General features: G+C 43.0%; 8 protein-coding genes and 1 long non-coding RNA gene across 22 annotated transcripts in view; 6 read left to right on the top strand and 3 right to left on the bottom strand.

Annotated features, from left to right (window-relative positions):
• Window positions 1-17,833: 17,833 nt before the first annotated feature.
• On the top strand, window positions 17,834-23,921 carry LOC139559430 (iroquois-class homeodomain protein irx-4-B-like). The gene is made up of 6 exons (XM_071375457.1): window positions 17,834-18,833; window positions 19,055-19,303; window positions 19,565-19,674; window positions 19,994-20,156; window positions 22,317-22,485; window positions 22,628-23,921. The coding sequence occupies exons 1-6, from the start codon at window positions 18,777-18,779 to the stop codon at window positions 23,290-23,292; spliced, it is 1,413 nt and encodes a 470-aa protein (XP_071231558.1). The 5' UTR covers window positions 17,834-18,776; the 3' UTR covers window positions 23,293-23,921.
• A 9,582-nt stretch (window positions 23,922-33,503) lies between these two features.
• Window positions 33,504-35,610, bottom strand: LOC139559431 (NADH dehydrogenase [ubiquinone] iron-sulfur protein 6, mitochondrial-like). Its single transcript, XM_071375458.1, has 4 exons — window positions 35,153-35,610; window positions 34,656-34,709; window positions 34,063-34,185; window positions 33,504-33,643 (listed from the first exon to the last, which is right to left on the bottom strand). Exons 1-4 carry the CDS (start codon window positions 35,294-35,296, stop codon window positions 33,575-33,577), a joined length of 390 nt encoding a protein of 129 aa, XP_071231559.1. The 5' UTR covers window positions 35,297-35,610; the 3' UTR covers window positions 33,504-33,574.
• On the top strand, window positions 35,574-36,639 carry LOC139559432 (large ribosomal subunit protein bL36m-like). 2 transcript variants are annotated; one of them, XM_071375459.1, is made up of 2 exons: window positions 35,574-35,711; window positions 36,142-36,639. In XM_071375459.1, exon 2 carries the CDS (start codon window positions 36,160-36,162, stop codon window positions 36,532-36,534), a length of 375 nt encoding a protein of 124 aa, XP_071231560.1. In that variant the 5' UTR covers window positions 35,574-35,711; window positions 36,142-36,159; the 3' UTR covers window positions 36,535-36,639. The 2 variants fall into 2 exon arrangements, with proteins under 2 accessions (XP_071231560.1, XP_071231561.1); XM_071375460.1 differs by having other exon boundaries at window positions 35,593-35,711; window positions 36,146-36,639.
• A 5,464-nt stretch (window positions 36,640-42,103) lies between these two features.
• LOC139559433 (lysophosphatidylcholine acyltransferase 1-like) lies at window positions 42,104-76,493 on the top strand. The gene is made up of 14 exons (XM_071375461.1): window positions 42,104-42,382; window positions 58,052-58,191; window positions 58,848-59,062; window positions 64,030-64,142; window positions 64,245-64,305; window positions 70,053-70,111; window positions 71,199-71,233; window positions 72,074-72,128; window positions 72,262-72,344; window positions 72,481-72,606; window positions 73,604-73,757; window positions 74,081-74,179; window positions 74,369-74,510; window positions 74,774-76,493. The coding sequence occupies exons 1-14, from the start codon at window positions 42,263-42,265 to the stop codon at window positions 74,950-74,952; spliced, it is 1,581 nt and encodes a 526-aa protein (XP_071231562.1). The 5' UTR covers window positions 42,104-42,262; the 3' UTR covers window positions 74,953-76,493.
• Window positions 76,494-77,042: 549 nt separating this feature from the next.
• Window positions 77,043-91,735, top strand: LOC139559435 (large proline-rich protein BAG6-like). 6 transcript variants are annotated; one of them, XM_071375464.1, is made up of 24 exons: window positions 77,051-77,521; window positions 77,746-77,854; window positions 78,041-78,158; window positions 78,543-78,757; window positions 78,954-79,025; window positions 80,135-80,257; window positions 80,352-80,569; window positions 80,790-80,919; window positions 81,214-81,420; window positions 81,633-81,882; window positions 82,155-82,214; window positions 82,360-82,682; window positions 82,861-82,993; window positions 83,109-83,467; window positions 84,281-84,563; window positions 86,520-86,689; window positions 86,849-86,902; window positions 86,986-87,088; window positions 87,253-87,377; window positions 87,634-87,822; window positions 88,162-88,374; window positions 88,551-88,658; window positions 88,980-89,126; window positions 90,563-91,735. In XM_071375464.1, exons 2-24 carry the CDS (start codon window positions 77,774-77,776, stop codon window positions 90,659-90,661), a joined length of 3,780 nt encoding a protein of 1,259 aa, XP_071231565.1. In that variant the 5' UTR covers window positions 77,051-77,521; window positions 77,746-77,773; the 3' UTR covers window positions 90,662-91,735. The 6 variants fall into 6 exon arrangements, with proteins under 6 accessions (XP_071231568.1, XP_071231565.1, XP_071231564.1 ...); XM_071375463.1 differs by having other exon boundaries at window positions 77,764-77,854; XM_071375466.1 differs by having other exon boundaries at window positions 77,767-77,854; window positions 84,332-84,563.
• A 234-nt stretch (window positions 91,736-91,969) lies between these two features.
• Window positions 91,970-99,132, bottom strand: LOC139559437 (uncharacterized). 4 transcript variants are annotated; one of them, XM_071375470.1, is made up of 8 exons: window positions 98,922-99,132; window positions 98,174-98,235; window positions 96,821-97,055; window positions 95,999-96,694; window positions 95,818-95,906; window positions 95,461-95,661; window positions 95,241-95,310; window positions 91,970-95,097 (listed from the first exon to the last, which is right to left on the bottom strand). In XM_071375470.1, the coding sequence occupies exons 3-8, from the start codon at window positions 96,917-96,919 to the stop codon at window positions 94,912-94,914; spliced, it is 1,341 nt and encodes a 446-aa protein (XP_071231571.1). In that variant the 5' UTR covers window positions 96,920-97,055; window positions 98,174-98,235; window positions 98,922-99,132; the 3' UTR covers window positions 91,970-94,911. The 4 variants fall into 4 exon arrangements, with proteins under 4 accessions (XP_071231571.1, XP_071231573.1, XP_071231570.1 ...); XM_071375472.1 differs by having other exon boundaries at window positions 95,241-95,321; XM_071375469.1 differs by lacking the exon at window positions 98,174-98,235.
• Window positions 99,133-100,411: 1,279 nt separating this feature from the next.
• On the top strand, window positions 100,412-119,410 carry LOC139559438 (ATP-binding cassette sub-family F member 1-like). Its single transcript, XM_071375473.1, is given in 25 exon segments — window positions 100,412-100,662; window positions 101,273-101,319; window positions 101,453-101,524; window positions 101,924-102,050; window positions 102,173-102,204; window positions 102,349-102,450; window positions 102,917-102,973; window positions 103,305-103,400; window positions 103,547-103,615; window positions 103,885-103,928; window positions 103,930-103,954; window positions 104,087-104,182; window positions 109,039-109,161; window positions 109,850-110,036; window positions 110,220-110,359; window positions 110,621-110,769; window positions 111,274-111,357; window positions 111,527-111,651; window positions 113,320-113,432; window positions 113,540-113,714; window positions 113,796-113,870; window positions 113,956-114,026; window positions 114,142-114,343; window positions 114,432-114,569; window positions 118,538-119,410. Coding segments are annotated over 25 exon segments (2,586 nt in total). The 5' UTR covers window positions 100,412-100,592; the 3' UTR covers window positions 118,705-119,410.
• LOC139559439 (uncharacterized) lies at window positions 119,394-125,893 on the bottom strand. Of its 2 annotated transcripts, XR_011671759.1 has the most exons (5): window positions 125,791-125,893; window positions 125,201-125,350; window positions 124,894-124,989; window positions 121,944-122,004; window positions 119,394-121,789 (listed from the first exon to the last, which is right to left on the bottom strand). It is a non-coding gene; the product is annotated as an uncharacterized lncRNA (long non-coding RNA). The 2 variants fall into 2 exon arrangements; XR_011671758.1 differs by having other exon boundaries at window positions 125,201-125,852.
• Window positions 125,894-138,050: 12,157 nt separating this feature from the next.
• Window positions 138,051-142,958, top strand: part of LOC139559440 (serine/threonine-protein phosphatase 1 regulatory subunit 10-like) — a 15,155-nt gene continuing 10,247 nt past the window's right edge. For 2 of the 4 annotated variants that reach the window (XM_071375474.1, XM_071375478.1), the window contains exons 1-2: window positions 138,052-140,178; window positions 142,713-142,821. In XM_071375474.1, the coding sequence (XP_071231575.1) occupies window positions 142,715-142,821 (107 nt within the window). In that variant the 5' untranslated portion in view covers window positions 138,052-140,178; window positions 142,713-142,714. Of the gene's footprint in view, window positions 140,179-142,712; window positions 142,822-142,958 lie in introns of all 4 variants that reach the window. The other 2 variants (XM_071375477.1, XM_071375475.1) reach the window with 2 other exon arrangements.

The raw sequence follows: 142,958 nt of genomic DNA on the forward strand, positions 1-142,958 counted from the left end.
CATACACACAGTTGGCAGATATCTGGTTTCCCACTGTCACAGATGCTTAAGTGTCTGTCCATTCGTGATCAGATAGGACTGGACATGGAACACCACCAGATATAGAGTCCCACAGGAAATATCTCCCAGGATTACAGCTCTTCTTACTCTACATGGAAAGATCTTTAAAGGAGCACTTAATGGACTGCTGTCCCTCCCAATCCCAGAGACCAACCACACTGACTGATAGATGGCCGTGCTATCTGACTAGACTAGCAGGCACTAGACGACCATGGAGCTAGCAAGCTGTCATCCTTTCTTAGTCAAATGCTGTAGTTCCTTACATGTCCAGAGGATGGCGCCTGAGTCCACAGAGTGTAGTAGGGAGAACTAGCAGAAAAAGAAACACTTGTTCACCTCAAACTGAACACTGGTCTGGTGTTACTTTGTGTTATAGAGCTGTTAATTAAAAGTGGAACTTACTACCAGTAGAGGATAGAAAGATGGATATAAATACAGGAAGGGATACAGGAAGAGACAGAAATGAGTGAGAAAAACACAGAAAGTGACAGACACATACACAGGGTTTACTCAGTGTTAATGGATGAGGAAGCAGCAGGTTAAAGTTCTTTATTATTATTCATTTTTATTGACCCATCCCCCCTCTTGGAGGACAAAAGTAGCTTTGTTTTACATTTTTGTATTTCCAGCTTTTTTGATATATATCAAATAAAATCAAATGTGTCACATACATATGGTTAGCAGGTGTTAATGCAAGTGTAGCGAAATGCTTGTGCTTCTATTTCTGACCATGCAGTAATATCTAACAAGTAATATAACCTAACAATTTCACAACAATTACCTTATACACACAAGTGTAAAGGAATGAATACGAATATGTACATAAAAATATATAAATGAGTGATGGCCGAACGGCATAGGCAAGATGCAGTAGATGGTATAGAGTACAGTATATACATATGAGATGAGTAATGTAGGGTATGAAAACATATGAAGTGGCATTGTTTAAAGTGGCTAGTGATACATTACATCAAGATGGCAAGATGCAGTAGATGGTATAGCATACAGTATATACAGTGGGGCAAAAAAGTATTTAGTCAGTCACCAATTGTGCAAGTTCTAACACTTAAAAAGATGAGAGGCCTGTAATTTTCATCATAGGTACACTTCAACTATGACAGACAAAATGAGAAAAAAAATCCAGAAAATCACATTGTAGGATTTTTTATGAATTTATTTGCAAATTATGGTGGAAAATAAGTATTTGGTCAATAACAAAAGTTTATATCAATACTTTGTTATATACCCTTTGTTGGCAATGACAGAGGTCAAACATTTTCTGTAAGTCTTCACAAGGTTTTCACACACTGTTGCTGGTATTTTGGCCCATTCCTCCATGCAGATCTCCTCTAGAGCAGTGATGTTTTGGGGCTGTTGCTGGGCAACACAGACTTTCAACTCCCTCCAAAGATTTTCTATGGGGTTGAGATCTGGAGACTGGCTAGGCCACTCCAGGACCTTGAAATGCTTCTTACGAAGCCACTCCTTCGTTGCCCGGGCGGTGTTTCATCTTCAATGCCCTTGCTGATGGAAGGAGGTTTTCACTCAAAATCTCACGATACATGGCCCCATTAATTCTTTACTTTACACGGATCAGTCGTCCTGGTCCCTTTGCAGAAAAACAGCCCCAAAGCATGATGTTTCCACCCCCATGCTTTACAGTAGGTATGGTGTTCTTTGGATGCAACTCAGCATTCTTTGTCCTCCAAACACGACGAGTTGAGTTTTTACCAAAATGTTCTATTTTCGTTTCATCTGACCATATGACATTCTCCCAATCTTCTTCTGGATCATCCAAATGCTCTCTAGCAAACTTCAGACGGGCCTGGACATGTACTGGCTTAAGCAGGGGGACACGTCTGGCACTGCAGGATTTGAGTCCCTGGCGGCGTAGTGTGTTACTGATGGTAGGCTTTGTTACTTTGGTCCCAGCTCTCTGCAGGTCATTCACTAGGTCCCCCCGTGTGGTTCTGGGATTTTTGCTCACCGTTCTTGTGATCATCTTGCGTGGAGACCCAAATCGAGGTAGATTATCTGTGGTCTTGTATGTCTTCCATTTCCTAATAATTGCTCCCAAAGTTGATTTCTTCAAACCAAGCTGCTTACCTATTGCAGATTCAGTCTTCCCAGCCTGGTGCAGGTATACAATTTTGTTTCTGATGTCCTTTGACAGCTCTTTGGTCTTGGCCATAGTGGAGTTTGGAGTGTGACTGTTTGAGGTTGTGGACAGGTGTCTTTTATACTGATAACAAGTTCAAACAGGTGCCATTAATACAGGTAACGAGTGGAGGACAGAGGAGCCTCTTAAAGAAGAAGTTACAGGTCTGTGAGAGCCAGAAATCTTGCTTGTTTGTAGGTGACCAAATACTTATTTTCCACCATAATTTGCAAATAAATTCATAAAAAATCCTACAATGTGATTTTCTGGATTTTTTTCGCTCATTTTGTCTGTCATAGTTGAAGTGTACCTATGATGAAAATTACAGGCCTCTCTCATCTTTTTAAGTGGGAGAACTTGCACAATTGGTGGCTGACTAAATACTTTTTTGCCCCACTGTACATATGAGATGAGTAATGTAGGGTAAGTAAACATTATATAATATAAAGTGGCTAGTGATAAATTGATTACATCAATTTTTCCATTATTAAAGTGGCTGGAGTTGAGTCAGTATGTTGGCAGCAGCCACTCAATGTTAGTGATGGCTGTTTAACAGTCTGATGGCCTTGAGATAGAAGCTGTTTTTCAGTCTCTCGGTCCCCGCTTTGATGCACCTGTACTGACCTCGCCTTCTGGATGATAGCGGGATGAACAGGCAGGCAGTGGTGGTTGTTGTCCTTGATGATCTTTTTGGCCTTCCTGTGACATCGGGTGGTGTAGGTGTCCTGGAGGGAAGGTAGTTTGCACCCAGTGATGTGTTTTGCAGACCTCACTACCCTTTGGAGAGCCTTACGGTTATGGGCAGAGCAGCTGCCGTACCAGGCGGTGATACAGCCTGACAGGATGCTCTCGATTGTGCATCTGTAAAAGTTTGTGAGTGTTTTTGGTGACAAGCCGAATTTCTTCAGCCTTCTGAGGTTGAAGAGGTGCTGCTGCGCCTTCTTCACAACGCTGTGTGTGTGGGTGGACCAATCCAGTTTGTCCGTGATGTGTACGCCGAGGAATTTACAACTCTCCACCCTCTCCACTACTGTCCCGACAATGTAGATAGGGGGCTGCTCCCTCTACTGTTTCCTGAAGTCCACGATCATCTCCTTTGTTTTGTTGACGTTGAGTGTGAGGTTATTTTCCTGACACCACACTCCGAGGGCCCTCACCTCCTCCCTGTAGGCCGTCTCGTCGTTGTTGGTAATCAAGCCTACCACTGTAGTGTCGTCTGCAAACTTGATGATTGAGTTGGAGCCGTGCATGGCCACACAGTCGTGGGTGAACAGGGAGTACAGGAGGGCGCTCAGAACGCACCCTTGTGGGGACCCAGTGTTGAGGATCAGCGGGGTGGAGATGTTGTTACCTACCCTCACCACCTGGGGGCGGCCCGTCAGGAAGTCCAGGACCCAGTTGCACAGGGCGGGGTCGACACCCAGGGTCTCGAGCTTAATGACGAGTTTGGAGAGTACTATGGTGTTAAATTCTGAGCTGTAATCGATGAACAGCATTCTCACATAGGTATTCCAGTCAAAAGTTTGGACACCTACTCATTCCAGGGTTTTTCTTTCTTTTTACTATTTTATACATTGTAGAATAATAGTGAAGACATCGACGCTATGAAAAAACACATGGAATCATGTTGTAACCAAAAAGTAGTTAAACAAATCAAAAAATATTTTTGATTTTAGATGCTTCAAAGTAGAATCACCCTTTGCCTTGTTGACAGCTTTGCACACTCTTGGCATTCTCTCAATCAGCTTAATCTGGAATGCTTTGCCAACAGTCTTGAAGGAGTTCCCACATATGCTGAGCACTTGCTGGCTTCTTTTCCTTCACTCTGCGGTCCAACTCATCCCAAATCATCTCAATTGGGTTGAGGTCAGGTGATTGTGGAGGCCAGGTCATCTGATGCAGCACTCCTTCACTCTCCTTCTCGGTCAAATACCCCTTACACAGCCTGGAGGTGTGTTGGGTCATTGTCCTGTTGAAAAAGTGATAAATGATAGTCCCACTAAGCGCAAACCAGATGGGATGGCGTATCGCTGCAGAATTCTGTGGTAGCCATGCTGGTTAAGTGTGCCTTGAATTCTAAATAAATCACAGACTGTGTCACCAGCAAAGCACCCCCACACCATCACTCCTCCTCCTCCACGCTTCAGGGTGGGAACCACACATGCAGAGATCATCCGTTCACCTACTCTGCGTCTTACAAAGATACGGCAGTTGGAAACAAAAATCTCTCATTTGGACTCATCAGACCAAAGGACAGATTTCCACCTGTTTAATGTCCATTGCTCGTGTTTCTAGGCCCAAGCAAGTCTCTTATTCTTATTGGTGTCCTTTAGTAGTGGTTTCCTTGCAGCAATTCGACCATGAAGGCCTGATTCAATCATTCTTCTCTGAACAGTTGGTGTTGAGATGTGTCTGTTACTTGAACTCTGTGAAGCATTTATTTGGGCTGCAATTTCTGAGGCTGGTAAATCTAATGAACTTATCCTCTGCAGCAGAGGTAACTCCGGGTCTTCCTTTCCTGTGGCGGTCCTCATGAGAACGCTTGATGGTTTTTACGATGGTACTTGAAGAAACTTTCAAAGTTCTTGAAGTTTTCCGCATTGACTGACCTTCATGTCTTAAAGTAATGATGGACTGACGTTTCTCTTTGCTTATTTGAGCTGTTCTTGCCATAATATGGACTTGGTCTTTTACCAAATATCTTCTGTATACCACCCCTACCGTGTCACAACACAACTGATTGGCTCAAACACATTAAGAAGGAAAGAAATTCCACAAATTGACTTTTAACAAGGCACACCTGTTAATTGAAATGCATTCCAGGTGACTACCTCATGAAGCTGGTTGAGAGAATGCCAAGAGTGTGCAAAGCTATCATCAAGGCAAAGGGTGGCTACTTTGAATAATCTCAAATATAAAATATATTTTGATTTGTTTAGCACTTTTTTGGTTACTACATGATTCCATATGTGTTGTTTCATAGTTTTGATGTCTTCACTATTATTCTACAATGTAGAAAATAGTAAAAATATAGAAAACCCTGGAATGAGTAGGTGTGTCCAAACTATTGACTGGTACTGTACATTTTACAAACATTTTACACACATGTTACTTTAATACAAAGTAGTTACAAAGATATCATTTTTTATATACACATTACATTTTGGATAGATATTACTCAGACATCTCCTGGGTACATTTTATGTATATAGTATACCCATCATGAGCCTTTTAATCACACCCCTCAGATTCTCTCAGCCCATCCCACCTATCTCTGTAGACCCCCCTCTTTTCATTTCCATGTGCCAAATATTTTTCAACTGTGCTGTGATGTCTTACATTAATTTCAAAATGATAGCATAGTATGCACAGATTGTAAATTAAAGATGAGCAAAATCTAATGAGCAAAATCGAATTAGCTGAGATTGTTGTATGTCCCATTTACACTCAGTGGCCAGTTTATTAGGTACACCCATCTAGTACCAGGTCAGACCAACCTTTGCCTCCAGAACAGCCTGAATTCTCAGGGGAATGGATTCTACAAGGTGTGGCGTTCAAATGTTGCTCATTTGGTATCAAGGGACCTAATGTGTGCCAGGAAAACAATCCCCACACCATTACACTACCGCCACCAGCCTGTACAGTTGACACCAGGCTGGATGGGGCCATGGACTCATGCTGCTTACGCCAAATCCTGACTCTGCCATCAGCATGACTCAACAGGAACCGGGATTCATCAGACCAGGCAGTGTTTTTCCAGACCTCAATTGTCCAGTGTTGATGATCTCGTGCCCACTGGAACCGCTTCTTCTTGTTTTTAGCTGATAGGAGTGGGTCCGGTGTGGACGTCTGCTGCAATAGCCCATCCATGACAAGGACCGACAAAGTGTTCATTCCGAGATGTCGTTCTGCACACCACTGTTGTACTGCGATGTGATTCACCTGTTTGTGGCCCGCCTGTTGGCTTTCACAATTCTTACCATTCTCCTTCGACCTCTCATCAACAAGCTGTTTTCGTCAACAGGACTGCCGCTGACTGGATGTTTTTTGTTTGATGCACCATTCTCGGTAAACCCTAGACACTGTCCTGCTTGAAAAGCCTAGGATGACGGACGTTTCTGAGATACTGGAACCGGCGCTCTTGGCACTGGCGATCACACCATGCTCAAAGTCGCTTAGGTCACTCGTTTTGCTCGATCGAACAATACAGTAACTGAATGCCTTGATGCCTGTCTGCCTGCTTTAAACAGCAAGCCATGGCCGCTTAACTCACTGTCTGTAGGACCGAACCATTTTCGTGAACGGGGTGGTGTACCTAATAAACTGTCCGCTGTCTGTTGGTGTTTTGTGTATCAGTTCATGCACCATGTGCCATGGAATCGGTACATCGAAAACCTATTCCGTGGTTAAAGTGTTAATGGCAGCATGATGGTCTGTATTGTTCCCTGAGGACATAGGGTTGAAGAGGTGAATAATGTATAGCGCAGAGGAGGAGAGAGAGGAGGAGAGGGAGAGGAGGACAGGGTGATGAAGCAGAAGTGATTCAGAGGAATACAGCGAGTCTCCCAGGGATCGGAAAGCATATCCACTTTAAAAAGCTCTCTCTGAACCTCTCAATTTATCTACCTATCTCTCTCTCTCTGTTTCTAACCCTCTAAAATGTATCTACCTATCTATCTCTCTCTCTCTCTCTCTCTCTGTGTTTCTAAACCTCTCTATTTATCTACCTATCTCTCTCTCTCTCTCTCTGTTTCTAAATCTCTTTATTTATCTGCCTACCTACCTACCTACCTACCTACCTATCTCTCTCTCTCTCTGTTTCCAAAACTCTAAAATGTATCTACCTATCTATCTCTCTCTCTCTATTTCTAAACCTCTCTATTTATCTCTCTCTCTCTCTCTCTCTATTTATCTCTCTCTCTAAACCTCTCTATTTATCTCTCTAAACCTCTCTATTTATCTACATCGCTACAGTGGGGCAAAAAAGTATTTAGTCAGCCACCAATTGTGCAAGTTCTCCCACTTAAAAAGATGAGAGAGGCCTGTAATTTTCATCATAGGTACACTTCAACTATGACAGACAAAATGAGAAAACAAATCCAGAAAATCACATTGTAGGATTTTTTATGAATTTATTTGCAAATTATTGTGGAAAATAAGTATTTGGTCAATGACAAAAGTTTCTCAATACTTTGTTATATACCCTTTGTTGGCAATGACATAGGTCAAAGTTTTCTGTAAGTCTTCACAAGGTTTTCACACACTGTTGCTGGTATTTTGGCCCATTCCTCCATGCAGTGATGTTTTGGGGCTGTTGCTGGGCAACACGGACTTTCAACTCCCTCCAAAGATTTTCTATGGGGTTGAGATCTGGAGACTGGCTAGGCAGCTCCAGGACCTTGAAATGCTTCTTACGAAGCCACTCCTTCGTTGCCCGGGCGGTGTGTTTGGGATCATTGTCATGCTGAAAGACCCAGCCACGTTTCATCTTCAATGCCCTTGCTGATGGTAGGCTTTGTTACTTTGGTCCCAGCTCTCTGCAGGTCATTCACTAGGTCCCCCCGTGTGGTTCTGGGATTTTTGCTCACCGTTCTTGTGATAATTTTGACCCCACGGGGTGAGATCTTGCGTGGAGCCCCAGATCGAGGGAGATTATCAGTGGTCTTGTATGTCTTCCATTTCCTAATAATTGCTCCCACAGTTGATTTCTTCAAACCAAGCTGCTTACCTATTGCAGATTCAGTCTTCCCAGCCTGGTGCAGGTCTACAATTTTGTTTCTGGTGTCCTTTGACAGATCTTTGGTCTTGGCCATAGTGGAGTTTGGAGTGTGACTGTTTGAGGTTTTGGACAGGTGTCTTTTATACTGATAACAAGTTCAAACAGGTGCCATTAATACAGGTAACGAGTGGAGGACAGAGGAGCCTCTTAAAGAAGAAGTTACAGGTCTGTGAGAGCCAGAAATCTTGCTTGTTTGTAGGTGACCAAATACTTATTTTCCACCATAATTTGCAAATAAATTCATTAAAAATCCTACAATGTGATTTTCTGGATTTTTTTTCCTCATTTTGTCTGTCATAGTTGAAGTGTACCTATGATGAAAATTACAGGCCTCTCTCATCTTTTTAAGTGGGAGAACTTGCACAATTGGTGGCTGACTAAATACTTTTTTGCCCCACTGTATATACAGTTGAAGTCAGAAGTTTACATACACTTTAGCCAAATACATTTAAACTCAATTCATCACAATTCCTGACATTTAATCCTAGTAAAAATTCCCTGTCTTAGGTCAGTTAAGATCACCATTTTCTTTTAAGAATGTGAAATGTCAGAATAATAGTAGAGAGAATGATTCATTTCAGCTTTTATTTCTTTCATCACATTCCCAGTGGGTCAGAAGTTCACATACACTCAATTAGTATTTGGTAGCATTGCCTTTGAATTGTTTAACTTGGGTCAAATGTTTCGGGTAGCCTTCCACAAGCTTCCCACAATAAGTTGGGTGAATTTTAGCCCATTCCTCCTGACAGAGCTGGTGTAACTGAGACAGGTTTGTAGGCCTCCTTGCTCACACACGCTTTTTCAGTTCTGCCCACAAATGTTCTATAGGATTGAGGTCAGGGCTTTGTGATGGCCACTCCAATATCTTGACTTTGTTGTCCTTAAGCCATTTTGCCACAAATTTGGAAGTATGCTTGGGGTCATTGTCCATTTGGAAGACCCATTTGTGACCAAGCTTTAACTTCATGACTGATGTCTTGAGATGAATTTTCCTACCTCATGATGCCATCTATTTTGTGAAGTGCACCAGTCCCTCCTCCAGCAAAGCACTCCCACAACATGATGCTGCCACCCCCGTGCTTCACGGTTGGGATGGTGTTCTTCGGCTTGCAAGCATCCACCTTTTTCCTCCAAACATAATGATAGTCATTATGGCCAAACAGTTCTATTTTTGTTTCATCAGACCAGAGGATATTTCTCCAAACAGTACGATCTTTGTCCCCATGTGCAGTTGCAAACCGTAGTCTGTCTTTTTTATGGCAGTTTTGGAGCAGTGGCTTTTTCCTTGTTGAGTGACCTTTCAGGTTATGTCGATATAGGACTCGTTTTACTGTGGATATAGATACTTTGTACCTGTTTCCTCCAGCATCTTCACAAGGTCCTTTGCTGTTGTTCTGGGATTGATTTGCACTTTTTGCACCAAAGTACGTTCATCTCTAGGAGACAGAACACATCTCCTTCCTGAGCGGTATGACGGCTGTGTGGTCCCATGGTGTTTATACTTGCGTACTATTGTTTGTACAGATGAACGTGGTACCTTCAGACCTTTGGAGATTGCTCCCAAGGATGAACCAGACTTGTGTGGAGGTCTACAATTTTGCTGATTTCTTTTGATTTTCCCATAATTTCAAGCAAAGAGGTACTGAGTTTGAAGGTAGGCCTTGAAATACATCCACAGGTACACCTCCAATTGACTCAAATTATGTCAATTAGCCTATCAGAAGCTTCTAAAGCCATGACATCATTTTCTGGAATTTTCCAAGCTGTTTAAAGGCACAGTCAACTTAGTGTATGTAAGTGAAATAATCTGTCTGTAAACAATTGTTGGAAAAATTACTTATGTCATGCACAAAGTAGATGTCCTAACCAACTAGCCAAAACTATAGTTTGTTAACAAGACATTTGTGGAGTGGTTGAAAAACGAGATTTAATAAAAAACATAAAATTCACATTTACTACATAGGTATTCAGACTGTTTACTCAGTACTTTGTTACAGCCTTGAGTCTTCTTGGGTATGACGCTACAAGCTTGGCACACCTGTATTTGGGGAGTTTCTCCCGTTCTTCTCTGCAGATCCTCTTAAATTCCAAAGGAATAGAGACATTTCAAATGTCATAGTATGACTATATATAGTGTTGTAACGATAGTGTGGGTTGTATTGACATTGGTGTTTGTTCTTCACTGGTTGCCCTTTTCTTGTGGCAACAGGTCACAGATCTTGCTGCTGTGATGGCACACTGTGGTATTTCACCCAGTAGATATGGGCATTTATCAAGATTGGGTTTGTTTTCAAATTCTTTGTGGGTCTGTGTAATCTGAGGGAAATATTTGTCTCTAATATGGTCATACATTTGGCAGGAGGTTAGGAAGTGCAGCTCATTTTCCACCTGATTTTGTGGGCAGTGTGCACATAGCCTGTCTTCTCTTGAGAGCCAGGTCTGTCTACGGCGGCCTTTCTCAATTGCAAGGCTATGCTCACTGAGTCTGTAGAAAGTCAAAGCTTTACTTAATTTCTCTCTCTATTTCTCTCTCTCTCACTCTCTCTCTATACCTCCAAATTTTTCTACCTCTCTCTCTATAAATACCTCCCTATTTATCTACCTCTCTCTCTATAAATACCTCCCTATTTTCCTACCTCTCTCTCTATAAATACCTCCCTACTTATCTACCTCTCTCTCTATAAACACCTCTCTATTTATCTACCTCTCTCTCTATAAATACCTCCCTACTTATCTACCTCTCTCTCTATAAATACCTCCCTACTTATCTACCTCTCTCTCTCTCCCTCTATACCTCTATTTATCTATCTCTCTCTCTATAAATACCTCTCTATTTATCTACCTCTCTCTCTATAAATACCTCCCTATTTATCTACCTCTCTCTCTATAAATACCTCCCTACTTATCTACCTCTCCCTCTATACCTCTATTTATCTACCTCTCTCTCTATAAATACCTCTCTATTTATCTACCTCTCTCTCTATAAATACCTCCCTACTTATCTACCTCTCTCTCTATAAATACCTCCCTACTTATCTACCTCTCCCTCTATACCTCTATTTATCTACCTCTCTCTCTATAAACACCTCTCTATTTATCTACCTCTCTCTCTCTCTCCCTCTATACCTCTATTTATCTACCTATCTCTCTCTCTCCCTCTATACCTCTATTAATCTACCTCTCTCTCTCTCCCTATATACCTCTATTAATCTACCTCTCTCTCTCTCTCTCTCCCTCTATACCTCTATCAATCCACCTCTCTCTCCCTCTATACCTCTATTTATCTACCTATCTCTCTCTCCCCCTCTATGCCTCTATTTATCTACCTCTCTCCATATATACCTCCGTTATTTCTCTCTATATATACCTCTCTATTTATCTACCTCTCTCCATATATATCTCTCCGTTATTTCTCTCTATATATACCTCTCTATTTTTCTACCTCTCTCTCTCTATACCTCTCTCCATATATACCTCCTTTATTTCTCTCTATATATACCTCCGTTATTTCTCTCTATATATACCTCTCTATTTATCTACCTCTCTCTCTCTCTATACCTCTATTTATCTACCTCTCTCCATATATACCTCCGTTATTTATCTCAATATATACTTCTATTTATCTACCTCTCTCTCTCTCTCTCTCTCTCTATACCTCTATTTATCTACCTCTCTCTGTCCCTCTATTTATCTACCTCTCTCTCTCTCTATACCTCTATTTATCTACCTCTCTGTATACCTCTATTTATCTACCTCTCTCTCTCTCTATACCTCTATTTATCTACCTCTCTGAATACCTCTATTTATCTACCTCTCCATCTACCTTTTTCTCCATCTTGCTAATTCTCATTCTATCTCTGTCTCTCTACATTTTATCTCTTTTAAAATGATCCTCCCATCTCTCTCTTTCTCATGTTTTGTCACATTCGGTCTCCTACTCCTGTTTCACTCACCCTCCTGCTTTCTGTCTCTCTTTTTCCTCTCCTCACATCTCTCTTGTACTTTTTCTGTCGTCATCTCTCGCTCTCTACACTTTTCATTGGATGGAATCTGATATAAGGTCTCTTTCACTAATCTTTTTATCGACCCTCTCTCTCTGTCACACACACACACTTTTACTGCCTTGTTGACCACTGAGAGAGACCACTCAACACAGTCCCTTCTGACCCACTCCAGCCAAACTACAAGACCAGGAGATGGAGGGAAGAGGAGAGAGAGATGGGAGAGAGGGGAGAGGAAATGGGGAGGGGGTAGAGGGTAGAGGGTAAAGGAGAGAGAGGGAGGTGGGAGTGAAGCAAAGGCAAATAAAATAGGGGAGTAAAGAGAGAGCAGAAAAGAGTGGGAGAAGGGTGAACAGGGCAGTGGGTGAAGGAGAGAGCGATAGGAAGAAGGGAGCAAAGGGGAGAAAGTAAAGGAGGGAGGTAGTGAGGAGAGACAGAAGATTGAGGAAGAGAAGAGAGAGGGACAGGAGAGAGATAAAAGAACACTGGTTTCCCCAACATCAGTCCCACTGCACCTAAAGTGATGATGTTCCAACAACAGAGCCCCATCATTATTCTAGAACCCCTATGTCCCGGGGGAGAACCCTTCTGTGTTTCAGTGCTTGATTGACATTCCATTTGTCCCATGAAAGGTGACTGTCTAACCCTCATGTGGGTTCAACACTACAAATAGAAATATATCTATATTTTTATATTATTCTGCTCTGGCTTTAGATGCTATTCACACAAACACACATCACTTCAAGAGGATGACAATGTGTTTTACATCTGACAATGAACAAGATGATGTTACTTCTTCCTGTGAGACTCAGTTTCAAGAAAAACGTTTTTTCTAATGAAATTAAGAAAACCAAACGATGTTATTCAAAATAAAACAATACAGAAGACATATTTTTTTCATATCTGTGTTTACATATATGATGTTTACATATCTTGCATTACTCATCTCATATGTATATACTGTATTCTATACTATTATACTGTATCTCTGTCCGTTCTGCTCTGACATCGCTCGTCCATATGTATATAGTCTCAATTCATTCCTACTTAGATGTGTGTATATTGGGTATATGTTGTGTAATTTGTTAGATATTACTTGTTAGATATTACTGCACTGTCGGAGCTAGAAGCACAAGCATTTCGCTACACCCGCAATAACATCTGCTCTAACCAGAATAGAAAGAGGAGTGGGAGGCCCCGGTGCACAGCTGAGCAAGAGGACAAATACATTAGAGTGTCTAGTTTGAGAAACAGACACCTCTTTGAGAAACAGACGCTTCACAAGTCCTCAACTGGCAGCTTCATTAAATAGTACGCGCAAAACACCAGTCTCAACGTCAACAGTGAAGAGGTGACTCCGGGATGCTGGCCTTTTAGGCAGAGTTGCAAAGAAAAGCCAAATCTCAGACTGGCCAATAAAAAGAAAATATTAAGATGGGCAAAAGAACACAGACACCGGACAGGGGAACTCTGCCTAGAAGGCCAGCATCCCGGAGTCGCCTCTTCACTGTTGACGTTGAGACTGGTGTTTTGCGGGTACTATTTAATGAATCTGCCAGTTGAGAACTTGTGAGGCGTCTGTTTCTCAAACTAGACACTCTAATGTACTTGTCCTCTTGCTCAGATGTGCACCGGGGCCTCCCACTCCTCTTTCTATTTTAGTTAGAGACAGTTTGCGCTGTTCTTTGAAGGGAGTCGTACACAGAGTTGTACGAGATCTTCAGTTTCTTGAAAATGTATCGCATGGAATAGCCTTCATTTCTCAGAACAAGAATATACTGACGAGTTTCAGAACAAAGATCTTTGTTTCTGGCCATTTTGAGCCTGTAATCGAACCCACAAATGCTGATGCTCCAGATACTCAACTAGTCTAAAGAAGGCCAGTTTTATTGCTTCTTTAATTAGCACAACAGTTTTCAGCTGTGCTAACATAATTGCAAATTGTTTTCTAATGATCAATTAGCCTTTTAAAATTATAAACTTGTATTAGCTAACACAATGTGCCATTGGAACACAAGAGTGATGGTTGCTGATAATAGGCCTCTGTACGCCTATGTAGATATTCCATTAAAAATCAGCCGTTTCCTGCTACAAAAGTAATTTACGACATTAACAATCTCTACGCTGTATTTCTGATCAATTTGACGATATTTTAATGGACAAAAAATGTGCTTTACGTTCAAAAACAAGGACATTTCTAAGTGACCCCAAACCTTTGAACGGTAGTGTATATGGTATACATCTATATTGCATACTACTACAGGTACCTGAGAATACACCGTATCTGTTAGACTGTGATTATTGTAATGATCATTCATTCATAATCTACTCAACAGGAAACACACACTGCCTTTTTTCTCCTCTCTGCATACTTGAACTATAATACAGTGGGAAGGGTGTGGAGTTAATGTGAGAGAGGGAAAGGCATCACAGCAGGTTACCACACACACACACACACACACACACACACACACACACACACACACACACACACACACACACACACACACACACACACACACACACACACACACACACACACACACACACACACACACACACACACACACACACACACACATACACACACACACACACACGGTAATGTGAGAGAAGAAAGCATTACGGTAGATAAATGCAGAAAGGGGGAAAACTCAAATCACAACTTCCTTCAATCACTATACGGTACGGAAAGGCACATTTGAATATTTCCTACCTGAAAGTACGAATACTATACAATTTTAATCATTCTTTAACATGTAGATGCTTTTTTCGTCTGTCAGGTTGTTTTTTTCTTCATAAAAGACTGGGAGAAGAGGTATAGCTGGTAATGTCTTTGGCAGAGAGGAGAAAAACATGGTTTAAAAGTCTCTGATGAAGAATCACTTCTAGAACAATGAGAGATAGCCGGAGAGCTGGGAGAGAGAGAAGTGCTTTATGAAGGTAGAGCGATGGAGGAAAGTATAGTTCACCTCTCTAAGCGCATTTGATCTGCTCTCATCGTCTTCTTATATGATGGAACAAAATGATACAATGCAATACCGTAGAATACAATACAACACAGTACAGTACAATAAAATACAATGGAACAGAACAAAATATAGAATAGAACAAAATATAATATAATTGAATATTGGTTATGTATTTTGTCCATATCTACTAAATGGATTATCAAATTCCTCTACTTCATTTCTACTTCTTACCTTGTTTCATTCTGAAGGGGGCAGGCCTGGTGAGAGAGGAGGAGGAAGGGAGAGGAGGAAGAAAAATAAATAGCTGATCCACTGTCCTTCATCACCACAGTACAAGGTCTTCTGACACAGCTACTCTCTTCCCTCTCTTTCGCTCTCTGTCTCTCTGTCTTTTATTCTCTCTGTCTCTCTGTCTTTTATTCTCTCTGTCTGTCTTTTATTCTCTCTGTCTCTGTATTTTATTCTCTCTGTCTCTGTCTTTGTCTTTTATTCTCTCTGTCTCTGTCTTTTATTCTCTCTCTGTCTTTTATTCTCTCTGTCTCTCTGTCTTTTATTCTCTCTGTCTCTCTGTCTTTTATTCTCTCCGTCTCTGTCTTTTATTCTCTGTCTCTCTGTCTTTTATTCTCTCTGTCTCTCTGTCTTTTATTCTCTCTGTCTCTCTGTCTTTTATTCTCTCTGTCTCTGTCTTTTATTCTCTCCGTCTCTGTCTTTTATTCTCTCCGTCTCTGTCTTTTATTCTCTCTGTCTCTGTCTTTTATTCTCTCTATCTCTGTCTTTTATTCTCTCTGTCTCTGTCTTTTATTCTCTCTGTCTCTCTGTCTTTTATTCTCTCTGTCTCTGTCTTTTATTCTCTCTGTCTCTTATTCTCTCTGTCTCTGTCTTTTATTCTCTCTGTCTCTGTCTTTTATTCTCTCTGTCTGTCTTTTATTCTCTCTGTCTCTGTCTTTTATTCTCTGTCTCTCTGTCTTTTATTCTCTCTGTCTCTCTGTCTTTTATTCTCTCTGTCTCTCTGTCTTTTATTCTCTGTCTCTCTGCCTCTCATTCTCTCTCTCTGAAGATGATAATAACAAACCTATACCGTTGTAGACTTGAATTAGCCTAGCCCACAATCTAACATACTGTATCACACACTGTAATGTCCTAAAGTGCACACTTCCATACTATACTTCTATACTACGCTTCCATACTATAATTCCACATTAGCCAGGCTATCAGGAGGTGTTCTCATTCCCCTAATGAGGGCCCTAAAGAAGAGCCCTAAAGAAGAGCCCTAAAGAAGAGCCCTAAAGTGGGGAAGGAGTCAGTGAACTAAGCGTACGGTATAAATCCACTGACCTTTCTCATCAATGATGCAGAATAAGTGAACAGAAACATGCTTCCCCTTTTAGCTGCTACGGGAGAGAGGGAGAGAATGAAAGAGGGGGAAGAGAGATGAGAGAGGGGGAGAGAATGGGGGGGGGAGCGGGAGAGAGATGAGAGATGGGATAGAGCAGGAGAGAGATGAGAGAGGGGGGAGAGAGGGAGAGAGAGATGAGAGAGGGGGAGAGGGAGAGATGAGAGATGGGGAGAGAGCAGGAGAGAGATGAGAGAGGGGGGAGAGAGGGAGAGGAGAGATGGGGAGAGAGCAGGAGAGAGATGAGAGAGGGGGGAGAGAGGGAGAGAGAGAGATGAGAGATGGGGAGAGAGCAGGAGAGAGATGAGAGAGGGGGAGAGAGGGAGTGAAAGATGAGAGAGGGGGAGAGAGGGAGAGAGAGATGAGCAAGGGGGAGAGAGGGAGAGAGAGAGATGAGGGAGAGAGGGAGATGAGGGAGGGGAGAGAGGGAGAGAGAAAGATGAGAGAGCAAGAGAGGGGGGAGAGAGATGAGGGAGCAAGAGAGGGGGGAGAGAGATGAGGGAGAGAGGGAGATGAGGGAGGGGAGAGAGGGAGAGAGAGATGAGAGAGGAAGAGAGGGGGGAGAGAGATGAGGGAGAGAGGGAGATGAGGGAGGGGAGAGAGGGAGAGAGAGATGAGAGAGGAAGAGAGGGGGGAGAGAGATGAGGGAGAGAGATGAGGTACTCATCATCATTAATGCTGTGGATTAGTGAAGACAGATACAGTTACAGTATTGTTATATCAGTAATATCTCAAGTCAAGTGTTTTATCAAGGATGAAGTGTTTGGATAGTCTCTAGGGAGAGATGACATTGATAAGAATTACTCTGAATGTAGGCCTACACACACACACACACACACACACACACACACACACACACACACACACACACACACACACACACACACACACACACACACACACACACACACACACACACACACACACACACACACACACACACACACACACACACCTTATTAAGCTATAATTACAATTTGGCCTTTAGTCATTAGAAAGCAGGTAAATAAAGTACTGCATAATAAATCTAAAGGACAATATGAATAAGCATTTCCCGTCCAGGGCAACTTTGAATTTATCAGCATCACAACCACTGAGTTGGAAATGATGCCCTCTAAAGATAACAGAAGTGCTTATTGTTTGATTAATTCGTTCAGACCTGGCTATTATAATCTCATCTCCACTGTAACAGCTTGATCAGGAGTCAGGAGGTAATTTCATTGAGGTGACATGTTATCTAAACTACAGGAATAAAAAGCTATTATGCTAATTTCATCTCATAGTCATCAATCATCCGCGATAGAGCTGTCACGTCATTCCGTGTTCCCCCTCTGATGCGATGTGTGTGTGTGTGTGTGTGTGTGTGTGTGTGTTTCGGAGGGAGGGAGGGGGAGAATTGAACACATCCTCATTATATTTACCGGGACCCCGGGGCGGTGTGTGCGCTCGTGTGTAAACGGGAGGGAATCTTTGAGTGAGCAGGTCTGTCGTTCACAGACACCGTCAATAACGGTAAGTACAGTAGTCCTAGTATATGAGGTATATAGATATTTTATTTCCTGTCTTGTAAGGCCTATTTCAATGAAATCAGACTTTTCTAAGTTTATTCTGCAAGATTATTTGGATGAATGTAGGCCTACCTTCGGCTTTGTTCTGTTCTCTCATTGAGGAAGAACAACTCCGTGCACAAGGATTTCTGACATTGTATTTTTTGGGGCATAGGCCTATTTTGTTTAATTTAAAACATTTGTATTTCTATATGAAAGGGGATAAATCGAAGGTTCTAAACTGAATATAAGTTCCAGAAGGAGAGGACCCGTAGGGTGCCTGCGGGAGTCCATGTGACGTCAGAGAGACAGGCGCGTTAAAAGCAGAGAGCGCATCAGGAGTGGCATGGTTGGTTTGTGGATGATAGATCACAACATCACTACCGCTTTGGACTGCAAATGATGCGTTTCACCGCGTCAGATTGACTGGACAGTAAACATATTTATTAATTCAGCGAGTCACCAACTGTCAACCGACTTGGACACCTAAGCCATCCCCCAAAAAACATCCCAAGGGCATTATTGGGAATTGGGGAGAACGGACATTTCCCTAGCTGATGTTTCCCAAATACCTCCAAAGAAGAGCTGAAGAGGAGCTGAAGCAGACTGTTCATTACAAACCCAATATTGGGTGCCGGCACTTTACCCGGGGTGAAAAGCAGTGCGTTTCGGTGTTGGTTTGATTTGGTCAAAGTTACCTTTATTCACAGATCTAGGACAAACCTCTCCAGATCCCACATTCGGAGGGGAATTGCAAAAGTGACCTTAGATCAACGTCTAGGAGCTACTTAATCCTGATGCACGGATGAGTGACAGTTGGACATTGTGCTCGTGCTCGATCCTTTGAAGTTTGCCGACATTCACTGATGTTTGATATCATGGCTTACCCGCAGCTAGGATACCCCTACTCACCTACACACCAGGTAAGGCGTCTCTCACTAGAAGAAACATCACAAGTGTGGTGAAGGAAAACATTCTTTGTTTCTGTTACTATAGTGTCTTCGGTTTTGCACATAAATCCTGTAGCCCAACTTTTTGTTTGCTTGACAAAATAACTAATTTATATAGCCCTTTTCGTTTTGTGCTCACGCATTGCATATTGGTTATATTCTTCCTGAAGAATCTATTCTTGTATTCGCGCCAGTTCCTCATGAGCACGAGCTCTCTGGCCAACTGCCTCGAGCCTGGTGGAAGGTCTCTCCTGGACTCCGGTGTGATGCCTCCCTCTCCCCAGCCTCTCCGGTGCCCGGTGTACGAGAGCAGACTGCTCGGCTCCCCGGGCCAAGAGCTACCAACACCGGCTATAGGTCTGGGTGTGTACGGAGCTGCCTATGGAAAGAGCCAGGGGTACTATGGCACCTGCGGAGGCGACGCAACAGCTTTATATGCCAGGGTAGGTACTTTTCTATATTGAATTTCGTTTATATATATATATATATTTCTTATTGTTTCAATTAATTCGTCATGTCAGCGAAAATTAAAAGGACAGACATTTGCCCAATTCGTACGTACTGGACTGATCCATATCTGTGGTGGGCAACGTAGCCTAAACAAAACTATGTTTGACAGTCAGATTTCGAAAGGTTTTCTTAAGTTTTCTCAATCACAATGAAATAATAATGAATAATAAAATATTTTGATTTCATATTTGCAGGGAACATTGGACTCCAAAGATGGAGCGGCTGCGCATGTGAGGGCCTCTCAAACCCCTGCTTACTATCCGTACGATTACGCATTTGGACAGTATCCATATGACCGATATGGGTATGTCTACTAAACATGTTATCTGTTTCTAAATAACTTGTAATTCTGTTAGAAAACATTTCAATTGTATCTAAACGTGAGAAATAGTGATAAAGCATGCGTAATTGTGGCATAAAATAGTTCCATTTACGAACGCATATCTCCTGCACAATGTAATAAGTCAAACCCCTTATAGTTCCAAGTAAAAAGTAAAATATTTGAAAACTCCAGCACATCTTAGATCCAATAAACATAGGATTGAAAATAAAATATTTGGAAGAGTTTCTCTTTCAAATAAACTCCTATTCTGACACCCCTCCCCTCTCCTCCCTTCTCCCAGGTATGGGTCATCAGTGGACAGTGCAGCTGCCCGGAGGAAGAACGCTACGAGGGAGACCACCAGCACGCTGAAGGCCTGGTTGCAGGAGCACCAGAAGAACCCGTACCCCACCAAGGGAGAGAAGATCATGCTGGCCATCATCACCAAGATGACACTCACACAGGTAACAACTGGCTCAGTGTTTGGAGACGGAATATGTTAGTTGGAGCTCTACTGAACTTATTGTTGTGTTCCAGTACATGTCTGATCGAAGAGCACTATGTACTGGTTAATCACAGTGCTCTTCACTTTTTAAGGAGCACTACACTGTAAAGGGGTTGCAGTGACTTTGACAGTAACTTACAAGCAGCTCAGTGGCAAGTAAAATGATATATTTCATATTATAAACAGGGTGGTTCGAGCCCTGAATGCTGATTGGCTGAAAGCCGTGTTATATCAGACCGTATCCATGGGTATGACAAAAAATATATATAATAGTTGTAATTACGTTGGTAACCAGTTTATAATAGCAATAAGGCACCTCGGGGGTTTGTGGTATATGGCCAATATACCATGGCTAATGGCTGTATCCAGGCACTCCGAATTGTGTTTTGTCTAAGAACAGCCATTAGCCATGATATATTAGTCATATACCACACTCCTTCGGGCCTTATTGCTTAAAAACAGTACTCCAGGGGTAGACAACCCCTGGAGTACAGGTACAACAGGTACAGGTACAACAGGTACAACTAGGCACCATACCCGGCCAACTGAGCTAATTGATCTGTTCAGTGATAGACTAAATTCCACACAACTGGTCTTCCAGTTCGAGTTACGAGTTAAATTGGTACAGCATTTCTACTCACAGGTGCAAACAGAGCCACCGGAAAACGTGTGGCGAGACAGCATTTCCCCCAGTACTTTATAATCTGGTGTGGCCATTTTCAAAGCAGCAGTACCGACAGGGCCAGTAACTTCTCAGCGCATTTTTGAATTCCAGTTCAACATTTACCTGCTCTGTCGCTGCCTACCATTGAAAACCATTGAAGACTACACTCAGAAAAGTCGTGCTATTTGTATTTGTGCAATATAATTGGCCGTACAGTCAAGCACCACTACGCTCGCGCAAGTCACAACTTCTCGAGCACTACAGAAGTTGATAGCTAAATTCGAACAGCAAGTACGAATTGTCCTCAAGTAAAAATAAGCGCCCATCGATCTACTTGCTGAGCTTATTTATTTTAGTGAAAGTAATTTACAAAAGTAAACCTTCAACAGTGAACACACTAGCAATATGCTGGCTACTACTGATCGTCTGCAAAGAGTAAGCTACAAAATACACTTTAGCGTTCCTCTTTCCTGGCCTACTGTAGCCAGTTAGATATCTCTTTTGGAACGCAATTGTCTTAAAGGGGCCGCATCATATTTTGAGATGTAATTTTTTTTCTCTCAAAATAACATACTTTAGAAACAAAAATTAATGCAATTATTACAAGGTAATGAGTTACATTTCTAAATTATATTAAACAGCTTTTTAATACATATCATACTAACCAAATATAGGCTATTAATAGCTGCATATAGAGAGAAAGCATGCAAACCTAGGCCCTGTGTGACCCCAATGCATTTAAAAATTACACCATGTCCGGGCCAGTAGAGATTCTGTTTGGGCCAGTAGATTTTGAGCCATGTTAACATTGGACCCTGTCATAGCCTACAAATAGGACCCAGAGTTTTACCTGACCAGGTCATGATATCAGTACAAACTCCAGGCCCAGCAAAGACATGTACGAATTTTGCCTCATCACTTTTGAACCTGTGTTGCAGCCTCTGGGTGCAACAAATATAGTCTCTTACAAGGCGCACCTCAAAATATGTTAATGAGACAGAAACAACAATGCCATGCACCCGCTAGTGGTAAAAACATTATTGGAGCTCCAAAGATATGGTACGGTACTGTATTCTGTGGGATGGAATTTCAGTACCATTCGAAATACAGTAAGTATTTCTCCACCCACAACATTTTTCCACAATGCACCATCATTTACAATATGCTAGAGTATTTTACTGATGATAATACCCCAAATTACCGTATAAATTACAGTTTTCCGTTACAGTGTCAGCACTGGATAATCACAGATAAAGATTACATCCCACAGAAATTTCTTCTGCTTTGTCCTAAAAACAATTACAAACACAGGCTGGAGAGGTTGGAGCAGAGGGCAGCCATACTGCAGTGCCCCTGGAGCAGTTTTAGGGGTTAAGTGCCTTGCTCAAGGCCACAAAGGCCAGCTTGGGAATTGATCAAATATGCAATAATTTCTTCATGTGTTTCTTCATTCAGGTGTCCACGTGGTTTGCCAATGCACGGCGGAGGCTGAAGAAGGAGAACAAAGTCACATGGTCACCACGAGCCAATAAGAGCTCTGACGAGAGGGGCTGTGAGGATGACAGCGACAGTGCAGAGGGATCACAAGAGGAAGAGCCAATCAAAAGCGAGATAGATGTTGATGGTGAGTGCATGCGTACCATAGATTTATATCATTAACTAAAAGAAGCAATTAAAATGGCGTCTATTAATTTAGATGGAAGTTGCTTTCTATCAGGCTGTCAAGTTTATGATTGTTAAAACATCTATGTATTTTTTGGTTGTAGATTCTGTAACAGGTAGGTGTGTGGACCTACAACAGAGTGATCTGGAGGACTTTGATCTGCTGGAGTCAGATGGTTCTGACTGCGACCCTAAACACCGGTTTCACACCAAGGACACCCCAGTACACACACCACCGGACCACCGCCACCACCCCAAAGACCCTTCTACCAGCCCACTCAGACATACCCCAGACACATCCCGACATGGGAACGAGCGGTTGTCACTGTCAGCAGACTGCCCCAAACACACACCAGAGCACGAACGAACAACCAACTCATTCTACACTCAACAGGACCTGCAAAGTACAGAGAGCAGCAAACCTAAAATCTGGTCCATCGCACAAACTGCTGCTATCCAACCTGAATTCCCTGCATGCATGCACACAGCCACCCCCAGCGAGTCTCTCTCCCCAGGGGGGTATCCAACTGAAGTACCCCACCTGAAGGTGGGGGCGGCTAGGCAGCAGGACTCGCCGGTGACTACCCTCAGAGATTGGGTGGACGGGGTCTTCCACGACCCACTGTTCAGACAGAGTTCCTTTAACCCTGTGTTGTCCAAGCCAGCCATGGACAGGGCATGGATTGGGTTAAATAGACAGGTGATGGAAGGCAGAACTCTGGGACAACGTTCTGTTGAACATGTTACCTCGTCTTTGCAGAATGTATAGACTTCTTTACAGAGACTTACAGAGACTTACAGAGACTTACAGAGACTTACAGAGACTTACAGAGACTTACAGAGCCTGCTGTAGAAAGGTATATGAACTCCCTGTGATGGCACATGCTTCCATGCCTTTTTTTGTTTTAGAAAAGTGTCAGTACATCGACGTAGGCTACATCAGTGTCAGTAAATAAGTTCTGCATAAACTTAAAATTCTTAGTACTTTCAGTTTAAAACACAGATGTAAATGAGTGGGAAAGAGGGATTCAATCCCTTTGGACATAGAAAAGCAATGTAGTAACCTACTCATTCTCCAGGTAAAATGAACCCCTCAACAGATTAGAAAGTGCTGGATGTTTTGATCACAAAAACACTGAAAATATGTAGTTTTATGATGTTGGAGTATCACGTTAGTCGTTTATTGGAACTTTGGTATTTCTACAGCACCGTGGGAATACCTTCGGGGGAGTAGCCTACTGGCCTACACCGTTTACAGACCTTTTATAATAACCAGATGCATGAGAGCACCATTTTTTCTCTTAAACGAAATAAAGCATAATATATGTTTTGCTTATGATCACATCTGATATAACTATTTCACACGTGTATACATGTTCTTGCACTAAAGTCCGATTGCAGTTGTTGAGTCACTGAAATAAACAATCGTTTTTTGCAGAATGATGTTCTCTCTGATGCGTCTGTTTGCTCGTTGCGTTCGCTCTCCATGGTGCTGAAATTGTGTCGCTAAATCATGAAAATATATCATAGCCCACAAATGAAATATAAATAGGTTTATTTAACATTTTTTATTGAACTTAAAATTTCCTCCAAGACTGAATATTTTGCACACATAGTTAGTTCCTCAATGAATGCACATTGGAGATCGAGATATACTGTAGTAGGCTATTTTTCCCTCAGTTTGTGTGTGTGTGTATGTTTGTAAAAGGGGGCAAGCTGGGCATCCTTGAGCCGTGACTAATTCCAACACACAGAGGACAGGGCTGCTAAATTGTTAAATCGATGCCACTTCCACCGCGGGCCCAGATATAGCAGCAATCAGTGATGCGTCTCTTTTCATTAGCCGGCTTTTGACTGCATCAACCTGGGACCATGAGCTGCGCATCCACCGCTCTCTAAACGGGTCACTCCATTATAGAATATACTCCATTAGCGAGGAGTTGAGCTGCCTAACACACTTCTTAATCTAATAGCTTTATCTCCACTGACTTCATGCAATATCTCTTCTGATTTGCCAGCTGAAGGGTTAGGAGTAGCCTAGGTCTGACATTGTAAGAAGACCCATGACATGATGCCGTTCAACCCGAGGGTTGAGGGAGACTTTTCAAAATGTTAAGGCTAGAATAATAAGTGGCATGAGAGGGATCGAATGGATGGATACTATTGATACAAATGAGGTACAATTCGATCTGGTAAACATCTTTAAAATATATATATATATATATATTCAGTAAAGGCCTACATCATGGACTTATTTTGGTCTTTGAATCACCACACCCATCATATCACTATATCTGTATAAGATGCTTAATGTCGTTGCATCAAAGACAATTTAGTAAAATATAACATTATAGGCCTACTGGAATAGTTCTCACCCTCTCTTCAACTCAAATCCTACAATATCCCAAAAACCTTCAGTTGTCAAGAACAATAAATTATTCAACATAACTTCACGAATTTGAGGCTTTATAAAATGTTCCATAAACACTTTCTAAATAAGAGCTAAAGAACAATTAAGCGGTAGGGTCCGGGATGAATAAACTACTTTTCCCTCTCTTCTTTTCTCCTGCGTTTTTGGTTTAGGAAAGATAATAAAGTATTCAACAGAACAGAGCCGAGATCTTCCGAGGCCTTGTATGGAATTAACCATTTCAGTCTAAATAATTCAAGACGAATTCAACCGAGAATTCCATTCTTTTTCTGCTTCATAAATAAATTAGATTTAAGATGATAAATAATGACATCTGGCTCTTCCTGTAAAGTTTACTTTCTTTCTTCAGCACAATGAATGTAGACATAGTATATCGAACAAGCCTATAGTCTTATTTACATAGAGCTAGCTAAGGATTATAAAGCGGTACAATGAACAATCTCTGAAATAATGGTCTACACACACACAAAAATCATGTTTCTAAATAGTACCAGATTGAGGTTATTTGGCTTGTAACCATAGCAGAACCCTTTTGATGTAATTTAAAACCCTTTTTTGAAGGTTCAATAAAGAACCATGCTCATAAGGTTCTACCTGGAACCTGTATGGTGCTATAAAGAACCCTAAGGTTCTATAAAAAATAACAATTAAAAAATGATCTAAATAGCACCAAAAAAGGGTTCCACTATGGTTACAACCCTTTATGTGGATGTATAGAACCTTTTTTGATGGTTCTTTATATAACCTTTATGGAGAATGGTTCTATAAAGAACCTTTCTCAATCTGAAAGGTTCTTTTAAGATCCCTTTGAATAACCATACAGGGTTCTTTACTCTGGTTGGGGATATTGTTAAATTCCATAGCTGCTATTATTGTGTTAATTGACAAGTTGAATCAAGTGAGCTACCTCTGGATCAGCTGGTGGACCCTGAGAAGAGAATTGAGAACCACTGACTGATTTAGTCAACTGTTCTCAGTTGACACAAGGCCATAGCCTACATGAGTCTTTCACAAGACACGTCACTGGCCACAGTCATATATAATATGTAATGGCATACAGTGCTTTCAGAAACTATTCACTTAATCCACATTTTGTTGTGTTACAGCCTGAATTCAAAATTGATTAAATATTTTTTTTCTCGCCCATATAAACACAATACCCCATAATGACAAAGTGAAAACATGTTTTTAGAGATTTTTGCAAATGTATAAAAAACTAAATGCAGAAACATCCTATTTACATAAGTACTCACACCCTTGAGTCAAAACTTTGTAGAAGCACCTTTGGCAGCGATTACAGCTGTGAGACTTTCTCGGTAAGTCTCTAAGAGCTTTGCACACCTGGGTTGTACAATTTTTGCACATTTGCACATTATTCTTTTCAATTCTTCAAGCTCTATCAAGTTGATTGTTAAGCATTGCTAGAGAGCCATTTTCAAGTCTTGCCATAGATTTTCAAGCTGATTTGATTCAAAACTGTAACTAGGCCACTCAGGAACATTCAATGTCGTCTTGGTAAGCAACTCCATTGTATATTTGGCCTTGTGTTTTAGGTTATTGTACTGCTGAAAGGTGAATTTGTCTCCCAGTGTCTGTTGGTAAGCAGACTGAACCAAGTTTTCCCCTAGGATTTTGCCTGTGCTTAGCTCTATTCCGTTTCTTTTTATCCTAAATAAAACTCCCTAGTCCTCGCCAATGACAAGCATACCCATAACATGATGCAGCCACCACCATGCTTGAAAATATGAAGAGTGGTAGTCAGTGATGTGTTGTGTTGTGTTTGCCCCAAACATAACGCTTTGTATTCAGGACATATTATGTACAGGCTTCCTTCTTATCACTCTGTCATTTAGGTTAGTAATGTGGCAGAACTACAATGTTGTTGATCCATCCTCAGTTTTCTCCTGTCACAGCCATTGGCCTCATGGTGAAATCCCTGAGCTGTTTCCTTCCTCTCCGGCAAGCTGAGTGTGGAAGGACGCCTGTAACTTTGTAGTGACTGTGTGCATTGATCTAAAGTGTAGTTAATAAATTCACCATGCTCAAGGCAATTTTCAATGTCTGTTTTTTTTTACCCATCTATGAATAGGTGCCCTTCTTTGCGAGGTTTTGGAAAATGTCCCTGGTCTTTGTGAGTGAATCTGTGTTTGAAATTCACTGTTCGACTGAGGGACCTTAAAGCTAATTGTATTCTTTCATTTTTTATTCATATCTAAACATTTTAGAAAAACTTAATTCCACTTTAGACATTATGGGGTATTGTGTGCGGCCAGTGACACAAAATCTGAATTGAATCCATTTTAAATTCAGGCTGTAACACAACAAGGTGTGGAAAAAGTCAAGGGGCGTGAATACTTTCTGATGGTGCTGATAACACAACACATTGGATATACTCACTCATGGTTGTACAAAAGAGCTATGAGAAAACCACGCCACAAAATATTCTAATGAGCTGCCTACCCTATATTAAAAGTGTCACTAAAAGATCAAAGAACCCTTTTGTGATCTGTAAATAACCATTGAAAGCTCAAAAGGGTTATTTGAGTCATTATGGTTCCACATAGAACCATCACCCTTCCCAAAGAAGCTTTGAGTAACCCTCATTTTTTTTGTGTATAGGCTATCATTCCACTTTATTCAATCGCAATTTGTGAGATTTGCAACCCTGAATGAGAACTCTACCCCAAACCAAGACGCTCAATAATAGGCCTATATCAAAAGGTTCAAAACGAACCACCCCCAAAGTTCAGTGTGCTTATATCATCCATGCCATTTAGCTCTGAGGTGAGAGGAGATATGAGGGAAAAGATATGAAGAGATGGGAGGGGAGAGGGAGAGTATGGTTAACGGGACTTGAGTACCTGTTTACACCCTCAGCTGCTGCGGTGACACGGGGCCTCAAGTGCTGGAGAGCACTAGCCTGTCTTGCAGAGCACTGCATTGATGAGTGGCAACTTGGAGGTTTTCTCACTGTGGGTTAAGTTCAATACTGCATGTGTTCCATGTCTCTGTCTGTCCAGTTGAGATGTGTATCTGTTCTCCATCCTCTCTTTGTCCTTTCTCCCTCTTTACCGTCCTCTGACATCGTCTGACTTTCCTTCCATTCCATTCTCTTACCTCTACTGCTAAATTCTTCGCCACTCTCTACTCCTTGTGCACCTCTCTCCTTCCTCTCTGTCATCTCTTCCTCTCTGTCATCTCTTCTTCTCTGTCCTCTCCTCCTCTCTTCTCACCCTCTCTCCTCCACTTCCCCCTACTCTCCCTCTCTCTCAACTTAAACCACAGAAGCAGTCTAGACACACAAACAATATATCCCACCCTGCCTCGTCTCTCTCACTTCTCCCACACAACACCAAGCTCTATGGGCCAGATAATGCATTAAGCCATAGTGTGTTTAGTGCCCCAGTCTGGTAGAGTAGCAGAGACAGGTCGGACCTGATGTTAGCGTGTCTGTTTCACACCACTAATAAAACAGCCCCACCACAGCACACCCTGTGGGGACGCATCATGCAAACATTTACAGTCAAGCATCTGTCAAATGCCCGACCGGTGAATTTCTTTCTTGCAACATAGTCTTCCTTTACATGCAGATTTTTGATAGTGGTGGAACCATAGAAATATAATTACTAGAACAGGCAAAGCCCCTCAGACCACTGCAATTTGACAGTTACATATGGGTGGAACTATCCACAACATTAATTTATATATTGTGCATTCTAATAGAATTGCATTCTGTCTCCCATAATAAGGTGGAAGCCCTGTTTTTTCAGAATTTCCAACTCTGAAGAAGGTCTGTGTAAGGGTGTTTCTGCAGACTCCAGAGGAGGAGGAAGTTCAGTTCTCTAGGCTCTAAGAACATTATATTGACTTATCCTAAACACTATCTACACCTTCAGTCTAACACCTAGCCCACTCAACACCCTCCATCACACACACACACACGCACCTACGGACACGCACGCACCTATGGACACACGCACCTACGGACACACTCGCACACAAACACTTATATAAATACACGCACAAACGCACACACTCTCTCCCTTCTCTCTCTCTCTCTCTCTCTCCATCTCTCTCTCTCCAAGACACACACCACAGCCACACCATTCTCTCCTGTGTCCTGTCACACACACTCAGGTCTTTTGAGGCTATCAGAGTGCTGAGAGCTAACTCTCTCCCTAGACTGTCACGTCACCCCCCTTAGCGGAGGTGTCTGCTTCCCCCAGCTACCCTCTCTGTCCCTGGCACTAGAACATGTCATATCGTCTCCATGGTAAAGGTCACGACGTCTGTACTCTGTCACTTCAGCTGAGTAGGAGGAAGTCCCTCCAACACACTGATCTAAGGTCAGCTATGATTTTTATACCCTTAATAGTAAAGGTTAGGATTGAAGGATGATGAGCTGATCCTAGATCTGTGTCTATGGGCATTTTAGATCCAGAGTGACTTCAGAGAAGTGAAGGTTAGATAATTGGCTAAAGAGAGATCAGGGGTAGCTCCTTAGTAAGGCTGGAGGCTCAGTAATGTGACAGATCTTAGAGGTACAATCTTTTAATGGGGCAATTATACGGTGAGAATTGTTATTTTATGTTGAGGGAGAATACAGTGATTATACTGTGTGTGTGTGTGTGTGTGTGTGTGTGTGTGTGTGTGTGTGTGTGTGTGTGTGTGTGTGTGTGTGTGTGTGTGTGTGTGTGTGTGTGTGTGTGTGTGTGTGTGTGTGTAATTCAGTGGTATTTATCCTCATCTTCTGCATAGAGGAATCTATTGGAGATTTTTACTGAGTTGCTCTTCTCACACAACACATCTACTTTTACTTCCCTTTGTTTGCATAAGAAACAACAGAACTTTGAAGACATTCTTAAAAAGGAGACATTAATACATACAACATGGAAGGATTGCTGTGCAAATCCTAATCCTTCTTTAACATTTCTATGCGTTTACTCTTCCTGTAAAAAAGTGATTTGACAGCATGCACTCAACCTAGACAATGAATATAAGCTTAATTGCACATCGGACTAAAATAAGTTTGAATCTGAAGAGTTTGATGACAGTCTTAAATAATACCCACAGTTTCCTCACAGCATTGCATCTCTATATCTATTAGGTGGTATTTTAGAGGGATGAATAATTGAAAAAGCGCTGTTTTATTCAACACAATTCATATGCTCAGTTTCATCTGAAGATTTTGCTCAGAGCAATGCCCCATCCAGCCAAGCGCCTGCAACCTATACACACACACACACACCTCCTAACCAACCAGTGTGTCTCACTAAAACCTCCACGCCTTTCAACCTCTCAACTCCTTAACCCTGACTGAACATCCTTTCTAACAATGGCCTCTTCTTCTCTCTTTCAATCACCCATCCCTGGTCTGACTATGAATGAGTCTTACCCTCTTACCATCGCATCAAACCTTCTCTTCCTGTGTCACCAGGACCAATTATATCAGCTTGGATGATTTCCTTCCAACCTGAGCGCCATGGTGTGGAAAACGCTGTTCCAATGGCTGCCTGCATCGCCAGCCCGGGACAGGACAGGATAGCTCTAGCACTGCCTGTCTGTATCTGTAGCCCAGCCCTACTACACCCTGCCTAGGCCAATTTGGCATGCAGGTCTATGGAGAATATGGCTGCTGAAATATATATATCATCTTTTTCAAACATGTATTGTTCCGCGCGGCTGTTCCCTATCAGACTGGAGCTCCCCTGACATCTTCCAGGGGTGGCAGAGCGCAGCGTGGGGAGTGGGAGTGAGGAGGGGGTGGGGTGCGAGAGTATGTGTAAGGGGGGATTGGGAGTGGAAGGGTGGATGAATGCAGGATGAGTCCTATAAGGATCTCCCTGGTCCCTGTGAAGAGGGACTATAGGAGAAAACTGAGGATGGATCAACATTTTAGATACTCCACAATACTAACATAAATGACAGAGTGAAAAGAAGGAAGCTTGTACAGAATAAAAATATTCCAAAACATGCATCGTTACTGCAAAACATGTGGCAAAGAAATTAACTTTTTGTCCTTGTGATGATCGTCCTATGATCTCCTTGTAATGATCGCCCTATGATCTCCATCACATTATCTAAAGACATGCCTTATATTAATAATCAGACATTGCAAAGGATTAATGGTTTAGCGAAGTCCTTTTGGTAAATTATTACCTGGCATTTCCTCATTGATTGTAGAGGGTTATCTGTTCATTTCCTGGTCAGAGAATTGATGGCAATGGGATGCATTCAAGAGCGCATGGTTTATTCAGTGTACAGTATAGAGGAAGTTTCTTATCCCCGGATGGACGTACATGTTCATATCCCAGATTGTATTTATGCTTAAAGCATGGTTGCACCGTTATTGATATATGCGCTTAAGGTTATTCATGTGTGTAGCATCTGAAAAAGTTTAGATGTTAAGTCATGCAGCTTAATGTTAATTGAACAGGCTTTGAAAGGGCTTCTTCCCATTTGTCAAATGCATGATGGGTATTAGTATTTGAACCCTGTCATTTCTGTTTGGGTTAACAGACAATTATTGAGCCTGTGTTTTCTTTTGAGTTTATTAGGCCTTTTTTTGTTCATCGTCCTGTTTGTTTTTGTAAATACTTGTACAGTCACCAGCTATATTAATTCTTTATCTGCTAATAAAAAGCCTCACTTTTGGAAGAAACAACACATCATCCTCGTATGCCTCCACACTGTTCTAATCCGACTGCATGGTCAACCTCACAGTCCTGAATACAAAGTGTTATGTTTGGGGCAAATCCAGTACATTACGGAGTATCTCCATATGTTCAACCATAGTGGTGGCTGCATCATGTTATGGGTATGCTTGTAATCGTTAAGGACATGAGTTTTTCAGGAAAAAATCCTAGAGGAAAACCTGGCCCAGTCTGCTTTCCACAAGACGCTGGGAGATTAATTCACCTTCCCGCAGGACAATAACCTGAAACACAAGGCCACATCTACACTGGAGTTGCTTACCAAGAAGACAGGGAAAGTTCCTGAGTGGCTGAGTTAGAGTTTTGACTTACAGTATTTATTTTGGCTGCAATCGGAGGCTGGTAACTCGAATGAACTTATCCTCTGCAGCAGAGGTAGCTCTGGGTCTTCCTTCCCTGTGACGGTCCTCATGAGAGCCAGTTTCATCATAGTGCTTGATGTTTTTTTGCAACTACACTTGCAGAAACGTTCAAAGTTCTTGAAATGTTCTGCATTGACTGACCTTCATGTCTTAAAGTAATGATGGACTGTCGTTTCTCTTTGCTTATTTGAGTTATTCTTGCCATAACATGGACTTGGTCTTTTACTAAATAGGGCTATCTTCTGTATACCACCCCTAACTTGTTACAACTCAACTGATTGGCTCAAACGTATTAAGGAAAGAAAATCCACAAATTAACTTTTAACAAGGCACACCTGTTAATGGAAATGCATTACAAGTGATTACCTCATGAAGCTGGTTAAGAGAATGTCAAGAGTGTGCAAAGCTGTCAAGGCAAAAGGGTGGCTACTTTGAAGAATATCAAATATATTTTTATTTAACACTTTTTTGGTTACAAGATTCCATGTGTGTTATTTCATAGTTTTAATGTCTTCACGATTATTCAACAATGAAGAACATTGTTAAAATAAAAACCCTGGAATGTGTAGGTGTGTCCTAACTTTTGACTGGTACTGTAAATATGCTTGAAAATCTACAGCAATACCTGAAAATGGTTGTCTAGCAATGAACAACAACCAATGACAGAGCTTGAAGAATAATGGGTAAATGTTGCACAATCCAGGTTTGGAAAGGTCTTAGAGACTCACCCAGAAAGACTCACAGCTGTAATCGCTGCCAAAGGGGCTTCTAACATGTATTGACTCAGGGGGTTGAATATTTACCTAATCATGTTTTATTTTTTACTAATGTTTGAATTATTCTTCCACTTTGACAGTGTATTTTGTGTAGATCATTGACAAAAAAATAAAGGCAATTAAATCAGTTGTAATCCCACTTTATAACACAACAAAATGTGTAAAAAGTCAAGGGCTGAGAGAATACTTTCTGAAGGCACCGCATGTCTAAAGAAAAATGATTAAGATACCAGCACTGGAAGTGCCACTTGCACAGCATAACTATTTAATAAGCCATTGGGTTATTGCCACGTACACAATAAGTCTTTAATGCCTTGTCAAAACTAACCCCATCACAGCTTCTACAGTAATCACAACACCCTGTCTGTCCTGTACCTTGTTGTTTCACTAAATCATTTACTATTGCATGAACACTTTTGACAAGTCAGCCAATGCTGCCCTCTGGCAGTGAGACAGGGAACTGTAAGATCGAAAAGTTACGATTATTCTTTTCTGCAAGGTCCAGAAACACAACTCATTGCAAACACTTGAGAAATAGATGCAACACATTTTAAACCAAGCCGTCTAGAAAGAGTATTGTGGCATTTACTAGTCTCTCATGGGAGCCTTGACTTGGGTCTGGGTGCCAAGACTAGGCATTTACCAACTGATGAAGCTTCCATAAGAATATACACCACATCATAGAAACTGATACAGACTGAGGAGAAAAGTAGATATAATTTATTAACCAGAATGACAGACTACAGAGAGAGAGGACTGAGAATGCGTCTCAATGATGATGGGTCTGTTTGAACTGCAGTCCACAGTAGCCACATGTGCCCACTTTAGTTTCTTTATCCTGGAGAAACAGACAGAAAACAGACATTAGCACAATGGAACACCCCCCAAAAAATAGACCAAATCACTAAGTAGCGTGAAGCTGAAAAATAGAAACGACCCGATGTAAAAGCCTGTTGACTTGATTCGTGCAAGTCACCGAGCGCAGCCTTGAACTCAGAGCTGACTCCAAAGCATTGTGGAGCCTGGCGCAGCCGTACTTTCAGGGCTTGTGCCTCCACAATGGCTTGCACGGCGCAATGTCATTCTTGCGCGAGTCATGTAAATTGGACTTGAGCACACATGAGCGCACATTGAACTGAAATTGAATACAGGATCTGCGCTCGTGCTTGTTACGTAGTCACAGCTTATGAGTTCTGACTTCGACACCACTAACTAGTGTACATTATAGGGACATGTGCACTACAGAGACGTCATTACCAGGTTGATGTAGACTTTTGGGTGGCCCAGTGCTCCTCCACCCCCATCACATGACACCACTCTGGCCTCTATGCCACTGACTGGCTCTTCAGCCACCAGCTTGATGGCAAAGTTCTTGTTCACCTTGAAACACACAGCACAAACAGTACCATCAGTAGCTTACACTCTGTTTTGTAGTCCAAATTCCTTCTCAGCGGAATACTAAATATGCATTGTAAATCTATCAATGGCCACTTTGCAATGTAAAGAGGCTCTAGGCCTTACTTCAACAGGTATGAATCATAGGACTCAACTTCTACATTTTCCCCCCACCTTTATTTAACCAGGTAAGCCAGTTGACAACAAGTTCTCATTTACAACTGCAACCTGGCCAAGATAAAGCAAAGCATTGCGACAAAAAACAAGAGAGTTCCACATAGGATAAACAAAAGTACAGTCAATAACAGAATAGAAAAATCTATATACAGTGTGTGCAAATGGAGTAAGGAGGTAAGGCAATAAATAGGCCATAGTAGCAAAGTAATTACAATTTGGCAAATTAACACTGGAAAGTCACACGGCAACTATGGCCCTTTCAGACAATGTCGTTTTACCTCTTTCTGTCGGCCCACGAACCTGGCCCGCCTGGGATCATTTTCATCATACACCTGAAACAACATGCAGACACTGTTCTGGAACACATCTATTACAATCAGATATAGCTGATCACATTCTACACATACAATACATGATCACAGTAAGGTTATCATCTCACAACCATCAATAAAATAGTTATGTAAACTCTGACACTCCACCTAGTTAACTAAAGTGGCATCTGCCTTTGCTCTTACTAGCTTTTATCGTGATAAAAGTGCCAATACTTACTGACCGTGAATAAACGCCTAACTACCCCACTAGTGGGCGAGCAGCTATTTAGCTGGTGACCACAACTCAAAGCTGGACCAACGGTCAAATCTTAATTGACAACCCCAACATCGGACACTTTTGCCAAACGTTAGCTAGTGGTGCTAGTAGGTGTCGTTAGCTTGGTAGCTAGCGAGTAACTACATATTTTCGGGGTAACCAACACAACCTAACGTTTGAGCCTTACTTGTCCGGTGTGGGTAATTTGCTCTCCAGTGGTCGACGCTTGTAAACTGTAGCGCAGTAGAGAAACCGCCGAGGTCTTCAAAGGCGATACAAGCGCCTTAGCATTTCTACTGAAGGACAGAATCCGATGCACAGCGGCAGCCATGTTTACAATGGACTCTATACCCAAGATGAGGGAGCTTCTCCGACCTCCAAAGACGACCGCCTGGTCCTAGTGCTATGAATTTCATAAAATATTCACGAATCGTTTGCAACCAACAGTAACATAATTATTATATTAAGGAATGAATTATTTGAAATACTTTGTAGTTAATCAATTCTGCAACGCGTTACAGTTTAAATGAAAGCGAGAAAGTGTATTTAGTGGGGCACAAATTCTCCCTATTGGTGCTCTACGACCCAGCGCACGCGCTGTGACTTTTCTCAAAGTCATTTACGTCACAGTCAGGAAGCAGGGATATCTCCGTGCGAGAGTAATCCTTCTTCGGCAGTGTTGCTTTGATTAAACGGTGCATTTCAGGAGTTTATTCCCAGCTCTAACCCGTTCTTATAACTGAAAGGTTGGTGCATATTATGTTACATTCATAAATTTATTCTGATCAAGTACTGGTACTGCCTAATTGGCCAGTAGAAAGATGATCGCGTCTGGCCTTCAGAATCCACCATGCTGCATGAATCATGCACTTTATAGCTTGATAGAATCTGTAAAAAAATTATATATATATATATATATAACATTAATATTATCCAGGATAAGCAATGCATAATAGGCACTGCATATTATATTTCTATCTGCATTGTTTTGATTGCCTCTACTCCTTCAATACCACTAGTAGCTGAAAGGACTGGATGGATTTCCACCATATTGCTTTTACCTATCATGTTCTGTCAGATCAGTGATAATGAAGGAATGGAAAGAACAAAGCAACTAAAAACTATTGAGATAAATACACACACACACTTTAGGACGTATGTTCTCTCTTTCTCCAGGCAGGTGTTGGTGACAGCATGGCTCCACTCCTGTTGAACCACCTCATCAGCTCCCTAACCCGCCATCTGACCCGGATCACCCTCAGCCGAACCTACCCTATCACCACCATCATCTCCCGATGCCTTTCCTCCCTTACATCCTACCCAGTCAGAGTGCTCCTGACGCCAGGTAGACCCATCCAGCCCTTGGCCTTCTCCCCTGGATCTTCTTCCCAGGGCCGGGTCGCCCTCCAGGGCCAGTGTCAGCACCTGGGCTGCCTCCAGCCCGCTGTAGGGATGAAAACCAAGAGTGCTCTGAAACGCCGCTGTAAAGACTGCTTCTTTGTGGTGCGGCGGGGACGTCTGTTTGTGTTCTGTAAGGCTCATCCCAGACACAAGCAAAGGCAGGGATGAGGTGGTGATGATTTGTGTATGGTCCTGTGAATTGTTTGTTACTTGAATTGTATTGCCACATTAAAGTGTTTGGATGCACCTTTCCCTATCTCTCTCTCACCACCACCTTCTTGTCTTCTCTCTTTCTCAACAAGTCCTCTTCTGCCCTTCTGTTATACCTTTGAAAACTACACAGTAGAGAAGAAGCTATTCTGATACATGTACAGCTGGCAGCCTAAATGCACTATTACCTCAATGGGGAACATTTTGCTACTATGAGAGCTAGCTCCTCTGCTAATAGTCGCTAAGAGCTAATGCACCCATTCATTATTTAGGGACTAAATTATGCTGATCTAATAGAGAGCCATTAGGTCTCCTGAACCTCATTTATGTGATATGAGGAATCAGGAGTAGTTCTCTATTATCCTTGTTCCAATCCTCATCCATAGCTAGGAGACAGTGTGAGGGTAGCAATAGGCTAGTGGTGTATTCATTACACAGATTCTGTCACAAAACATTTCTTAATTGGAATGAAATGGGAATGGACCTACCAGAATTTGTCCAATAGAAACGCTTGTTTAACTCTGTTTGCTTCCGTTTGGTTTTTAAACAGTAAACGGCTTCCGTAATTAATAAACCCCAGTAAATGCATTTTTATGTCCACTGTTCAAGTGCTGTCCATCACCACACTATGGCGCCAAAACGTCAGCTCACAGAACCCTAGAAAATCATGCCATAAATATCCACATACAATATGCATCAAGGACAAACACTTTCCTCTGCCCTATTCTCCAAGATTATGACCTTTCAATGAGGATCGAAAGGTTCGATAGAGCTTAATAATTAGGAGAACAATTAACGCTACCAAGTTTTTGGTTGCAATGGAGGTCATTAGGAAGATCAAATACCCAAGGTCTAATTTGCCTATTGCTTTCCTCTGCACCAATCATTTCTATTCCTGGACTCAATGTAATTATTTAACTACTCACTGCTTTTTGTGAGCTGTATAAAAACTACGTGTATCCATGCTGACATGTAATTTAGATTCAAGCAATTATCCAACATATAGCCTACATTTGAAAGTGGAATAAAGCTTCTCATTTTGACTAATTGCAGCAGTGAGACGTTTAGCCACGTCTTGTATTATGTATGCTAGGGATGGGCAACTGGTGGCCCCCATTTTGTAGGCCCACACACCAATGAAATAAATACATATATACAGTATTTTTTTGGGGGGGGGCGACTCAGTCGGGGTCTCAACTTACTGTTGAGAGTTAGAATACACAAGGTGGAATTTCGAAATTTGGTTGTGCGTCAGCAGTACCTTTAATTGCAGTGGGCTAAATCGGGGTCACACAGAGTGATTCTTGGTAGTCTTAAACAAATCCACTTAGAAACAAAGTGTACACCTCACACACATGGTTATGCGCTTAGAAAAAGAAGACACCGGTACCATGTCAGATATAGAGTTGAAATGTATTCAATTGTGAGTTTGGATCACAATATTACACTTTATATACATCACAGAAGACTGAAATATAACAAAACTATTTGACATAGAAACACTGAATTTGTCAGGTTTTTAAAAATGAAAAATATATTAATAACATTCCACCCATGAGGCCAAATAGGGCGCTTTTGGTCAATGACTGCATGAAAGGCCTAATTAGCCATGTCCAGGTTTTTTTTCCATTGGTAAGTTAGTCTAGCAGCCATGGTTGCTTTACCGACCGGGGCCCATTGATTATCATATTAAAAACGGCAAACATTTAGCTGTAAAACTGCAAAAGAAAAAATGCACCCCATGGCGAAATGAAATGAGTTAGAAAATTGCAAAATCACCCTTCCACCCCATGGCAAAATGTGTAGAATTGCAGGAAATGAACTTTAAAACTTAATTGTTTTAGCTTACTAGGGGGGCCACTAAAATGGGGTGTAGGGGGCACCGCGTCAAAGTTGCACATCCCTGATCTATGCAAACCAGATAGTCATGACCTTGTTACAGTTAGTGCTAGTTTGAGTCTGATGTTTGGTGAATAAAAAATATATGCTCAGGTTATAAATAAGCCTTGTCATAAGTTGTATTTCCATTTCCTTACAGTTTGAAGAGGGAGGTATTAGATCTTAATTTACAAAATGTTTTTCCAATTATGAATCCAGGATTACTTTTTTTGTGCAGAGCATTCTCTGTAGGACAAAGACACACAGCAACATTATGAAATGCACATAGTGCAGTATTGACGGCCCCCAATGTACAATCACCTGAGCTCTGGAAACCGGTATGTCTACTTTGAGATATTTTAAAATAAACAAAAACCTTGGCAACTGCAATAGCCACCTAGCCATCTCTTTCAGTACTGTGTGACTCGAAGTGGAGTAATCTGGTGAGTTGGTTCTTCTATCCTTGTGGGGACCTAAATTCCCCACAAGGACAGTAAAACAACATTTCCCACATCCCCATGAGGACAAAGGCTATTTTAAGCTTAGGGGTTAGGGTTAGGGTTACAATTAGGGATAAGGATAGGGTTCGAGTGAGAGGTTAGTGTTAGGTTTAGATTTTAGATTTATGGTGTGGGTTAGGGTTAGGGTTACAGGTTAAAGTTAGGGTTAAGGTTAGGGTTATGCAAAGGGTTAGGGAAAATAGGAATTTGAATGGAAATTCCTTTTAAGTCCCCACGAGGAAAGAAGAACATAACGTGTGTGTGTGTGTGTGTGTGTGTGTGTGTGTGTGTGTGTGTGTGTGTGTGTGTGTGTGTGTGTGTGTGTGTGTGTGTGTGTGTGTGTGTGTGTGTGTGTGTGTGTGTGTGTGTGTGTGTGTGTGTGTGTGTGTGTGTGTGTGTGTGTGTGTGTGAGAGAGAGAGAGAGAGAGAGAGAGAGAGAGAAGTGCATGGATTTCCAAGCCTGGAAGGCAGTAGTATAAATAATATTGACCTCGGGGTTGACTTTATGGACTGGCATGTAAGTAAATCAAGCTTGTGGTCACAGTCACATAGGAACCACCTTGTCAGTGTGTGATTAATTATTTTAATTTACTGGGAATTATTCTTTAACTGTTGACCCTGCTGTTGTTTCTCTGGCAGGGCCTCTCCTGTCCTGATAGAGAGAGAACATTCAATGAAAATCATCCCAAATTATTATGACATCCATACTGAATGAACAATAATAATAATGCTCACAATGCTGACATCAGCAAACCACTTGCCCACACGATGCCATACACGTTGTCTGCCATCTGCCCGTTACAGTTAAAACCGGGATTCATCCGTGAAGAGCACACTTCTCCAGCGTGCCAGTGGCCATCGAAGGTGAGCATTTGCGCAGACGAGCACGCAGATAAGCTTGCCTGAGTCGGTTTCTGACGGTTATGCAAACCCAGAGTTTCATCAGCTGTCCAGGTGGCTGGTCTAGTAGTACTGATCCCGCAGCTGAAGAATGCCAGATGTGGAGGTCCTGGGCTGGCGTGTTTGCACGTTGTCTGCGGTTGTGAGGCCGGTTGGATATACTGCCAAATTCTCTAAAACAATGTTGGAGGCAGCTTAAGGTAGAGAAATTAACATTCAATTATTCGGCAACAGCTCTGGTGTACATTCTTGCAGTCAGCATGCCTACTGCACACTCCCTCAATCTTGGCATTGTTGTGTGACAAAACTGCACATTATAGAATGGCCTTTTATTGTCCCCAGCACCAGGTGAACCTGTTGAATGATCATGTTGTTTAATCAACTTCGTGATATAACACGCCTGTCAGGTGGATGACTATCTTGGCAAAGGAGAAATTCTCACAAGAGGGATGTAAACAAATTTGTGCTCACATTTTGAGAGAAATAAGCTTTTTGTGCATATGGAACATTTCGGGGATCTTTTATTCCAGCTCATGAAACATGAGACCACCACTTTACATGTTGCATTTATATTTTTGTTCAGTGTAATTTGAGTGTACTTTTACTATGTTACGTCTAATCTATGAGACCAGGCTAAAACAAGAGAGACCCAAAGACTTCAAACTGAGAAAGATGGTCTCAGAGCATTTCATATTATTTTGTCTGTGTTTGTTAAGTATTAATTTGTGGCTGTCCATCATCTATTCCCTATGATATATTATGAATTGCAATTTGTACAATATGTTACAGATTTACAAAAGGTACAATATGTTACTAATTTGCAAAACGTATGGTATGTTAGGAATTACAATTTGTTCTGGCTAACTTTAGCTAAGTGGCTAGGTGGCTTACGCTAGTGTTAGCTAGCTGGCTAAAGTTAGTGCTAAGGGCTAGGGTTAGTTAAAAGGTTAAGGGTTAGGGGAAGGGTTAGCTAAAATGCTAAGTAATTGCAAAGTAGCTAAAAAGCTAGTTGTCCGTGATGAGTTTCGAACACGTAAACTTTGCTTTGCTAGATGTTTCCTTTATACGCTCACCCCTCCGACCAACCACCCTCCTATAATTTTTGCCTTAAGTAACCTTCTATCTTATGTAACCATACCTAACATAACATATTATGCTAATTTGAGTGTCCCAGATTTATGTTTACTATGTTACGTCTAGTCAATGAGACTAATCTGCACTGAGTAACAGATTTATCGGTGGATCAAGTGAGAGAGGAAGCACTACAACTTCACACACATATTCGTACACACACACTTAAAGGTATCTGGCACTTCTCAGACACATATCAATTATCGCTGTGTGTGTGCCTGTGTCTGTGTGTGTGTCTGTGTCTGTGTGTGTGTGGCATGTGTGCTGAATTTGTGGCACCACTTTATAAAAAAAAAGTGTTAAAAGGATCCTACACCTTCCAAAGTGATCTCAGAATAAGGGACTCCTTAATACGCGTGCGCAGTCCCTGCATGCTCAAATTAGCCATCCTCCATTCATCGCCCCACATCTCCCTACCAGTGTGTTGTGAACAACAATAGTGGAATCTGCGGTTTGCCTTCAGAATAAAAGTCCCAATTGAAACGTAAACGGTTAAAATAGTGGAATCATGCCACAATTGGACAAGACCAGGGATGGGCAACTTTGATGGGGGTGGGGGCCACAAAAAAACGGAACTCATCATGAGTAGCCACAGTGGCTTGTTGGTCTGAGTGCCCACATCCATTTGTTTTATTTGAACCTTTATTTAACTAAGCAAGTCAGTTAAGAACAAATTCTTATTTACAATGAAGGCCTACCCATACCTCTCCACCCCCCCTTCACACACATATTAGCGTTGCAACTGTTATTGTGGGACTTTAATTGTGGGAAATCACCATTCATATTGTAATGTACAGCATCACCTATGCCCTTCACAGCTGTGTTCTGAGTGTCACTGAGTAGGCTGATAGCCCATTTCATGGACCCAAGAGCCATAGGTATTGCAATATAAGTATGCCTCCAATGCAATTCTGATGTCTAATACATCCCAGTGCGATTTCAACTGATTTTTTTTACTTTTGTCAAATTAACTAATTATTGTCTTCAGTTGATCCTATATAGCAACATTCCAAACCTGTTTAGCATCTAGTCCAACTAGACCAACTAGATGGGGAACTTGGAGAACTTTTATTTAAGGCAAACAACCGATTCCAGTATTGTTGCTCACAACACATACGTCATCTCCCTCACAGACGAGAACGAATTGATGGTCCTCGAGCCTACAGATCAGCACCGTGTAGCTAGCCTACATAGTCGATTTCAAAGAAGCATTGCCTGTTTATTGTGGAAGAGACCCCGTTGCTAACTGATAACTGTTTGTTTATTTGTTTTCAGTTATGAAGTTGCCAAATAAACAGCATCATTCCTCGGAGAATGAAGATGGGTCAGACTTGCCTCCCCCGTTCAGAAATCCTTTCGTTCACGAGTTACGATTCACTCCCTTGGAGAAAATCAGGGTAAGCAACCGTTCAACTTTTCACGACATCGTATCTAATGAACATTCAAATGATGTGTTGATGTTTTATTTAGCCTATTAGCTAGACAGTTAACATTATTATGTTATTACTTGATTTTCTCTCCGCCCACCAAGTTTTCCGTGCCTTTTAAGCTTGTTGTTACACGTTACTAGAATAATTGGTATATCTCGACCATAAGCTACATTTAGGGACTCAAATCTAAAAATATGCTGTAATTTTATGGTGATTTGATCAAATAAAGAAGAGTTTATTTACAGAATACCAGAGCCAACGTTTTGTAGCTGTTGAATTAGTGATATTGATTTTCATAATTTGCATGTCAAACGTTGGCATTGGATTTCCATGTCCAATAATGGCAGTCAGCTGTAAACCTGTTGTCCTAAATGACTGGACAGCCTTCACTGTTAAAGGGAGGGTTGCCTACTGTGGCTTTTGAATAGATCTGGGTCACACACACATTCTTTCTCGCTCATTGATTGATAGGAACTAACGTTAATAAACATAAGCATTTCGCTGCATCTGCAATAACACCTGCTAAACTGTGTACGCGACCAAAACAATTTGATTACACACACATTCTTCTATCCTCATGGAGTTCTACTTTTTGTTTTTTATATTCAAAATCCTATTTCCCCTAACCTTAATCTCTACACCTAACCCAAATTCTAACCCTAAACCTAACCCCTAAGTTTAAAATAGCCTTTGGCCTCATTGGATAGAAGAACAAGACCACACACACACAGTTGTGTCCCATGCTCTCTGTTTGGCCTTTTAAACACAGCCATGGGGCTTGGACATGCACTTGTCACTATGAGACCATGCTGCAAAGGACAGAATGGCTGTAGCATATGGCGTCATTCAGAAAATTATCTTCCATATTTGCACCAAGTGTTCCATTCCCTGACCGTAACATTCTAGCTAATGTGTGTAGCTAGTTAGTATTTTGAGGAGTGAGAGAAATGTGGCTTGTCCTGTTATTTCCAAACATAACTGACCTTCATTACAATAACAGAAAGTATACCAGGCGTTCTTCCTATAAGTGCAGGAAATGTGGTATGTCCCATTCCTGTTTCCTTGGTCTCTCGGCTCTCACACAGCCCCAGGACTAGGGTGTGTCCCAGTCACTCTCCGCCATATACTGTACAGCAGGGCTCTCCAACCCTTTTCCTGGAGAGCTACCCTCCTGTAGTGTTGTCACGATACCAACATTTTACTAACGATACAATACCAGGCCAAGTATGAAGTTTTAAATTGACACAATACCTGTTAGCGAAGGTGTCAGCTAGAGATGACGTGAAGGAGCTTGCAGGGATTTGTAGTCTTACACAATGTCTACTTTGATGCTAAATAGCATGTTCCTATCAGAGTAAGTAGAGCCGACTATATTGATAAGTCACCTTGTACGAGAGAGATTTACATTGTTATCAAAACGTCACGCCGGGGTAAGCCTACACGAAGCACAGCCCTTATTTTAAGTGTTTCAAAAATTCCCTATGGGAAAATGAAGGGTGGAAAAACGATTGGAACCATTTCCCTGTTTGACCGCTAGGTTTTATGGGTAATATGACACCTCCACTGTGGGGCTGTATTCACACTTCTACTCAATACAACATATATTGAATTTAACTTCACACTGTATAATAACACTGAATAGAATGGCTACTTTGCTCATATTTGCAAAGGCCTACCTGTGACTTGGCTGGAGGAATATGCATGCATAATGATCTGCATGTCATTGTGGCAATTGGGAAAACTGCATAAAACCTTCTTTACTCTTCAGTTACCACACACTCCCTCACACACTCACTTTGTCTCCCTCTCATAAACACACACACCACTCTCTCTTCCACAAACCCATACACACTGCTCCCACTTTAAAAAACATGAAGCACCAAACAGGATGTAAGGAGTACCAGAAAGAGAGAGATTTGATAGTTTAGGCTTACATTAGGCCTATATGAATCCTATCTTTTAAAGCACATGAGTAGCAGAGCTTTCTTCCTCTGCCAATCAAATTTTCCTAGACCTACTTTCAAGTTACTTGGTTGTTAGCTAGCTAGGTAATGCGACTGAACAACGTTGTTTATCAAACCAATAATTAGCGACCCGGGATTAGTTTAAAACGGCCTGCGACGTATCGAAAATCGAAATCGCGCAGGAAGAAGGTAGCTCTGGTTATAGGAGTCGTGTTTCTTTAACCATTTGAGACAATCTGTTTTCTTTGCTGTAAAACTGCAACCATGCCTTTTGCTGTATGTTTTCACTCCAACCCCAGTTATAACTAACCTGACTCAGTTTATCAACCAGGTAATTATTAGAATCAATTGCGCTAGATTAGAGTTGGAGTGAACCTAGAGGACGGTAGCTCTCCAGGAACAGGGTTGGAGAGCCTTTCGCAACAATGTCCAGGAAACTTGCCTCCGTTTTGGCACAGAACATTTTGTGCCAGCAGTGGAAAAGAAACACGGCGAACAAGTTTACTCCTGCAGCAGGAGGCTTGCTTTGCACACAGCCACACACACACACACGTGCGCACGCACATGCACACACACTTTACACATAATGTCGACACACACACTGCAGACAGAGACAAGGGGAAGAACGTAACTCGATAAAGGAGCAGAAAGGACAGAGACTTTGGAACAGCATTTAGCTTCTGAATCTGGTGCTAATTATTCCAGTCTCTGGATCTAGGCCAAGCCTCTGGAAATGTATTGTCTATTGTAACACGAGCACGTTGGCCTTTAAATTGTATTTCTTAGAAGACCGTCAGTGTATCCAATTGCATTGCCGTTGCATGTCTGTCAAAGATTAGATCTACATTTATTGTTAAACTCAGATCAAAGTAATAGTTAGGCTAGTTGGACAGAAAAAGGTGCTGGAGGTTACTTGGGCTGAAGTACACACACACACACTTGGGCCAATCAGATGTGAAGGTTGCTAGTTGAGTTAGACTCATACCACAGTTCACTATCTCAGTCTCAGTTCTCACTAGCCTACTACCTGCGCTTACTGTGAAGTTGTCCAGGTGTGTTTTTCCATTCTATGTAGACACACACACACACACACACACACACACACACTGGTTCATTTAAGAGCTGCCTTTCTCTCTCTGCCTGAAGATAAACACTAGTTCCCTTCACGCAGCTGGCAACAGAGCCATATGACTGGGTAACACGTTTTAGTGTGTGTGTGTGTCACACCAACACATGTAAGCACATTCCTCCCTCAGGCCTCTCTCGCTCCCAGACGGCCTATTTTGAAGAAGAGGAGTTTGCAAAACAACAAAAACACCCCAAATGAATTAACTTCACAATGAACCAACACACTGAACAAAAATCCCTAATAAAGAAGTCACTCACTGACTGAATCTCTATTGTAGTGTCTTTGTCTGCCATTTAGCCTATGGATAAAGTCTGCATTCTTTGAGGAGCCTGTGTGTGTTGACATTAGTTAGGGTTAGTTAGCCCTTGCAGAGCTGAAGTCCTTCTGGTTTGCGTTTCTTCCTGGCGGCATTTATGATGCAACTAAATAATAACATCAGCTTCTGCTAATAAGCACTTCAAGCTGTTGGTTCATTATACTGACAGACACGCCCAGAGGGGGATCTGGGACTATCCCCTACAGACCGGAAGGAGGGAGAGGGGTGGAGGATGGTAAGGTCATACTATCAGTGACAGTACAGGGATAGAAAAAAGAGAGGGAGTGCAGGGGATGGAGGAAAAAGGGATTGGGGCTATCGGTGACATAGACCGAAAGGAAGAAAGAGAGGGGGATGTGGAAGAGGGAGAAAGAGGGATATTTTGTTATATTTGACAACCACGAAGGTCAACAAACCAAGATTCCAAAGACCATTCTGAAGTGTGTGACCCAAGCAGCAGCAGATGGGTGGATTGGTTCTGAAGGACAGATGGGGAGTTAAGGCGTCTGGGTTCAATTGGCCCCTAGTAGAACTCCTAGTACTGTTTGACTCACTATCCAGTATACACTTCCTCAAAATAGTCTGAATTAATCTACACTGAACAAAAATATAAATGCAACAATTTCAAAGATTTTATTGAGTTACAGGAAATCAGTTAATTTAAAGAAATTCATTAGGCCCTGATCTATGGATTTCACATGACTGGGAATACAGATAAGCATCTGTTGGTCACAGATACCTTAAAAAAAATGATAGGTGCGTGGATCTGAACCAGTCAGTATCTGGCGTGACCACCATTTGCAGCACAACACATCTCCTTTGCAAAGAGTTGATCAGGTTGTTGATTTTGACTTCTGGAATGTTTTCCCCACTCCTCTTCAATGGCTGTGTGAAGTTGCTGGATATTGGCGGGAACTGGAACACGCTGTCACACGTCATGTTTGTTGACATTAGTTAGGGTTAGTTAGCCCAGGGAGCTGAAGTCCTTGGGGTTTGCATTTCTCCCTGGCGGCACTGATGATGCAACTAAATAATAGCAGCGTCTGTTAATAAGAAGAGCATCCCAAACATGGTCAATGAGTGACATGTCGGGTGAGTATGCAGGCCATGGAAGAACTGGGACATTTTTTGCTTCCATGAATTGTGTACAGATCCTTGCGACATGGGGCTGTGCATTATCAGGTTGAAACATGAGGTGATGGCTGCGGATGAATGGCACGACAATGGGCCTCAGGATCGTGTCACTATCTCTTTGCATTCAAATTGCCATCGATAAAATGCAATTGTGTTTGTCTGTAGATTATTCCTGCCTGTATCATAACCCCAACGCCGCCATGGGGCATTCTGTTCACAACGTTGACCTCAGTAAACCGCTTGCCCACACAACGCCATACACACTAACTGCCCAGTACAGTTGAAACCGGGATTCATTAATGAAGAGCACACTTCTCCAGCGTGCCAGTGGCCATCAAAGGTGAGAAGTTGCTCACTGAAGTCGGTTAGGACGCCGAACTGCAATCAGGTCAAGACCCTGGTGAGGACGACGAGTATGCAGATTAGCTTCCCTGAGACGCTTTGTGCAGAAATGTTTCGGTTTCCAGGTGGCTGGTCTCAGACTATCCTGCAGGTGAAGAAGCCGTATTTGGAGGTCCTGGGCTGGTGTGGTTACGGGTGGTCTGCGATTGTGAGGCCGGTTGGACGTACTGTGAAATTCTCTAAAATGATGTTGCAGGTGGCTTATGGAAAATAAATTAATATTACATTCTCTGCCAACAGCTCTGGTGGATATTCCTGCAGTCAGCATGCCAATTGCACGCTCCCTTAACTAGAGACGTCTGTGGCATTGTGTTATGACAACTGCACATTTTAAAGTGGCCTTTTATTGTCCCCTGCACAAGGTGCAGCAGTGTAAGGATCAAGCTTCTTGATATGCCCCACCTGTCAGGTGGATGGATTATCTTGGCAAAGGAGAAATGCTCACTAACAGGGATGTAAACAAATTTGTGAAAAAAATTTGAGAGAAGTTTTTTGTGTCTATGAAACATTTCTGGGATCTTTTATTCCAGCTCATGAAACATGGGATCAACACTTGTTGCATTCATATTTTTGTTCAGTGTAAGGTACCTCAAGAAATCTGTCATTAAGTTGGCTGTTTTTGCAGATGAGATCTTAGTTGCGCAGTTGAACATCTAACTAAGATGTTTGGTGCAGTATTTCACAAGTTTAAAAAAAATGCATGAAAACGAGTCAACAACCATTTTAATTGAAGAATCCCTACTGTTGACCAATCACGGACGAAGGGGCATACACTTCGGCAACCGAACTTCGGCTTGCCTCGAGAAAACTGTCATGTGCACAAAAAAAAATCTTGCAGTAGAGCAAAACAAAAAATGGTCAAAGTGCTGTCATAATATATGCATGAGGACGCCTTTAGAGGGCAGAGACCCACCCCTACGTGTGTGCATTTGCTCGTGTGTGCGCCAGGGTTTCCGTTTGACCGGCAGCATTTTAATTTACCGGACATTTGAGAAATGTACCGGACTAATATGCATTTGTTGCGTAACCTGATTATGGCGTCCACCCATGGTGCTCAGAATGACAAATCATATTTTGATTGTGGTAATGAATCTTAAAAGATCACTAGCCTATGCTAAATCACTAGCCTATGCATTGGCGGAGCGTGAGATTCAAGTTTGGGGAAGTACATTTTGTCCATTTTAAAAATGAACCTTTATAATAAAACATTCCATGCATCATCGCATGTGCAGACTTACAGTATAGTATGTAAGAGAGCCTACTATGTGTAATGTGACGAGTAGATTGGATAGTCATAATATAGGCTAATATAACTCAATCACTGTTCACAAAAAATACCGTTCAATGCATGGGCTGAGCGTGTGTAGTGTAGAGGCCTGGGCTATAGGCCCTATCAGATACGTTTCTTCTTTCTTTGCTTGGGGAAAAACACATTTCATGCAATTCTGCTACACTTTTCTATGACTGGAGACATTAGCAGAATATTTTTTAATACGACAAATTACAGGGTAGCCTACTCTGCTGAAACTGATAAACAGATCAATAAAAACTACATTGGTCATATAATATGCCTATGAGAAGGGGGGAGAGAAATATAATATGACGTCCATCTAAACTGGATGAGGAAGTTATTGTTCAAAAAGAAACTTACGTGGCACTGACCCACAATGACAGCGTGAACGTGTGCAGTGCGCACTCTCACCGGGTATATGGCCGATGCTCTCCCCTGGTGCCAATAAGACAAATCTTTGACACTTCTCTGTTTTCTCAATGACATTCAAATCAACATTGGGGGGAAAAAAGTTTGTTCCACCTGAGCGAGTCTGACCACAAGTCAGACACCACTATGATGACACACCAAATGGGTTTGATGGATTGTGGGAAAAGAGCAGGAATAGGCTTTTATAGGCTACATTCCAAGCGATGTCTTCCAATGGTACGACTGCTGTCGGCATCGAAAGATTATCCAATTCGGGAAAAACACGTGGAGGTAAGGATGACCGCAGTGGTGTAGTCTAGGTATTCCCAAACTAGGGTACACCAAATACAAATGTGATTCACATTTACAAAAAATATATATATTTATAAAATAAAAATTCCCTCACATTTTCAAACAGCCCATTTATATTTTCCAACGGGGCTATACATTTGGGTGAGGTTATTTTCTCGCCTGAGTAGCCTCGTTTCACTGCCAAACATTTTTTCCCCCGAAAAACACCAGTCTCAACGTCAACAGTGAAGAGGTGACTCCGGGATGCTGCTCTTCTAGGCATAGTTCCTCTCTCCACTGTCTGTTCTTTTGCCCGTCTGAATCTTATTTTTAATGGCCAGTCTGAGATATGGCATTTTCTTTGCAACTTTGCCTAGAAGGCCAGCATCCCGGAGTCACCTCTTCACTGTTGACGTTGAGACTGGTGTTTTGCGGGTACTAGTTAATGAATCTGCCAGTTGAGGACTTGATGCGTCTGTTTCTCAAACTAGACACTAATGTACTTGTCCTCTTGCTCAGTTGTGCACCGGGGCCTCCCACTCTTTCTATTCTGGATAGAGCCAGTTTGCGCTGTTCTGTGAAGGGAGTCGTACACAGCGTTGTACAAGATCTTCAGTTTCTTGGCAATTTCTTGCATGGAATAGCCTTCATTTCTCAGAACAAGAATATACTGACGAGTTTCAGAACGAAGTTCTTTGTTTCTGGCCATTTTGAACCTGTAATCGAACCCACATGCTGATGCTCCAGATACTCAACTAGTCTAAAGAAGGCCAGTTTTATTGCTTCTTTAATTAGGACAACAGTTTTCAGCTGTGCTAACATAATTGCAAAACGATTTTCTAATGATCAATTAGCTAATCCAAGTTTTTATAATTTTAAAAGGCTAACACAACGCGCCATTGGAACACAGGAGTGATGGTTGTTGATAATGGGCCTCTGTATGCCTATGTAGATATTCCATAAAAAATCTGCAGTTTCCAACTGCAATAGTCATTTACAACATTAACAATGTCTACACTGTATTTCTGACCAATTTGATGTTATTTTAATGGACAAAGAATGTGCTTTTCTTCCAAAAACAAGGACATTTCTAAGTGACCCCAAACTTTTGAACGGGTAGTGTGTGTATATATCTAAACTCAGCAAAAAAAGAAACGTCCTCTCACTGTCAACTGCGTTTATTTTCAAAAAACTTAACACGTGTGAATATTTGTATGAACATAACAAGATTCAACAACTGAGACACAAACTGAACAAGTTCCACAAGCATGTGACTAACAGAAATGTAATAATGTGTCCCTGAACGAAGGGGAGGTCAAAAGTAACAGTCAGTATCTGGTGTGGCCACCAGCTGCATTAAGTTTTGCAGTGCATCTCCTCATGGACTGCACCAGATTTGCCAGTTCTTGCTGTGAGATGTTACCCCACTCTTCCACCAAGGCACCTGCAAGTTCCTGGACATTTCTGGAGGGGAATGGCCCTAGCCCTCACCCTCTGATCCAACAGGTCCCAGACGTGCTCAATGGGATTGAGATCCGGGCTTGTCGCTGGCCATGGCAGAACACTGACATTCCTGTCTTGTAGGAAATCATGCACAGAATGAGCAGTATGGCTGGTGGAAGTGTCATGCTGGAGGGTCATGTCAGGATGAGCCTGCAGGAAGGGTACCACATGAGGGAGGAGGATGTCTTCCCTGTATCGCACAGCATTGAGATTGCCTGCAATGACAACATGCTGAGTCTGATGATGCTGTGACCCACTGCCCCAGACCATGATGGACCCTCCACCTCCAAATCGGTCCCGCTCCAAAATACAGGCCTCGGTGTAACGCTCATTCCTTCGATGATAAATGCGAATCCGACCATCACCCCTGGTGAGACAAAACCGTGACTCGTCAGTGAAGAGCACTTTTTGCCAGTCCTGTCTGGTCCAGCGACGGTGGGTTTGTGCCCATAGGTGACGTTGTTGGCGGTGATGTCTAGTGAGGACCTGCCTTACAACAGGCCTACAAGCCCTCAGTCCAGCCTCTCTCAGCCTATTGCGGACAGTCTGAGCACTGATGGAGGGATTGTGCATTCCTGGTGTAACTCGGGCAGTTATTGTTGCCATCCTGTACCTGTCCCGCAGCTGTGATGTTCGGATGTACCGATCCTGTGCAGGTGTTGTTACACGTGGTCTGCCCCTGCGAGGACGATCAGCTGTCCGTCCTGTCTCCCTGTAGCGCTGTCTCCGTAAGGACATTGCAATTTATTGCTCTGGCCACATCTGCAGTCCTCATGCCTCCTTGCAGCATGCCTAAGGCACGTTCATGCAGATGAGCATGGACCATGGGCATCTTTCTTTTGGTGTTTTTCAGAGTCAGTAGAACAGCCTCTTTAGTGTCCCTAAGTTTTCCTAACTGTGACCTTAATTGCCTACCGTCTGTAAGCTGTTAGTGTCTTAATGACCGTTCCACAGGTGCATGTTCGTTAATTGTTTATGGTTCATTGAACAAGCATGGGAAACAGTGTTTAAACCCTTTACAATGAAGATCTGTGAAGTTATTTGGATTTTTATGAATTATCTTTGAAAGACAGGGTCCTGAAAAAAAGTTTCTTTCCATTGATTCTTGAAGAATATAACTTATAAATAACTCATGAGCTTAGTTCAACTGTCACACTCCATAAGAACCCAAAATATGAACTTGTTTTTCTCCAATGTTTGTAAACATTGTACATGTAAACAAACAACACTGTATAGCCTCATAACATGGTTAAAACAATTTTGATATCATGGCTGGTCAGTCCTTACATCCATAGCTCTGTCTATTCATCTGAGAGTGGTCACGTTTCTCCAGGCCCATCCCTCAGCTTTTTACCAAAACCGAGGCGGGGTGGCCGTTTTGTTATTGTTTCATCAGTGGATTTTCCCTTTAAACAGCTGCATATTATCAAGATATCAAAATGTCACCAACAAAGAGGTAAACAATAGGCCTACAGAAAATGCAGAATATTGTCCTTCTGTTCACCTGACTTAGAATTCCTCACAATCAAATGTCGACCGCATTATCTACGAAGAGAATTCTCTTCGATTATAATCACAGCCGTATATATTCCCCCCCCCCAAAGCAGACACATCGATGGCCCTGAACGAACTTTATTTGACTCTATGTAAACTGGAAACCACATATCCTGAGGCTGCATTCATTGTAGCTGGGGATTTTAACAAGGATAATCTAAAAACATGACTCCCTAAATTCTATCAGCATATCGATTGTGCTACCAGGGCTGGTAAAACCCTGGATCATTGTTATTCTAACTTCCGCGACGCATATAAGGCCCTCCCCCGCCCTCCTTTCGGAAAAGCTGACCACGACTCCATGTAGTTGCTCCCTGCCTATAGACAGAGACTAAAACAGAAAGCACCCGCGCTCAGGTCTGTTCAACGCTGGTCCGCCAATCTGATTGAACGCTTCAAGATTGCTTCGATCACGTGGATTAGGATATGTTCCGCATTGCGTCAAACAACAACATTGACGAATACGCTGATTCGGTGAGCCAGTTTATTAGCAAGTGCATCGGCGATGTCGTACCCACAGCAACTATTAAAACATTCCCAAACCAGAAACCGTGGATTGACTGTAGCATTCGCGCGAAACTGAAAGCGCGAATCACTGCTTTTAACCAGAGCAAGGTGACCGGAAACATGACCGAAATACAAACAGTGTAGCTATTCCCTCCGGCAAGGCAATCAAACAAGCTAAGCGTCAGTATAGAGACAAAGTAGAGTCGCAATTCAACGGCTCAGACACAAGGTATGTGGCAGGGTCTACAGTCAATCACGGATTACAAAAAGATAACCAGCCCCGTCGCGGACCAGGATGTCTTGCTCCCAGACAGACTAAACAACTTCTTTGCTCGCTTTGAGGAATACAGTGCCACTGACACGGCCCGCTACCAAAACCTGCGGGCTCTCCTTCACTGCAGCCGACGTGAGTAAAACATTACGTATTAACCCTCGCAAGGCTGCAGGCCCAGACGGCATCCCCAGCCGCGTCCTCAGAGCATGTGCAGACCAGCTGGCTGGTGTGTTTACGGTCATATTCAATCAATCATTATCCCAGTCTGCTTCAAGAGGGACACCATTGTTCCTGTTCCCAAGAAAGCTAAGGTAACTGAGCTAAACGACTACCGCCCCGTAGCACTCACTTCCGTCATCATGAAGTGCTTTGAGAGACTAGTCAAGGACCATATCACCTCCACCCTACCTGACACCCTAGACCCACTCCAATTTGCTTACCGCCCCAATAGGTCCACAGACGACGCAATCGCATCCACACTGCACACTGCCCTAACCCATTTGGACAAGAGGAATACCTATGTGAGAGTGCTGTTCATCGACTACAGCTCAGCATTTAACACCATAGTACCCTCCAAACTCGTCATTAAGCTCAAGAACCTGGGTGTCGACCCCGCCCTGTGCAACTGGGTCCTGGACTTCCTGACGGGCCGCCCCCAGGTGGTGAGGGTAGGTAACAACATCTCCACCCCGCTGATCCTCAACACTGGGGCCCCACAAGGGTGCATTCTGAGCCCTCTCCTGTACTCCCTGTTCACCCACGACTACGTCTCCAACTCAATCATCAAGTTTGCAGACGACATTACATTGGTAGGCTTGATTACCAACAACGACGAGACGGCCTACAGGGAGGAGGTGAGGGCCCTCGGAGTGTGGTGTCAGGAAAATAACCTCACACTCAACGGCAACAAAACAAAGGAGATGATCGTAGACTTCAGGAAACAGCAGAGGGAGCATCCCCCTATCCACATCGATGGGACAGTAGTGGAGAGGGTAGTAAGTTTTAAGTTCCTCGGCGTACACATCACGGACAAACTGAATTGGTCCACCCACACAGACAGCGTGGTGAAGAAGGCGCAGCAGCGCCTCTTCAACCTCAGGAGGCTGAAGAAAATCGGCTTGTCACCAAAAGCACGCTCAAACTTTTACAGATGCACAATCGAGGGCTGTATCACCGCCTGGTACGGCAACTGCTCCGCCCACAACCATAAGGCTCTCCAGAGGGTAGTGAGGTCTACACAACGCATCACCGGAGGCAAACTACCTTCCCTCCAGGACACCTACACCACCCGATGTCACAGGAAGGCCAAAAAGATCATCAAGGACAACAACCACGCGAGCCACTGCCTGTTCACCCCGCTATCATCCAGAAGGCGAGGTCAGTACAGGTGCATCAAAGCGGGGACCGAGAGACTGAATAACAGCACTTTTCATTAGTGCTTATAGCATGCTATTCCAAGAGCGCAACATTTATTTTTCAACTCGAATCAATGAGCCCAATCAGTCCTCCATGACAACAAAATCATAAATAGCCATTTGCTTTACGAACTGTTTTCCAGCGACTGAATTTTGAAATATTGCGATATGCATGGCTCGGACTCTAATTTCCACTGACAGTCGCAATAATCAGCTATTTGGTATTTGCAGCGTGCGCTACCCAAGTCGCGCACGGGCTCCCTTTCCTTCAGACTGTAGGCAATGCAATTTAAAACAATCCACAATGTATTCTTTTTTTAAGTGTAATGGAAGCTAATGATCCTCTGTGGCCATGTTATGCTTTAGTAGCCTATTTTGAATTTATTTATTTCTGTATAGACAGGAGTAGGCTAATTAGGCTATATAATTTTGGTAATTCAATATACTTAGCTTCCCCTAGCTTTATGGACGCACCGCCTATGTCAATCTCCTATCCCCCATAGTAGAAAAGTTGACCTATTCTATTGGTCAGCTTGTCAAGAAAGAAATAGCCCAGACTCTGGGACAGTTTATTTATTTTATTTTATTTAACTAGTCAGTTAGGAACAAATAATTATTATTATAATGACTGCTTAGGAACAGTGGGTTAACTGCCTTGTTCAGGGGCGGAACGACAGATTTTTACCTTGTCAGCTCGGGGATTTGATCTCGCAACATTTCGGTTAGTGGCCCAACGCTCTAACCACTAGACCCCCTGCGGAAGATAGATCCCAAATTCATAGAACCAGTACGCCTAGGCTACATAAAAAAACTACTTTAAAAAAGCAATGGATGCAATAGATCAGGATGTTTAGCTTAAAATGTTGGTAAACAATTTTTTTCTTAACATTATTAGGGCAGCAATGCGCACAAGGCAGCAGGGTACGCACAAATGTTTTTGCTACCAGACAATGAAAGAAAGTTGAAAAACAACAGAACATGAGAGAAATAGGTTACTGGTCTCAATGGCATCTGGAAGTCTTTATAAAACAATAGGCTACTGGTTTCAATGGCATATGGAAGTCTCTATAAAACAATAGGCTACTGGTTTCAATGGCATATGGAAGTCTTTATAAAACAATAGGCTACTGGTTTCAATTGCATATGGAAGTCTTTATAAAACAATAGGCTACTGGTTTCAATGGCATATGGAAGTCTTTATAAAACAATAGGCTACTGGTTTCAATGGCATATGGAAGTCTTTATAAAACAATAGGCTACTGGTTTCAATGGCATATGGAAGTCTTTATAAAACAATAGGCTACTGGTTTCAATGGCATCTGGAAGTCTTTATAAAACAATAGGCTACTGGTTTCAATGGCATATGGAAGTAATTGGCCCCACGGATATGGTCGGATTTTGCCTAGGCTACTTTAAAACAAGGAAAGAGAGGAGAAGCAAATCATAGTCCCCTGGGAGAGGAAAGGAGACCACATCATTGTAATGAAGGGAGGCAGAGATGGAGAGAGGGAAATATAATTATAGAGAGATAAGATGTACAATATGGAGAACAACAACACACTACTGTAACACCCAGTAGGAGAGGGAAGAGATCTCTAGAGATGGAGAGAGGACCAGGGAGAGGAATAGAGGGGGGATGGGATCTGAAATGACAGTGTTGGCTGTCTGGGGCAGTGAGTAGTCTTCCTCCTCTACTTTAGTAAAAATACTTTAAAGTACTACTTAAGTTCTTTTTTGGGGTATCTGTACTTTACTTGACTACATATATTTTTGACAACTTTTACTCCACTACATTCCTTCTGAAAATAATGTACTTTTTACTCCATACATTTTCCCTGACACTGAAAAGTACTAGTTACGTTTCGAATGCTTAGCAGGACAGAAAAATGTGACAATTCACACACTTATCAAGAGAACATCCCTACTGCCTCTGATCTGGTGGACTCACTAAACACAATTGCTTATTTTGTAAATTATGTTGGAGTGTGCCCCTGGCTATCTGTGGAATGAGAAATTATTTATACTTTTGATGCTTAAGTATATTTAAAACCAAATACTTTTAGGCTTTTACTCAAGTAGTATTTTAATGGGTGACTTTCACGTTTACTTGAGTCATTTTCTATTAAGGTATCTTTACTTTTACAATTGGGTACTTTTTCCACCTCTGGCTGTGACATTTTGACCCTGTTATTAGGAGTGATGACATGACCCTGACACATACACTCACAAGATGACCATATTCCTTGCAAGGGATGACGGGTCAATAGTTATCAGCTTTGATCTTAGATGATGCTTCGACCTTAATTAACTTTTTTTGTTCTGTATGAGCTAATGTATGCATCGACCATGATTGCGCTAACATAAGGAGCGTAGAGTGAACAAGGAGAAAGATAGGAGGGATTAGCTGATTAGCTGTATGTCTGTCAGTGCTGTATGGTTGGTGGTTAAAGGCAAGCCCGAGTCTCTAGTTCAACAGAGCCGTTCCTGATGGGTCAATCTAATTTATTAGCTCTCTTCCACATCCTCACAATGCTCATCAATAGACCAGCACTGACCATTCTGGAGAAAACATACTTTAATAATGTTTACATACTGTTTTACCCACTTCATATGTATATACTGTTTTTCTAGTCAAAGCCTTCGGAAAGTATTCAGACCCCTTGACATTTTACACATTTCTTTAGGTTACAGCCTTATTGTAAAATTGATTTTTTGAAATGATCATCAATCTACACACTACCCCATAATGACAAATAAAAAAAAGTTAATATTATTATTTATTTTTTAATAAAAAACTGATATCACATTTACATACTCATTCAGACCCTTTATATTCCGGACATTGCTCGTTCTGATATTTCTTTATATTTATTTTTGGAATTTGTGTGTATTATTATTATTATTATTATTATTACATTATTAAAGTATGTTTTCTCCAGAATGGTCAGTGCTGGTCTATTGATGAGCATTGTGAGGATGTGGAAGAGAGCTAATAAATTAGATTGACCCATCAGGAACGGCTCTGTTGAACTAGAGACTCACTATTGTAAAGTGGCTGTTCCACTGGATGCCATTAGGTGAATGCACCAATTTGTAAGTCGCTCTGGATAAGAGCGTCTGCTAAATGACTTAAATGTAAATGTAAATGTAATGTATTGCTTTGTATTGTTAGGTATACTGCGCTGTTGGAGCTGGAACATCTGCAAAATATGTGTACGCAACCGATAAAATTGGATCAGGGTCAGAAAATGTGTAGGCCCAAGGCAAAGCTATAGTAGTTTTACTTGTTTTCACAAAAGAGATGCTTGTCCTGACCTGTGTGGTGTGGGCCAATAGCTTAAATGTGATCATTTGTACCCCTCTATTTCCCTCTCTTTCTCTCTGTGTTTTTATGGATGAATGCATGACCATTTGCTTTAGTCTCTCTCTCTCCACCCCCCTCTCTCAGATCGGTGTGATGACGGTGACTGTGTTCCCAGTACGGCTGGTTTCTGCAGTGCTCCTCATGTTGCTGGCCTGGCCCTTTGGCTTCGCTGCCTCTCTGGGACGATCTGAACTGGCCGTGGAGACCGAGACCTGGTGGAGGAGGTACGCCTGTCACTGTGTGAGCGAGTGACAGAAAAACATTAGGAATACCTGCTCTTTCCATGAGACTGGCCAGGTGAAAGCTATGACTCAGTGTAGATGAAGGAGAGGAGACAGGTTAAAGAAGGATTGTTAAGCTTTGAGACATGGATTGTTTGTGTGCCATTCAGAAGGTGAATGGGCTGGATAAAATGTTGAAGTTCCTTTTGAACGGGGTGTGGTAGTAGGTGCCAGACACACCAGTTTGAGTATGTCAAGAACTGCAACGCTGCTGGGTTTCTCATGCTCAACAGTTTCCCGTGTGTATCAAGAATGGTCCACCATCCAAAGGACATCCAGCCAACTTGACACAACTGTGGGAGGCATTGGAGTCAACATGGGCCAGCATCCCTGTGGAACGCTTTCGACGGTGGTGTAACTCAATATAATGTGTTGTACACTCGGTGTATAAAATGAATGACACACCTGATAATGACAAATATTGTGGAATATTTGTAGAAGGTTTGGATACGATTGACATTGCCAGGGCAAACACACACACACACACACGTGCGCGCAACAGGACGTAATTGCAAACCAGTCTTAATTTACTTACCTGTATAAATAAAGGTTAAGTAGAAAATAAACACACACGCCCTCAATCAGTCTCTCTCCTACAGGATCTGTGACATCGCCCTGAGGGGGATCATGCGTGCCATGTGGTTCTGTGGAGGGTTCCATTGGGTGACGGTGAAAGGGGAACCGGCTCCGCCCTCGCAGGCACCCATCCTCACCCTGGCCCCTCACTCGTCCTACTTCGACGCCATCCCCGTCACCATGACCATGGCCTCTATCGTCATGAAGACTGAGAGCAAGAACATCCCCGTCTGGGGCAGTGAGTAGTCCTCATTTCCATCTCTCTCATCTTCATTAAATACCACTGTCTACCTCGCCTCTCTTTCGCCTTCTCTCTGCTTCTTCCTGATTTGTCAGGCCTTTTCAGTCTGTCTCACTGTCTAGGGAAGTGTGTACTCTAGTCGTGATCTTCATTCTCTCTCTCTGGTACCGCAGTCTTCCTCATTTCTCTCTGGGTGTGTCTCAAAATGCATACTACCGTGCTCCAAGCACGCAAATTGGAGCGCGGGAGGGTCAGAGTATGAGTCCAAATGAAAGTATGTTAAACGTAGCATGGAGTGCACTTCTCGAATGCGTACTCCGTTTATACATATTTTGAAGCATGCATCGATGCACAAGCTTCAACGGAAGGTATGCAAAGAAATATGACGCAACCACTTTAAAAAATGTGCAAAATTTGTTAAAATCAATGGTGGCCATTATTTGAACGGAAGCGAGAGAAAATACACTCCGACTTGGCAATGAAATGTTTCCTCTTCACATCTCATGTGTTGCCTGACTACAGTATTTGATCTTGATACGTTAATAAATAAATGCTGTTAATTTTAGCCTGTTTACCTGCCTACGTACTGTAGATCGCAAGCCCATAATAGGTCAACAGGGCTAACTGGCTAGCTATTACTGTTAGCTAACCAGATAGCCACAAAGAATAGTTAGCTAGCTACCCACGAATCTATTGCCTATTATTCGTTTTAGGTCATTTTCTTCCTCTTAAACTATCTGGTTAGCTATATTGTTACAATTCACATTTAGCTAGCTGATAGTTATGACGTAAAACGGTTGCCTTGTGTATATCTTGTTTCGTCTATTGTCATTGTCGCTCTAGGCGACCAGTTTTGATAGCCTTTAGCCGCACCCTCATCCTACTACTCCTCTGTTCCTCGGGTGATGTGGAGGTAAACCCAGGCCCTGCATGTCCCCAGTCACCCTCATTTGTTGACTTCTGCGATCGAAAAAGCCTTGGCCTCATGCATGTCAACATCAGAAGCCTCCTCCCTAAGTTTGCCTTACTCACCGCTTTAGCACACTCTGCCAATCCTGATGTCCTTGCCGTGTCCGAATCCTGGCTTAGGAAGGCCACCAAAAATTCTGAGATTTCCATACCCAACTATAACACTTTCCGTCAAGATAGAACTGCCAAAGGGGGAGGAGTTGCAATCTACTGCAGAGATAGCCTGCAAAGTTCTGTCATACTTTCCAGGTCTATGCCCAAACAGTTCGAACTTCTAATTTTAAAAATTAATCTCTCCAGAAATAAGTCTCTCACTGTTGCCGCCTGCTACCGACCCCCCTCAGCTCCCAGCTGTGCCCTGGACACCATCTGTGAATTGATCGCTCCCCATCTAGCTTCAGAGTTTGTTCTGTTAGGTGACCTAAACTGGGATATGCTTAACACCCCGGCAGTCCTACAATCCAAGCTTGATGCCCTCAATCTCACACAAATCATCAAGGAACCCACCAGGTACAACCCTAAATCCGTAAACATGGGCACCCTAATAGACATTATCCTGACCAACCTGCCCTCCAAATACACCTCTGCTGTCTTCAATCAAGATCTCAGCGATCACTGCCTCATTGCCTGTATCCGCCACGGGTCCGCGGTCAAACGACCACCCCTCATCACTGTCAAACGCTCCCTAAAACACTTCTGCGAGCAGGCCTTTCTAATCGACCTGGCCCGGGTACCCTGGAAGGATATTGACCTCATCCCGTCAGTTGAGGATGCCTGGTCATTCTTTAAATGTTACTTCCTCACCATATTAGACAAGCATGCTCCGTTCAAAAAATGCAGAACCAAGAACAGATATAGCCCTTGGTTCACTCCAGACCTGACTGCCCTCGACCAGCACAAAAACATCCTGTGGCAAACTGCAATAGCATCGAAGAGCCCCCGCGATATGCAACTGTTCAGGGAAGTCAGGAACCAATACACGCAGTCAGTCAGGAAAGCAAAGGCCAGCTTTTTCAAGCAGAAATTCGCATCCTGTAGCTCTAACTCCAAAAAGTTCTGGGATACTGTAAAGTCCATGGAGAACAAGAGCACCTCCTCCCAGCTGCCCACTGCACTGAGGCTAGGTAACACGGTCACCACCGATAAATCCGTGATAATCGAAGACTTCAACAAGCATTTCTCAATGGCTGGCCATGCCTTCCTCCTGGCGACTCCAACCTTGGCCAACAGCCCCGCCCCCCCCCGCTGCTACTCGCCCAAGCCTCCCCAGCTTCTCCTTTACCCAAATCCAGATAGCAGATGTTCTGAAAGAGCTGGAAAACCTGGACCCATACAAATCAGCTGGGCTTGACAATCTGGACCCCCTATTTCTGAAACTGTCCGCCGCCATTGTCGCACCCCCTATTACCAGCCTGTTCAACCTCTCCTTCGTATCATCTGAGATCCCCAAGGATTGGAAAGCTGCCGCGGTCATCCCCCTCTTCAAAGGGGGAGACACCCTGGACCCAAACTGTTACAGACCTATATCCATCCTGCCCTGCCTATCTAAGGTCTTCGAAAGCCAAGTCAACAAACAGATCACTGACCATCTCGAATCCCACCGTACCTTCTCCGCTGTGCAATCCGGTTTCCGAGCCGGTCACGGGTGCACCTCAGCCACGCTCAAGGTACTAAACGACATCATAACCGCCATCGATAAAAGACATTACTGTGCAGCCGTCTTCATCGACCTGGCCAAGGCTTTCGACTCTGTCAATCACCATATTCTTATCGGCAGACTCAGTAGCCTCGGTTTTTCTAATGACTGCCTTGCCTGGTTCACCAACTACTTTGCAGACAGAGTTCAGTGTGTCAAATCGGAGGGCATGTTGTCCGGTCCTCTGGCAGTCTCTATGGGGGTACCACAGGGTTCAATTCTCGGGCCGACTCTTTTCTCTATATACATCAATGATGTTGCTCTTGCTGCGGGCGATTCCCTGATCCACCTCTACGCAGACGACACCATTCTATATACTTCCGGCCCTTCCTTGGACACTGTGCTATCTAACCTCCAAACGAGCTTCAATGCCATACAACACTCCTTCCGTGGCCTCCAACTGCTCTTAAACGCTAGTAAAACCAAATGCATGCTTTTCAACCGTTCGCTGCCTGCACCCGCACGCCCGACTAGCATCACCACCCTGGACGGTTCCGACCTAGAATATGTGGACATCTATAAGTACCTAGGTGTCTGGCTAGACTGCAAACTCTCCTTCCAGACTCATATCAAACATCTCCAATCCAAAATCAAATCAAGAATCGGCTTTCTATTCCGCAACAAAGCCTCCTTCACTCACGCCGCCAAACTTACCCTAGTAAAACTGACTATCCTACCGATGCTCGACTTCGGCGATGTCATCTACAAAATAGCTTCCAACACTCTACTCAGCAAACTGGATGCAGTTTATCACAGTGCCATTCGTTTTGTTACTAAAGCACCTTATACGACCCACCACTGCGACCTGTATGCCCTAGTCGGCTGGCCCTCGCTACATGTTCGTCGTCAGACCCACTGGCTCCAGGTCATCTACAAGGCTATGCTAGGTAAAGTGCCGCCTTATCTCAGTTCACTGGTCACGATGGCTACACCCACCCGCAGCACGCGCTCCACCAGGTGTATCTCACTGATCATCCCTAAAGCTAAAACCTCATTTGGACGCCTTTCCTTCCAGTTCTCTGCTGCCTGCGACTGGAACGAATTGCAAAAATCTCTGAAGTTGGAGACTTTTATCTCCCTCAACAACTTTAAAAATCTGCTATCCGAGCAGCTAACCGATCGCTGCAGCTGTACATAGTCCATCTGTAAACTACCCACCCAATTTACCTACCTCACCGCCCATACTGCTTTTATTTATTTACTTTTCTGCTCTTTTGCACACCAGTATCTCTTCTTGCACATGATCATCTGATGATTTATCACTCCAGTGTTAATCTGCTAAATTGTAATTATTCGATTTATTGCCTACCTCATGCCTTTTGCACACATTGTATATAGATTCTCTTTTTTCTACCATGTTATTGACTTGTTTATTGTTTACTCCATGTGTAACTCTGTGTTGTCTGTTCACACTGCTATGCTTTATCTTGGCCAGGTCGCAGTTGCAAATGAGAACTTGTTCTCAACTAGCCTACCTGGTTAAATAAAGGTGAAATAAAAAAAATAAAAATTGTCCTGGCTGAAAGACCGTTCAGTGAATGGGTAAGTCCCATGTCCATAGTAAGTCAATAGGGCAAACTGGAAAGCTAGCTAGCCATGAAGAATTGGTAGCTACCCACAAAAAATGTACATCTACCTTGCATAACATTAGTGTTAGGACATTTTTCCTGTTTAACTAGCTAGCTGGCTAGCTAGATTATTACAGTTCACATATCTAGCTTATAATTCTGAAGTAAAACGTTTGGTTTGTGTACATCTTGTATCGTCTATGCTTGCTATTGTCCTGGCTGGAAGAAGGTTCAGTGAATGGGGAGGTGCAGCGTGAGTTAATACAGTTGGGGGAGTGTGACTGCTTCTCAAATGTATTGTTTTATGCGTTCTTCACACACTCAACCTCACAAGAATGTACTCAAGAGGTTGTAGGAGAATGCGCTCGGAGCATGAGAGTGTGGAGCACGGTAGTATGCATACTGAGAAACCCCCTCAGTCTCCGTCAGGGGCGGTGAGAACCATAGTCTTCTGATAGATAGTGACTGGTGTGTGTTAGTGAGGTTATCAGAGTGGACATGACGGTTGGAGAGAGGAACCGTATGAGGTGGTGAGACCAGGTGTTAATGATAACCATATTGTCATTATAACATTATTATAGTTATATTGATATTATGCTGTGCTAATCACTAATCTCTATCATTCCTCTTTCCCTCCCTCCCTTTCTCTTTCTCTCTGCCCCTTCCCCCACCTCCCCCTCTCTCCCCAATGTCTTTCCCTCATCCTCTTCTGTCTCTCCCTGCCCCACCAGCTCTGATAAAGTTCATAAGGCCAGTGTTCGTGTCGCGGTCGGACCAGGATTCTCGCAGGAAGACGGTCGAGGAGATCAAACGCAGAGCCCACGCTGGAGGGGAGTGGCCTCAGGTAATGTAAAGACCAACCTTCCTCAATCTTGAAGTCTAATTCAATGTACTGTGTATTTAGATAAGTACCGTGTGTGTACTGTACGTGTGTGTGTGTTTGCAGATAATGATATTTCCAGAGGGGACGTGTACCAACAGATCCTGCCTCATCACATTCAAGCCTGGTATGTGTTCTTTATGCTGACCAGGTCCTCGTCTGTCTGTGTGTCTCTGTCTGTCTGTGTGTCTCTGTCTGTCTGTGTGTCTCTGTCTGTCTGTGCGTCGCTCTGTCTGTGCGTCGCTCTGTCTGTCTGCGTCGCTCTGTCTGTCTACGTCGCTCGCTATGTCGCTCGCTGTGTCGCTCTCTCGCGCTCGCTGTGTCGCTCTCTCGCGCTCGCTGTGTCGCTCTCTCGCGCTCGCTGTGTCGCTCTCTCGCGCTCGCTGTGTCGCTCTCTCTCGCGCTCGCTGTGTCGCTCTCTCTCGCGCTCGCTGTGTCGCTCTCTCTCGCGCTCGCTGTGTCGCTCTCTCTCGCGCTCGCTGTGTCGCTCGCGCTCGCTGTGTCGCTCGCGCTCGCTGTGTCGCTCTCTCTCGCGCTCGCTGTGTCGCTCTCTCTCGCGCTCGCTGTGTCGCTCTCTCTCGCGCTCGCTGTGTCGCTCTCTCTCGCGCTCGCTGTGTCGCTCTCTCTCGCGCTCGCTGTGTCTCTCTCTCTCGCGCTCGCTGTGTCTCTCTCTCTCGCGCTCGCTGTGTCTCTCTCTCTCGCGCTCGCTGTGTCTCTCGCGCTCTCTGTGTCGCTCTCGCTCTCTGTGTCTCTCGCGCTCTCTGTGTCGCTCTCTCTCGCGCTCGCTCTCTGGGTCGCTCTCTCGCTCTCTGGGTCGCTCTCTCGCTCTCTGGGTCGCTCTCTCGCTCTCTGGGTCGCTCTCTCGCGCTCGCTCTCTGGGTCGCTCTCTGGGTCGCTCTCTCGCTCTCTGGGTCGCTCTCTTGCTCTCTCGCTCTCTGGGTTGCTCTCTGGGTTGCTCTCTGGGTCGCTCACTCGCGCCGTCTCTCGCTCGCTCTCTGGGTCGCTCGCTCGCGCCGTCTCTCTCTCGCTCGCGCCGTCTCTCTCTCTCTCGCTCGCGCCGTCTCTCTCTCTCGCTCGCGCCGTCTCTCTCTCTCTCGCTCGCGACGTCTCTCTCGCTCGCGCCGTCTCTCTCTCTCGCTCGCGCCGTCTCTCTCTCGCTCGCGCCGTCTCTCTCGCTCGCGCCGTCTCTCTCTCGCTCGCGCCGTGTCTCTCTCTCTCGCCCTCTCTCTCATTGCTAACGTTTGCATTACAGAGTCTCAGTGGGGTTTCATGCCTTGTGCCTGTCACTATGTATGTGAGTCTTGAATGTGCACTTCCATGTGTGTGTATTTCTGTTTAGCGTGTCTCTGTTCAGCGTGTGTGTGTGTTCCCACTAGTGTACCCCTCTTCATTGTAGCTGTCCCCACAGAGTAATCCCTTCTGTTCTACCCCTGTGTCACTGTCCTGTCCCCATAAGCCATGCTTTTCTAAACCTGTCTCACCCTGTTCAGTTAAGCTACATTCTGGGAAATGAAAAACAACAAAATGGTGTCCTCGCCATTTGTGATGGTATACAGCTGAGGGATGGGGCTAGGGAAATGTCACCACAAGTTCATAGACAGGGCTCCAGATGCAAAGAAAGACATACATTGTTGTTTGTAAACAATGGAGTAACATTCTTATATTTTGGGCTATGGCAAAGGTAAATAGTTATATATTAGGAATTTAACTGAACAAATCTGACTGGAGCTGTAAATCCCTGTTTATCTAAGCGTGTTCCCATCTGTGTAGTGTTGCCCCTTTAAACCCAGCTGTTAGTTTAACTCTGGGTTGTCTCTGTCCAAATCCATTTTTATTTATACAGCACATTTCAGAAATGCAGTACAATAGTCGTCACAGGAAAAAACAAATAAAAACAATGAAAATAAAATGAAATATTTAAGAGGATTAAGAAAACTAAAGAATAACAGTAAAATCTGAACAACTAAAAAGCACCCTAAGGAAAAGCAAAGCTTTTTTTAAGATCTCTTTTTGTCCACAGTTTCAGTCTCTCCTCCCCATGCCTCTTGGTCCCCCTCAGGTTCTCTGGCAGGCTTTTCCTGAGGCTGGGGGCATAGTAACTAAAGGCTGCCTCTCCATGCCTCTTGGTCCCCCTCGGGTTCTCTGGCAGGCTATTCCTGAGGCTGGGAGCATAGTAACTAAAGGCTGCCTCTCGGTCCTAGGCTTTGGGATAGTTAAAAGGCCAGTGCCAGAGGACCTGAGGGACCTACTGGGTACATAAATTAAAAACATGTCTGACATGTATTGGGGTGAACAATCGTGGATTGATTTAAAAACCAATAGAACAACACCTAGGTTTTTTTACTTGGTGTTTTACCTTTATTGCTCGTGAATTAAAATGTGAGGCCAAATTCTCTCACTGTGCTTTGGCTCCAACAATAAGTACCTCGGTCTTGTCTGGATTTAGCTGTCCAATGTGTCTCTTGTTTAGTCCTCTCACTGGTTCTCTGCCAAACAGCCCTGGCATACAGTATGTCTCAATCATATTGTCCTCTTCCCTTCTTTTCACTTTTGTCTGATCTTCTCTTTCTTTTCTGAATTCCCTCATCTCTTCCTCTCTGCTGTACTAAAATGTAAATCTCACACCGATCTTCACATGCATATGCCCCTCTCTCTCCCTCTTTCTCTATCCCCTTGTTCTTTCTCTCGCCCCCTCTCTCCTCTCTCCCTCTCATACCTCCTCATCCCTCTCTCCATACTCCTACATAATCATCCAGTCATAACTCCTACAGTATCCTAGTGGTAATGGTCCCATTGCTCCCAGAGGTCAGGGTAGTCTCCAGCAGTTTCATGACCAGGCTGTACTACTGTATAAAACTGTAACCATTAACACAGGATTTTGACGTTGTGTGTCCTCAGGGGGAAGGTTGTCAGTCATCTTAAACACACACACAGAGAAGGTTGTCAGAATGTCAGTCATCCACCGAGTGTGAATTAGGCTTGGGCGTTGTCCAAATTGTCATACCTTCATACCAAACTTATGCCATCCCAGGTTATTCGGTAATAGCAGCACTGAACACAAAGGGCACGGTTTTCAAACCTCACTGAGTCTCTAATGTGAAGGTTAGCAATGCAAACAAGTACATGTAAAATCCCATGGCGAATGCTAGTTAAATGCTAACTAAGTCATTGCCAACATTCTATACAGTCTCTGACAAACAATTTACAGGGCAGACATCCCAGCTCATCAAGTTATACAAGTAACTCAAAAATGCTACTGACAGTTTGCTACACACAAAACAAATATTAGACAGCAAGGCTCTTGATCCAGGTGGAGATTCTCTGCTGTTACCAAGCAAATATTCATTATGAAACAAGCTAACCACTTAGCTAGATAACTAACTAGCTAGCTACTCATTTAGCAAACCGAATGCACAACTACAGAGCATTTAGCACATTTCAGACAGTTAACTTTAATAGTTATAATACATCTAGCTGGCAAACATTTGGTTGTGAATTCCATACTGTAACTACGTCACCTGGCTCATGGTGCACAATAGTGAGTGACTCCCAAGGCTCCAGTCTCTTAATGTTGTGTGCTTGTAAACAAACATAAGGTGACTGGGGTATACCGCTAAGCTTCATTATGAACAGTTGTGACAGGTGAAATGACACAAGTAAGTTGACTGCAGGTATTTATACTGAACAAAAATATAAACTCAATATGCAAAAATGTTATGATTTTACTGAGTTACAGTTATTATAAGAAATCAGTCAATTGAAATAAATTCATTAGGCCCTAATATTTGGATTTCACATGACTGGGCAGGGGCGCAGCATAGGCCCACCCACTGGGGAGAAAGGCCTAGCAAATGTAGAATTAGTTTTCCCCCACAAAAGGGCTTTATTAGACAGATACTCCTCCGTTTCATCGGCTGTGGAGGTCCTGCGCTGGCGTGGTTACACATGGTCTGCGGTTGTGAGGCCAGTTGAACGTACTGCCAATTTCTCGAAAATGACATTGGAGAGGCGGCTTATGGTAGAGAAATTAACATTCAATTCTCTGCCAACAGCTCTGGTGGACATTCCTGCAGTCAGCATGCCAATTGCACACTCCCTCAACTTGAGACATCTGTGGCATTGTGTTGTGTGACAAAATGCACATTTTATCGGCTTTTTATTGTCCTAGGGCTGTCAGACAGTTGTCTGTTCTTTCGGCCCTCTTCCTCCTGCTGCTGGCCTTTGCAGATTCTGCTGTTAAGCTCCTGCTGTAATGCTACGAATAGGCTACCATTTGGAGTGCCAATTTATCTTACCTTTTCTACCGATCTGCATACCAGTTATTTTTATGTGCACATTTTCGTCGAACAGTTTTCTTTTCATTTATAAAAGTCTTCGTATCTCCAAATTATTATCATGTAGTTAAAAAAATTCTCAAAGTAACTTCCATTGCCAACTATATAAACATAGCCTACATAAGGCCAACAAATAACATTGCAGCCTAGCCTGTAGGTAGAAAATACCTTGATAAAAAATAAATATTCTATAAATCTAATTGGCTACGCATGGCCTGTCTGCAAGGAACTTGAAACATTGTGTCAACTATTATATACTAACTTGGTCCAGCCTGAAGCTAGCACTAGCAAACTTGCAACATTGTGTAACATTTTCTGGGCCCTCAGTTTCCTGCTCCAGTCAGCTCCAGACAGACATAGATGTAGGCTATTTGCGCAAGGGATAAGAAATTATCAGGTAGGCCTATTTTATGACGTTTCCACTGGATCAGAGCATGGCTTTAATTATTTTTTATTTTTATTCTTTTCACGGTGAGTGGTTATTGAAAGAGGGCTCGAAAGATTTTTCAACTAGGCTGAGTTAAGGAACTAATGTCATTCTCAATGCATGTAAGAACAGACTTTGTTTACTTGCTGTTTGAGGTGAATAATTTATTACTTTGAGAAGTTCCACAGTGGTGATCTGCCTCTGCCTACTTCTATGTATAATCAGGTGTACGTCCTTACTCAACATTGACAGGAGCGCTACAAACAAACGACAAGGAATTCATTGACAACTGCTAAATGGAATGAAATAAGCCAAAACATGTCCCTCACAAATGTAGCCTAGGTTGTGCGGTGCCCTCGACAATGAGAAAGGTTAAAGACTGTAATAAGAATATATGGAATGCGTTAACAGAAATCACCGTAACAAAATATTAGAAATTATGGGAATTAACGGTAAATGTACTGCTGGTGATAATGGTGTGCCAACCCCACGGCCTCAGCAATGGATTTGTCTACTGAGACAGGCGGGAATCAGACCGGTGTCTCATATGCCATAAAAACATATATATTTTAGACTGCTCGGCCCACCAACAGCCTAGCGACCAAACAATCGACCAGTCGACTAAATAGGGTCAGCTCTATATTGTCCCCAGCACAAGGTGCACCTGTGTAGTGATCATGCTTTTTAATCAGTTTCTTGATATGCCACACCTGTCAGGTGGATGGATTATCTTGGAAAAGGAGAAATCCATTTGTGCATAACATTTGAGAGAAATAAGGTTTTTATGCGTTTGGAAAATTTCTGAGATCTTTTATTTCAGTTCATGAAACATCGTACCTACACTTTACATGTTGCGTTTTATATATATTTTTCAGTATACTTAAAGTACCTAGTAATAATATTCACATTTATTTAAAAAATGATAGTTACAACAGTATTGAAAAATCATCCCATGGCTATTTCCAAATAACCGGTATACGGTATATATGGGAGAGTATGAATATGCTCACATAGACACACACACACACACACACACACACACACACACACACACACACACAAATGCGCACAGACACACACTCGAGCTCACTCAGTAACATTTCTCTCTCTCAGGGGCCTTCATTCCAGCAGTTCCAGTCCAACCAGTAGTCCTACGTTACCCCAACAAAATGGTAAGCTACTCTCCTTCCCTCCCTCTTCTCCTCCAAACCACCCTCTCTCCATTCCTACTTTGAATGAAAAAAAAAGAAGCAACGCCCCACCACGACTGGAAAACGTTGATTGTAGTAGATTAGTGGCGTGAAAATACGTTCTTCCTCGTAACAGCAGTGACTCAATAACGCACAAAAATTTGACAGGTCTAACTAATGTCTGAGTCTAAAGGAAATTAAGTTCATGTATATATAATTTGATATACAGAAGAATACTTAACTGTCTTATGATTTATATTATCTTGTTTGATATTGTACATTTAATTGTACAAAAAAAAAATCAATTCTAAAAGCTTTAATAAGAGCAAGGTATTGTGTTTCATTTGAAAACAGCATCACATTTCGTAAAAGCAGAATATTTCAGGTCATCCTACCCCCCTAACCTCTTCCTCCTTCCTTCCCCTCTCCTTCCCTTCGTCCGTTGACAGTTTCTCTCTTCTCAAGGCGTCAGTCTGTGTCCGTTTTGAGTGGCTTCATACTCGTGCGGAGTGATATTTCATCTCTACAATGTTGTCCTCTCCTCTTGACCTGCAATAGCACAACATAACTGAAAAAGTCAAAGCAAGTCTCAAATAGACCATGCCCCAAGTTGCTTTCACTTGTACAAAGGTTTCAGACCATTGTAGACGGAGAGGGGAAAGGAAGCCTCTGTAGAGTATTGAGATGCAGCCTCTGTGTAGGCGCCAGTCCTGCTGTGTGTCACTCATTTAGGACATGAGCACACTGTGATTTTGTGCTCGAGTATTTTGGATGGAGCCAATGCTTTTTCAATGAGAGTTATCTGTTGACAGATGAGTGACAACAGAGATTGTCTGACAAATGCACAAATGGTCTGTCTTTAGACAGATAAAACTCGTCGGAACTCGTCTGAAAATAGTTGGCTTGAGTTGCACTTTTGACGGACAATGATGTACGTCGTACGATTTGATCCCTTTTCATGCGTCTGTGTCTCTGGCCCGCAGAGGAGAGGAAGCCAGTGTAAAGTATTGAGATGCAGCCTCTGTGTAGGCCCCATTCTTGCTGTGTAACTAATTTCCTCTTCCGACAGGATACGATCACGTGGACATGGCAAGGCCCTGGAGCGTGAGTATCTCTTCCTCATTATTTTCATCTCTGTCTCTCTCTTAGTGTGTTTTCACATATGGTCCTCTTTGAAAGAACCGATCTCAGTCCTCTTTAAAGTGAACTCCGTTCTCTTTGTATTCACACTGCCCTTGCCTTTGAATGAGGACTCAACTCTTTAGCCAGCTCACTTCACCTATTTTGTGGACAGAGTCCTCTTTGCATTCACATTGCTATGTTTAGAAAGGAACCAAGATCTTTTCCCAACATGTACTCTGTTTTTACAAAGTACAGGACCAGCCATTCAATCAGAATGCGTTATCGGACAGCTAGATATACTTACAGTACTTATATTTTGGAAGCTAATAGATTGCGTTTGGGTAAAATATGAGACATAATAATTGTAATCAGAAGATACTATTAACATGTCAATTTGATTGGTAACAGAATAAATAGCAAAAGAAAAACTGCAGATAAAAACATTTTTTAACACCCAAGGTAGGCTACTGCACCTTTAGGAGCTAGAATAGACGTTGTACCCTGTGTTGTAATTCTCACCAAATAGGTTTTCTTTTCACACTATTACAACACTTCATCAATAAACAGCTGATGAAGCTCTCTTAGCCTATACACATTGCAAACAAAAACTCCACACATTTTGGGATTTCTGTGCGTCCTTGACAATCACTAATCAATATTCAAAAACGGCACACATCTGGCAATATGTTTTAGATAGATTTTTAGGCCTGTGGTTAATCTTCACAATATCCCCTTGCACAACTTCTCTCTATTCTCTCATCACCCCTCCCCCTTTTTTAAATTTCTGAATCAACTGATTACTCTCTCTCGCTTTCCACTCAGGTTTGAGATACTGTGGCTGACACTGTGCCAGTTTCACAACCCCATAGAGATTGAGGTAACGGTTATTTTTTTAAAGGCGCCATTGTTACATAGTGGGGTGTCTTACTGCGTATGGACGTCCAATCTTTCTTGAAGAAAGAGAAATGGAAGATGGGCAGGTGATAACAATGAGTTTTTCTTCCATGCAGTACCTGCCTCTCTACACTCCTTCTGAGGAAGAGAAGAACAACCCTGCTCTGTTCGCCAATAATGTCAGAAGCATCATGGCCAAGTTAGTTGTGTGTGGCCTCCCCAGGTTACATCTGGCTATCTGTGTGTCTTATACTTCTCTAAATGCCTGCCACATATACAGTATATCTGACATGTCAGGGGGGAGGGTTCTGACTGCTCTCTCTGTGCTTTGATAGGGCCCTGGAGCTGCCCATCACAGACCTGTCGTTTGATGACTGCCAGCTGAGCCTAGCAAAGGGCCCAATGCGTGTCCCTAGCAACAGCAGCCTACTGCAGTTCAATAGACTAGCGCGAAGACTCGGGTGAGTTGGAGTTTACTTTACTATTGGTTGTTAAGCGTTATTACAGGTCCTTAATAGTTTTAAAAAACAGAATTGTTTTGCTGATGTAACAAAACATTGATGTTGAATGAATAAGAACATTTCAAAATGTTTAAATGTTTATTCTAAAATCGTACATTGTGTTTTTGTTTAGGTGTCTGAATGGGTAGGTAGGGTATGAGTGATCTCTTGTTCCTCGTTTTGACATTTTAAGGGTGTCATACTGGGGAAATATTACTGGATTTACTGGGAAATACTATGACTAATATTACTGAGTTTACTGGGAAATACTACGACTAATATTTTCTGGGTTTACTGGTCGAACTGGGAAATCCTACAGGGTTTACTGATAATACTGGGAAATACTACTGGGTTTAGTTATAATACTGGGTAATACTACTGAAATGCTAGTGGGTTTACTAGGAAATACTACTGGGTTTTCTGATAATACTGGGAAATAGTACTAAGGGAAATGGCAGATCTATGTCAAGGAATGTGTTGAATACATTCAGATACTAGAAAGTATAGTATTTCTAATTATTTGAGATGTACTTGATTTTGCCATTTAAATCTGTGGTTTTCAAACTTTTTCAGCGGGGACCCCATTTTTGGCACCAGAAATTCTTCCCACCCCAAATCTAATGACACATCCTTAAAACCGGTACATGTTTATTTTCACATCAACAAATAACCTTCAATTCATTACATTCTCATCTCTCCTATCAACATTAAGACAACCAATACATACATTTACTCAATCAAATTTCTAATTATTTCTCAATGAAGTTTGTATATTGTCCCATAAAATAATCTGTACTGGTTCCCAATTTTTATATATATATTTAATTTGGTGACCCCACTGCAATTCTCGCGACCCAGACTTTGAATACCGCTGCATTAAATGGACAAAACCAAGCTTCTAGCCACAACCCTGGACAGTAGGAAATGTATTTCTTAACCATGTATTTTCTATGTGCAGGCTGAGAGCGGGGACGACAGATACGGTGTTAGAGCAGCAGGCTAGCAAAGCCAGGAAGGTTTGGGGATACAGACTGGGATTGGGGGACTTTGCTCATTACCTCGACCTACCTGTGACGGACATGCTCACAGAGTTACACAGCCTCTTCAACCAGGTAGGTATCTAACACACAGTGTATAAATCACATAGTGTCCCACACACACTGATTTTTATTCAGTCAATCAATCAAATTAGGAGAAATAAATAACCATTAATGTTATTTTCTTGCTCTCTCCCTCCCTTACTCCCTCTCTCCCTCCCTTACTCCCTCCCTTACTCCCTCTCTCCCTCCCTTACTCCCTTTCTCTCTCTCTCTCCCTTAATCTCTCTCTCTCTTCCTCTCTCTCCCTTACTCCCTCTCTCTCCCTCTCTCCCTTACTCCCTCTCTCTCCCTCGCTCTCCCTTACTCCCTCGCTCTCCCTTACTCCCTCTCTGAAGCATGGAGATGGTCAGATCGACATCAGGGAGTATGTGATAGCCCTGTCTGTGGCATGTCAACCCTCTAAAGCCATGGACACCCTCAGGCTGGCCTTTGGGGTGAGTGACAGGCAATGAAGTTTTATAACAGTTCCTATGAAGCACTATATTAACCCAATGTCTGCTCTTTGACAGCATTATAACATCTGTCTGCTCTTATAAGGCATTTATAATAGAAATACCTAGATAATATATAAAACGTCTGCTATATAAAACGTTATAACTGTCCTATGTCCTGACCCTGGTCAGATGTACGAGGCGAAGGAGGACATGGCGATCGTGGAAAAGGATCTGGCATCCATTTTGAGAACGGCGTTGGGAGTGGCAGAGGTCGACGTCACAGAGTTGTTCTCAGCAATCGACACACTTGACGCGGGGAAGATCACACACGGTGATATCACACACTAATGCCCTTTCTTGCTCTAACGTTCTCACTCGTCTTTTCTAACTAGCATTGACTTTGCTGATAGTTGCTTTATTGAGGAAAAAGTTGTACTTATTGTGATATGTGGTTGTTTCACCTAGCTACTTTAAGTTGAATGCACTAACTGTAAATCACTCAGGTTAAGAGCGTCCAACTAACGGGATCACTGCCAACACTAATTACAATCTCTCTTTCGCTCTGTCCTTCCCTCTCTCTATATCCATCTGTAGATGACTTCTGTCGGTTCGTGGAGCAGCACCCAGACTTTGCTCAGGAGTACCTCCTCTCCTCCAGGACAACCCCCTCTACCCCCCACACAGCCCCCCTGGTCAACGGCTTCAGTGTGGACCATTATGACATGGAGGAGCAGACCTGCAGCCTCCCTGGACAAAAGAGGAAAGAAGACTGACTCAAATGGATCTATCTACTGCCTATCACAGAGAGAGGAGGGGAATGGAGGGAAGAGGGAAAAGATGGCGGGATAGAAGGACGATCGGGAGGTCCTGGGCCTCTATCAAACAAATCAATCTTCTACAGTTACTATATCTTCTGTGTTACTGTGGCACGTATGTTCTACCAGAGAGGAGGAGCGAGGGATAGGATATATTGAGATAAGAAGGGGTGGATAGACAGAGGGAGAGATAAGTAAGAAACTATTAGGTGGATAGAGATTGAGACTGTGAAAGGGAGAGATGGAGGGAAAGAAGGGTTGGGAATGTTGAAGGAGAGTAGAGGGAGAGATTTGGTTAGTGAGAGAATATGATGGAGGGTGGAGACAATCTGTTCCTCCGGACACCATCTCACACCAATAGTCCCATCTGGTTTTGTCTGCTACTGTTTTCAAGGACTTTGTATGCTTTCTGACTTTCCAACATGAGTTAAAGGACCTGGACACCTCTGAAGGTCTTCTGAGTTCATCAAACACTTTGGCTATTTATTTTCAAAAGGGTTTTACTTTTCTCTTATGTACAGTATAGGTATTTATTTGTCTTTCCTTTTTATCATAATGACAATGAAATGCACACTCTGGTAAGATGATTCATATTTTTTTTCAAGATTAGTTTTATCAGGTGATTAAGCACCAAACTGAGCTGAGCTTAATCACTGCCGTTCATAACGAGACTGACTGAGATCAATTGGATCGAGCTGAAACTAAGCATCTCACTGCCTTGTAGACCATAGCAACTCACAAGACAAACTGTTAAAATGGGTGAATATGGGACCAAATTTAGACTTCTTATTTTTAAACCACGTTCACATTGAGCTCCTTGTTGCCTTTTTAAATTGTTTTAAACATGTTAATGGTTGTTTTAATGTTGCTTGAGTGACACATCCCACAGCTTAAGTGTATTTATTTTCATAAAGGCATAAACACTGGAGTCTCAAAGATGAACATTTGTTGTTTTCCCTTTTCTTATTGGATGAACAGAGAAAAAGAGAGTTGGGTTCCATCTCAAATGGCACCCTATTCCCTAAAGAGTGCACATTTGGCTCTGGTCAAAAGTAGTGCACTATATGGGGAACAGGATGCCATTGGGAGACACATTCAGATGTTTACCTATTTTTTATTATTTAACATTTTTAAATTGCCTTTCTCATATCACTCTGGAATGAAGTTGACCTTACACAAATATATAGGATCAGCCCACCCTGCTGATATCCTAACATTGACCATTATGCAGGGGGCCATCATAAAACTGATCTGTGATCAGTTCTGACTTTATGATAAACCATCAATCTGTTCTGGCTTTTTGTACTGGTTAGTTTTGTTTTGGGAATTCTCTGCAGTTTGACTTTAAATCGACACCTTTTGTATGTTGTACATTTGTGGTATCTACATCTTTGAATGTTTGAATATTCATTTTGTAAGAAAGTGAATTGTAAATTATGAATACCTATGCAGTGCTCATCCCTGCCTTTTATGTTGAATTAAATCATGACATTTCTACAGCTGCGGCGTTATTCTTTATTGCCACTAGTAGGAGCTGTGGAAACATACATATTCAGTTTATTAGATGGTGACTATTCTATGCCTTTGGCAAGGATGATTGGGGGAAAACAAATTTAAGTGTGTGTGTTATATATATTTATCCATCTCGGTAGTTAATGGTGACTTTCACTCCCTGCCAACCATCCTACATCTGGACTAATTTCAGAACACAGGAAAGGTGAAAGCAATGTCTGTGGAATTTGTTCTCAACTGTCCAGTTATTTCCAATCAGTGCATATGGCCTCTTGTGTTCCCTCTCCTCTCACACCCTCTTTACACAAGCTGAACATTGTGTAATGAAGGTAAGGTTAACACTGTGCCCATTAACACACACCAACCATCCTGGCTTCAGCTAAAAATAGGCAGGATTAAGCTCAAGCTGAGATGAGAAAGAGGTGAAGGAGTGAGGGATGAATAGAGGGAACACTGTGCTCCAAATCTAATTCCCAAGGGCCAGAGGAAGGAAGTAAGGGTCTTTGAGAGAGAGAACATTTAGGAGGGAGAGCATACAGTAGAGTACACAAGTACATTAGACACACTGATGTTAAACTGCATCAGTAAACTGATAATTGGTCATTTTTGTTTAACTACCCAGTTATTACTCTTTCTCTCACACTCAGACTCGCACTAAAACAAACAGGCATTTAAAATGGACACTCGCATTTTGAGCGTCATATGGGTCCTTGCAAGAATAGGTGGTGTCGCACTTTTTTTTAGCAACTATTGAACGGAATATGAACTTTAAATATTTGAAGAATAGACGAAGTACCTAATTGCTCATGTAATACCATTGCAATTTCACCGACAGTGTATTCCGTTGGATGCAGAGAAAGTAACGGAATTGCCGTGCTTTGACATTGAACGAAGACAAAGAAGTTCCTCTGGGAGGTTAGCTGGCTTCCTGATAATTCCATTTGGATTAGCCAGCTATGATAGCTGGCTAGCAAGCTAACAACAACCCTGATTCAAGTGAAATTACCCAAAACAGGTACAGTACTATTGACGATCTGGGTACCAATCTACTTTGAAGCGGGGGGGGGGTTCAAATCAAATTGTATTGGTCACATACACATATTTAGCAGATGTTATTGCGGATTTAGCAGATGTTACTGCGGGTGTAGCGAAATGTTTCTTAAACGTTTTCCGTAATGAATACACCCCATTTGTCTTCATGGGTAAACATTTTATGGGAGAAAATAAATTTGCCGACAGTCTTTCTCTGTGCTCTAGCAGAGAAACCATGGAGGAGTCAGCAAGCACCATAGAGGTCACTGTGAAGACCCTGGACTCCCAGAGCAGGAGCTACACTGTCCGCAGGGAGGTAGGCTATGACTTCCTGTTGTTGTTGTTGTTGTCTGCTTCTGTCTTAATCTGAAATCCAACTGAACATATCAGTTTAGATTCCAGGCTACTCCTATGTGGCTTATATATTGTACACTTATGAGTGGGAAATATATTTGCTCAGCTCTGTACTAGCAATGCACTGAGCCTCCAACCTCTCCCTCAGTTGACAGTGAAGGAGTTCAAAGAACACATAGCTGCATCAGTGGAGATCCCAGTGGACAAGCAGAGACTAATCTACCAGGGCAGAGTGCTGCAGGATGAGAGGACACTGAACGAATACAGTGAGTAAAAAAGCCAGCAATATTCTATTCTATTCAAAGGACACAGTAAGTAATATACTACATACATAGTCTCTGCACTGTTGTAAAACAGCAAAACAGTTAACATTGCTGGACATCTTGTGTTATTGAGAATGCACATGAGAGCACCTTGCCACAGTAACCCCCGGATTTCTCTTCTCTCCCTGTCTTTTCTCCTCTCTTCTTCTCTGCCCTCCTCTCTTCTTCTCTGTCCTCCACTCTGCTTCTCTGTCCTCCACTCTGCTTCACTCTGCTTCTCTGTCCTCCTGTCATCCTCTACTCTTATTCTATGTCCTCTCTCCTTCTCTGTCCTCTCTCCTTCTCTGTCCTCCACTCTCATTCTCTCCTCCTATGGCCTCCTCTCAGATGTGGCTGGTAAGGTGATCCACCTTGTGGAGCGTGCTCCTCCTCAGACTTCCCAGTCTGGCGGCGGAGGAGGAGGAGTGTCCTCAGGGGGAACAGAGGGAGGTGCCACCACCTCCTCCTCCCAGGGAGGCCCCCAGGACCGCAACGGGAACAGCTACGTGATGCTGGGAACCTTTAACCTGCCCGTCAACATCATGGACCCTCAGCAGATACAGGTGAGTCAAGGTTGTGTGTTGGTGTGCACTGTGCAGCTGTTTCATAGTCTTTATTCCGAAAAAATATTGAGCACCTAAAAAATGTATTGAATCAAACAGTTTTAATCGGTACCAAATGTGTTTGTAGGATTTGTTGAACATCGAGTGTATTAACAATGAAGTAATACAAGTGTAATAACTGTGGTTTCCTTGGAAGATGCAAGTGCAGCAGATGATGGCAGGAGTGGGAGAAGCAGGAAGGAATACCAGAGTCAGCACCAGCACTCGAGTAAGTCTTCCTTATTACTGTCATATACATTGCCTTAGGAAAGTATTCAGACCCCTTGAATCTTTCCACATTTTGTTACATTACAGCCTTATTCTAAAATGGATTATATGAATAAAAATCATCGGCAATCTACGCACAATACCCCATAACGACGAAGCGAAAACAGGTTTTTAGAAATGTTTGCAAATTTATTAAACATAAAACAGATACCTTATTTACGTAAGTATTTAGACCCTTTGCTATGAGACTTGAAATTGAACTCGGGTTCATCCTGTTTTCATTGATCCTCCTTGAGATGTTTCTACATCTTGATTGCGGTCCACCTCGGGTAAATTCAAATGATTGGACATGATTTGGAAAGGCACACACCTGTCTATATAAGGTCCCACAGTTGACAGTACATGTCAGAGCAAAAACCAAGCCTTGAGGTCAAAGGAATTGTCCGTAGAGCTCCGAGACAGGATTGTGTCAAGGCACAGATCAGGGGAAGGGTACCAAAAAATGTCTGCAGCATTGAAGGTCCCCAAGAACACAGTGGCCTCCATCTTTCTGGAAGAAGTTTGGAACCACCAAGACCCTTCCTAGAGCTGGCCGCCCGGCCAAACTGAGCAGTCGAGGGAGAAGGGCCTTGGTCAGGGAGGTGACCAAGAATCCGATGGTCACTCTGACAGAGCTCCAGAGTTCCTCTGTGGAGATGGGAGAACCTTCCAGAAGGACAACCAATTAGGACTTTGTGGTAGAGTAAAAGGCACTTGACACCCTGCTTGGAGTTTGCCAAAGGGTTTTCTAATGATCTATTAGCCTTTTAAAATGATAAACTTGGATTAGCTAACACAACGTGCCACTGGAACACAGGAGTGATGGTTGCTGATAATGGGCCTCTGTACACCTATGTAGATAGATAAAAATCAGATAAAAATCTGCCGTTTCCAACTACAATAGTCATTTACAACATTAACAATGCCTACACTGTATTTCTGATCAATTTGATGTTATTTAAATGGACAAAAAAATGTGCTTATCTTTCAAAATCAAGGAATATGTATACACATATCTATCTGTCTATTACATTACTATTAAGGTATGTTTATGATCTGTCTTGTTTGTAGAGCAACGGTTCAGTGGATGTGCATATCAACGTTGACCAATCAGTGCAGAGCGAGCCCAGGATGAGGCTGCAATTGGCTGAGAACTTGCTAAGGGATACCCAGTCTCTGATCCACAGACTGGAGGTACAGTAACAACTCGCATACTATGTTATGCTATGCTATGCTATTATTCTATACTATACAGAAATCTATTTTCAGTGCCTAATTTACCTTTTAGACAACATGTTTGTGTTTTCAGGGTCAGCCCAGTGGCGTTCCAATCCAAGCCGAGCCGGAGACATCTCAGTCCACCTCCTCTTCCTCCTCCTCATTCTCTTCCGCTACAGCTGCCACTGCAGGAGCATCCCAGCCTATGGATACCTCCCCTCCTGCTCCACCACCTCCCCCTCCCACCTCCTCCAGCCAGACAGAGGGACCACCCCACCCCGGGCCCAAGTAAGTGCTCAGGAGGGCACAGCGTAGTGTTTCAAATAGAATTAAAATGCATTCTCCTGTTTCATGCCTACTGAACACATACCCCTTTCTCTCTCTCTCTCTCTCTCTCTCTCTCTCTCTCTCTCTCTCTCTCTCTCTCTCTCTCTCTATCTCTCGCTCGCTCTCTCTCTCTCTCTCTCTCGCTCGCTCTCTCTCTCTGCTTCCTCCACTCCCTCCCCAGCCACCCCAGCCCAGCAGCGCTAGTGGAGGTGTTGTCAGAGGTGAGGAGGGTGGAGGAGAGGCTTCGTCCCTTCATAGAGAGAACTCACTCCATCCTTGGGGCTGCCACTTCAGCAGACTACAACAACAACGTAAACACTACAACTCCATTATATTCAGTTGCACAGCAACTACCTATTCAACCCGTGCAACACATTATCACACTGTTTTTACTTCAAACTTAAACTCCTGTTACATATTCGTCCTTTAACTTCAATGGTGTCCATGAGAAGAAAAATTACAACATAAACTTTGCCGCAGAGTTTAGTTAGTCTTCTTGAATAGGTCAGTCACAGTGCTTCTTTGCATGAGTGAAATGGAGCCCCAAACAGACTTGAATAAACCACATGTGAATCAGTCACCACTTTGTTCATCTGTCTTCACAGACCCAGGAAAGAGAAGAGGACCAGCACGTTCTCAACCTGGTCGGGGAGTCTCTACGTCTCCTTGGCAACACCCTAGTTGCCCTTAGTGACCTACGTTGTAACCTGGCCACTCCTCCCCCCCGTCACCTCCACGTGGTTCGGCCCATGTCCCACTACGGCTCCCCCGTCCTGCTGCAGGGTGGTATGCCACACCACACCCCCATACCGGTAGGTCACTGTGTGGAGAGATTCTTCCACATATACTCCTAGTAATTTTAGCACCAGGTTCTAAACCTAAACCTCACTGGTTGGTGGATTCAAATTCAAATCACCAGCCATTCATACTTTTTATCAGCATTTAGCCCTAGGTCTTTTCAAATTTAACTTTGTACATGCACACCATTTTCTTGGGACATTACTAACTTGACTTGTGTCTTCAGATAAACCTTGGAAACCTGGGGAACCTCGGAAATTTGGGAACCACAGTGACCATGACGTCCAATGGGAGGCATGCAGCCGAGGGCTGGGCCCAACCCTCTCAGGCTCCTGGCCAATCAGAGGGCCAGGCCCCGCTTCCACAGCCAAACGCAGCCAATCAGCAGCCAATTCAGGGCCAGGGGGCTCCGCATGTCATCAGAATCACCCACCAGACCATGGAGCCTGTGGTAATGATGCAGATGAACCTGGATGGTGAGGGAGGGGACACGTTTGTTATTTTCTCTCTCTTGCTCTTGGCTCATCTTGGAGTTGTCATGCCCTAACTGTATCTATCATGCTTACCAAATAATCCGTACATTAGATAATCATTCCAAACCGAGAGAGACCGTAGTCATTGTTGATCTCCTATAGGAAACTTATAGGTGTGTCTGAGGAGAGCTGGAATGTAGCAAAAGCTTGCATACCCAGTATACATATTCAGAGTTGTAAGGTAATGTCTTCTCCCTGGTTGGTCTCTCTCTTAGAATCTGGCAGCGGCCCTCAGGTCCAAGGACAACAGATCCCTATGGGTACTGGACAGCCTGGTGAGTGCTTTTGACTCCTACGTCACACTATGTTCATTATGGTATATACACCAGACCCCTATACCACAGTCTCTGAACCACTCGTCCCTGGGATGTTGCTGACCGTTATATCAACTATTTATCTCTGTACTCTCTCAATCTGAAGGTGCTACTCCAGTCCAAATCGCAGGCCTTCCTCCAGAGTTCATGCAGGCCATCGTCCACCAGATCTCTCAGCAGGCTGCTGCCATGGCAACCGCTGCTGCCACGGGTCACCCCGGGCAACCAGGAGCAGGCGTCCCCGGGACCACCCCCAGCTCTGACACCTCTGCCCCCCCTCACCCTCACGGGCCTCTGCCCCCTGGAGCCAGGGTGGTGATCACGCACCCCTCCTTCTCCCCCCACATCCCCCAGCCTGTGGGCACCAGGGGCACCACCATCAACCTCAGGGCTTCAGTGCCCCCTGCTGGCGGGCAACAGAACCTTCAGGTGAGGAGAGAGGCAGAGATGGAGAAGTCTGTGAGGAACGACTTTGGTCTCTTATGTCCTTGTGCTGTTGTACTTTGACAGGGGTGGCCAATCCTCCTGGAGAGCTACTGGTTTTCCGGCCCTGCTCTAACACACCTGATTCAACTGATCTCTTCGTCCATTTCTTCTCTTCTTCCAGGGCACACCTCTGGCTTCCTCTCCCCTAACTCAGATGATCAGTGGTCTGGTTGGACAGCTACTGATGCCTGGACAACAGATGTCTGGACAGATGCCTGGACAACAGATGTCTGGACAGATGCCTGGACAGCAAGGTGAGTGATTGATTGATTGGTTGATTTATTGATTATTATATTGGGTGAATGATGGGTTTTATTTTGTAGTGTTCAAAGAAAATGGACAATGAATCAGAAGTCTTCTTTTTCCCAGTTCCTCCAGGTGACCAGACATCCACCAGCTCCTCCTCAGCCTCCCACTCCTTCTCTTTCTCCACCTCCTCCTCTTCATCCTCTTCTGCCTCCTCCTCCTTCTCCTCCTCCAATCCCGTCCCTCCCCACCCCTCCTGTGGGGCGAACACATCTGGCCAGACCACCACCCACACCACCAACACCACTTCCATGGGCCAACCACCGGAAGGGGTCGCCGAGGCCAACCTAGCCCAACTCCTGGGCTCCTTGCTGGGTGGAGCTAGTGGGCCAGGAGCCCCTGGTTCTGGAGCTAACCCACACATCACTGTGACCGTACCTGGAGTCCCAGGGTTCTTCCAGGGAATGTCAGACTTCATCCAGGTGAGAGAGAAAATTATTGAACCGTATTGGTAACTCTTATAATCAATGTGACTGAACTCTTAGGTAATAATTATGTAATTACTCTGTTATCACGCTGTAATAGAAATTGAAGTAGTCCTAATTAGTAGTAGTCGTAATTAAAGTAGTCCTAATTAGTAGTAGTCCTAATTAAAGTAGTCCTAATTAGTAGAAGTCACAGCCTCAGCAATTAGGCCGAAGTCAAAGCCTCAGCAATTAGGCCGAAGTCGAAGCCTCAGCAATTAGGCCGAAGTCGAAGCCTCAGCAATTAGGCCGAAGTCGAAGCCTCAGCTATTAGGCCGAAGTCGAAGCCTCAGCAATTAGGCCGAAGTCGAAGCCTCAGCAATTAGGCCGAAGTCGAAGCCGCCGCAATTAGGCCGAAGTCGAAGCCGCCGCAATTAGGCCGAAGTCGAAGCCGCCGAAGTTGTCTGAATTTGTCGAATTTGTCAGAAGTCGTTTCAAGTTGTCGAAGTTGTCTAAATTTGTCGGAAGTAGTCGGAATTTGCACAAGTCGAAGTTGTCTGAAGTAGTCGGAATTTGCACAAGTCGAAGTTGTCTGAATTTGTTACATTTGTCAGAGGTCGTCGAAATTTATAGAAGTCTGAATTAGTCGAAAGTTGTTGTAATTAGTAGAAGTTGTTGTAATTAGTCAAAGCTGTCGTCATTAGTAGAAGTCGAAGTTGTGGTCATTAGTCGAAGTAGTCGCAATTAGTAGAAGTAAACTCTAGACAACTAGAGGACTGTGCAACAAAGTGTCACCCAGTAGTTACCCAATAGTTACTCTCCCATTTCTAGGCTAACCAACCCATCTTCTCCCGACCCTCACCTGTACCCCCACCCGGCCAGGAGCCTCCCCCTGGCCAAGGCACCCCTACCCCCCCTCCCCAGGCGGCCCCTGGGGGTGGAGGGGACCCATCCCTGAGCCCGGAGCTGTTTACAGGTATTGTCCAGGGGGTCCTCTCCACCATGATGGGGTCTCTGGGGGCTCCGCAGGGGAACGGGGAGAGCATCGCTCAGTTCATCCAGAGACTGTCTCAGACCACCAACCTCTTCACACCTGGATCTGGAGACGCTGTCGGTGAGTCACTGACGAAAGTAAAAACCTTCTCACACTTAACTGTTGTACTTGTCTTTCTTGCACTCATACACACACTTGTCTTTTCTTACTAGCACCAACAAGATAGCGCCTATTTAGACGTATTTACTTGTAATAATGGGGATATGTGTTTGCCTTACAATATGAGCATTCAACTTAAATAGGTAAGTGTTTCTGGTTAAATTCGGCTGCCAAATGACTAGAATATACAGTTGAAGTCGGAAGTTTACATACACTTAGGTTGGAGTCATTAAAACTTGTTTTTCAACCACTCCACAAATTTCTTGTTAACAAACTATAGTTTTGGCAAGTCTGTTAGGACATCTACTTTGTGCACGACACAAGTCATTTTTCCAACAATTGTTTACAGACAGATTATTTCACAGAAGTTTACATACACTAAGTTGACTGTGCCTTTAAACAGCTTGGAAAATTCCAGAAAATGATGTCACGGCTTTAGAAGCTTCTGATTGGCTAAGTGACATAATTTGAGTCAATTGGAGGTGTACCTGTGGATGTATTTCAAGGCCTACCTTCAAACTCAGTGCCTCTTTGCTTGACATCATGGGAAAATCAAAATAAATCAGCCAAGACCTCAGAAAAAAAATTGTAGACCTCCACAAGTCTGGTTCATCCTTGGGAGCAATTTCCAAATGCCTGAAGGTACCACGTTCATCTGTACAAACAATAGTATGCAAGTATAAACACCATGGGACCACGCAGCCGTCATACCGTTCAGGAATGAGACGCGTTCTGTCTCCTAGAGATGAACGTACTTTGGTGTGAAATGTGCAAATCAATCCCAGAACAACAGCAAAGGACCTTGTGAAGATGCTGGAGGAAACAGGTACAAAGTATCTATATCCACAGTAAAACGAGTCCTATATCGACATAACCTGAAAGGTCGCTCAACAAGGAAGAAGCCACTGCTCCAAAACCGCCATAAAAAAGCCAGACTACGGTTTGCAACTGCACATGGGGACAAAGATCGTACTTTTTGGAGAAATGTCCTCTGGTCTGATGAAACAAAAATAGAACTGTTTAGCCATAATAACCATCGTTATGATTGGAGGAAAAAGGGGGAGGCTTGCAAGCCGAAGAACCCCATCCCACCCGTGAAGCACGGGGGTGGCAGCATCATGTTGTGGGGGTGCTTTGCTGCAGGAGGGACTGGTGCACTTCACAAAATAGATAGCATCATGAGGGAGGAAAATTATGTGGATATATTGAAGCAACATCTCAAGACATCAGTCAGGAAGTTAAGGCTTGGTCTCAAATGGGTCTTCCAAATGGACAATGACCCCAAGCATACTACATCCAAAGTTGTGTCAAAATGGCTCAAGGACAACAAAGTCAAGGTATTGGAGTGCCATCACAAAGCCCTGACCTCAATCCTATAGAAAATTTTTGGGCAGAACTGAAAAAGCGTGTGTGAGCTAGGAGGCCTACAAACCTGACTCAGTTACACCAGCTCTGTCAGGAGGAATGGGCCAAAATTCACCCAACTTATTGTGGGAAGCTTGTGGAAGGCTACCTGAAATGTTTGACCCAAGTTAAACAATTTAAAAGCAATGCTACCAAATACTAATTGAGTGTATGTAAACTTCTGACCCACTGGGAATGTGATGAAAGAAATAAAAGCTGAAATAAATATTTCTTTCTACTATTATTCTGACATTTCACATTCTTAAAATAAAGTGGTGATCCTAACTGACCTTAAACAGGGATTTCTAAATGGGATTAAATGTCAGGAATTGTGAAAAACTGAGTTTAAGTTTAAGTGTGTTTGGCTAAGGTGTATGTAAACTTCCGACTGTAAATGTAAAAAAAAATGTTTTGTATAAATCTACACCTGTGATAGCGTTCTTGGAAAAGTGAAAGAAGACCGAAGTGTCTTAGTATTTGCTGAACATATTCTTTGACCTCATCTCTCTGCAGGGTTCTTTGGGGACCTGTTGTCCCTGGTGTGTCACAGTTTCTCCATGGTGGACATGGTGTTGTTACTCCATGGTAACGCCCAGCCAATCAGCCGGATCCAGCCCCAGCTCACTGAATTCTTCAACCAGCACTACCTGCAGGGTCGAGAGCCTACTGACGCCAATATCAACGTGAGTATCTCTGCTCTACTGCTGCTGTTTTGATGAGAATCATGACATGAAATTGGCACAATATCCTCTCCATTTGCAGTGAACTTTATTAAGGCCAATGTTTATGGCATCTCACCTCAAAAGATTAGAAACTGAAAGCACTATGTTTTGTCTTTTCAGGCAGCATCTGTGGACCTCATCAATGATCTGGAGGAGTACATAACAGAGAGCTTTGTAAGTCTCCCTCTCTCTGGCTATTAAATTGTCACAATATGTTTATAATATTGAAATAACACTGCACCCTGTTTCTCTCTCAGGCCACAGTGACTGTGAGAGAGGGAGTGGACATCATTCATACCAACATCACTTTCCTTAGACAGCAGTTCACCCGCGTGGCCACACACATCCTACGCTGCACAGGTAAAACACTCAAACCCCTTGTGTAAATTACAGCTTTTCTATACCGGGTCCTACACATTGTTACCAAACTGGTTTACCGGACTACTGTCAACCCTATTCTAGTACCTAACAGCAGCATGACTGTAAATCTGTTGCTGGTGTTGTGTGTCTCTACCTCTCTGCAGACCAAACGTTTGGTCACCGCCTGCTGCTGCTCTGCACCCAGGGTCTGTTTGAGTGTCTGGCTCTCAACCTTTACTGTCTCCAAGGGGAACAGAGAGCTCTCACCCAAGTCATCAACCACCGCATCGTTAGTACACTCCTCCCACTCTATCCACTCTAATATTTGATAGACTTGAGTGTTTCCCAACCCGGGTCCTCAGGACCCATAGCCGGTCAACAACATTTTCCCATTTCAGTACAAGCTAGTTGCTAAACTAGTCAATGAATGAATCAGTTGAATCCCATTGTATCTGGTAGGTTGTGGGTTGAGTCCTGGTATATTTGCTTGGTGTGTATGATGTAAAGATCTATACATGTTTTCTCTCTCGTCTCTATGTCCACAGAGGAGGATGTCAGCAGAGGTCAACCCCAGCCTGGTCAACTGGCTGACCAGTATGATGACCATGAGACTCCACGTCATCCTGGAGCACAACCCAGTCACTGAGGACCACATCCAGCACTATGTCATCCACACACGGAGAGCAGAGCCTGGGGCACAGGCTGGACAGCAGACAGACACACAGAGTGTGGAGGTGTGTGTGTGTGTGTGTGTGTGTGTGTGTGTGTGTGTGTGTGTGTGTGTGTGTGTGTGTGTGTGTGTGTGTGTGTGTGTGTGTGTGTGTGTGTGTGTGTGTGTGTGTGTGTGTGTGTGTGTGTGTGTGTGTGTGTGTGTGGTCAGTCTTTCCAGGTGTTGTTATCTGAGGGTTATAAGGACACTGCATGCCTGGGCTCGCCTAGAAAAACATCTGGTAATACCAGGAAATCAGCAAGGAACACAAAGTTCAGACAGCTTTGAGGACATGGTTATCTTTGTCTTCAGACAGTACAGCTAACCTTAGTTAACCTACTCTCCTCTCTCTCCCTATCTCTAGATGGATGAAGGTCTGTCCCCGGCCCCGGCCACCACTGCAGAGGAGGCCATGGCTTCATCAGGGAACAGACAGGAGGTCGGAGCATCCCCCGGGGTGACCACCCCCTCGCAGAGAGCATCATCAGGGGAGACCAGAGGAGCTGTTGCCATGGCAGCAGGAGGAAGGGAGGAGTCTGGAGGAGAAGTGGAACCCTGGGCAGCTGCAGTGCCCCCTGTAAGGACATAGGAACTATGCTTTATTGTTTAGGGGTTAAGTGCCTTGCTCACGGACACAATTAATGGCTTCTAGGATACCTAGAATTCCCCAGTCAGACATGGGGTTTGATCTTGTGACTATTCGGTTACAGGCCCACCTGTTTAACCACTGAGCTGTGTGTTTGGGTTCATCAGGAGTGGGTTCCTATCATCAGACACGACATGCTGTCTCAGAGGAAGATGAAGGCTCAGCCCGCTCTGTCTGATGCATACCTCCACGGGATGCCTGCCAAGAGGAGGAAGGTGAGCTGTCCATCTGCTTAGAAACCTAATGTGCCATTGTAAATTAGAATTATTTGTCATGAGGACGCTATGCCCATTAAATAATATCGGGCCAAGGAATATTCTCAACAGAAAGTCTGTAGTCTGTATACCTGGTTATTCTAACAGTGTTTCTATAGGAAGTGAGAGTCAAACATTTTGATACGGAAGAGGAGAATTAGCGTTTATCATTGGACAATTTTGTGTAATACCTCCCAATTTCAAAACATATTATTCTCCTGTTTCGTGCCTACTGAACACAGCTCTGGTTAGTGTTGACCTGTTGTTATCCCCCTCTCGCAGACCCACCAGGGTGAAGGCCCTCACCTGTCCCTGTCTGAGGCAGTGAGCCGGGCGGCGCGTGCTGCAGGAGTCAGACCTGTCACTACCCCAGACAGCCTCCAGGGAGAGCTAGAGGAGCCAGAGCTTCAGGAGGCCTACCAAGAACAGGTCAACTTTGGCCACTGTTGCTTTCTGGAGGATGCAACATCTTCCCAAATCCAATCACATGTACAGTGCATTCGGAAAGTATTCAGACCCCTTGACTTTTTCCACATTTTCTTACGTTACAGCCTTATTCTAAAATGTATTAAATTCGTTTTTTTTCTTCATCAATCTACACACAATACCCCATAATTGCAAAGCAAAATCTGAAGTATTCAGACCCTTTACTCAGTACTTTGTTGAAGCACCTTTGGCAGTGATTACAGCCTTGAGTCTTCTTGGGTATGAAGCTACAAGTTTGGCACACCTGTATTTGGGGAGTTTCTCCCATTCTTCTCTGCAGATCCTCTCGAGCTCTGTATGGTTGGATAGTCTCCCAGTCACTGCTGCTAAAAAACATGATGCTGCCTCCACCATGCTTCACCGTAGAGATGGTGCCAGGTTTCATCCAGACATGACGGTTGGCATTCAGGCCAAAGAGTTCAATCTTGGTTTCATCAGACCAGAGAATCTTGTTTCTCATGGTCTGAGAGTCCTTCAGGTGCCTTTTGGCAAACTCCAAGCGGGCTGTCACGTGCCTTTTAGTGAGGACTGGATTCCGTCTGGCCACTCTACCATAAAGGCCTGATTGGTGGAGTGCTGCAGAGATGGTTGTCCTTCTGGCAGGTTCCATCTCCACAGAGGAACTCTGGAGCTCTGTCAGCGACGATCGGGTTCTTGGTCACCTCCCTGACCAAGGCCCTTCTCACCCGATTGCTCAGTTTGGCCGGGTCTTGGTGAAGAGTCTTGGTGATTCCAAACATCTTCCATTTTAAGAATGATGGAAGCCACTGTTCTTGGGGACCTTCAATGCTGCAGAAATGTTTTGCTACCCTTCCACAGATTTGTGCCTCGACACAGTCCTGTCTCGGAGTTCTACAGACAGTTCCTTTGACCTCGTGGCTTGGTATTTGCTCTGACATGCACTGTCAACTGTGGGACCTTATATAGACAGGTGTGTGCCTTTCCAAATCATGTCCAATTAATTGAATTTACCACAGGTGGACTCCAATCAAGTTGTAGAGACATCTCAAGGATGATCAATGAAAACAGGATGCACCTGAGCTTAATCTCCAGTCTCATAACAAAGGGTCTGAATACTTATGTAAATAAGGTATTTCTGTTTTAAAGTGTTAATACATTTGTAAAAATGTCTAAAAAACTGTTTTTGCTTTGTCATTATGGGGTATTGTGTGTAGATTGATGATGAAAAATGTTTATTTAATCAATTTTAGAATAAGGCTGTAAAGTAACAAAATGTGGAAAAGTCAAGGGGTCTGAATACTTTCCGAATACACTGTACATTAGTAATAACCTAATGTTATTACAGCAGGGTGAATGAGACTTTAAAGCGTGGCAACGTGAGACTGACCGACCCTAACCTTGTCTCCTATGTTTCTCAGGTGAGGAGTGACATCAAGGAGAGAGTGAGAGATGACCCAGAATTCAGCTCCCAGCGTTTCCCCAACACACACCGGGCATTTTCTCTAGACGACTCCTAAATATTATTGGTCCTCAGGCCTGTCAACCACTCCATCTTGTCAATCACAGTTTTCTCCCTGGATGACTCCTAATCTGATTGGTCACCACACCTGTCAATAACCCTATCTAGCCAATCACTCACAACCATGATGTATCCAGGGGTGTGTTCATCATGCATCTCAACATCACATCCGGAATCATGTCAGCTCTATTCGTGAAATTTCTATCTTCAACATTCTGTAACACGCCCCAGATTCGATTCTGCAACATTCCCTGTGGGTCTGTCATGTCCAGTGAAGATCAGAGAAAATAAAACACAAGAGTCTTTACTTGCTTAAAAATGACACATATTTAAAACCGAGAAGAGCTTTACAACCGGTCTGTCATCTATCAATGGAAAATGTCAGTCTCTCTGTGGTATCTCCCATAAAGCACCGCTTTCTCATTCCAACAAACTCATTTCTAACCGGTCGTCGTCATCTGTATGTCCGGTTGTCCTTAAGATTTTGCTGTAACTTGTAAATTAGCACAAATTGTACATTGTATTAAGAACGTGATGTAATAATATTCTAGTGATAATGCAACAGCTATTCCTTGTCAAGTAACGAAAACCTTCCGTAGGCTTTTTTGGGGGGGCGTTTAGTTTGGTATCCTGACTAGAGATGAAAGAAGCACAGATTCTACATGTTGACTGGCCTGGTTAAACCAGACTGAACCGTGCGAACAAGTGAAACAGTGGTGAGCGCAACATTGTCTGGTGTAACCGGGCTACATCTTTACGTATTTACTTTCAGGATAGAGAGGATGGTAGAGGTTTAGGTGTTAGGGGTGATTGTCATGTCATCAGTGACATTTTGTGTTTAGCTATTTTAAAGTGACTGTGAATACGAGGCTCAATGGTGTTTTAGCCATAATTATGTTAAGTTGTAATAACTGCCATAATCAAGACCATGATAAAGATAAGTCTCGTTTTATGCCATTGTATTTCTTTCTAGGCGACCACGGCTATCATTTCTAGAACCTGACTGTTGTAAAAAGTTGAATGCTATGTAACTTGTGAACATTACTTTAAAATAAATTGTCAATGTCGAAAAGCTATAGAAAATTCCTCGAGAAACCACACACACAGTTCTACACTATAGGGCTAACTTTGTGAAATAAGGGATTTTTTAATATATTTTTTTCAACAATTGAATGACTGACTGAGCACTCGGCTCTTGCAGAAATATAAATATGATTGAAGTTGTCAGATAAGTGTCTGGTGCGGTCCTTTTGAGGTGCTAATGTTGGGTAGGATGATATGACTCAGTCAAGAACAGCAGCAGATACACATTTATAATCACTATAGTTTTATTCACACATACATAGCCAGGTTTCACACAAGATATTGGGTTATTGCAACAACAACAAAAACGTTTGAGTCAAATCTTAAAGTAGCGAAACACACGGCACTAGACGAGAATGATTCATTGTCATTTTTTCCATTACGATTTTTGTACTGATTGAATTTTACTGATACTAAAGAGTTAGGTAACACGTCACTTGAAGGGGATAAAACCTTAATGAAAGAGATCGTTACAAGTGTTCCAGTATCATTCATAACAACCTTCATAACTTATTTATTCAACGTCATTCATGAGGTGTTATGAATACCTTACGTATGCCCTCTCAAAGTAAAGTGTTATTGAGTATTAATAACGGTCATGCTAGATTTAACACATGGCATGCTTTGTCACCTAGTTTAAGAAAGCATATGTATTGTAGTCTCAAACACACATTATCATGTTGAGTGAAACATTTTATCAATGATGCAGAGGAAGCTTGAGTCGCATTCTGATGACAGGTACTCAATATTCTACACATACTCCTTTTTTTGCAACTTATAATAACAATTAAATTAAAAGTCAACTGTCATTCCAATCAAGAGTATTGTTTACCGTTCAGAAAATAACAGAAGTCTCAGTCCCGAACAGGCAAATGCACATTTTTTCAGAAACCTGACTCCAGAGTGCTATATACACCATATATACAAAGGTATGTGGACACCCCTTCAAATTAGTGGATTTGGCTATTTCAGCCAGACCTGTTGCTGACAGGTGTATAAAATCGAGCACACACCCATACAATCTCCATAGACAAATTTTGGCAGTAGAATGGCCTTACTGAAGAGCTGTGACTTTCAATGTGGCACCGTCATAGGATGCCACCTTTCCAACAAGTCAGTTCAGCAAATTTCTGCCCTGCTATAGCTTCGCCACTCCACTGTAAGTGCTGTTATTGTGAAGTGTAAACGTCTAGGAGCAACAACGGCTCAGCCACGAAGTGGTAGGGCACACAAGCTCACAAAATTGGACCGCCAAGTGCAGAAGCATGTTAAAATCATCTGTCCTTGGTTGCAACACTCACTACCGAGTTCCAAACTGCCTCTGGAAGCAACATCAGCACAATAACTGTTCATCAGGAGCTTCATGAAATGGGTTTCCATGGCCGAGCAGCCGCACACAAGCCAAAGATTGCCAAGCACAATGCCAAGTGTCGGCTGGAGAAGTTTAAAGCTCACCGCCATTGGACTCTGGAGCAGTGGAAACATTTTCTGAAGTGATGCCTCACGCTTCACCATCTGGCAGTCCAACGAACTAATCTGGGTTTGGCAATTGCCAGGAGGACGCTACCTGCCCCCAATGCATAGTGCCCTCTAAAGTTTGCTGGAGAATGAATAATGGTCTGGGGCTGTTTTTCATGGTTCCCTTTGTTCCAGTGAAGGGAAATCTTAACGCTACAGCATATAATGACATGCTAGACAATTATGTGCTTCTAATTGGGGAAGGCTCTTTCCCGTTTCATCATGACAATGCTCCCATGCACAAAGCAAGGTCCATACAGAAATGGTTTGTTGAGCTCGGTGTGGAAGAACTTGACTGGCCTGCACAGAGCCTTGACCTCAACCCCATCCTACACCTTTGGGATGAATTGGAATACTGCCTGCAAGCCAGGCCTAATCGCCCATCCTCACTAATGCTCGGAGCTGTATGGAAGCAAGTCCACACAGCGATGTTCCAACATCTAGTGGAAAGCCTTTCCAGAAGAGTGGAGACTTATAGCAGCAAAGGTGGGACCAACTCCATATTAATGCCCATGATTTTGGAATGAGAGGGTCAAGGAGCAGGTGTCCACATACTTTGTCATGTAGTGTATGTCATGCAACTGTGTTGCAGTGTCAGGGACATGAGCCGAGGTCAGGTCAAACATTAACTGCAAGCCAGGCAGTCTGCAGCTGTCTCTTCTCCCTGACAGCCAGTTAGCCATCCAACATGGAAGAACATTAGCAGTTTCCAACCAAGGTACAAATGGGGTTGTGAGTTAAAGGTACAGCAATGAGGACATGAGATTTAAGGCTCTTCAAAATAAGAGTCTTATGAGATTGACATGTACACTTCAAAATAAGTTTGTACAGGGACTGACAACATCATGCATTAGTATTAGGTTGCTTTATGCCACATGGATGCTATCTCAGTGACTTTCCACTGGCACATAGAGATCAGAGGGTCTGTTAGAACAAGGCCCACATTGAGTCATGGCAGGCCATAGATAAGACAACTTCAACTGGCTATATGGAATGGGGTCTAATCTAAGACCCCCTGGCCTCAATAAAGGGTTTCTTGGGCTGTGTGCAAACTGTTACATCAACAATGCATTCACCAGTGACAACTGTATTCAACAGAAACCAGTGACAAATGTGTGCCCAGTTCCCAGGCACACTTGACTGCCCCATAGGCTGAGGACACATGAAACACAAAATGACTGATTCCAATATAATCTTGCATTTCTTTAATTTTTTTAGCATTTAACAGTGTCTTCATGTAATGAAAATAGGTTTGTCCAATAATATACGCCATTTAGCAGATACTTTTCTGAGCAGCAGGCTATGTGCATGGTGAGCGTATAGGCCCAAAGAGAGGTTCAACATCCCACAAGCAGTCACTCAGTGCTGTGCGATCATTTGTTTGTGCGTTAACAAGGTACTGATCAAGGTACCAACTCAACTTATTGGATAAACTGAAGTTCTGGATTGCATATGAACTAAAATATTAGCGGCTTTCTATTGCTGTGGGAGTCCAAAGAGAGAATGGGTTTGGAAAGGTTTATTTTAATTTAGTTATTTTTCCAGAGCAGGCGTACAATAGGGGGAGATTGTACGGGTGTACGGGTGATCAGGGATAACCTGGACAACATTGATTGCATGTTTCCCTCTCTGTGCGTGTTATTCCTCTCATGGTACACACATGCTCCTTCCTCTAGACCCTCCTTTCTCTCCGTCTCGGCTCTGTCGGAGGGAGGAGAGCAGGGGGGGCAGGAGGTTGAGGGCTGGCCGGTGCTCCTGGACCCCCAGGGCCACAAGGGCCCCCGCTAACAGAGTGGTCACCCTGGGCAGGATGGGCGGCTGGGCCGTCATCATCTGGAGGAAGACGGGAAAACAATAATCAGCAAGTTTGACGTGATCAGTTTAGGCAAGGCAGAGAATCTGATAATATTTCTTAGCAATTTGTAGGCATGTCCATTTCAGAGTCAGAGGAGACAGTACACAACAGGTCCACTCACTTTTTCCACTTTGTGACAGTGTATGAGTCCATCATGGCCAAGGTAGAAGGTGGAGAACGCATCATATGACCTGTTGAAAGACTGTGTTTACTAGAGTATGAATGATGAAAAATATTTAACAATGAAGAGGAACACTGACCAGAAACACTATCCATTCCAAATCAATACATTTCTATCTGAACATTGTAAAGATGAACAGATCCCAGTCAGGTTTCTGTACCTGTAGAGGTCAGTTTTGTCCTTGCGGTAGAATCTCAGCAGCAGAGAGAGGAAGGGCAGTCCTCTGACCCTCCACCTGGCCTTGATGGTCCTGTCCTCTGGGTGCTTAGTCAGTTTCAATACCTCTAACCGGGCCTCAGCATAGTAACAGAGACACAGCAGCCTCCACAGAGACAGGCTCAGCTGGTACAGAACTCTGCCCCTAGAGGATAGAGACAGTATAACTGTATTATAATATAGACCTATAATGGGGGTGTAAATGTGTGTAGTTACATATGTATAAATATCAGGGTTCGGATTAATTCCATTTCAATTCAGGAAGTGAACTGCTATTGAGTAGCCAGAATGTAGCATTTACCTGGTCTTGGCATTTAGAATACAGTTGACAAACTCGATATCATTTGTGTACATGGTGTAGTCATGACTCTTCACAAAAAAACTAGGAAGCTGAAAATCAAACAAATGATAATCAATACTAATAACTAAATAGCAGTGTATGCCATCAAACAGCATTCTCCTAATAAACAAACCCCTCTTACCTCAATCCTCAGCTTTTCATACATCAAGGCCAGTTTCTCCTCATCCTCCCTCTCTTTGTCGCTGTGTGCCCCCTCCACTGTCTCTCTCTCCGTGTAGCTACTATACAGAGAGGTGTGGAACAGCGACAACTCTTTCTCTAGTCCAATCATATTGCCCGATTTGTCCCCGTAACCAGGCAACGGCTCCATTCCAGGACAGTGGAAGCAGTAAAACCTGGATCCATACATAAATGGAGCAGGACATCCTTCCGTCTCAAACAGGCTTCGGAACGATCCTCTCTCCCTCTTTTCTGCATCATCATGCAGCCATTCTCCCTCGTTCATCTTCCCAACGCTGATGTCGTCCTCTCGGCTCCCATCCACAGTGGTCATGGGGAAGAGGAACTCCACGGGCCTACCGACTCCTCTCGGAGCCAGGATCTCACTTTGTTTAGTCTGCCCAAACAGAGGCACCTCCACCAGGGTGTGCTGGTCATCACACTCCCCAGGGACAGTCCGCACCAGCACACATAGGCTGACAGTCTCTTCCCAGTCCTCGTCCAGGCCCGGGGCCCTCTGGCTGTGGCTGGCATGGTGGAAGGGGTGTGACAGGGACGGCTGCTTGATGTTCTGGTACCTCAGACTGTTGGGGGGAACCAGGGCCCATGACGCGCTGCTGAGAGGCCGAATCTGTCCACTCCACTGCACATCCAGCGCCTGCAAATTCACATAGGACAAGTAAAGATTTTCCATAAGGTGCTCTTATATAGCCTGGTCCCAGACTTGGATCCAGCCTTGCGTTTATTCAAATAATTAATGTAGGCCTGTCTGTCGAGACAATACCTGTGCAAGACTCCAGCACTGTTGCTTGACTGGTAGCCTGTTGCCATGGCTCCTCACACACCCCGCCCACATGGCGAGGGCCCCTCTACATGCAGCCATTCACGACAGGGGGTAGGGTGTAACCCCAGTCACCAGGGGCAGGGGACACCCCAGACAGTCACCAGACCACCATGCCACCCAAAGGAAGGACCAGCTCTTTATCTTCTTGGTCCCCTCTCAATCCCAAATAAGAAACCTAGATAAGGGGGGGCAGTTGAGGGTGAACAGTTATTTTTAGACCATCTCAATGATATGTCCATATGATCATATGGCCTGGTGTGTGAATGTGTAGGCTCCTCAAGGAACAGTTGTGAGTTCATGCATAGGTTGCTAGGCTGTAAATCCAGACCCATGTGACCGTGATACTACTGGCATTCACTGCTATGCCAGACAGGTATACATACGGTATGCATACATGCCTATACCATGACGAAGGTCAGATCTAGCATCCATGAAATTTCACAGATGGGTTTTGTTTTCAAACACTCAAAATTCTATTGAGATATTGCCATATGGAAGAGAACTTCAATGAGGTGGGAATGATTCAAGACATTTTTAAATGTCCCTGGAGTTTGAGTGGCTCAACTTTCAAATTCAGTATTTGACTGAATTTTCCTAAATTTCCTTTTAAACTTTTTGCCAAATTACCATAAAATCAACACAGCCTTGAAGTGCTCATCTAGGAGCAATAGATTTGAAGCATGTCGGTCCTCTTTTACTTTAAAAAGTTTGACCCACCCCACTTGAAAGATCTTTATAGAGCGCGAAAAATATGACCAGTGTTGCCAACTTAGCGACCAGGTCGCTATATTTAGCGAGTATTCAGACCCCTCTAGCGACACATTTTCAAAAAAGTGACTAGCGACAAATCTAGTGACTTTTTCTGGTGTTATTAGAGACACTGACTTGAAAGCACATATTGTTCTTACTCTTCTCAACAAGCAGCAGGTGCTGCCGTGGGCCCCACCCCAAAGCACCCACAGGCCCCAGTCCTCACGCAGCAGTCTCTCCCAGCTGCAGTCAGAGCAGGAGATGTTCACCCCTCCGAGTCCAGACTGCAAATGAATTGCGCATGCGGGAAGCCGCAGCTGGCTGATCCCACCCTGGCTTACATTCAGGGCAGGATGTAAATGTAAAAAACTCAACTTAAAAAAAAAATTACAAATTAAAAAACGAAGTATCTCCGCCAGAGTGTCTCTTTTGCCGGTCCCAAGCCCGGATAAAGGAGGGTTGGAATTGTGACATAAAAAAAAAACAAGAATCGACAGAAGTTCATTTGTAGTTCTAAACATATTTAGGGTGTTTTTTACTCACTTTTTGTCTCCCACGGCGTTATTCCTCTCCTACAGCGTCCATCACAATTACATGCAGATGGCCTATTATGCAAATTAGGTGATAACATCATTTAGCGACTTCTAGGACAGCCAATACCTACTTTCGTTACTGAGGAGTTGGCAACACTGCCCATGACAGTGAGTTGTGGAAACAGCAAACCACGAGATCGTAATTGATACTCAGACGTCTCGTCTTTCCAATAACACAGTAATTTGGTTCATTTTAACTCGATAACTACAGTAGCTAATATCGTGATGTTTCTTCTATAACTTTAGAACCGTGATGTTGATACATGACATAGAAAACCGTACATACCTAACGTTGCAGCGTACTGTTTGTCATTAAGACAACCGATATTTACTAATGATTGCAGAGGCACAATAAACTGCAATCAGTTTTTCTGGCAGCTACAATATTATACTATGTAACATTTCACATTATAGACTTTATTAAACGTGAACTGACATTCAACCTTTGGTAGCCGAGTGGATTGGTTGGACGATTAACACAATCTTACAGACACAACCAGAAACAAGTGAACCATGCATCAACTTTGATGTTATGTATGGAAATACATAATTGATTGTCGAATATAGGGACCCCTCCATGTAGTTGTAAAACGCACGCCAACGTTCTACAACTCGCTAACTTGTTAGTTGATAAGCTAGCAGCTAGATCACATGTCAGCACAACATTGGGTTAGCTAACTTAGTAGCTAGCATGTTACCTGTGTCAGAAGCGAATTGGATAGCAATTGCGATGAGTCAGTTTAGCAAGGACCAGATGATAATCCTCAAAGTCATGTACTTTACTTTTGATTTCCCACGTAATGTTACGAAATTGGAAGTTATCAAACGTTACACAAATGTCATTCCATTTCCCAATGTCCTTGTCCAGCAGCAACACGCCTCACGCAAGCGTAGGAACGTTTCTAGAAGAAGAAAAACCGCCCACACGTCATACACCGGCGTAGCTCTGATTGGTGGAGAATGCATATTTCAGTCATTATCAATAAAAGTTATACAATCATTACATTATCAGCAAGAAAATATATATTTATATATTTATATTATATAATAGTATTAAATCCAAGACTGCTGTAAACATTTTGTAGGTCACTGTACCTTCTTTAGCTACATTTTTTAATTAAATTTTTCAAGCAATTTATTGAGAAAACATATAATTATGTAATACTTATCCTATTCATTAAACAAAATTATTATTTCCCTATCAATTGCTTTTTTTACTCACAAGAGACTACAATTGTGTGACAAACCTACTGGTGGCGCTGTGAAATATTGCTTCTCTATCACTAGCGAATGAAACTCGGTGGTGCCAAAGATTATGGATATACTGACAAGATATAAGTGTCGACGCCCTAACAATGGGAGTCGTTGTCCATAAAGCGTTTCGGCGGGCTGTCTAGCGCCGCCTATCCTTTCTTTGGATTTGTGGATACATTTAATTGTTACTTTTTAAATATTCGACGAGGGTTGTCGAAGTCAACCGCCTATATTCAATGGAGAGAGTGGCAGAATGCCCGCTGTAACTGACCCAAGATTAAGGAAAGCTTTGACTATGTACAGACAGTGACCATAGCCTTGCTATTGAGAGAGGCTGCCATAGTCAGACCTGGCTCTCAAGAGAAGACAGGCTATGTACACACTGCCCAGAAAATGAGGTGGAAAATGAGCTGCACTTCCTAACCTGGCAAATGTATGACCATATAAGAGACACATACTTTCTCAGATTACACAGACGCACAAAGAATTTGAAAACAAATCCAATTTTGATAAACTCATTTCTATTGGGTGAAATACCACAGTGTGCCATCACAGCAGAAATATTTGTGACCTGTTGCCACAAGAAACGGGCAACCAGTGAAGAACAAACACCATTGTAAATACAACCCATATTTATGTTTATTTATTTTTGCCTTTTGTACTTTACTATTTTCACATTGTTATAAACTGTACATAGCCACAATATGATATTTGAAATGTCTCTATTTCTCTTAAACTTTTGTGAGTGTAATGTTTACTGTTTACGCCATTAGATTTTTTTATGGACCAAATTCGACACTCATTGACCTCCATACGAAAACTCCTCGCTTGCTGAGAGAAAGAAACGAAAGAATACCACCTCCTAGAGAAGACAGATTTTTGGCCGAGTTGTGCCAATGATGTGTTTTATACACGTCATTGAGTTAGGCCTCTCGCCTTGCTTCTTCCTCTTTGGTGGTGCTCTCGCTACGTCATGAAGAGAGAAATTCTCAGGCCGCATGTTGTGACAAAACACTCGCGCTTCACTGACAGCCACTCTTACCACTGATTTTAAGTTATTAGAAGACACATTCAGGTGGTTATCTGTTAATATACGTATAAATAAATAGACGAAAATGCCCAAGAAAGCAAAAGAAGATGCAGAATGGGAAGGAGAAGAGGGAGCAGCCCCACCAGCGGCGGCAGGTACCTAATTGTTAGCAGCTAAGCTAACGGTTACAACTGAATCCTTTCCAGCCACTGCACCACAGTTGTTAACGTTAGCTATTGTGCATCAATGTGATATTTCATTAACAAGTAGCTGTCCTGGCTGTCATATGATAGGGATTATTTTGACAAAAAGTGTGGCATTAGCGATGGTTAACTACCTAGAAACTACGTTAGCTAACTTGCTATCAATGTTTTGAAAATGATGCAATGCCATATGCATTCCTTGTAATTGTCAGACAAATGATTCCTTGTTCTCTACTTGACAGTCAAGTAACGTTAGAGACACACTTCAACATGTAAAAGGGGTCCTTTGCGGAAGAATAATCAACACAGGGTCATGGCTAGTTATGAATTTCTCATTCATTGAAGTCATGAAGGCTAGGTTAGCTCTGTCATAGCTCATATGCATTGTTAGAAGAACTGCTGTGTTGACCAAAGTCATTCTGAAAATGCGCCAGCCCCCGCTCCCCTTATAACGGGCTCCCCCTCTGGCTCATTCAGACCCTCTCTTTTGTCACTCCGTGCATCCATATGTTGATGACAAACTTAATAATTTTGTTACCTACATTTTCTCTCCCCTCTATAGAAAAATCAGTTAAGAAAGGAAAGAAGGATAAGAAGGGGAAGAAGAGTGTGAGTATACCTCTTTTGGTGATATTTTGAGTAGATTGAATGAGGTGAGAAAGAAAATGTAATTGTCGATGTGTGAACACGTTAAACAAAATGTATCAACATCTCTCATTGACTGTCACACTCTCTCACACAGTTCTTTGATGAGCTGGCCACAGATAACAAAAAAGAGGATGGACTTGTGGCGAAGGAGACTCAAGGAAAGCAGGTAATTGTTTTCCTTGACTAATACAGATTATCATATAGGTCATTTTCAGTTGGATTACTTATATTTGCAATACTGTATGTATCAATAACATGATATCCAGTGAAATGTTGTCATTAATAGGTCCACCTATTACATAATTGTTATGTTTCTTCCCTTCCCACCTAATTTGCTCTCTTGAAAGACAGAAGATGAGCTTGAAGAGGTTGGGGAGGTAGCCACTACTAGCCAGAGTGGTAGCTAGCTTGCAGTATTGAATCTCCAACATAGAAAATCATGATATATATATATTTTTAAATCGTGACCTATGTGTTTCGTGTGGTCCCTCCCTGCTAATACCTAACCCTAGTAGTTATCATGTAAACCTTCATGCCCATCTAATATAATCTCTCTTGCTCTCAGCCTCAGAAGAAAAAGAAAGACCGGCGGAAAGGTAAAGGTGGAGAGGGAGACGATGATGATGACGAGGATATGATGGAGAAACTGAAGAAGCTGTCAGTGCAAGCCAGCGAGGACGAGGAAGAGGAGGGTAAGTTAACTGCTTAGTAAGTATGTCAAACGTAAATTATGTATACATTTCAAGCTGGAAATGTGCGGAGTTGATAGCTTAGCTAGATTTTCATCAACTTCTTGCTCTCTCTCTTATTTCAGTTGTGGCCCCCAGAAAAGGCAAGGGAAATAAGGTGAGCGTGTTGTGCATGCAACAGTCTTGATCACTATATCTACAGTCTTAGCAGATTTGATCACTGTCCTATTCTATTACATTTTGAGGGGAGACTATGCTATAATCCACTTTTAAATTGTATTTGTTATTTTTGTTGTCTCAGGCCGGGAACATATTTGCAGCTCTCAGTCAGGGAGACAGTGATGGTGATGATGGAGTGGCTGGAGGGGAGGATGATAATGATGAAGAAGAGAGACGGATGAAGGTGTGTGGGGTTTGCTTCTTATGTTTATGTATCATGTTCTCTGACTTTGAATGTTGATTCTATTGATACTTTTTGTTTCAAAGGTCCAGGCAGCTCTATGAATGTGTTTATGTTTACTAATTCATCCATCCCTCCCCTCCTCGTATCGTTCTTTCCTTTTCTACTGTCTTCTCTTCTCTTTTGGATTTCATCACAGACTTACAATAAGACCTGCTACACATGTTCACATCCATATTCTTAGTGATTCCTAAATAAAAATTTAAATTGCATTTCATCTACATGCTTTGGACAAATTAGCATTGGCCAGAAAGGTTGGGGCTTGCAAGGCACTTAGAATCTAATGATTTGAATCAAGCATGTTATTTTTCTTCATAATGACATGGTGCTCTGGTGTAAGGACATGTCTAATATGAAGGAACTGGTGTATCTGTGTGCGTGTCCGTGCGTCTTTAATACTTTAACACAGGAGGTTGAGAAGGTGCAGAAGGGCAAGAAAAAAGATAAACCTAAGCCAAAAGCAAAGGTGGGTGATGGAATGTTTCTTCTCTTTCTGCACTCTTTTCCTTCCCTCTCCTTTCCCCTTTCTTCATACCCTTCGCCCCTGTGCCTGTCTGTTTCCCATCCAACAGGGTTGATAACAGAAGGCAGCACATTTTAAATGTTCACTAACACATTCCCCTCTCAATCCATTCCCTTTTATTCCACTCTACTCTTTGTTTGACGTCTTTCTCTTCGTACACCTCATATCTGCAGATCTAACCCACTGAGATACTCAATACAATAAAACCGTGTGAGTCTGATCTCACTTGTTCCCAGACATGGAGCCTCACTCTATTTTTACTACATAATACCAGGCTCCCTCTGATGATGAGGCGGAAGAGATGAAAGACAAGGATGAGAAAAAAGCTGTGAAAAAGAACAAGAACCCAGAGGCTAAAACAACACCCAAGGTCATGCTTCTGATTGGCTTGGTGGAATATTGCTTACACTTATCAAATCATTTTAGATCTACTGGAGTATCCAGAGAGTATTGATTTGCGATTCAGCATTATGTTGAGAACTAAATGAGAAACTCTCCTTTTCTCTTCCCATGTAGGCAACTGAGGAGGATGAAGCAGAGGAGGAGAAGCCTCAGCCGAAGAAAGGCAAGAAGGAACAGCCCAAGGTGAGTGAAGAGCTCTCTCTGGTGTTAACAACACAAACTTTGTTTAAAACTGTTTTCCTTTTGGAATGTAGGGATGGCATTCGATTGAAAAAAATAATATTGGGTTAGCGACGTATAGTGTGACCAAGTCCCAATACCCCCACCTGTAAACTGTCAAGAATGCAGGCCAATATAATGCATGGCCACAGTGTATGGGTCACAGTTACACTTAATGTCTTGTCAAGGTAGTTTCTGTAAAACCATAATGCTGTGTGACTTGTCCCATTCAGAGGATGAACAAACCTGCTCGCCCGCCTCGCAGCGAAGATGAAGAGGGTGGATGAAGACGACACAATGAAGGTGTGTTTTTATAGTCTAATCTGAGTCTGCTATATGGAAGGGTCATACATAGCATGTAGAGCCGCCATAGAACGCCTAACTCCCTCTCATAGAACTGTCTCTCCCTCTGTCTGCCTCCCTCTCTGCTGTCAGTGTGCTGAAGACGTGATCGCAGAGCAGGAGCAGGAGAAAGGTGACGACCCCTTTGCCAACATGAGCAAGAAGGAGAAGAAGAAGAAAAAGAAAATGGTAACCAGTCTATACATACACTACCGGTCAAAAGTTTTAGAACACCTACTCATTCAAGGGTTTTTCTTTATTTGTACTATTTTCTACATTGTAGAATAGTAGTGAAAATGTCAAAGCTATGAAATAACACATATGGAATCATGTAGAAACCAAAAAAGTGTTAAACAAATCTAAATATATTTTATATTTGAGATTCTTCAAATAGCCACCCTTTGCTTTGATGACAGCTCTGTACACTCTTGGCATTCTCTCAACCAGCTTCACCTGGAATGCTTTTCTAAAAGTCTTGGCGTTCCCACATATGCTGAGCATTTGTTGGCTGCTTTTCCTTCACTCTGCGGTCTGACTCATCCCAAACCATCTCAATTGGGTTGAGGTCGGGTGATTGGGGAGGCGAGGACGTCATCTGATGCAGCACTCCATCACTCTCCTTATTGGTAAAATAGCCCTTACACAGCCTGGAGGTGTGTTGGGTCATTGTCCTGTTGAAAAACAAATGATAGTCCCACTAAGTGCAAACCAGACGGGATGGTGTTTCGCTGCAGAATGCTATGGTAACCATGCTGGTAAAGTGTGCCTCGAATTCTAAATAAATCAGACAGTGTCACCAGCAAAGCACCCCCACACAATAACACCTCCTCCTCCATGCTTTTACGGTAGGAAATACACATGCAGAGATCATCCGTTCACCCATACCACGTCTCACAAAGACATGGCGGTTGGAAACGAGAATCTCCAATTTGGACTCCAGACCAAAAGACAAATTTCCACCTGTCTAATGTCCATTGCTCGTGTTTCTTGGCCCAAGCAAGTCTCTTCTTCTTGTTGGTGTCCTTTAGCAGTGGTTTCTTTGAAACAATTTGACCATGAAGGCCTGATTCACAGTCTCCTCTGAACAGTTGATATTGAGATGTGTCTGTTACTTGAACTCTGAAGCATTTATTTGGGCTGCAATCTGAGGTGCAGTTAACTCTAATGAATTTATCCCTGCAGCAGAGATGACTCTGGGTCTTCCTTACCTGTGACGGTAAGTTTCATCATAGCCAGTTTCATCATAGCGCTTGATGGTTTTTGCGACTGTACTTTAAGAAACTTTCAAAGTTCTTGAAATGTTCTGCATTGACTGACCTTCATGTCTTAAAGTAATGATGGACTGTCGTTTCTCTTTGCTTATTTCAGCTGTTCTTGCCATAATATGGACTTGGTCATTTACCAAATAATCTTCTGTATACCCCCCCACCCCACCTCATCACAACACAACACAACAGATTGACTCCATAGCTTTGAGAAGGAAAGGCATTCCATAAATTTACTTTTAACAAGGCACACCTGTTAATTGAAATGCATTCCAGGTGACTACATCATGAAGCTGGTTGAGAGATTGCAAAGTGTGTGCAAAGCTGTCAACAAGGCAAATCAAATCAAAGTTTATTTGTCACGTGTGCCGAATACAACAGGTGTAGTAGACCTTACAGTGAAATGCTTACTTACAGGCTAGTAGGTAGGTAAAGAAATAAAACAACAGTAAAAAGACAGGCTATATACAGTAGCGAGGCTATAAAAGTAGCGAGGCTACATACAGACTCGGGTTAGTCAGGCTGATTGAGGTAGTATGTACATGTAGATATGGTTAAAGTGACTATGCATATATGATGAACAGTGAGTAGCAGTAGCGTGAAAGAGGGGGTGGTGGGTGGGACACAATGCAGATAGCCCGGTTAGCCAATGTGCGGGAGCACTGGTTGGTCGGCACAATTGAGGTAGTATGTACATGAATGTATAGTTAAAATGACTATGTATATATGATGAACAGAGTAGCAGCAGCGTAAAAAGAGGGGTTGGGGGGGCACACAATGCAAATATTCCGGGTAGCCATTTGATTACCTGTTCAGGAGTCATATGGCTTGGGGGTAAAAACTGTTGAGAAGCTTTTTTGTCCTAGACTTGGCACTCCGGTACCGCTTGCGGTAGTAGAGAGAACAATCTGTGGCTGGGGTATTTGACCATTTTTAGGGCTTTCCTCTGACACCGCCTGGTGTAGAGGTCCTGGATGGCAGGCAGCTTAGCCCCAGTGATGTACTGGGCCGTACGCACTACCCTGTAGTGCCTTGTGGTCAGAGGCTGAGCAATTGCCGTACCAGGCAGTGATGCAACCAGTCAGGATGCTCTCGATGTTGCAGCTGTAGAACCTTTTGAGGATCCCAGGACCCATGCCAAATCTTTTTGTTTCTTGAGGGGGAATAGGCTTTGTTGTGCCCTCTTCACGACTGTCTTGGTGTGTTTGGACCATTCTAGTTTGTTGTTGATGTGGACACCAAGGAACTTGAAGCTCTCAACCTGCTCCACTACAGCCCCGTCGATAAGAATGGGGACGTGCTCGGTCCTCCTTTTCCTGTAGTCCACAATCATCTCCTTTGTCTTGATCACGTTGAGGGAGAGGTTGTTGTCCTGGTACCACACGGCCAGGTCTCTGACCTCCCTATAGGCTGTCTCGTCGTTGTCGGTGATCAGGCCTACCACTGCTGTGTCATCAGCAAACTTAACGATGGTGTAGGAGTCGTGCCTGGCCATGCAGTCGTGGGTGAACTGGGAGTACAGGAGGGCACTGAGCACGCAACCCTGGGGAGCTCCAGTGTTGAGGATCACCGTGGCAGATGTGTTGCTACCTACCCTGACGGCCCGTCAGAAAGTCCAGGATCCAGTTGCAGAGGGAGGTGTTTAGACCCAGGATCCTTAGCTTATTGATGAGCTTTGAGGGTACTATGGTGTTGAACGCTGAGCTGTAGTCAATGAATAGCATTCTCACATAAGTGTTCCTTTTGTCCAGGTTGGAAAGGGCAGTGTGGAGTGCAATAGAGATTGCATCATCTGTGGATCTGTGGATTTTGGGCACAGGGACTATGGTGGTCTGCTTGAAACATGTTGGTATTACAGACTCAATCAGGGACATGTTGAAAATGTCAGTGAAGACACCTGCCAGTTGGTCAGCACATGCCCGGAGCACACGTCCTGGTAATCCGTCTGGCCCCGCAGCCTTGTGTATGTTGACCTGTTTAAAGGTCATACTCACGTCGGCTACGGAGAGCGTGATCACACAGTCGTCTGGAACAGCTGATGCTCTCATGCATGCCTCAGTGTTTCTTGCCTCGAAGCGAGCATAGAAGTGATTTAGCTCGTCTGGTAGGCTCGTGTCACTGGGCAGCTCGCGGCTGTGCTTCCCTTTGTAGTCTGTAGTAGTTTGCAAGCCTTGCCACATAAGACGAGCGTCCGAGCCAATGTAGTATGATTCAATCTTAGCCCTGTATTGACGCTTTGCCTGTTTGATGGTTCGTCGCAGGGCATAGCAGGATTTCTTGTTAGAGTCCCGCACCTTGTAAGCGGCAGATCTACCCTTTATCTCAGTGCGAATGTTGCCTGTAATCCATGGCTTCTGGTTGGGGTACAGTCACTGTGGGGACGACGTCCTCGATGCACTTATTGATAAAGCCAGTGACTGATGTGGTGTACTCCACAATGCCATCGGAAGAATCCCGGAACATGTTCCAGTCTGTGATAGCAAAACAGTCCTGTAGTTTAGCATCTGCTTCATCTGACCACTTTTTTATAGAGCTGGTGCTTCCTGTTTTAATTTTGGCTTGTAAGCAGGAATCAGGAGGATGGAGTTGTAGTTGGATTAACCAAATGGAGGGCGAGGGAGAGGTTTGTACGCGTCTCTGTGTGTGTACAGGTGATCTAGAATTATTTTCCCTCTGGTTGCACATTTAACATGTTGATGGAAATTTGGTAGAACTGATTTAAGTTTCCCTGTATTAAAGTCTCCAGCCACTAGGAGCGCCGCCTCTGGGTGAGTGGTTTCCTGTTTGCTTATTTCCTTATACAGCTGACTAAGTGCGGTGTTAGTGCCAGCATCTGTCTGTGGTGGTAAATAAACATCCAACGAAAGTATAGCTGAAAACTCTCTAGGCAGGTAGTGTTGCCTTCAATTTATCACAATATACTCTACTTCAGGCGAGCAAAATCTAGAGACTTCCTTAGATTTCGTGCTTGCCGGTGCTTGCCCTCGTCTTACCGGAGTGTGCTGTTCTAGCTTGCCGGTGCAGCGTATAGCCCGCTAGCTGAATATCCATGTCGTCATTCAGCCACGATTTCGTGAAACATAGGATATTACAGTTTTTGATGTCCTGTTGGTAGGATATTCGTGGTCGTACCTCGTCTAGTTTATTGTCCAATGATTGCACGTTGGTGAGTAGTATTGACGGTAACGGCAGCTTTCCCACTCGCCTTTTCCGGGTCCTGACCAGGCATCCGGCTCTTTGTCCTTTGTACCTGCGTCGCTTCCTCTTGCAAATAACGGGGATGTTGGCCCTGTCGGGTGTTTGGAGAATGTCCTGTGTGTCTTGCTTGTTGAACAAAAAATCTTTGTATAATCCGAAGTGAGTGATCGCTGTCCTGATATTCAGAAGCTCTTTTGCCGCAAGATACGGTTGCAGAAACATTATGTACAAAATAAGTTATAAATAACACGAAAACCCCCCACATAATAGCACAATTGGTTGGGCGCCCGTAAAACTGCTGCCATTTCTTCCGGCGCCATTGTCTGGGTGGCTATTTGAAGAATCTCAAATATAAAGTATATTTTGATTTAACACTTTTTTGGTTACTACATGATTCCATATGTGTGTTGATGTCTTCACTCGTATTCTACAATGTAGAAAATTGTACAAATAAAGAAAAACCCTTGCATTAGTAGGTGTTCTAAAACCTTAGTGTACCTTACCGGTAGTGTATGCTCGACCAGACACAGAAGAAGCTTTTTATTCGTTGGAAGTGTGTGTCCATGCCTCTGTGTTTTATAGATAGAATATGAGAAGCAGGTGGCCAGTGTGCGTGCTGCCAACGCCATCGAGGGCGATTTCTCAGTGTCCCAGGCTGAGTTGTCTTCCAGGCAGGCCATGCTGGAGAACGCATCAGATATCAAGGTGACCTGACCGTCTCAACTCTTCTAGTGTTACTTTATTCTAAAGAATTAAGTGAAAAGTTAATAGAACATAGTTCTTGAATACTGAAGAAAATTTATTAAATGTTTCTAAGTAGACAGTATGAGGTAGTCCCTTCAACCATTCTATACTGTAGAAAAGGGAAAAGGGATGGGCAACTTTGATGGGGGTGTGGGCCACAAAACCCCATGGGCAGAGAAGATTTTTCAGTTTTATAACTAATTTCCTGTAATTCTACACATTTTGCCATTGGGTGGAGAGAAATGTTTTGAATATGATATCTGATTGGGACTGACTAACAAAATCAATGGGGGCACCCCGGACGTTAATTCGACCATGATAGTACGTTTAGATAGGCGGACAGGTATGTCAGCTAACATTTTTTAGATTTGCTGACTGACTTACTATCAGTGACTGACATAAGAGAAAAACTGCTAATGCACAACCACATTTTGAAATTGCACCTTGTGTATTCTACTGCTCTAACTTGTAACAGTAAGTTGACACCCCAACTGAGTTCCTAATTAAAAGCAAAAATGGAAATTGATCTGAGGGCCTTCGGGCTGCCAGTTGCCCATCCTGCCTGCAGAATGTCAAGTGGGAATCCATGAAGTTCTATGAGTATCAGAGTTCACCTGTAGGGGTTTCAGTGTTTTAATGTCTCCCTCAGCTGGAGAGGTTCAGTATATCAGCTCACGGGAAGGAGCTGTTTGTCAACGCAGATCTCCTGGTGGTGGCAGGAAGACGCTACGGTCTGGTTGGACCTAACGGGAAGGGGAAGACCACTCTCCTGAAACATATTGCCAACAGAGCTCTCAGTATCCCTCCTAACATCGACGTGCTGCTCTGTGAGCAAGGTATTTCACTTGCCCTCTGAAGAATACCCACCCACCCCATCATACCCTTCTCTCTCTGTCTCCCTCTCATCATCTATCTGTTTGCATGTCTTTTGTCCCTACCCCCTGTCTCAACACTCCTCTCTCTACTCCTCTTCTCCCTTCACCCCAACCCTCTCTAACACCCTATGTCTCTCTCCATAGAGGTGATAGCTGATGACACACCGGCGGTCCAGGCTGTGTTGAAGGCAGACACGAGGCGTCTGAAGCTCCTAGAAGAGGAGAGACAACTCCAGGCTCTGCTGGAGAAAGGAGAAGACAGCGTGGCTGAGAGACTGGACAAGGTTTGGTGAAGTATTATAATGAAACCCTAATGCCTAGTTAAATAAAATAAAAACAATTTATAAAATAAAGTTAGATCTGCCTGGCGAAATATCCACTTCCTAATTTCTATAATAATGTATTGGATACACCGTTTTTTAATTCAGACTGTGGTAACATACTTTGGAGTTATTGTCTCTTAGGCTGCATTGAGACAGAAATGTAATATCTGTCAATAGACTAAGACACTGCTTGTCTACATATTGTGTGTCCGTCTCAACCAGGTCTATGAGGAGTTGAGGATTATTGGGGCAGCAGCAGCGGAGGCTAAAGCCCGTCGTATCCTGGCTGGTCTCTCCTTCACCCCAGAGATGCAGAATCGAGCTACCAAGAAGTTCTCTGGAGGCTGGAGGATGAGAGTCTCACTTGCCAGGTAAGACTTTTTTGGAAATCCAGGTGTAGGATCTTAATTTGATCACTCTTTTGTTGCTGAGAATTTGAAATCCAGATGAGTTTCATGATTTCAATAAATTCACTGAAAACCCACACTATCACATGGTTATTAACAGTATCGCACTTTTCATGTAACCCAGTTTTGGCCAGCTAATAGCATAACCACCAATCAAGCAACATTATGGACTTAACATTCAAATCCTGTTGCTGTAGGATTATTTTACCGTGACAACATAGGTCAAATGAAGATCCTATATCTGTAGACCCCCTAGCCCTGCTTAGGCACTTATATAGATCTGAAAGGATTTGATTTAGAGATTTTAGCTATATGGCAATTGCTTCAATTGTTTTTTTCTTTAGCTACTTTTTTAAAAGTGCATTTTTGCAGAGTCACTTTTAGAGATAATAAAACAAAAGCATAACAGAGATAAAAACAGCAGTGAAAACTCTAACCTAAGCTTCCTGTGGCTCTCTCTCCTACCAGAGCTCTGTTCATGGAGCCCACCCTGCTGATGCTGGATGAGCCCACCAATCATCTTGACCTCAACGCTGTCATCTGGCTCAACAAGTAAGGGCACACCACACACAGTCTTTTACATAAATATAATTTATTTCACAGGGACAGGACACAGTGATAGGCCACACAACATGCAGCTGCTTACTCAATGGGTCTCCTTTCAGCCCTGCATCTGTGAATGATACACTACAGTGGCTAATATATCAATCTCTCCACCTAGCTACCTTCAGGGCTGGAAGAAGACTCTCCTCATCGTGTCTCACGACCAGAGTTTCCTGGACGATGTGTGTACTGACATCGTTCACCTGGACAACCAGAAACTTTATTACTACAGAGGGAACTACTGTGAGTATTAGCTATGTACATTCTTTCTCCTTCCCCACAAACTGTTAGCCTGGAAATACTTCAACACAACAAAAAACGTATTTCTCTCAAATGTTGTGTACAAATGTGTTTATATCCCTGTTAGTGAGCATTTCTCCTTTACTAAGATAATCCATCCACCTGACAGGTGTGGCATATCAAGAAGCTGATTCAACAGCATGATCATTACACAGGTGCACCTTGTGCTGGGGGCAATAAAAGGTCACTCTAAAATGTGCAGTTTTGTCACACAACACAATGCTGCAGATGTCTCAAGTTGAGGGAGCATGCAATTGGCATGTTGACTGCAGGAATATCTACCAGAGCTGTTGCCAGAGCATTGAATGATAATTAACATAAGCCCATAACGCTCTACCATAACGTCGTTTTAGAGAATTTGGCCGTACGTCCAACCGGCCTCACAACCGCAGACCATGTGTAACCACGCCAGCCCAGGACCTCCACATCTTCACCTGCGGGTTCGACTGAGACCAGCCACCCGGACAGCTGATAAAACTGTAGGTTTGCACAGCCAAATAATTTCTGCACAAACCGTCTCAGGGAAGATCATCTGCGTGCTCGTTGTCCTCACCAGGTTCTTGACCTGACTGCAGTTCAGGGGCATAACCGACTTCTGTGGGCAAATGCTCACCTTAGATGACCACTGGCACGCTAGAGAAGTGTTCTCTTCACAGATGAATCCCTGTTTCAACTGTGCCGGGCAGATGGAAAACAGTGTGTTTGGAGTTGTATGGGCGAGAGGTTTGCTGATGTCAATGTTACGAACAGAGTACCCCGTGGTGGCAGTGTGGATATGGTATGGATAGGCATTAGCTACGAACACAATTGCATTTTATCGATGGCAATGTGAACGCTCAGAAATACTGAAGGCCCATTGTCGTGCCATTCATCCACCTCCATCACCTCACTGATAATGCATGGCCCCATGTCGCAATCTACACAATTCCTAGAAACGGAAATTGTCCCCGTTCTTCCATGGCCTGCATACCAGACATGTCACCCATTGACCAACGCTTGGGATGCTCTGGATCGACGTGTGTTCCAGTTCCAGCCAATATCCAGCAACTTCGCACAGCCATTGAAGAAGAGTGGGACAACATTCCACAGGCCACAATCAACAGCCTGATCAACTCAATGCGAAGGAGATGTGTCGCTGCATGAGGCAAATAGTGGTCACACCAGATACTGACTGGTTTTCTGATCCACACCCCTACTTTTTTTTTAAGGTATCTTTGACCAACAGATGCATATCTGTATTCCCAGTCCTGTGAAATCCATTGATTAGGGCCTAATGAACTGTAACTTGGTAAAATCTTTGAAATTGTCGTATGTTGCATTTTTTGTGTGTGTTCTATTAATGTAGAACATGTATCTGATCTCTCCAGGAGTAGCATCAGTTGTATTTTGCATGCTAGAGGCATCTAACCCTCACACTTGTCTTTTTCGACTGGCACTGACTTAGTTGATAACCACTTTATTGACACAAAATGTACTTAATACAACTGAGATTTGGTTATTTATGACTGAGCTATGTCTCACCTAGCTATCTTAAGATGAACTGTTGCACTACATCTGGGTAAGAGTGTCTGCTAATTTACTAAAATGTATTTTTCACTCTGTCTCCCTCAGTGACGTTTAAGAAGATGTACGTTCAGAAGCAGAAGGAGCTCCAGAAACAGTACGACAAACAGGAGAAGAAGCTCAAGGATCTCAAGGCTGGAGGGAAGTCCACCAAACAGGCTGTAAGTTTAGTTCAGCTACCTCTGTTTAGACATGGTTCTACCTGGATCTGTCTGTCAGTCTCTCTGTACTTCTCCTATCATCCACTGTTTTCTGTCTATCTCTCTAGGAGAAGCAGACTAAGGAAACCTTGACCAGGAAGCAGGCGAAGGGAAAGAAGAAGGGAGGGGTGGAAGAGGAGAGTCAGGAAGCAACAGAGCTGCTCAAACGACCCAAAGAGTACACTGTCAAATTCACCTTCCCCAACCCCCCTTCTCTCTCTCCTCCCATCCTCGGACTGCACAGTGAGTTCTCCCCCTCTCTTTTTTCTCTTCCTCTCTTTCTTTGTATATCCCTGTTAACCCTCCGCTCTCTGTCTGTCTCAGGTGTGGACTTTGCCTTTGAGGGACACAAACCTCTCTTCAAGAATGTGGACTTTGGTATCGACATGGAGACTAGAAGTATGGAGAAATTATTTCTGTTTGAAAACCTGGGCCATGTCATTAGCCTCCATACTATACCTGACACCTCTTTATCCTTGTTCAGTTTGTATAGTTGGACCCAATGGAGTCGGGAAGAGTACCCTACTACTACTTCTCACTGGCAGGTTAAATCCAGTGAGTTTGCCTCCAAACAAAAACAACAGAAGTATCCTTACAAATGAAAATACGGCATCTGCTTTTTCACTGATGTCTGTGTGTCAGACTAAATGTGTGTTGATTTGCCTTTCAGATCAAGGGGGAGATGAGAAAGAACCATCGGCTGAAGGTGGGCTTCTTTAACCAGCAGTATGCTGACCAGCTGAACATGGAGGAGGCAGCTACAGAGTACCTCCAGAGGAACTTCAACCTGCCCTACCAGGACAGCAGGAAGTGTCTGGGCCGCTTCGGACTGGAGAGTCACGCACACACCATCCAGATCTCCAAGCTATCAGGTTAGGATTAGAAACATGCATGCACACACATGTGCAAACACGCACACCATCATCCATTGTCAATGTGTTTATGTTCCTCTCCATCCAGGTGGTCAGAAAGCCCGAGTGGTATTCGCTGAGCTGGCCTGTCGGCAACCTGACGTTCTCATCCTGGATGAGCCTACTAACAACCTGGACATTGAGTCGATCGATGCCTTATCAGAAGCGATCAATGAGTACAAAGGAGGTATGTACACAAATATGAGAGGCTGTTTGATTTTGAGGGTATCTTTTGTTTAAATGTAGGATCAGAAAGTAACCTCAGATATGGGTAGTGGTGGCCAATGTTCCCTCTAATTGTTTTCAGCACTGAGCAAATTTCAGGTCTGCTGAGCACAAACTTGAACGTTGTGAAAATTCTGTGTAACTTCTGGCGCGCGTTTACTGTGAACACTGAGGCTGTACCTGCTTTAAGCTACAGTTTTAATAGTGGCCAATTAGGCTACTGTGGCTATTTGATCATAATGTGGGCCTATCAGAGTGGCCTACCATTTAAAAATAGAAAATGCATAATATCCCATAATATATTAACATGGAAATAGCTGTTCTATCATTCATTCTACAGTAGCAGCCAATGTGTGGTGTTAAATGTAGGCCTACATTCCATGAGACTTTTGGAAAGAAAACATGTAAGGATTGACATTAACCTGTTTATCCACTTGTCCTTCAGACAAGGTGACTGAAACAAATTGATGCAAGAAACAACTTTACAAAAATCTAAACGCAACATGCAACGATTTCAAAGATTTTACTGAGCTGTAGTTCATATTAGGAAATCAGTCAATTGAAATGAATTAATTAGGCCCTAATCTATGGATTTCACAGGACTGGGAATACAGATATGCATCTGTTGGTCACAGATACCTTAAAGAAAAGGTAGGGGCGTGGATCAGAAAACCAGTCAGTATCTGGTGTGACCACCATTTCCCTCATGCAGCGTGTCACATCTCCTTCACGTAGATTTGATCAGGCTGTTGATTGTGGAATGTTGTCCCACTCCTCTTCAATGGCTGTGCGAAGTTGCTGGACATTGGCGGGAACTGGAACACGCTGTCTTACACGTCGATCCAGAGCATGCCAAACATGCTCAATGGGTAACATTGGGTAACAGAGTATGCAGGGCATGGAAGAACTGGGACATTTTCAGCTTCCAGGAATTGTGTACAGATCCTTGAGACATGGGGCCATGCATTATCATGCTGAAACATGAGGTGATGACAGCGGATGAATGGCACAACAACGGGCCTCAAGATCTCGTCACGTTATCTCTGTGCATTCAAATTGCCATCGATAAAATGCAATTGTGTTCATTGTCTGTAACTTATGCCTGCCCATACCTTAACCCCATCCCTCCCATGGGGCACTCTGTTCAGTACGTTGATATGAGCAAACCGCTCGCCCACACGACACCATACACCTGGTCTGCGGTTGTGAGACCGGTTGGACGTACTGCCAAATTTTCTAAAACAATGTTGGAGACAGCTTATGGTAGAGAAAAGGACATTCAATTCTCTGGCAACAGCTCAGGCGGATATTCATGCAGTCAGCATGTCAAGTTGAGGGAGAGTGCAATTGGCATCTGTGGCATTGTGTTGTGAGACAAAACTGCATGTTTTTGTGGCTTTTTATTGCCCCCAGCACAAGGTACACCTGTGTAATAATGCTGTATAATAATCAGCTTCTTGATAATCCATCCACCTGACAAGTGTGGATTATCTTGGCTAAGGAGAGATGCTCACTAACAGGGATATAAACACATTTGTGCCCAAAATGAGAGAAATAGGCTTTTTGTGCGTATAGAACATTTCTGGTATCTTTTATTTCAGCTCATGAAACATGTTGCGTTTATACACTGCTCAAAAAAATAAAGGGAACACTTAAACAACACAATGTAACTCCAAGTCAATCACACTTCTATGAAATTAAACTGTCCACTTAGGAAGCAACACTGATTGACAATAAATTTCACATGCTGTTGTGCAAATGGAATAGACAAAAGTTGGAAATTATAGGCAATTAGCAAGACACCCCCAAAAAAGGAGTGATTCTGCAGGTGGTGACCACAGACCACTTCTCAGTTCCTATGCTTCCTGGCTGATGTTTTGGTCACTTTTGAATGCTGGCGGTGCTTTCACTCTAGTGGTAGCATGAGACGGAGTCTACAACCCACACAAGTGGCTCAGGTAGTGCAGTTCATCCAGGATGGCACATCAATGCGAGCTGTGGCAAAAAGGTTTGCTGTGTCTGTCAGCGTAGTGTCCAGAGCATGGAGACGCTACCAGGAGACAGGCCAGTACATCAGGAGACGTGGAGGAGGCCGTAGGAGGGCAACAACCCAGCAGCAGGACCGCTACCTCCGCCTTTGTGCAAGGAGGTGCACTGCCAGAGCCCTGCAAAATGACCTCCAGCAGGCCACAAATGTGCATGTGTCAGCATATGGTCTCACAAGGGGTCTGAGGATCTCATCTCGGTACCTAATGGTAGTCAGGCTACCTCTGGCGAGCACATGGAGGGCTGTGCGGCCCCACAAAGAAATGCCACCCCACACCATGACTGACCCACCGCCAAACCGGTCATGCTGGAGGATGTTGCAGGCAGCAGAACATTCTCCACGGCGTCTCCAGACTCTGTCACGTCTGTCACATGTGCTCATGTGCTCAGTGTGAACCTGCTTTCATCTGTGAAGAGCACAGGGCGCCAGTGGCGAATTTGCCAATCTTGGTGTTCTCTGGCAAATGCCAAACGTCCTGCACGGTGCTGGGCTGTAAGCACAACCCCCACCTGTGGACGTCGGGCCCTCATACCACCCTCATGGAGTCTGTTTCTGACCGTTTGAGCAGACACATGCACATTTGTGGCCTGCTGGAGGTCATTTTGCAGGGCTCTGGCAGTGCACCTCCTTGCACAAAGGCGGAGGTAGCGGTCCTGCTGCTGGGTTGTTGCCCTCCTACGGCCTCCTCCACGTCTCCTGATGTACTGGCCTGTCTCCTGGTAGCGCCTCCATGCTCTGGACACTACGCTGACAGACACAGCAAACCTTTTTGCCACAGCTCGCATTGATGTGCCATCCTGGATGAACTGCACTACCTGAGCCACTTGTGTGGGTTGTAGACTCCGTCTCATGCTACCACTAGAGTGAGAGCACCGCCAGCATTCAAAAGTGACCAAAACATCAGCCAGGAAGCATAGGAACTGAGAAGTGGTCTGTGGTCACCACCTGCAGAATCACTCCTTTTTTGGGGGTGTCTTGCTAATTGCCTATAATTTCCACCTTTTGTCTATTCCATTTGCACAACAGCATGTGAAATTTATTGTCAATCAGTGTTGCTTCCTAAGTGGACAGTTTGATTTCACAGAAGTGTGATTGACTTGGAGTTACATTGTGTTGTTTAAGTGTTCCCTTTATTTTTTTGAGCAGTGTATTTCTGTTCAGTGTAAAATGAATTATTACCATACTGTTATTACAGAGAATCAGACAAATTATGCTACCCTCTGCCGATTGACTACTTAGCTTATTCAAGCCTGTCTCAAAATACAACACTGCTCTTTACCTAACTTGCTTTTCAAAGATGGCTAGAAATGCACACTTTTGTGCTCTTGTAGGAAGCAACCACTGCCCCATTGTTGACTAGAAATTAGCTATAACTGGGCTAATAACTCACTAGCAAAGAATATGTGAATATGAACAAATGTACACCCCTGGCTACATGCAGCTCTTGCTTTGAGCTCAAAACAAGCGCATCTACTCTCGACCACTCATGCTGTAAACACAGTCGAGTTAAAAGTAAATGGCAATGGTCTATTTGCATATAGGGATACTGAGGTCTGATTGGTTATGGCACACCGGTTTGTGTAAAGTATAGGCCTGAATCGTGTCTGTCAATGCAATAGAATCCGACTGCAATGTGCTCTGCCTACAATAAAATCTATTGCATTGTTCGTTTTGTTTCGATATGTTGATTTGATCACAATTCGCACAGTAGAGGGAAATGTGTTAACTAGTTTTCCCCTTTGAACTTTGGTGGTGGCATAAATAAAATGTCTGTCAACATCAAACATATAATTAGCATGCTGCTGATAGTGCCTTTTGGTAGACTCTTCTGACCGTGTTTCTCATATGTAACATGTTCATTCCTTGCTGTTGTCCCTCCATAGCGGTTATCATTGTGAGCCACGATGCCCGGCTGATCACTGAGACAGCCTGTCAGCTGTGGGTGGTGGAGGACCGGTCTGTCAACCAGATAGACGGGGACTTCGAGGACTACAAACGGGAGGTCCTGGAATCACTGGGGGAGACCCTGGTCCACAAGGTCAAAGAGTGACCTACCTACTGCAGAAACAGGGCTCTATTGGCACTCTATTCCCTGTACTGCACCATTTTCCACCAGAGCACTATGGGTCCTGGTCAAATACTGCACTATGTAGGGAATAGGGTGCCATTTTGAACAGACCCCAGGAGGAAATAGAAATGTAATGCAAAATAACCTACCACTGAAGCTGGCCATGTCATCAGTTCAGTGCTGGAGTGCATCTCGATAGTCTAAAGTGGCTTTGTTTCCTTGTCTCTCCTGATTGTACACCACTTATTTGAATAAGCATCATGGCTGAAGTCTCCCAAATCAGTTTATTCAAAGAAAGGTGTGGCAAGGAAGCCATGTTAAGAGTATTGAGAATACACCCCTGGTGTACTGCAGTATCCTCTCCGCCTATGATATGCATACATTTTCTTTAGTCTAATTTGCCACCTTGCCCCCCTCCAAACAACTGTATATCTGAAAAGATAGGGTGTGATTTGGAATTCAGAATTTGACTGGACAAGTGGGCATGTCTCACCCAGGTGACAATGGGACAGAAAGAGCAATATGCTGAAGTATTTCTATTATAGAGGAAATGGCAATACATTACCACTGGATTCACACATGTAGAAACCAAGCTCTTATTAACTGGGAATAAACATGTTGACACCTGTATGATCAAGTATTTACTACAGACAAAAAGGCAATTAAATAAATGGATTTTGCATCTTAATGTCTTTATTGTACAACTTGTCTCTGAATATTAAACATTGAGCATAGATTACAGATTTCTCATGTACATGAGCTGATACTTCACGTATCAGTCATCCTGTTGTAGTTACTTTACCTCTACACACATATATACACACAGTAGAATTAGGAAGTTTCCATACACCTTGGCCAAATACATTTAAACTCAGTTTCACAATTCCTGACATTTAATACTAGTAAAGATTCCCTGTCTTAGGTCAGTTAGGATCACCACTTTATTTTAAGAATGTGAAATGTCAGAATAATAGTAGAGAATGATTTCTTTCTTTCATCACATTCCCAGTGGGTTAGAAGTTTACATACACTCAATTAGTATTTGGTAGCATTGCCTTTAAATTGTTTAACTTAGGTCAAACATTTCGGGTAGCCTTCCACAAGCTTCCTACAATAAGGTGGTTGAATTTTGACCCATTCCTCCTGACAGAGCTGGTGTAACAGTCAGATTTGTAGGCCTCCTTGCTCACACACGCTTTTTCAGTTCTGCCCACAAATGTTCTATAGGATTGAGGTCAGGGCTTTGTGATGGCCACTCCAATACCTTGACCTTGTCCTTAAGCCATTTTGCCACAACTTTGGAAGTATGCTTGGGGTCATTATCCATTTGGAAGACCCATTTGCGACCAAGCTTTAACTTCCTGACTGACGTCTTGAGATGTTGCTTCAATATTTCCACATTTTTCCTCATGCCATCTATTTTGTGAATTGCACCAGTCCCTCCTGCAGCAAAGCACCCCCAAACATGATGCTACCACCCCCATGCTTCACGGTTGGGATGGTGTTCTTTGTCTTGCAAGCATCCACCTTTTTCCTCCAAACATGGTCATTATGGCTAAACAGTTCTATTTTTGTTTCATCAGACCAGAGGACATTTCTCCAAAAAGTACGATCTTTGTCCCCATGTGCAGTTGCAAACCGTAGTCTGGCATTTTTATGGCGGTTTTTGAGCAGTGGCTTCTTCCTTGCTGAGAGGCCTTTCAGGTTATGTCGATATAGGACTCGTTTTACTGTGGATATAGATACTTTGTACCTGTTTCCTCCAGCATCTTCACAATGTCCTTTGCTGTTCTGGGATTTATTTGTACTTTTCGCACCAAAGTACATTCATCTCTAGGAGACAGAACGCATCTCCTTCCTGAGCGGTATGATGGCTGCGTGGTCCCATGGTGTATATACTTGCTCCCAAGGATGAACCAGACTTGTGGAGGTTTACATTTTTTTGGCTGATTTCTTTTGATTTTCCCATGATGTCAAGCAAAGAGGCACTGAGTTTGAAGGTAGGCCTTGAAATACATCCACAGGTACACCTCCAATTGACTCAAATTATGTAAATTAGCCTATCAGAAACTTCTAAAGCCATGACATCATTTTCTGGAATTTTCCAAGCTGTTTAAAGGCACAGTCAACTTAGTGTATGTAAACTTCTGACCCACTGGAATTGTGATACAGTGAATTATAAGTGAAATAATCTGTCTGTAAACAATTGTTGAAAAATTACTTGTGTCATGCACAAAGTAGATGTAAGCATTTCACTGTTAGTCTACACTGGTTGTTTACAAAGTATGTGACAAATACAATTAGATTTTAAGTTGTAGCCTGTGAGGATAAGTGGCTGGAATGAATCAGTGATCTGTGACATGTTTTAGCAATACTCTCCCAAAAGCAATTAAAGCGATATTGCCATGAAAACAATATTTTATAACTTGTTTTAAAGCTGCAATATGTAACTTTTAGTGCGACCTGACCAAATTCACAGAAATGTGAATCTGTCACTCGCTGAAAGCAAGTCCAAGAAGCAGTAATATGTTCTGTGCGCTATTTCTATGCTTAAGTTTACTTTTAGCATCTTGGTTTTGTACACCATCTGAAAATACAATATCTTTGGTTATGGAAAAGATTTCACACTGCAGTTTAGATGGTACAATGATTCTTTACACTATACTTGCTTGTCACAAACTGAAATTAGACAAACTATTAGAATTTTAGCAACCAGGAAATGTCAGAGCGATTTCTGCATAGTGCATCTTTAAAACTTGCTCGTAAAAAGTGTTGGTTTTGAACCAGATGTTACTTTATGCAGGACTGTTTTCATCACTTAAACACCTATTGGCAGCCTCTCAGATTCCTGGCTGTGTCAACTCATCATTCATCAAATCAAAGACAACTTATTTCGATGAAACCAGCAAGCATTTAGATAACACCTACTGAATTCAGCATTGTTGATTCAGATTCATTCATAGAATTGTATACACATGACATAAATAGAAACCATCTAACCTGTCCGTGTGGGGTCATACACAACGCCTGTATTCGGGCTTATGAACTGTTGCAGCAGCTTCACATTCTGCAGAAAGACAATGGTCCATTGCTTACCAAACATAACATTGAATAGCTTGTTAAATCAACCTAACGAAATCAAAGGTAATACCATCTATTTTCACATTTCTCATAATGATTGTGTGTGTATATATGCCATGAGTAAATGTGAGAGACCAAACCTGATAGTGGATGATGGTGTCTCAACAAATTGGACAAGGGTTCCCACATATCCTGTCTCCTCTGAAGAAAACAAAACAGAAATAGTGATTAGAGTTTGTTTTTTTTCTTCACCTTTATTTAACCAGGTAAGCCAGTTGAGAACAAGTTCTCATTTACAACTGCGTCCTGGCCAAGACAAAGCAAACGTACAGTCAATAACAATAGAAAAATCTATATACAGTGTGTGTAAACGTAAGATTAGGGAGGTAGGGCAATAAATAGGCTATAGTGGAGAAATAATTACAATTTAGCATTAACACTGGAGTGATAGATGTGCAGATGATGATGTGCAAGTAGAGATACTGGGGTGCAAAAGATAAAAAATAAATAACAATATGGGGATGAGGTAGTTGGGTGGGCTGTGTACAGGTGCAGTGATCGGTAAGCTGCTCTGACAGCTGATGCTTAAAGTTAGTGAGGGAGATATAAGACTCCAGCTTCAGTGATTTTTGCAATTCGTTCCAGTCATTGGCTGCAGAGAACTGCTGGCGGCCAAAGGAGGAGTTGGCTTTGGGGATAACCTGTGAAATATACTTGCTGGAGCGCGTGCTCGGGTGGGTGTTGCTATGGTGACCAGTGAGCTGAGATAAGGCCAGGCTTTACCTAGCAAAGACTTATAGATGACCCTGGAGCCAGTGGGTTTGGCGACGAATATGAAGCGAGGGCCAGCCAACGAGAGCATACAGGTCGCAGTGGTGGGTAGTATATGGGGCTTTGGTGACAAAACGGATAGCACTGTGATAGACTACATCCAATTTGCTGAGTAGAGTGCTGGAGGTTTTTTTGTAAATGACATCCCCGAAGTCAAAGATCGGTAGGATAGTCAATTTTACGAGGGTATGTTTAGCAGCATGAGTGAAGGAGGCTTTGTTGCGAAATAGGAAGCCGATTCAAGATTTAATTTTGGATTGGAGATACTTAATGTGAGTCTGGAAGGAGAGTTTACAGTCTAACCAGACACCTAGGTATTTGTAGTTGTCCACATATTCTAAGTTAGAACCGTCCAGAGTAGTGATGCTAGTCGGGCAGGCGGGTGCGGGCAGCGATCGGTTGAAAAGCATGCATTTAGTTTTACTATCATTTAAGAGCAGTTGGAGGCCACGGAAGGAGTGTTGTATGGCATTGAAGCTCGTCTGGAGGTTTGTTAATAACACAGTGTCCAAAGAAGGGCCCGAAGTATACAGAATGGTGTCGTCTGCGTTGAGGTGGATCAGAGAATCACCAGCAGCAAGAGCGACATCATTGATATATACAGAGAAAAGAGTCGGCCCGAGAATTGAACCCTGTTGCACCCCCATAGAGACTGCCAGAGGTCCGGACAACAGGCCCTCCGATTTGACACACTGAACTCTATCTGTGAAGTAGTTGGTGAACCAGGCAAGGCAGTCATTTGAGAAACCAAGGCTGTTGAGTCTGCCGATAAGAATGTAGTGATTGACAGAGTCGAAAGCCTTGGCCAGGTCGATGAAGACGGCTGCACAGTACTGTCTTTTATCGATTGCGGTTCTGATATCGTTTAGGACCTTGAGCGTGGCTGAGGTGCATCCATGACAAGCTCGGAAACCAGATTGCATAGCGGAGAAGGTATGGTGAGATTCGAAATGGTCGGTGATCTGTTTGTTAACTTGGCTTTCAAAGACTTAGAAAGGCAGGGCAGGATGGATATAGGTCTATAACAGTTTGGGTCTAGAGTGTCTCCCCCTTTGAAGAGAGGATGACCGCAGCAGCTTTCCAATCTTTAGGGATCTCAGACGATACGAAAGAGAGGTTGAACAGGCTAGTAATAGGGGTTGCAACAATTGCGGTGGATAATTTTAGAAAGAGGGACAAGATTGTCTAGCCGAGCTGATTTGTAGGGGTCCAGATTTTGCAGCTCTTTCAGAACATCTGGATTTGGGTGAAGGAGAAGCGGGGGGGGGGGGGGGGGGGGCAGCCAGGTGGAAAGCATGGCCAGCCCTAGAAAAATGCTTATTGAAATTCTCGATTATCGTGGATTTATCGGTGGTGAGTGTTTCCTAGCCTCAGTGCAGTGGGCAGCTGGGAGGAGGTACTCTTATTCTCCATGGACTTTACAGTGTCCCAAAACGTTTTGGAATTTGTGCTACAGGATACAAATTTCTGTTTGAAAAAGCTAGCCTTTGCTTTCCTAACTGACTGTGTATATTGGTTCCTAACTTCCCTGAAAATGTTGCATATTGTGGGGGCTATTCGATGCTAATGCATAATGCCACAGGATGTTTTCGTGCTGGTCAAGGGCAGTCAAGTCTGGGGTGAACCAAGGGCTATATCTGTTCTTAGTTCTACATTTTTTGAATGGGGCATGCTTATTTAAGATGGTGAGGAAAGCACTTTTAAAGAATAACCAGGCATCCTCTACTGACGGGATGAGGTCAATATCATTCCAGGATACCCAGGCCAGGTCGATTAGAAAGGCCTGCTCGCTGAAGTGTTTTACGGAGCGTTTGACCGCGGACCCATTACGGACACGGGCAATGAGGCAGTGATCGCTGAGATCCTGGTTGAAGACCGCAGAGGTGTATTTAGAGGGCAAGTTGGTCAGGATGATATCTATGAGGGTGCCCGTGTTTACGGATTTGGGGTTTTACCTGGTAGGTTCCTTGATAACTTGTGTGAGATTGAGGGCATCTAGTTTAGATTGTAGGATGGCTGGGGTGTTAAGCATATCCCAGTTTAGGTCACCTAACAGTACGAACTCGTGTGACTGTCTGTCTGGTGGAGAATATAATAATAATATGGAGTTACATAGCCTAACACAGAGCAGACAGCATCATGGTAGATATCCTCTGATTATCTGTGTACTCTCCAAAAAAGCCTAGACAATAACTCGGAGAGCTGCCACAAGTCTCCAGGTCTCAGGCAAGGTTACAGAACCACCACTGTTACACCTACAATGCAAGTCTTGCGTGTCTTCTGAGGGAGAATCCCTCCTTTCTGGTTCCTCTTTAGTCAGACCACACTGGACTTGTCCATAGCGCTCTATGTACTCTAGAAATAGGACAGGTAGACAGACACAAAGTCAATGGTCACAGATATGAATGGATTAACAGTAATTAATTACACTCCATTGAGCATGCTTTCTAGGGCAGGAACAAGGAGTAGGCTTATTCTGGTTCCAAAGAACCATCCCTTAAACAGCAGAGTGCATAGAAAACAGCAGAGTGCATAGAAAATACATACAATCTCTAATACCTCATACCTTTGCTCTCCAGGTAGCCCCATGGTCTGTCCTTGCCACAGCAGCGTCACTGGGGATTTCAGGTTAGGCTGCAGTGCACAGAGAGAGGCTGGACTTCACACTTGGAAACACAGCCTGGGTCCAACGCCTGACAGGTAACCTCTTTGGAAGCTAGAAACCAAACAAATACAGTGACTGTCAGTCAAATCATCAAGTGCAAAACTTCAAATATAGTGTACTGTACAGTCCACAAGTCAATGACGCTAATACATTTGCATAGACTATGGTTCTATGTGACACATATTACGGGGGTTGTATTGGATGATGTACAGTGAAGATGCAATATGCATACGCAGTACACAAGGTACTGGTCAGGTACTGGTATGTAGATCACTATGTTGCAAGCGAAAGCTGTAACTTCGCTAGCTTTAACTGGCCAGTGTTTATTAACCGACGGTAACGTTAGCTCGGTCACTGTTTCGTGATCTGATAATCTGTGTAACGTATGTGTAGAGCGGAAGTACTAGCTTTCGTATATCTGACACACTATAGAAAATAATTGTCAAATATCTTATTCTGCCGAAAAATCTGTAAAAGTAAAGGATACACACGGCATAAAATCCTTCCAACGCCTGGTATGGACGCTGCCATTTTGCCTTTCACAACTGAGGGTGGAAAGGTTACAGGTGAAAGACCAAGTAGCACATTATTTATCGTTGTGATTGGCCAAAGACTCTCCTTTTGTACTTCAATTCATTTATTTTATGAATTTTAGTTAATTATTAATTGTATCATTTTAAATTAAACGCAAGGTTTTGATTATGTCCGCTTGTGTGGCAGGCTACCCGATTTGCATCGCAGCCATTTTGTAGAAATATTATAATCGAAATTATTCCCAAATGTGATATTATAACTCAATACAATAACAATATTTTGTGAGTTACCACTGATACTCATTCAACTTTGTTTAGATAAGCAACAATAGACTTGGGACGTGAGGTAAATTGAAAAGAGAATGTACAAAACGTGCAGCGTATTCTTTATGTCCTGATGGACAATAAAGGCACAGATAGAAAACTATTTAATTAATGAAGGTGTTCTACAACAGCGCGTCACCAAAAACTCAATGTTGTTACCATGAAAATCCCAGAAAATGCATGCTGGAAAACGTCACAGGGTATAAATAACAAGCCCCTCCCCTTATAGTTCATTCCTGGATTTGTTCTGAGGTGAGTAACGTCGAAAGAAATACTGCTAGTATTTGAATAAAAACGACTGCGCAATTATTTATTTTAACCATAATCAGAAAGCTATATTAAGATGCAGGCGTGTATGAATACACGAAGAAAATAAGTGAAAATCTTAAATGTGTTTTTCGCTTTGTGTGCTCTTTTTTTCAGGTATTTTGTCTCTGAAGAGTGGCCGTCGAGGAATTTGAACACCTAATAAAACGTTTTCTTCAATTAATTGACATTTCATTACTAGTTTTGCCTCCAGTTTGTTCGTCGGAATAGCTATATTTTAGCTGCCACAACCCCGCCCAAACATTGTCAGTAGAATGGCCTGTACTGAAGAGCTCAGTGACTTTCAACGTGGCACCGTCATAGGATGCCACCTTTCCAACAAGTCAGTAAGTCAAATTTCTGCTCAGCTAGAACTGCCCAGGTCAACTGTGAGTGCTGTTATTGTGGAGTGGAAACGTCTAGGAGCAACAACGGCTGAGCCTCGAAGTGGTAAGCCACACAAGCTCACAGAACGGGACCGGCGAGTGTTGTAGCGTGAAGAAATTGTCTGTTCTCTGTTGCAACACACTACTGAGTTCCAAACTGCCTATGAACGCAACGTCAGCACAAATGTTTGTTGGGAGCTTAATGAAATGGGTTTCCATGGCCAAACAGCCGCACACAAGCCTAAAATCACCATGCGCAATGCCAAGCGTCGGCTGGAATGGTGTAAAGCCAGATAGACGGGGACTTCAAGGACTACAAACGGGAGGTCCTGGAATCACTGGGGGAGACCCTGGTCCACAAGGTCAATGAGTGACCTACCTACTGTAGAAACAGGGCTCTATTGGCACTCTGTTCCCTGTATTGCACCATTTTCCACCAGAGCACTATGGGCCCTGGTCAAATACTGCACTATGTAGGGAATAGGGTGCCATTTTGAACAGACCCCAGGAGGAAATAGAAATGTAATGCAAAATAACCTACCACTGAAGCTGGCCATGTCATCAGTTCAGTGCTGGAGTGCATCTCGATAGTCTAAAGTGGCTTTGTTTCCTTGTCTCCTGATTGTACACCACTTATTTGAATAAGCATCATGGCTGAAGTCTCCCAAATCAGTTTATTCAAAGAAAGGTGTGGCAAGGAAGCCATGTTAAGAGTATTGAGAATACACCCCTGGTGTACTGCAGTATCCTCTCCGCCTATGATATGCATACATTTTCTTTAGTCCAATTTGCCACCTTGCCCCCCTCCACACAACTGTATATCTGAAAAGATAGGGTGTGTTTTGGAATTCAGAATTTGACTGGACAAGTTGGCATGTCTCACCCAGGTGACAATGGGACAGAAAGAGCAATATGCTGAAGTATTTCTATTATAGAGGAAATGGCAATACATTACCACTGGATTCACACATGTAGAAACCAAGCTCTTATTAACTGGGAATAAACATGTTGACACCTGTATGATCAAGTATTTACTACAGACAAAAAGGCAATTAAATAAATGGATTTTGCATCTTACAATGTCTTTATTGTACAACTTGTCTCTGAATACAAATGAACAGATTAGACAGATTTATCTCATCATGGTCCATATTACTAAATGAACCATCAATACTGTACATGAGCTGATAATTCACTTATCAGTCATCCTGTTGCCTAGTCACTTTACCGATATATATTTTTAAATACACACATATCTCCGGGCTCCCAAGTGGCACAGCATCTCAGTGCTAGAGGTGTCACTACAGACCCTGGTTCGATTCCAAGCTGTATCACAACCAGCCGTGATTGGGAGTCCCATAGGGCTATGCACAATTGGTCCAGCGTGGTTAGGGTTTGTCTGGGGTAGGCTGTCATTGTAAATAAACATTTGTTCCTAACTGACTTGCCTAATTAAAGGTCAAATAAAAAATATCTACTTCAATTACCTTGTACCTCTGCATATTGACTCGGTACTGGTACCCCGTGGATATAGCAAAGCTTTTGTTACTCACATTTATTCCTTGTTATTTTTTATGTTTTTTTATGCGTTGTTGGGAAGGGGCCCATAAGTAAGCATGTCACTGTTAGTCTACCTATTGTCTGCGAAGCATGTGAGAAAATTTGATTTTAAGTTGTAGCCTGTGAGAAGAGGCTGGAATGAATCAGTGATGTTTTATCAAAATTGCAACTGCTACCCTCCCACACTCCCAAAAGCAATAAAAAAAGCTGTATGTTGCCAGGAAAACAAACAAATAAAACAACACAATATTCTACACTGCTCAAAAAAATAAAGGGAACACTTAAACAACACAATGTAACTCCAAGTCAATCACACTTCTGTGAAATCAAACTGTCCACTTAGGAAGCAACACTGATTGACAATAAATTTCACATGCTGTTGTGCAAATGGAATAGACAAAAGGTGGAAATTATAGGCAATTAGCAAGACACCCCCAATAAAGGAGTGGTTCTGCAGGTGGTGACCAAATCAAGTTTATTTTATATAGCCCTTCGTACATCAGCTAATATCTCAAAGTGCTGTACAGAAACCCAGCCTAAAACCCCAAACAGCAAGCAATGCAGGTGTAGAAGCACGGTGGCTAGGAAAAACACCCTAGAAAGGCCAAAACCTAGGAAGAAACCTAGAGAGGAACCAGGCTATGAGGGGTGGCCAGTCCTCTTCTGGCTGTGCCGGGTGGAGATTATAACAGAACATGGCCAAGATGTTCAAAATGTTCATAAGTGACAAGCATGGTCAAATAATAATCAGGAATAAATGTCAGTTGGCTTTTCATAGCCGATCATTAAGAGTTGAAAACAGCAGGTCTGGAACAGGTAGGGGTTCCATAACCGCAGGCAGAACAGGTGAAACTGGAATAGCAGCAAGGCCAGGTGGACTGGGGACAGCAAGGAGTCATCATGCCCGGTAGTCCTGACGTATGGTCCTAGGGCTCAGGTCCTCCGAGAGAGAGAAAGAAGGAGAGAATTAGAGAGAGCCAAGATTTTCAAAATGTTCATAAATGACAAGCATGGTCAAATAATAATCAGGAATAAATGTCAGTTGGCTTTTCATAGCCGATCATTAAGAGTTGAAAGCAGCAGGTCTGGGACAGGTAGGGGTTCCATAACCGCAGGCAGAACAGTTGAAACTGGAGCAGCAGCAAGGCCAGCTGGACTGGGGACAGCAAGGAGTCATCATGCCCGGTAGTCCTGACGTATGGTCCTAGGGCTCAGGTTCTCCGAGAGAGAGAAAGAAAGAGAGAAGGAGAGAATTAGAGAGAGCATACTTAAATTCACACAGGACACTGGATAAGATAGGAGAAGTACTCCAGATATAACCAACTGACCCTAGCCCCCCGACACATAAACTACTGCAGCATAAAAACTGGAGGCTGAGACAGGAGGGGTCAGGAGACACTGTGGCCCCATCCGATGATACCCCCGGACAGGGCCAAACAGGAAGGATATAACCCCACCCACTTTGCCAAAGCACAGCCCCCGCACCACTAGAGGGATATCTTCAACCACCAACTTACAATCCTGAGACAAGGCCGAGTATAGCCCACAAAGATCTCCACCACAGCACAAACCAAGGGGGGGCGCCAACCCAGAGAGGAAGATCACGTCAGTAACTCAACCCACTCAAGTGACGCACCCCTCCTAGGGACGGCATGAAAGAGCACCAGTAAGCCAGTGACTCAGCCCCTGTAATAGGGTTAGAGGCAGAGAATCCCAGTGGAGAGAGGGGAACCGGCCAGGCAGAGACAGCAAGGGCGGTTCGTTGCTCCAGAGCCTTTCCGTTCACCTTCACACTCCTGGGCCAGACTACACTCAATCATATGACCTACTGAAGAGATAAGTCTTCAGTAAAGACTTAAAGGTTGAGACCGAGTCTGCGTCTCTCACATGGGTAGGCAGACCGTTCCATAAAAATTGAGATCTATAGGAGAAAGCCCTGCCTCCAGCTGTTTGCTTAGAAATTCTAGGGACAATTAGGAGGCCTGCGTCTTGTGACCGTAGCGTACGTGTAGGTATGTACGGCAGGACCAACTCGGAAAGATAGGTAGGAGCAAGCCCATGTAACGCTTTATAGGTTAACAGTAAAACCTTGAAATCATCCCTTGCCTTAACAGGAAGCCAGTGTAGGGAAGCTAGCACTGGAGTAATATGATCAAATTTCTTGGTTCTAGTCAGGATTCTAGCAGCCGTATTTAGCACTAACTGAAGTTTATTTAGTGCTTTATCCGGGTAGCCGGAAAGTAGAGCATTGCAGTAGTCTAACCTAGAAGTAACAAATGCATGGATAAATTTTTCTGCATCATTTTTGGACAGAAAATTTCTGATTTTTGCAATGTTACGTAGATGGAAAAAAGCTGTCCTTTTTGTCCACAGACCACTTCTCAGTTCCTATGCTTCCTGGCTGATGTTTTGGTCACTTTTGAATGCTGGCGGTGCTTTCACTCTAGTGGTAGCATGAGACGGAGTCTACAACCCACACAAGTGGCTCAGGTAGTGCAGCACATCCAGGATGGCACATCAATGCGAGCTGTGGCAAGAAGGTTTGCTGTGTCTGTCAGCGTAGTGTCCAGAGCATGGAGGCGCTACCAGGAAACAGGCCAGTACATCAGGAGACGTGGAGGAGGCCGTAGGAGGGCAACAACCCAGCAGCAGGACCGCTACCTCCTCCTTTGTGCAAGGAGGAGCACTGCCAGAGCACTGCAAAATGACCTCCAGCAGGCCACAAATGTGCATGTGTCTGCTCAAACGGTCAGAAACAGACTCCATGAGGGTGGTATGAGGGCCCGACGTCCACAGGTGGGGGTTGTGCTTACAGCCCAACACCGTGCAGGACGTTTGGCATTTGCCAGAGAACACCAAGATTGGCAAATTCGCCACTGGCGCCCTGTGCTCTTCACAGATGAAAGCAGGTTCACACTGAGCACATGTGACAGATGTGACAGAGTCTGGAGACGCCGTGGAGAACGTTCTGCTGCCTGCAACACCCTCCAGCATGACCGGTTTGACGGTGGGTCAGTCATGGTGTGGGGTGGCATTTCTTTGTGGGGCCGCACAGCCCTCCATGTGCTCGCCAGAGGTAGCCTGACTGCCATTAGGTACCGAGATGAGATACTCAGACCCCTTGTGAGACCATATGCTGACACATGCACATTTGTGGCCTGCTGGAGGTCATTTTGCAGGGTTCTGGCAGTGCTCCTCCTTGCACAAAGGCGGAGGTAGCGGTCCTGCTGCTGGGTTGTTGCCCTCCTACGGCCTCCTCCACATCTCCTGATGTACTGGCCTGTCTCCTGATAGCGCCTCCATGCTCTGGACACTACGCTGACAGACACAGCAAACCTTCTTGCCACAGCTCGCATTGATGTGCCATCCTGGATGAGCTGCACTACCTGAGCCACTTGTGTGTTGCACTATGCACAACAGCATGTGAAATGTATTGTCAATCAGTGTTGCTTCCTAAGTGGACAGTTTGATTTCACAGAAGTGTGATTGACTTGGAGTTACATTGTGTTGTTTAAGTGTTCCCTTTATTTTTTGAGCAGTGTATAACTTGTTTTAAATCTGCAATATGTGATTTTGGGCTACCTGACCAAATTCACATAGAAGTGTTATAGATCTGTCATTCTCATTGAAAGCAAGTCCAAGAAGTGGTAGTTCTGTTCTATGTGCGCTATTTCTGTGCTTAAGATACATTTTTGAATCTTTTATTTTTGTACACCAGCTTCAAACAGCTGAAAATACTATATTTTTGATTAAGGAAAATATATTTCACAGCAGTTGTTTAATCACAAACTGAAATTAGACAAACTATTAGAATTTTAGCAACCAGGAAATGGCAGTGCTTTTATGCATAGGGCTCTACTACTTCCAGAAAGCCAAATAAATAAAATATTTTCACCATGATTCCTCTGGTATGCCCTAGTCTATGTCAAATAGGTCTTCTAGACTTTAGCCACTTCAGTCTCGTCTGGCTGCATGGTGTCATGGAGGGGTTGAGCCAACTGCGTCATGGGGGTTGGAATAGTCCTCCCCTGAGAAGTCCACATGAGGAACCTGGACGGGTAGTAGCCCTGGAAATATGGACAATATTTATGTACTGTAGAGAACTGCAGTTTCTCTTTTGGTGGCATTGTTGAACCGCTGCACTGGTCACAAAAAATGTCATTCTTCATTACTGTACTTTTATTTTTTTAATTCACCTTTATTTAACCAGGTAGGCCAGTTGAGAACAAGTTCTCATTTACAACTGCGACCTGGCCAAGATAAAGCAAAGCAGTGCGACACAAACAACACATGGGATAAACAAACGTACAGTCAATAACACAATAGAAAAATCTTGACACAGTGTGGGCAAATGTAGTAAGATTAGGGAGGTAGGGCAATAAATAGGCCATAGTGGCGAAATAATTACAATTTAGCATTAACACTGGAGTGATAGATGTGCATAAGATGAATGTGCAAGTAGAGATACTGGGGTGCAAAGGAGCAAAAAAATAAATAACGATATGGGGATGAGGTAGTTGGGTGGGCTATTTACAGATGGGCTGTGTACAGGTGCAATGATCGGTAAGCTGCTCTGACAGCTGATGCTTAAAGTTAGTGAGGGAGATATAAGACTCCAGCTTCAGTGATTTTTGCAATTCGTTCCAGTCATTGGCTGCAGAGAACTGGAAGGAAAAGTGGCCAAAGGAGGAGTTGGCTTTGGGGATGACCAGTGAAATATACCTGCTGGAGCACGTGGTACGGGTGGGTGTTGCTATGGTGACCATAAGGCTGAGATAAGGCGGGGCTTTACCTAGCAAAGACTTATAGATGACCTGGAGCCAGTGGGTTTGGCGACGAATATGAAGCGAGGGCCAGCCAACGAGAGAATACAGGTCGCAGTGGTGGTTAGTATATGGGGCTTTGGTGACAAAACGGATGGCACTGTGATAGACTACATCCAATTTGCTGAGTAGAGCGCTGGAGGCTATTTTGTAAATGACATCGCCGAAGTCAAGGATCGGTAGTATAGTCAGTTTTACGAGGGTATGTTTGGCAGCATGAGTGAAGGATACTCTGTTGTGAAATAGGAAGCCGATTCTAGATTTAATTTTGGATTGGAGATGCTTAATGTGAGTCTGGTAAGAGAGTTTACAGTCTAACCAGACACCTAGGTATTTTTAGTTGTCCACATATTCTAAGTCAGAACCGTCCAGAGTAGTGATGCTTGACAGGAAGGCGGGTGCGGGCAGCGATCGGTTAAAGAGCATGCATTTAGTTTGACTTGCATTTAAGAGCAGTTGGAGGCCACGGAAGGAGTGTGGTATGGCATTGAAGCTTGTTTGGAGGTTTGTTAACACAGTGTCCAAAGAAGGGCCAGATGTATACAGAATGGTGTCGTCTGCGTAGAGGTGGATCAGAGAGTCACCTTCTGGTGAGCGACATCAATGATATATACAGAGAAAAGAGTCGGCCCGAGAATTGAACCCTGTGGCACCCCCATAGAGACTTCCAGAGGTCCGGACAACAGGCCCTCCGATTTGACACACTGAACTCTGTCTGAGAAGTAGTTGGTGAACCAGGCGAGGCAGTCATTTGAGAAACCAAGGCTATTGAGTCTGCTGATAAGAATGCAGTGATTGACAGAGTTGAAAGCCTTGGCCAGGTCGATGAAGACGGCTGCACAGTACTGTCTTTTATCGATGGCAGTTATGATATCGTTTAGGACCTTGAGCGTGGCTAAGGTGCACCCATGACCAGCTCGGAAACCAGATTGCATAGCGGAGAAGGTACGGTGGGAGTCGAAATGGTCGCTGATCTGTTAACTTTCGAAGACTTTAGAAAGGCAGGGTAGGATAGATATGTCTGTACTGCTCCAGCATTCTGCTCCTTAGTCACAGAGGCTGAACTTACCCTGGTCTCTAGCAACGCCAATCGCCTGATTGAGTTACTTTTTCTGTTTCTGACACTCCTGGATAAAAATGTAGAATAACAATATAAATGTGGCACTTCGGTTACCTCAAACCTCGCAAAAAGTGTTGGTTTTGAACCAGATGTTACTTTATGCAGAAAGGTTTTCATCACTTAAACACCTATTGGCAGCCTCTCAGATTCCTGGCTGTGTCAACTGTGTAAATTCATCATTCATCAAATCAAAGACAACTTATTTCGATGAAACCAGAAAGCATTTTTCTTATTTTTTTTAACCTTTATTTAACTAGGCAAGTCAGTGAAGAACAAATTCTTATTTTCAAGGAACAGTGGGAACAGTAGGAACAGTGGGTTAACTGACTTGTTCAGAGGCAGAACGACAAGATTTTACCTTGTCAGCTCGGGGATTTGATCTTGCAACCTTTCGGTTATAAGTCCAACGCTCTAACCACTAGGCTACCTGCCGCCAAAATGTAGATATCACCTGCTGAAATAAGCATGGTTGATTCAGATTCATTCATAGAATTGTTTTCGCATTACATAAATTGAACACATACATTGCCTTCGGAAAGCATTCAGACCCCTCAACTTTTTCCAAATGGTTTTCAGGGGTTAATAACACTGATACCTAAGCCTAAAAAATAAGTGCTGCTCATCTATAACTGGCGTCCAATTTGTCTTCTTAATAATGACTATAAGATATTAGCCATACTACTTGCAAAAACAATTAAAGAAGTCCTGGATGCAGTCATTGATGAAACACAGTCTGGCTTCATGAGGAACAGACATATATCTAACAATGTCAGACTATTATTAGAAATACTTGACTACTCAGACCTAATAACTGAGGATAGCTTCATATTATTTTTAGATTTTTATAAAGCATTTGACACAGTAGAGCATCAGTTTCTCTTCCACTCCCTTGAGAGACTTGGCTTTGGGGATTTTTTTCTGTAAGGCTATTAAAGACTCTCTATGCAAATGGTAACAGCTCTATCAAATTGAAATATGGCACCTCACCTAGATTTGAGTTAAAGAGAGGAATTAGGCAAGTTTGTCCTATCTCCCCATACTTGATTTTATTAATCACCCAACTTCTTTAAATAATAGTCCTGTACAAGGTATTTCCATAGCTGGTAAAGAAATTATTATAAGCCAGCTGGCTAATGATACTACACTTTTTCTGAAAGACGCCAACCAAATTCCCATATCGATCAATGTGATACAATCCTTTTCCAAAGCATCTGGTCTATATCTTAACATTAATAAATGTGAACTCATAGCTGTCAAACATTGTGTGACACCTTCATATTATGGTATTCCAGTAAAAGAAGAACTTACATATTTAGGCATAACCATTACAAAGGATCAGAAGTCTGGAGGCTTACTAAATTTTAACCCTCTTATTAAAAATACCCAGAAGAAGCTAAATAAATGGCTACAGAGGGACTTATCTTTAAAAGGTAGAGTCCTAATAACCAAGGCCGAAGGTATCTCTAGACTAACAAATGGCGCTCTATCTTTATATCTTGACAGTAAAATAAGCAAGGAGATAGACCAGATGCTTTTCAACTTTCTTTGGAGAAACCGTACCCATTACATTAGGAAAACTGTTGTAATGAACACTTATGAGAATGGTGGACTGAATTTTCTGGACTTTACTACTTTAAATAATACTTTTAAGATCAATTGGATAAAACAATTACTAAAAAGACCCACTTCTATCTGGAATTTTATTCCTCATCATGTCTTCTCTACTTTTGGTGGCCTTAACTTCATGTTGTTTTGCAATTATAATATTGACAAAATTCCAGTGAAACTTTCTGCTTTTCATCAGCAGGTTTTCTTGTCATGGTCCTTAATTTATCAACACAATTTTTCTCCACACAGATATTATATATGGAATAATCGGGATATATTGTGTAAAAATACTTCTTTGTTTTTAGAATATTGGTTCCAAAATAATATCCAAGCCAACTGGTAAATGCAGAGGGTCTTTTACTCAGTTATAAGGAATTCTTATCACTTTACAAGGTCCCTGTAACACCTAAAGATTTTGCAATTGTTTTAGACGACATTCCCTCAGGTGTTGCTCTGTTATTCAGGAACGTGTCAAGACCTGACCCCCAGAGCCTACCTTCTATTGACCCTGTTGACTCATCAGTAGGAAAGATTTGTTTCTCTTTTGGTCCATTCAACAACAGAGCGATTTGCAACCTTGTTTCAGCAGGATCTATCTATACCTATGTCTATATCTTATGTCATGCCTTATTGGAATGGATTTATTGATAATATCTTTTGGAAAAAAGTTTGGATGTTGCCACACACATACCTACTTGTTAACAAAATTAAGGAAGTTTCCTTTAAAATTATTCATACATATTATCCTGCCAACCACTATATGAAGAAGTTTAAGGAAAACATCAACTCAAATTGCTCCTTTTGTAATGACCACCCAGAAACAGTGTTGCATCTTTTTTGGCATTGTATTCATGTAAGAAAACTGTGGCAAGACATCAGTAGATTTATAATTGAACACATTTATGAAGATTTTACACTATTGTGGAGAGATGTACTGCTTGGATTCTTTACATACAATAGAAATAAGCTGAAACATTTTTAGGTAATTCATTTCATTATTCTTTTGGCCAAATTTCATATACACAAATGTACATTTACAAACAAAAAAAACTAATTTTCTTACCCTACAAAAAGAAATCGAACTGTATTTTAAGACAGTTAAATACTCTACTAACAAAAAAGCTGTTAAGGTCCTTGTGTAATTGTAATGTGATATTGTACCCCCTAGCTCGATTGTCCATTGTATATAATCTATATATACTTTGTTCCCTCATGTACTTTCTGTATTGATTTGTTGTTAATAAAATATATATATATAAAAAATATTTTAAAAAGTACCGGTATGTATTTAGCTATGTTGCTAGCTAGCTAACTCTGTAACTTCGCTAGCTGTAGCTGGCTAGTGTTTATTAGCCAACGGTAACACGTTACTTTAGCTCGGTCACTGTTTCGTGATGTATGTGTGCAGCAGACGTCCAAGCTTTTGCTTATCTGACGTACTATAGACAATAATTGTCAAATACCAGATTCTGCCGAATATTCTGTGAAGTAAAGCGGATACACGGCATAAAATCCTTCCAATACTTGGTATGGACGCTGCCATTTTGCCTTTCACAACTGAGGGTTGAGAGGTTACAGGTGAAAGGGCAATTAGCACATTTATTTTTGTGCATGGTCAAAGACTTTGAAATTTGGACTCCAATTCATTTATTTTATGAATTTTAGTTAATTATTCATTTAATCATTTTAAATTAAACGGCAAGGTGTTGATAGTGTCCGAGGGTGTGGCAGGCAGCATGCTCGAGTGCATCGCAGCCATTTTGTACAAATATTACATTCGAATTTATACCCAAATGTGATATTGTAACTTAATACAAGTACCATATTTTGTGAGTTAGCACTGGTACTCATTACAATTTGTTTAGATAAGCAACAATAGACGTGGGATGTGAGGTAAAATGAAAAAGGAATGTACAAAACGTGCAGCGCCATCTTTCTATCCTTGAAGGCACATATAGAAAACACTGATGAAGGTCGTTCTACAACAGCGCGTCACCAAAACTCCATTTTGTTACCATGAAAAACCCAGAAAGTGCATGCGCGAAAACGCCAAAAACGTCACCGGGTATAAATACCAAGCCCCTCCCCTTCCAGTTTATTCCTGGATTTGTTCTGAGGTGAGTAACGTCGAAAGAAATACTGCTAGTTTTGGAACAAAAACGACTGCGCAATTATTTATTTTAATCATAATCCATCAAAGCTATTTTAAGATTAAGTTGTGTATGAACACACGAAGAAAACAAGTGAATGTATCTTAAATGTATTTTTCGTTTTGTTTGCTCTTTTTTTTCCTTCAGGTATTTTGTCTGAAGAGTGGCTGTCGAGGACTTTGAACATTTATTCCAAAAAAAACATTTTTTTTCTTCAAGTAATGGACATTTGATTACTATTTTTGCCTCCAGTTTGTTCCAGAAGGAAAAGCTAGTTTTTAGCTGCCACAACCCCGCCCATAAACCAGTTTGTTCCAGCCATAGATTGTTAACGTTATAAAAACATGACGGTTAACGATATAAAACTGATGTAACAAGAGATCTGTTGCTGTAAAGCACAATATACAGTAGAAATATAGCTACTCGAGACGCTGAAGTATTTATAGTAAGTGTTTATTTTCAAAGCAATCTGAACCTAAATTCACGAAATTACTCATTGTTTAGTCGTAGATTTAGGATAATGTCAAGTGTGCTAGTTTGTCTCCGTACGTGGTCAGCTAGCTTTTTGCAATTCAAATGCAGCGAACGCTAACGATAGTTTATGAGCTCACACAGGAAAGTGCAGAGTGGAAACGCTCAGTTTCTTTGTGTGTGAGACTGATACAAATAAACTAACACATGTTTTAAGTTAATCATAAGCAATCTACTCATAAAGATTGCCGTAGGAAATATTTTTTGCTTATGAATCTGGATGTTTTTTTTGTCTACTAAATAGGGGAGAGATCCTTGGAATTTACACCAACCGCAATCTATACATAAAGATTGCTTAGATTGAAGATTACGGACTTCACTGGAAAAAATCATCCATTTGGTAGTTTGCGATACTTGACGTTGTGTCGTCGATATAGTTAGAGCAGGAAATACATTCCCCAGGTGTACGATATGTATACGGCAATCTGAGGATAAAGATTGCCTTATTGAAATGCGCAAGGGAGGGAAACGTCCATTCGAAATATTACAAAAGGCAGACCGGTGTTGTCGGAATTACATCAAAATGGCGGGCTTGTTGTCGTTTTGTCCTTCCAGAACATGCAGCAATAATGGCTACTGTGTTTAAATGGAGCGACAGTCATGTGTTGGCTTCCCAGAATAGCGGAACGACTTTCTTCTCGCGGTGTCCTTATCGCATGTGTAGCCGTTACAGCTAGATACCTTCTCGTTGTTTTTTGTTAATTGTAAATGATTCTCCGGCCGTGCAAATGTGATAGTATGCTAGCTGTGTTGTGGCCGGGTTAGCTGGCATACATTGTTCTTTATGTTCTCGAGGCTGTTGCAGCCACGAAGCAGTTAACAAAAGAGGGCAGGGCCTAGATATATTTTCGGTGTATCACGGGTTAGTTTTTCCCTTTTAACGGCGAACTACCCTAGCCTGAACTCGGTCATTGATTGGGATCTTTATTCTAGTGGTATGGTAGGGCGTGCATTGCAATGAAGGCCTACCGGTTGCGTGATATTTAATTATTTAACCATCATTAACATGGTGCGTTTGTAAGGCATATACAGTTTCAGTAATTTGATTATCTACATGCTTTCCCTCAATTATTTTCTATTTGTGACTAGTAATTTATTTTTGGAATATCTGCTTGGTGTAGGCTACAAACAGCAGTAACATTAGCCCCATAGGACATAAGTGTTTTTTATTTTATATAATGATTGTTGACCAGGGTTAAAACTAATATGTCAACAAAAAATTGCTTGTTATTGGCAGGGGTTTGAGCAAGTGTGACAAGTATTTGTTACATTGTAGCTAAATGATAACATGTGATACCCTTTTCAACTGCATTGCTATATATTTGAGTAAATACAGCAAAGCAATTGTGTGTGTGTGTATGAATATTAATTTACTTGACTTTCCCCCCCATTGAATTATTCTTTACTAGGCTGTCTTATCAATAACTTAATTCTATTGACTGTGTGTAACAGTTGTGACATTTTCAGGAGTTGTGTGTTATGTCCCGTGTTGTGGAGTTCTGAGACTATATAAAACTTCTACTACAACAGTTAAACGGGTAAGACCAAACTGATTTCCTCACATGACATTTCAAAATGAAATACTATCCAAGCAATACTTGGTTACAGTAATTCAAAGTATATGATAATGAACATAGTCATAACCATATTATAATGACTTTTAAAATATTAACATGATAAGGGTTCAGTTATGCACTGAACAATGAGAAAAATGCATGCAGAAGTCCCACCCCTACTGTTAGTGTTATGATTTACGCATAGATTGGGTTTGAGCAAGGCTAAGCAAAAATTCTAATTATATTTTACTGCAATGGTTTAATAGGTTAGTGGAGATTTGACTTAGTTTTATACGTAAAGGTTCCAGCCGTAGTCGCTGGATCCTCAACTGAAGTCGGTCTACTAGTGTTCTCTTTTTTTTTGGCACAGTAATATGGCGTCAGTATTTTCCGTTAACTATTGTTCTTGTTTTAACCACCCACTTGTACTTGAGCCAATCTCCTGCTCAGCTTAAGTATACATTTCAAATATATTCGTAGCCAAATTAAATTACTTTCGTTTGGTGAATGACTTAAAAAAAAATTATATATATATATTTTGTATAAATTTGCTTTGATACATGTATTCATTAATTAGTACTTTGAAATTTGTGGATTTCTTTTGTCTACATTTGCATGGAGGTGTAGTGCTTGTACATTTGATACAATTTGTAATTCCTTGTACACAGCTATAGGTGGCAGTAAATGCTAAAACGTTCATCCACTGCTCCATGGGGGGAGATCATTGAACCAAGGGGATTGTCCTTGACAATGCTTCAGATTAAATATTCCCTTTATTTTAATGTTAATCATAGGCAATTAACATACTGGCTCCACAATAGTCCTATACACTTTGAGGGATGTATGTGTGAGGTCAACCACTTACAAAACCAATACTTACAATATCAATTCAAATAACTTCAATATTACTTTCAAAATAATTATTTATACTTACAAACACACACAAAAATAGTTAAATATGTTCCTTAGATAACTGAAATTAATAGTACTATGCATTTGTCTTAGAATAGGCTTCTTCTGTGCTCTGTTCAACCAACTATTCCTTGGAGTTCCTGTGCTACCTGAGACTACTGGTAATATGACTGCACCCTTCTCTATCAGTGAAGGAGCTGGTCAGTCATTCCAACCACCAGTTCAGTGCACCGCAAGCCTGAAACTGAATACCTGTAGCCTTTCAGTTTGAGGGCCTTCCTTGTGTGTGTGTGCCTCAGTGTTTAGCTTCCAATATGTGTCTTATTAGTAGAGGGGAAAGCTACTCATGGTATTTTCCACCCACACACACACACGACGTAGACTGTAGCATCCTCCTCTGTTACCAGAACAGCATCAGTAAAGTTTTCTAGCTTCTACAGCTCTCGTCACCGTTGACATTCAATAGGTTATTTTTCTGAGACTAGAACAGTACAAATGGCAGGTTGACAAGGCTGCTCCTCAGCCCAATGACTCATTTCCCCATCCACTAGGTTTACTGGTTGTTTGCTCATATCCAATCCTAATCACTCATCTGTTTTTTATTTGCACTTACCATGAACTTGTTTATGTTGTTCATATTATGAAGGCAATCATGAGTGGAAGGTTTTGTTAACTTCTTTTGTAATGTTTTAATAATCTGAATAAAGCATAGCTACTTGAATGTATTGCGCTGCCCTTGGGGGAACTCCACATGAACCTATTCTAAACTACAGCCCAACCTGTCATTTTCTCATCATGTGTTGTGTTGAACTGACTCCTTGCATATTTTCTCTCTGTTGAATTACTGACAAAGAAAATGAACTAGCAGCATGACCTATAAGCAGTCTTTGTATTAGGCTCTACCCTGCTGTCTTAGGGGAATCCTCCTGGAGCTACTGGGAGAACAGGGACAGTAGGCTCTGTCAGGCATTACCTCTTCTCCCTCAGCTATGAGAAGAACCCCACAGAACAGGCCAATCCATCCCTCCGGTGAAAATCAAATGCAAATAATTTTTTAAAGATTGAGGCAACACGTCAGTCGTGGTGTTCACTGGTACATAATTTGGAATGCGAAGGCAGCAGCTTGGCTGAGGGGTTAGTTGGGCCTGTCACTGCCCCCCTTTTCCTTGTTTTAACAGATTTCAGTGTGGCTGAAGATCTAGCAATGTGGGTATTTTTGCCGTAGGCCTCGGCCCATTGTGATGTTGCTCTCGGCTTTGTAGCTAGAAGGAAACAGTACAAACTGCAGTATGGATTTCAACCTTGGTCGGTCGTGTGGTAGAGTGAAGTTTGGAGATGTCTTATGGTTTAGTACCTAAGTTGAATTGTCTGTAAGCCGTAACTTTTTGCAGGTTTTAGAGATGGACGGATGGTGTCAGTTCCAAGGAGCCCTCCCAAAACAAAGTCAAATCTGACATGCCTGGATGCAGTTCAGTGCAAACATCACTTTAGTGGCACATTGAAAGAGACTATAACAATACCTGTTTAGTAAGCGCCAGAGTTATACGATTTGATTTGACGATATCCTGTATGTTAAGTATGTTTGTCTCTTCCTCTCTGAGCAGAGATGGCGGTGGGCCCAGTGGACCCCAGAGAGGTCCTAAAGGGAGTAGAGAACCTCCTGGGGAAAGATGGAGAGCTCCGCAGCCTGGAGGGAGTCCCCAAAGTTTTCAGGTAATTAAAATAGTGCCATTTTTTTTTACTTTTATGATGTGCTTTTGAACTTGTATAACATTTTCCCAGCTTTTACTATTTTGTGTTTTTCATTAATTATTTTGAGTTGCCAGTGTAAACCGTAATGGTAGCATTCT

The sequence above is a fragment of the Salvelinus alpinus genome, chromosome 29, assembly GCF_045679555.1.
Source record: "Salvelinus alpinus chromosome 29, SLU_Salpinus.1, whole genome shotgun sequence".
Taxonomy (NCBI): Eukaryota; Metazoa; Chordata; class Actinopteri; order Salmoniformes; family Salmonidae; genus Salvelinus; species Salvelinus alpinus.

Coding starts and splice junctions, on each gene's coding strand:
- LOC139559437 (XM_071375469.1), bottom strand. CDS start 96,919: ATGGCTGCATGTAGAGGGGCCCTCGCCATGTGGGCGGGGTGTGTGAGG. Junction 95,907..95,998: donor ATGAAAAGCTGAGGATTGAG/GTAAGAGGGGTT, acceptor TTTGATTTTCAG/CTTCCTAGTTTTTTTGTGAA. Junction 95,098..95,240: donor ACTGTCACAAAGTGGAAAAA/GTGAGTGGACCT, acceptor GTCTTCCTCCAG/ATGATGACGGCCCAGCCGCC.
- LOC139559435 (XM_071375464.1), top strand. CDS start 77,774: ATGGAGGAGTCAGCAAGCACCATAGAGGTCACTGTGAAGACCCTGGAC. Junction 80,920..81,213: donor CAGCAGACTACAACAACAAC/GTAAACACTACA, acceptor CTGTCTTCACAG/ACCCAGGAAAGAGAAGAGGA. Junction 82,683..82,860: donor GCGGGCAACAGAACCTTCAG/GTGAGGAGAGAG, acceptor CTCTTCTTCCAG/GGCACACCTCTGGCTTCCTC.
- LOC139559433 (XM_071375461.1), top strand. CDS start 42,263: ATGAAGTTGCCAAATAAACAGCATCATTCCTCGGAGAATGAAGATGGG. Junction 58,192..58,847: donor ACCGAGACCTGGTGGAGGAG/GTACGCCTGTCA, acceptor TCTCTCCTACAG/GATCTGTGACATCGCCCTGA. Junction 74,180..74,368: donor CCCTCAGGCTGGCCTTTGGG/GTGAGTGACAGG, acceptor GACCCTGGTCAG/ATGTACGAGGCGAAGGAGGA.
- LOC139559430 (XM_071375457.1), top strand. CDS start 18,777: ATGTTTGATATCATGGCTTACCCGCAGCTAGGATACCCCTACTCACCT. Junction 18,834..19,054: donor CCTACTCACCTACACACCAG/GTAAGGCGTCTC, acceptor TATTCGCGCCAG/TTCCTCATGAGCACGAGCTC. Junction 19,675..19,993: donor TATCCATATGACCGATATGG/GTATGTCTACTA, acceptor CCCTTCTCCCAG/GTATGGGTCATCAGTGGACA.
- LOC139559431 (XM_071375458.1), bottom strand. CDS start 35,296: ATGGCTGCCGCTGTGCATCGGATTCTGTCCTTCAGTAGAAATGCTAAG. Junction 34,710..35,152: donor AAATTACCCACACCGGACAA/GTAAGGCTCAAA, acceptor ATGTTGTTTCAG/GTGTATGATGAAAATGATCC. Junction 33,644..34,062: donor CAAAAGTCTACATCAACCTG/GTAATGACGTCT, acceptor CTGTTTCTCCAG/GATAAAGAAACTAAAGTGGG.
- LOC139559432 (XM_071375459.1), top strand. CDS start 36,160: ATGGCTCCACTCCTGTTGAACCACCTCATCAGCTCCCTAACCCGCCAT.